The sequence below is a fragment of the Molossus molossus genome, unplaced genomic scaffold (assembly GCF_014108415.1).
Source record: "Molossus molossus isolate mMolMol1 unplaced genomic scaffold, mMolMol1.p scaffold_m16_p_17, whole genome shotgun sequence".
Lineage (NCBI taxonomy): Eukaryota > Metazoa > Chordata > Mammalia > Chiroptera > Molossidae > Molossus > Molossus molossus.
Genome location: NW_023425352.1, coordinates 23,165,210 through 23,305,491, shown reverse-complemented (window position 1 = coordinate 23,305,491; position 140,282 = coordinate 23,165,210). Strand labels below are relative to the sequence as shown.

The following is a 140,282-nucleotide window of genomic DNA, read 5'->3' as shown; positions in this document are numbered from 1 at the left end:
ATCATTGCCACCTCCCATTCAAATACAGCTTTAAGAGCTTTCTGTGCTCGATATCTTTAATTGATCGTGCCCACATTTTACATTCATCCAGAGCATTTACATAGTTCTGAATCGTGCAAGAAAATGGCCAGAAAGCCTGTTTACATAGAAAAAAAAGAGGCCAGGTTTTATTAGAAGGTCTACGGTAACGTGAGTTCCATGGGGTCAAGCCAAGCTGGAAAAGACAAAAACAGGACTGGGAATCTTAATAGTCAGATGAACGTCCATCGGGTCCAGCTGAACAAGGGGACATGTAGAGTGTGATCAGAGGTCAGAGGTGGAAGCAGAACAACACGAAGAAATCATTGGAAACTGCCTTCAGGCTGGGCTTGTGGGGAAGATTTTGTCCCTGAGTTTGGCAGTGATATCTCTGTAGCTGAAAACAGGTGTTAAGACCACAACTAATGAGTGATATTCCATACAAGGTTCAACGGCCCACTGCCTAAAGTAAATTTGTTTTCATTTTCCTTTTTTTCTGATTAAAAAAGTAACTCATTCTAAAAATATCAAAAGTTATGAAAATATATAAGGTAGAAATTAAAATTTTATCCTTCGGAGATAACCAATGTTAAGTGGTTTTATCCAGTTTGCTTTTTCTGTACATATGAATATTTAATATATATGCACATATATGTAAAGTTTTATAAAATTAGTATAATAAAATCATGGCCAGACTTAGAACTTCTAAGCCTGAGAATAGTTATGGTGTCCCTCTACCCCACCCATGTCTCATTCCAAATAAAAATACTAAAGAGTAAAACAAGCATATGGGAATCAAAGTTTTGATTCTTTTCCTTTAATTATTATTTCAGTACTTCAAAAAATATATACATTCTTTCAAAACTTTTTTTCTTGGCACCCCCACGCATATGCCTGGTTTGCAAATTAGGTCATCTAACACTATGTACAATATGCATTTTCTTACAACTTTTTTCTTGCACATGAGATATCTTGAGCATCTGTCCATGTCAGTATCTAAACATTATTGTGACTAGCAGGTGTGGATTCCTCTCCAGAGAAAAACAGGATCCTTCAAATGCTAGTGCCTGTTGGCAAAGGTTAGGATCTTGGAGGAATTTCATGGCTTTAATAGATCAACATTACAACCACTGACAAGGAAGATTCCTCCAGAATTCAGAATTAAGTTCACAAGCAACTGAACTACCTTCATACTGTTATGGAAAGAGATGAGATATAAATAAATAAATTGACTCATTCACTTGGTCACAGCTAGTTCAACTTAGGAGCAGAGAACATTCTCATCATAATTAAGGGTGAAGAGGAAAATCAGAGAAAATTCATTAATGTAAGTTTTCCCTTTATGTTATCACTGTTAGAGAATTTAGAATTGTACTATGTCTTAAAATGGTTATTTAACTACTGCTTAAATATAGTATTTTTGTTACTGATTTCTAATTTTATTACATTGTGCACAGAGAATATTATTTATATGCTATCAGCTCTTTGTCATCATTTTTAATCCTGCTGTGGCTTAGACATGGCCATTGTAAATATTTTGCAAGTGCATGAAAAGAATATATATTAATACTGCAATTTTGTCCACTATCCTTGGTAAAAGAAGAAATCAAAGAACGGAAGTCCATACTACTATTTGAAATTAGCATTGAGGGACAGGCTTCCAAATATTGTAAATCCTGAAACTTGCCTGGATGAAACTCTCCAAAGCTTTACCAAAGAAGAATTTTTAAAAATTATAAGTGGCTTTTAAAACTTTCAAACATAATAAAGATTATAAAGTTAAAAGTGATAATTCCCTAACTCTCAATCCCAGAAGGTGGAGGTGGGGCACTGTTGAACAGTTTTATGTATTTCCTTCCAGACACTGTCTATATATATACAAGAATATATAAATACATATTATATGCCTAACCTTTAAAGGAAACACCATATAGAAATGGGATTTTACTATACACATACTGTTATGTGCTTGGCTTTTTTCACTTAACATAGCTCAGGTATCTTTTCATATCAGCACATTTATATCCTCTCCATTCTTTTTAATGGCTGTATGGTATTCCATAGCAAAGCTGTTCCATGGTTTATTTAGTAGTCCCCTATCGATGGCCACTTAGGTTGCTTCCAATTTTCTATTACAGATAATGCTGCAATGAGCTACCTTGTTCACACAACAGATTGCTGCTGCTCAGCTCAGTCCTTTCTCAGGACTAACTGTTCCCTCCTACTGTGTACCTCACCCAAAACTCTCCTCATCCTTTTTTGCTGCAGACTCATGTATTCAACCCACTTCCCTCTCCTTGGAGGCTGTGGCACCATCATCCATGCTGGCTAAGGAGCAGCAGGTAGTTCCCAAGCTCCCTGTTTTGCTAGTGCTCCTGATGACCAGCACACAGGCCTTTCTGGTTTAAAGTGTTTTCTGCCATCACTCCAAGAAGCAAACAAGAACAAATGGGGGGTGGTACAAAGCTTACAAGGTTTATATTTTAGTAGTCCCTGGCTCTGGCTTCTGTCTATGGAATGCTGAATTTCCATAGTTCACCAACTCCATTTCTGATCCCCAAATTAAAGAAAGTCTTACTGATTCTGTTTTCCATAGTGCTACTCCTTCCCCTGGCTGAAAATGACTTCTTATTTCAGGAGAGCACTTAATGGCTCTGAGGATCCTAGACTAGGTTCCTAAATCAACAGGTCTCTGTCCTGTCCATTGTGGTCACCCCTGAGCATCTGCTTCAACCATAGTTTTTAACTATTGTGCAACATCTGTAGGTAGGCTGCAATGTTCAGTGACTAATAAACAGCCTGAAAATGTCAGATCTTTGAGTCCTAAAGCCAGCTAATCCTGGATGAGTCACACATAACCTTCTGGTACCTATAACATAAGGCCAGCAGAATGCATAATTTCCCAAGCCCTGGAGAGACTGGGTGATACAGCTGTACATAGAAGGGGCAGATTTCATGAGAGAATTCAATGCCAAAGTGAGATTTGGGTATGAGTGCCTCATGGGTCGGTACATCTATGGACACCTGTTGTTTTGCCATTTGCTCTGCTGAATTGGAGACACCCAGAATCCCCCAGGCTGATCCCTTGACTTTCACACCTGTCTACATCTGAATTTTTCATTTGTGATCTAAGCCAGCAGCACTCTAAGGGCCTCTAGAAAGTCGGGCATGGCATTTCTAGGCTCTGCTCTACAGAACAAAAACAAAGCATATTTTCTTGCTGCCAACTACCTAAGAAAGGTTTGTTTCTTCTCTGAGCATAAGAACATAAAGTGAGAACTTTGTGCTTGGAAGAGTTCAGAAAGAACATTATGGTAAAGACCATCTGAGATGCCAACATGAGAAACTGGATTCTGGGGGAGTCCAGGAACAGATGGTTCGGGTTTACCACATGTTGAGACCTCAGACTGAAGGCTGCTTCAAGGGTGAAAAGAAGAGGGAAAAGGCAGCTTTGGTGAGTGGCTTGAGAGGACTGGGGTAGCAGAGTGGCTAGCTGAGGTTTCTCAAAAGCAAAGGGTGTTCTCAGATTCTTTTATTTTATTTTATTTTTTAATCCTCAACTGAAGATATTTTTCTATTTATCTTCAGATAGAGTAGGAGGGAGAGAGAGGGAGAGAGAGATAAACATCGACGTGAGAGGAACACAACGACTGGTTGCCTCCTGCATGACCCCGACCAGGGCCAAGGATGAACCACAACTGAGGCATGTGCCCTTGGCCAGAATCAAACCTGTGACTCATTGGTCTGCGGGCCGATGCTCTACCACTGAGCCAAACTGGCTAGGCCTCAAATTCTTTTAATTTAATACAATTCTCTAATGCCTCTAATTATTTTTGGTATGATACCTAAATACCTGGGATAAAGAGCAGGGCACAAATGACCAAGACCCAAGCCAGGACCAAGTGAACAGTGGGGATTACTCCTGAAAATTTTAGTTGGGATGTCCAACTGTCACATAGGCTAGTACTGCTCTAAGTACATACTCTTGCCTTAGGAATCTCTTTTTGAAGAATGGACCTTATGTCAGGAAATCAGAGGAAGTCAGGACTAGGCAGGAGACAGACTGGGGGAACTGACTGAGCTATAGAAGTTAGCTCCCATAGAGGATGTAATACCCTAAGGACAGTGGACAGATGTTCTAACATTTCTCAGTACAGTTATTTTTCTTTTCACTTTATATGTTAATATAACAGAACTTTGCTTTATTGGAAATTTAGACATATAAAACAAAAAATACAAACTTTAACTTACCTATTTAGATTTACAAATTGAAAAGGGATATGCTAACAATAACAAGCATTAGTTGAATAATTATTATTTTATTCAACAGTACTGTCCCCTAGGGGGTGTGCTGAGATTTTGTAGGGTCAGTTTTTGTCTGGTAGTTCTACATTGGTATCGGTATCGGTATTGGAGTGTTTTACATTGTGGGAAACATATTATTCCATTATTCTTATTGATATTAGTATAGTACTTCAGAATAAACTACTTATCTTTTTTCACCTTTATATTATTAGCACAATACATTGCTTTCTTGAAATTATTTGTGTCAATAGTTTACATTATCTATGAACTTAATCGCAGGAAAGTTAAAGTGGTGTTAAATTTTTGTTGTAAGTAGAGGGTCTTGAGTATGACAGGATTGAGTACTTCTGTTTATAAGATCATTAAGCTTTGCTTGCTTCTGCTTCCATAAGTTCTAGGATTCTACGATGAAACATACAAATAAAAAGAAGCTGGTGTACATTGATTTCAATAATCAGGTTTTCACTTTGTTTTTCTTTCATAGTATATTCTGATATATGTATTTTTTCAGCTTCTTGACACCAAAGCCTACAATCTTATTCATGTCTATCTTGTCTTGTCTCCCTTTCCTATGTTTTTTTAAAGGAGCTTGGCTTTATTTATCTATTTATTTAAATTTTTTGTTATCTATTTCCCCTCCCCTTTGGCAACCATTAGCTTGTTCTCTATATCTATGTGTCTGTTTCTGTTTTGTTTATTCATTTGTTTTGTTTTTGTAGATTCCACATATAAGTAAAATCATATGGTATATTTCTTTCTCTGACTTTTTCACCTAGCATAATACCTTCTAGGTCCATCTATGTTGTCGTAAATGCCAAGATTTCATTCTTTTTTATTGCTGAGTAATATTCCCTTGTGTATATTAAGTACTTCTTAAATTCTAATTCTGAAAAAGCATTAGGACATCTAGAGAGGTGGGCAAGGCATTCATTCATGCATATATACCAAGTGCCTACCATGAATAAATAATAGTTATTAACAATGGGTTAATAAACAGGGGTAATCAGAATTAACCTTTATTGAGCACCTATTATATGATGGACACTATCATAATTACTTTACTGTATATATTAACTGGTTTAGTATAAGCCCATGAGATAGGTACTATTATTATCTCAATTCTTCAAACGAGTAATCTGGGGCATGGAGCAACTTCTTTTTTTTTTTTATCCTTACCCGAGGACATTTTTTCATTTTTTGTTCAGATAGAGTGGGAGGGAGAGAGAGAGAGAAAGAGAAGCATCGATGTGAGAGAAAGACACATCCAGTGGTTGCCACCCACACGACCCCAATCGGGGCTGGGGACAAACTGCAACAGAGGTACATGCCCCCAGCGGAAACTGAACCCAGATCTCTCTGGACCGCAGGCCAACACTCTAACCGCTGAGCCAAATTGGCCAGGGCCTAAGTAACTTCTTAAACAGTAACAGAGCTCATTTAAACCAGGCAGTCTGGCTTCAGAGCCCACACTCCTAACCATTCTACTATATTGCCTCTTGAGACAAACAGAGCTCTGGCCAACTGAAGCTTTCAATCCATAGGAACACATATATACAGTAAATCATTTCAGTTAAAGGTCATAAATATTATAGTGGCATCATAGTGTATATATAGGTTGAGTAAGGAGCAACCAGGTCTCTTCAGGGATATCAGGGAAATTTTTTTTTTTAATCCTCACCTGAGGACATTTTTCCATATTTTGTTCAGATAGAGTGGGAGGGAGAGAGAGGAAGAGAGAGAGAGACAGAAACATCGATGTGAAAGGGACACATCGAGTGGCTGCCACCCACATGACCAACCAGGGCCGGGGACAAACTGCAACCGAGGTACATGCCCTTAGTGGGAACCAAACCCGGGTCTCTGTACCGCAGGCCGACGCTCCAACCACTGAGCCAAACCGGCCAGGGCAATATCAGGGAAATTTTTACAAGGAGGACAAGATAGCAGTACAAATGGGTGCACAAAAGCCCAGAAGCATGAGTAAGGCTGATGTGTTCAAAGAATGGCCAGTGCCATTTTTTGTTCTGAATAGCTGGATGTAAGATGCATGGAAGGAACACAGCGAGATGGCCTCACTCAGGTAGAAAGGGGTCAGATCATGGTGTACCTGATATGGCATGCCAAAGAGTTTATAGATTTAGGGCTTTAAAATTTGTTTGGGGGGTTTGTTGTTGATGATGATGATGATGTTTGTGTCTTGTTTTGCTTCCCTAACAGTAATGAATTTGAGAATGATATGCTCAGATTTGCTTGCTAGGTAGATAGCTCATGCTGCAGTATAGAAGATAAATTGAAGAAGGGCAAAGTGAAGGCAGAGAGAATACTCTGAAAGATGTTACAAGAGACTTTGAAATGGATGATTAGGACCTGTATTGGGGTACAGTAGGAAGGACAGAAAGGATTTTTGAATATGTAAAATATGTATTTTTAAATTCAACAAAAACCTATAAGAAAAATACAAATAGCTCAGAAAATGTGTGAAATATACAAATAGACAATTAACAAAAGAAAAAAACAAATACCCCTTCAAAATATGTATGAAAAGATATTTAACCTAATAATGAAGGGAATACAAAATTTAAAAAATGAGAAACCGTTTTCACACTTCAAATAAGCAAAAATAAAAACGGATGACAATATCAAATAATGGAGTGAACATAAGAAAAACAGTGCTCTCATACATTGCCAATGGGACTGTAAATTAATTCAGCCATTTATGAAAAACAATTTGGCGGTATGTAATAAACTTGATAATGCAAATACCCTATGACCCAGCAATTTCCCTACTGATTATACAACCCATAGAAATTCTTGCACATGGGCACAAAGAATCATGTACAGAGATGTTCATGACCGCATTGTTTGTAATGGACAAATAAAATGTGGCCTATGAACTGCATATGTAAACAAAATGTACATATGTGCATATATTTTAAAACGTGTACAGCCCTGGTCAGTTTTGCTCAGCAGTTAGAGCGTTGGCCCATGGACCAGAGAGTCCCTGGTTTGGTTCCCACTAAGGGCATGTACCTTGGTTGCAGCTTGTTCCCAGCCCTGGTTGGGGTCATGTGGGTGACAACCACTGGATGTGTCTCTCTCACATCAATGTCTCTCTCTCTCTCTCTCTTCCTCCCTCTCTCCCTCTTGCTCTATCTGAGATAAATGCAAAAAGAAAAGAAAATGTCCTTGGGTGAGGATAAAAAAAATGTACAAAATAATCCTATCTGTTCTTTATAGCTACATATATGTGTATGTTTTTTAAAAAAAAAATAAGGAATCTGAGGCATGGAGAACTTGCAGACTTGAAAACCACAATAGTAGGGGGAGGGAAATTAAACTAGGGTTGTCAGTTAAAAAGGACTCAGCTACTTCTGTAATGTTTTATTATAAAAACAAAAAGACTGCCCTGGCTGGTTTTCTCAGTGGTTAGAGCATTGACCTAAGGACCAAAATATCACAGACTCAATTCCAATCAAAGGCACCTACTTCGGTTGCAGTTCGGTCTTTGGCCTCGGTTGGGGTCGTTCAGGAGGCAATCACTGGATGTGTCTCTCTCACATCAATGTTTCTCTCTCTCTCTGTCTCTCTCTCTCTCTTTCACCCTCCTTCCCTCTCTCCCACTCTATCTGAAGATAAATGGAAAAATATTCTCAAGTGAGGGTTAAAAAAAAAAGATCAAGAAAGAGGAGAAGTAACTGGACAAAATGTTAACACTTGTGAATTCAGAATGATGAATATAGGTTTGTAATATTATTCATTGTATTTGTCTATACCTTTTACATTTTTAAAAAGAATCAAATATGGCTCTGGTCAGTTTGGCTCAGCGGTTGGAGCGTCGGCCTGCGGTCCAGCGAGTCCCTGGTTTGGTTTCCGCTAGGGGCGCGTACCTTGGTTGCAGTTTGTCCCCGGCCCTGGTTGGGTTGTGCAGGTGGCAGCCACTCGACGTGTCCCTTTCACATTGATGTTTCTCTCTCTTCCTCCTACTCTAGCTGAAAAAAAAAAAAAAGAATCAAATATGTATGTGTATGTGTGCATGCATTTTTAAGAGAAAAGAGAGGGTACAAATGATAACAGGTGGAGGCTAGGGGTAACAGATGGGAGGGGTAAGTAGGACTCCCAGGGTTTTGGCTTGGGTGACAGGTGAGTAGAGAATCACTGAGAAAATAAATACAGGAGGGGAGAGCATCAAATTTGGAGGTTAGGGAGGAAAGATAATGAGTAGAGTTTGAGAACTCAGCAACAAATGCTGTGTTACCAAATCTCTGTCGAGCAATATAACTAGTGGCCTTCATACTACCCACAAAGTAGAAGCAGAGGTGTCAGTGTTGAGGTCCTGTGGAAGGGAGATGGACAAATGTGTATCAGCTAACAGAAACAGTGAAAGGTCTTCACTGAAAGCAATTAATGTAACAGCGTAACTTTTCATCTAAAATCATTGGTCCTTTTATAATAGATGATGATGGAAGGAAGGAAGGAAGGAAGGAAGGAAGGAAGGAAGGAAGGAAGGAAGGAAGGAAGGAAGGAAGGAAGGAAGGAAGGGAGGGAGGGAGGGAGGGAGGGAGGAAGGAAATGTTTTGTATTATTTTTGGAAAATAATATATGCACATGGCAAAATATAAATTTCACAAATAGGGGAAAACCTCTCTCCAGAGACAACCACCATCAGAAGCTTCTTTACCTATGATCAAGTTGGACACTTAAAAGGGCCAATGGCTGCCCTGGCTGGTTTGGCTCAGCAGTTAGAGTGTCGGCTCGCGGACCAGAGAGTCCTGGGTTTGGTTCCCACTAAGGGCACGTCCCTCAGTTGCAGTTTGTCCCTGGCCCTGGTTGGGGGTTGTGTGGGTGGCAGTCACTCGATGTGTCTCTCACATCAATGTTTCTCTCTTTCTCTCACTCCCTCTCTCCCTCCCGCTCTATCTGAAGATAAATGCAAAAATGTCCTCGGGTAAGAATAAAAAATAAAATTAAAAATAAAAGGGCCAGCGGCCAATGTCTATCAAAAATATAAAATGTACTTGTCCTCTGACCCAGACATTTCCCTCTCAATGTACCTTAGAGATCTACTTCTATATTCACAAAAGTGAATGCATAAAGGTATTTGTTACAGCATTATAAGGCTGAAAAGGAACTAACTAGTCCAGCAGTGGAGTTAAGTAAATTACTATACTCAATAGGGAGTCACTTGCATTCTTCCAGAGATAGTCTTGACCTGTACACACAAATAACCCTTTATACAAGCAATAATATAGTATATGTACACACTGTAGCATACACTGTTCTGCAACTTAAATTTTTTACTTAATATAGTTTAGACATTATTTCATACCAGTTTATATTATTTACAAGCATTGAGAATTCAGCTTAACTACTCCATAATACTGCTGCTTTCATTTTGTGTGGCCAAGGAGTCTGCAGGGACCTTGAACTGAGACTACCCCTTCCCACACACATGCCTAGATAACACTCTCGAGAGTCACAAGTAACAACAGCTAAACCATATAGAGGCAGAGCTAGGATTTGAATCCAAGCAGTTGAACCCTAGGACCTATACATTTAACCACAAATCATCCTGTATATCTAATTCAGACTTCCTAACTACAACATAGAATTCTACTATATACCATAATTTGTTTAACGATTCCCCTATTGCTGGACTAGTTAGTTCTCTTGCAGTCTATTGCTACTGGCAGTGCTGTAATGAATATCTTTATACATCCACCTTAGAATATAGAGGTATATTTCCAAGATAAATTAGAAGGGGAATTGCTGCATCAAAAGACGTATGCCTAGATAGATAGATAGATAGATAGATAGATAGATAGATAGATAGATAGATAGATAATCAGACATTGGTCCATTTAAATGTCCCTAGTTATTGTCATAGGTAAAGTATGGCAATTTCTTTATGCCCCTAGGTATTGTCATAGGTAAAGTATGGCGATTTCTTCAAGTAAGAATCCCTGAATGAGAATCCTGCCAACTCCCTTCAAATCTCTTCTGGGCACCAAAAGTACTCACTATTTCCTGCCCTTTCAGTTCCAAGAGAAATTTGCTTTAAGAGAGCCTGATTTCATAGAACTATAGTAACAAATGTTAGAGTATATATCAAGACATCTAGGACAGCTGAAATAGAGGACTGCAGGCTCTGACTGCAGGTCCATGTCATGTCTCACCCCACCACTCCCAGGGTCTGATGCTGAGGGAAGAGGAAGAAATATGGGGCCTACATTCCTACATGGAAATTGTGGCCTGGAGAGGCTGTTCCCAACTTAGTGGGGAATGTGCCCTCTGGTTCTCCCACAGTCCCACCTTGCTACTCACTGAGGCTGGGTTCCAGGTGCCATTTATCATCATGTGTAAACACTGGACAAGCACCACCATTTCCTAATTTGTAGGAATGAGGTAAAGATTTAAAAGGTCAATAATCATAAAGTGCTTAGAATAGTGCCTGACCTAGTAAGAGCCAATAGGTATTTGCCATTATTGTTATTAAGAATTATTTCTCTGATCCCAACTCTCTATACAAGTTAGGAAAACGATCCTGATTCATGTACTTATATTACCTAGCTGGCCCCTGTAGGTGTAAGTGTGAGATCCGTCTTTGTACTTCTTGAAATCAGAAGTTTAGAATTTTCTGAGAAATCTCTTGATTTTTAAATGTTGACTATTTCCTTTAAAAAATTCTTTGGTAGCCCTGGCCAGTTTGACTCAGCGGTTAGAGCGTCAGCCTGCGCTAAGGGCACGTGCCTCGGTTGCAGTTTGTCCCTGGCCCTGGTTGGGTCATGTGGGTGGCAGCCACTTCGATGTGTCCCTTTCACGTCGATGTTTTTTTCTCTCTCTCCCCCTCCCACTCTATCTGAACAAAAAGTGGAAAAAAATGTCCTTGGGTGAAGATGAAAAAAAAAAAAAATTCTTTGGTAGCCCGGCCGGTGTGGCTCAGTGGTTGAATGTTGACCCATGCACCAACAGGTCACCGGTTCGATTCTCAGTCAGGGCACATGCCCAGGTTGTGGGCCAAATCTCCATTGGGGGGCATGCAGGAAGCGGCCAATCGATGTTCTCGCTCATTGATGTTTCTATCTCTCTCTACCTCTCCCTTCCTCTCTCTCTCTCTAAAAAAAAAAAGAAAAACAATAAAGAAAAAAATAATAATAAAAAACTCTTTGATAGCTCAAAGAAGAACATCTTCAGGAGGCCATCTTATCATACAAGGCATAAAGGGTTCAGTATTTTGCTGTTGTGGAAGGTTACAGCATAAGGATAGTGTTGATAGAGAATGACTCTGAAGAGGTAAGTCAGAGCCTGATAAAGAAAGGTCCTATGGATCATGTATGATAGGTGTGCTGAATTCTGGGAAAAACATGGCAAAGGTGTGAGATCAAATTTATTGTCCTCTACAGATAGTCTCCAATTCCAGGATGGTGCGATTTTGTGTGAGGGGTAGGTTGAACAAGGGATATAGATCTTTCTGCATCTTTTGCACCATTCCCCCTCCTCTCCCATTTCTCATCTGTAGATAGATATACAGTTTCCTATTTGTTATTTAGCTATTAGTTTTTACAGTTAGCTTCCATTTGGAAAGTTATCGCTTTCCAAGTGATACTGATTTTCCACTTATGGAAATAATTTTTATTTTAAAATAAATATATTTAAGTTTAAAAAGTGATTTAAAGAAACATATTACATAAATAATAGTATAGGAAATAGGTATGTCCAAATCTCAAATATGTTACTCATGTTCTTAAGTGTGGAAAACACCATCTTGTGCCATTCCATAATGAAATAACAAGAAACCTGCTTTCCTAAACATCAGATCTGCTTTTGCAGCATTTTACTAATTACTCCCAGGAAGTTTAGGTTACATAACATGACATTATATTACATTTGATCTTTCCCCAACAGTCCCTTAAAACCAAGCCAGGGCTTTTCCCAACCACCTGTTGGGCAGTTTTGCAAAGTGATTTGTGTAGATCTTGAGATGCTAGAGCTGCCTTCCCTTCTTCAGATCATCACGTGGTCTTTCTCTGTCAGACTCTCAAGTTAATTATTTCCTGTTTCTCTGAGTCTATTCCTTATCCTCCATCCCAGGTGACCTCTACCCTCTCCTCCACACACTCTCTTGACCACCCGCAGACAGCTAGCTCTGCAGCAAACCCATCTTTGTCTCTCAGCCTGCCCTAGCCCACCCTCCAACAACAGCCTTGCAGTTTAATCCAGAGAGTAGCAATCTCAGAGCAAAAATATGTCATTATTGTAAAATTAAGCTACTTTTAGAGTTCTCTGCTCTTTGGTGATATTCTTTGTAACTTAACTATCCTTTTGTTCTCTTACTCCCTGCTGGATAAGGTACTGTGTGAGACAATCTGCCCAAGTTGTTTTCTCTTTGTGACTGCTTGGGATCTCTGGCATCAGCTATATGGCCCCTTCTCAGGACTCCCAAATTGGGCTTGACACTCCCAGCAAACTTGATCCTGTTGTTCATGCAACATTGTTTCTGCTGCTGACCCATTCCTTCTCAAGGCCAAAGTCAAAGCTCCTTCTATTGTCTTTAACAACTCGGGGTGCTAAACTGTACCCCTTAGAAAATTCATGCATAGAAGCCACTCCATTCTTGTGGTCTTTGCTTCCTCAGCCCCATGTCCAAAAATCTTCTCAAACTAGCCTTTTTTTTTTAAATTCTCACCCAAGGGCTTTTTTTTCATTTTTTTGTTCAGATAGAGTGGGAGGGAGAGAGAGGGAGAGAGAGGGAGGGAGAGAGAGAGAGAGAGAGAGAGAGAGAGAGAGAGAGAGAAAGAAACATCAACATGAAAGGGACACATCGAGTGGCTGCTTCCCATGCAACCCCAACCAGGGCCGGGGATGAATCTCAACCGAGGTACACGCCCTTGGCCGGAATCGAACCCGCGACTCATTGATCCGAGGGCCGACGTTCTAACCACTAAACCAAATTGGCCAGGGCTCAAACTAGCCTTTTAAGGTCATCTGGCTTAATTTCTTCAACTTATATTTCCAATCCTGGCTCAAGTTTTGTCTTAAGTCTGTAATTCAGTCTTGTATACTTTATTCATCACCCTTTTCCCCTAGCCTCATCCCAAGTTTTCTCTCCCCTTGTCTCAAGTGCAAATACCTGAGATCTCTAACTTCTTTCACCTAGTGTACAGCTTCCTGGCCATCTATCTCTGGCCGCCTAGAAATTAATGTGTAAAAGCCCTTACATACACACACACACACACACACACACACACTCCAAGTGGGAGAAAGCATATAAATACAAAATAGATTGTCCAACACTATGTGGGGGAAATATAAGCCTTGGAGATTCCCAGAAGTTCTCATTAGTATGTTGAGCATATTTCACCCTGCAACCCAAATTCATATCATTTTTAAACACAGCTTAAACAAAGAAGATCCTTGATGCTTATTGTGGATTTAGATAACTGCTTCCCTGTTAAGAAGAGATTTTTTAAATTGTGTTTTCATTATGATTCTATCTCCATTTATTGATCAAGGGATTTTTGCCTCACTTAACTCCATAATCTGTTGTTCAGATTAAGAAAATGTGAAAACTATTTTTGGTAGCATGAGTATAGGCTTTAAAGCGAGACCTTGGAGCCTGGATGACTCAAATACTATAATCCAAAAAAGGCAACTAATTGATCACGCAGAACGTGTTTTTATGCATTACTCTTTTTTATGGACCGAGCATGCAATGAAACGAAAACAAATCAGGTGAAATGTTTTGTAGATGTGCTTCTACAGAAGCAAGGATTTACTAGTGTAGAAACATCCAAGAGAAAGCACTAACACAAGAGGTGGGAAATAATATATGTAAAAACCCTCAATAAACAATGTATGTCATTATCCATTCAACACACTTTGAGCACCTATTATGTTTTTTTGTGTTTTTTTTTTTTTTTTACAAAAGGAACAATGCAAGGTATAGTAACTTCTCAGTTATTAAGAGAAATGCCCCTCATTTTAGTGTATTTCTTTACTTGCATCACTAGTATACAGATAGCTGTGTATTTGTACTTTTTGGATGAATGCAAGACCTATACATTCACTGTTGATCTTCTACCCTCCTCTTTGTCACCTTGTTTGCCACTTTATTCCTCATTAATTCTTCCTCTTGAGGGCTAATTGGGAAGGAAAGGAGGTGAACTTCAGGTCAGTCAGGCATGCTTAGCTACTGAAGCAGTTCAAGCTCAGTGCAATAAACTTTAAAGACCTGTCTAAATTCTTTTGTGTCATTTAAGACTTTATTCCATCCAACTGAATGAACAGGCCTGCCAATTAAAACCTGGACATCATTGAGATTGCTATTTTGTTTAATAGTTATAACAGTATGTGATCTGTCTCTGGAAGATTTTATAAATTAAAGTGTAAGAGTCTGTCTAAAGAATGAACAAAAGAACTTTATTTGCTCAGTGCTGAGACTCTGAACTGTACAGTTTATACTGCTTATCTCTGGACTGCAGGCCAACGCTCTAACCGCTGAGCCAAACTGGCCAGGGCTTATACTGCTTACCTCTTTTATGGTTTACAATCACCCAGAAAAGTAGAATACCCATTTTATAGATGTGGAAACTGAGGCTCAGATACTATGACCAGTCTCTTGGTTTGTACGGAAAACCCTGGCTCACAGACTCCAGAACACAGGCCATTTACAAAGGAGGACTGCAGATTGCTGGCGGCTTTCACTAATCTCTGCTGTCCACACTTTAACATGGGTAATTGAAACTTGACCCTGTATTCCTTTAAAAATCTCGCCAAGGAATCTGGCTGCAGAGACTTCACGGACAACTTCTTTCAGCAGCTGAGAAGCAAAATGTTTTAGTGGAATAAAAAGTCTTTATTTCAATGGGTTTTTTTCTCCTTAAAAAAACAAAAACAAAAAACAAAAAAACCCACCACAGCACTTAACAAGAACCCTCCCAGAATGGACAAGTCTGCGGATCGCACTGTGCAGAATACCAAAGAAATCATGGCAGCATTAGGGCACTTTGGCCTAAGATGTTACAGCTAGGGGTTTCTGAGGCACGATTGTGTGAGTCAGGGAGCCCAACTGTTGGCCAACCTTACTGAGGGCAGCTGCCGCTCGGGTTTGCTTTCGCAAACTTCGCCCCTCGCTCTGGACCCGGCGAGTGCTGAGTGCTGCCTGCTGCTGCAGCGCCCACCGCTCCCCGAGCCTTCCGCCCCCGCGCGCCCGCCAGGGCTGACGCGGCCAAGACTCCGGAGCACGCCCCACATCCCCCCGTCCCCGTCCCTCGCACGTGACGGCGGGGCAGTTTTCCTTCTCCCCTCCCCCTTCCCGAAACCCCTCCTTCTCCTGAGAGGCTGCGGCTTTCTATTGCGCCACTATTGGAATGACTGCCGTGTCCACCAATCAGGACAGGACTCTTCAAGTAAGACCCGCCCCCTAGTGGTCCTCAGGTTCCTTCCCGCTCACACAAGAGTCACTTCCGAAGAGAGAGAACCGCCATGAAGAGGGAAGGAGGTGCCGCCCACCTCTGCTCCGACAGCCTCCCCGAGTCTCAGCAGCAAGACGGCAACCACGCACCCAGCTTCTCCAGCCACAGCTCATGCCGCCGTCGCCAGCGGCGCCGACATGACAAGGCGCTGCATGCTCGCTAGGCCAGGTTTCCCCTCATCCCCAGCCCCGGGGTCGTCGCCCCCGCGCTGCCATCTGAGACCCGGTAGTACCGCCCCTGCTGCCACGGGAAAGAGAACAGAGAGTCCTGGGGACAGGTATCGTGCAGAGGGCTTGAGAGGGGCCGGGTCGCGGGGGCAAGGGTATGAGGGAGGACTGCGGACGGCCGCTCTTCCAGTTCCCGCCATCCTCCGCGAGCTCAGGCCTCAGCGTTTTGGGGCCTGGCAAACCTCCGCCCCGCCTCCGCGCGGGCGCTTCTGGGAGTTTGAGTTTCCTTTTCTATAGTTGGGACACTGTGCTCGCTGTAGTGACCACAGCCTGGGTGTCTGTGGAGATCCCGCCTTAGGCAGAACGTGATTTTTGTCCTTTATGATAGCTGGACCCGGGGCCCTAACCGGTTAGTGCATATTTAGGTGCTTTTCTGTACTTTGTCAGTTCTACTGACCCTAGTGGTTTAATAGTATAAACCTTTTTTTTATATTGTGGGTGAGAAATTATGTAATATGTGATGAGGGAAACCCACGAATTACTTTATAGGTCAGTATAAACGATAATTTATACTTTAAAGAACAATCACATTTGGAATGTGATATATTTTCTCCAGTAACTTTACTTTCCAAGAGGCCAGTTTTTATGTAAAGATTTTGCGGGAGCTATGTAATAAGATGGGGAGTTTCCTCAAATGACATCCTCTGACAATAAAACATGTTTAATTCTCTACACACTTGGTACTGTCTTTTTTATTTTAAGTTTAAAAGCTTGTAACATAAGTTTAACAGTAAATTTATCTTCTGCTGTTGCAGTACAGGTCCACAATCCCTTATCTTAACTCTGAAAGTCCGAAAGCTATGAAAACCAAAAGTTTTCCATAAGTTTGGCACCACATCTTATTTGGCAGCCAAACTTGACTAGAACTAATGGAAGGCTGTATATGGTTTTTATCCCATTAAGTGTAAGTATTCATAAGTTTTACTGGAAAAATAGTAATGTGTTTGCTGCTTACAGGGTGCAATATTGGACCCCGCTGGGGGGCTTTATATACTGCATCCAAATTACCCACCTTTTTAAAATTCAATACATTCAGAATTCTAAAATACATTTGGCCCCAAAAGTTTCAGATAAGGGTTTGTGAGCTGTTAAAATTTTTTTAACTAATTATAAATAAGTAATAGACATTTCTGTGCATGTGAACTTAGGGAAACCTTCCTTCCTGAAAGTTACATTCATAGTTATTTTACAAATGTCTTGCATATTTTACAAAACTATTTTTCTTTCTGGTGTAATAATCAAAAAAGAGCCAGGGATCTAATATTTTAGGGATGAGATACAGTGTTACTTTTAGGAATTAGTGTAAAAACATATTTAGTATTATCTTGTTTTGATTTAACTGCTTCTTAATCCTGTCCTGTCTTTCTTTCCTCAACCAATAACTGAAGGTATCATCATCTTTTACATCATCCTTCTCCCTTTTACAGAACCTCTAGTATTTCTTTCTTGACTCTTCGTGTAGTGAATGCGCCTGATAACAATTTATTTTATTAAAGCAAATGCATAGATTCTTTCTTCCATCACTCATTCATTTCATAACTTTTTAGGTTTTCTACCAGCATCTTAAACATTGTAGATTCTCAGTAAATCATTAAAGATGAACATTGCTCTTTGAATGTGACCAGTAAAGTGTACAAAATGAAGAATCAGTTTAACCTTCAAGGGACTTGGATTGTTCAAGTTTTCTCTGAGCATTCCAATCTCCTAGTGGATAAATGTTTAGGGAAACTCATAGCTTACTGCTTATTCTCTTTCAATAAAATGAATACACTTTAGCAAAATTTGCCAGAAAGTTGACTTATTTGGTCTCTATATAACATCCCTCTTTATGCAGCTGACAAATAACTAAAAACATGAACAAATCAGAATACAAATTCTAATAATATGGTCCTGTTTCACTTTGTGTTCACTGTAGGGTGCAAAATTTCTATAAAATGAAGATAATTTGGGTTTTATTATTTACTTGTTAACTTTTTCTCTTTGTTTAGTTTGTGTTTTTCCCAGGTAGTATGTTGTTTTTGTAAATATCATAAGAATTCTTAGATAAGTTAAGATTTTGAAATACTACGTAGTTGTGAACTCATTCCAATTTCTACTCTTACTTAGATTAGCATCTTAGTGTTGTGTACAAGAGGGTAGTATAAGGTTAATACTTGATCCTTTCTGTCTTTTGCCCAGCACACTCTCCAGCTGCCTCCGCAGACCAGCCAAATCACCCATACTGCCATTCTACCAACTACTCTTGTTATGAGTCTCTTCAGGTTTTACTCAGTTTTTGCAATCTCCATTATTCATTCAGCAAAAACATCTATTAAACATTATTTTGCATCAATCACTGGTGTTAATCAAAGAATAGGATCAGATTTCCTCAGGATCCTTTACACTATGTGGCAGTGAGCTTTTCAGTCCTAGGAAGCACTCTACTAATTCTCTAGATCCACACTCCAATCTTATCATTTTAGTACTATAGCTTATATAAACCTCAGTTGTACTTTTATAAATTTACTTCTACAGGAAGTTGTGAATTATATTTTCAGTTGTTTATAATCAGCTTAACAAAGCATTATTACCATTGTCAGAATTTGATTAAACTAGATAGTAAAATACGCCTATATTCTATAAATCTAGTGTTCTCCACTTTGAATTATTGAGGTTTTAATATTTGCTTATGTGATACCATATTAGTTATGCTTTTATTTTCAGGAAGCAGTCAATTATAGATTTCTTCAAACCAGCTTCAAAACAAGGTATGTATACTACTAATGAATTTTTTGTGGGGGGCTTTTGGAGAGGGAGATGGATTCAATTTTTAAATCTACTCTAAACTCATTAATTTGATTAAACTATTTAAAGTTGAAAATATAATGAAAACGCAGTTTTTTACAAAGGTAAACGGTTTCTAAACATGAAGAAATTTTTTTTGCTGCTATTTTAAAATTATGTCAGTCAATAATTTTTATAATGAATAATATTTTGATTCTCTAATACAGTAACTTATTTCATAGAGCCATAAGGAGCTTTCATGATGTAACAAAAGGGAGGCTTATGAAAATAAGGCTGTTAGTACATAAACCATATCTTAACCCCTCCCCTTCATAAAATGTGAATCATCATCTAAATAAGCAATTTGAAAATTTTTGTGATAGATTAGTATTTTAAATATTAATACCTTAAATAAATATACAAAATGTAATAGTTTGTATATTTTTAATAACATGCGATTTGTATGTGTTTTAATTGGCTATTTAGACAGACATATGTTGGATTCTCCACAAAAATCAAACATCAAATATGGAGAAAGTGGTTTGTCCATCACTGGGACAGAGCAGTTTGAAAGGAGACTATCCTCACCAAAAAAATCTAAACCCAAAAGGGTGCCATCAGAAAAGAGCTCTATTTTAGAGGCTTTAATGAAAGGTGTTAAAGAACACCCTAAAGATCGTGGTGTACATGAGGCATGTCGGCCTTGTGTGTCACTAACCACCAAATGTCCAAAGACAGTCTATGTTCCTCCTTCATATCACTTGTCTAAAGACATGAAGACACTAAAGAAGAAACATCGATCTCCAGAGAGAAGGAAGTCACTGTTCACTCATGAAACTAGGGAAAAGAACGACAGAGATAGAGGCAAGACCAATGCAGATTCCAAAAAGCAGACCACAGTATCAGAAGCTGACATCAAGAACACCTCCAGAAGTCTTAGCAGCAGGAATAGCCTGTCCAGGCATCACCCAGGAGAAAGCCCACTGGGAGCTAAGTTCCAGTTGTCACTAGCTTCTTACTGCAGAGAAAGAGAACTAAAGAAGTTGAGAAGGGAACAGATGGAACAGAGAATCAACTCAGAAAATTCTTTCTCAGAAGCAAATAGTCTTTCCTTAAAATCCTCTAGTATAGAAAGAAATTGTCAACCAAGGCAGGAACAAAGTAAACAGAATGATGTCAGACCTGGAAAGAGTAATCTTTCAAACCTGGTATGTACAATAATTACAGAATTAGCTTGGCTACTGCTTTATCTTATTTAGATACTAAATCTAAAAATATTTAAAAATTGTTAACATCATATTGGTATCTCTTTTTTTAAACCCTCACTTGAAGATACTTTTTTTCCATTTATCTTCAGATAGAGTGGGGGAGAGAGAAACATTGATGTGAGAGAGACACATTGGTTGCCTCCCATACAACCCCAACCAGGGCTGGGGACCAAACAGCAACTGAGGTACTTATCCTTGACCAGAATTGAACCTGCAGCTCTTTGGTCTGCGGGCCGACGCTCTAACCACTGAGCAAAACCGACCATGGCATATTGGTATCTTTTGTTAAGGAAATACTGATAGATTGTGAGGAAGCTAATTTTATTAGGTTTTTCTCCAGCTGTCAGTCAAACTCAGTAAAGCAGTGTTTCTTGCCCTTAATTTTTTCAGACCAGGAACAAAAATCTTTCTTAATCAGAAAAGTAAACATTATATTTTTAGTCATTTTTAAATTAGGCTGTGCTAAAGGGAGATGCTTGAGGAATAGAAAATCAAAAACATCAGGAGGCGGTTTAGAACAGAGGTTCTCAAAATGTGATCCCTAGACTAGTAACATCGGTATCACCTTGGAAATTGTTAGAAATACAAATCAAGGGTCCCACTCCAGACTTACTGAACCAGAAACAAAGTAGAATTCAGCAATCTGCAATTAACAATTAAGCCTTTTAGATGATTCTGATGCACTTTAAAGTTTTAGAATTACTGGTTTAGATTTTATAAATTACATATAAATCTTAAGTATCGGTCTTAGAAAGCTTAGAAAACTATCCAAATATATCTTAACATTAAATTTATCTTTTCAGTCTGGGCAGTGTGGCTCAGTGGTTGAGCGTCGACCCATCCACCAAGAGGTCGCCAGTTCGATTCCTGGTCAGGACAGATGCCCAGGTTGTGGGCCCGATCCCCAGTGGGGCATGCAAAAGGCGGCCAGTCGATGTTCTCTCATCAATGTTCTGTCTTTCCCTCTCCCTTCCTCTCTGTAAAATCAATAAAGAAAAAATATTTACATAAATTAATTAATTAATCTTTTGAGACTAGACCAAATTTAGATCAGCATAAAAGCTGTCCCTCTTCCCTGGGAAGTCAAGTTAAGCATATCTTTCAGAGTGCTTTTCTACAGAGCAAATACAGGAAGATTAGAAAACAAGGAAGTGCTGTGTTGAAAAGTTGCTATGAAATTCGTGAACCAGATAGACTAAAAATAAACCAAACTGTGAAGTTCTGGGAGTGAATGGAGACTGTTACAGGAAGCAACAGGGTTTGCAAGGAGTTTGGTTCCTTTACCGTAAATTGAGATTTACTAACGCTCAATAGAGGTTAGGAACATTTGGTCCATTTTTATAAGATTTCAGTGTTTGGTGTTACATCGCTTCTTAAACAGAAGTATTGAAGAGTGAGTTGTATCCATTTGATTGGCAGATATTAGGCTTACTATTAAAGTAATAGTACATTGCTCTAATAAAATCTTAATCCTGAGTTATTAATATAACTTTCTAAATTTGTGTTATAAAAACTGACTTTAGCCTTGGCCAGTTTGGCTCAGCAGTTAGCGTCGGCCTGTGGTCCAGAGAGACCCGGGTTCGGTTCCCGCTAAGGGCATGTACCTCAGTTGCAGTTTGTCCCCGGCCCTGGTTGGTCGTGCAGGTGGCAGCCACTCGATGTGTCCCTTTCACATTGATGTTTCTCTCTTTCTTCCTTTCCCTCCCACTCTATCTGAACAAAAAATGGGAAAATGTCCTCAGGTGAGGGGGAAAAAAAAACTGACTTTATGGCATTTTTATGATATAGATGCCCTTTGTTTTTATGATAAATCTTAAGAATTTAAAATATTTTATTACAGAAGTTTGAATTTACCTTCAAATATATATTCTTGCTTTATTTAGTCTAGAAATCTGTTTAAATGTGATGAAGAAAAGTTCACATTCTTTACTTCCCCCAACTTCTAATGAATTTTTTCTCATTTTGTTAATAGGAAAATGGACATATCTCAAGAAAAAGATCATCTTCTGATTCATGGGAACCTACTTCAGGTAGAATCTATATTAAATTTATGAATTTTAAAATAAGCATTTTAATGGCACTGTTTTTTAAGGCAAATTTTTAAAAATATACAGTGTCCTTCCTAGCGGTAAATTGAGTGTCTCAGATTAGAGTTTGGTAATATTGTATTCAAAAGAAAAGCGGGTGTGGCTCAATGGACTGAGCGTCATCCCATGGTCCCAGTTCAATTCCTGTTCAGGGCACATGCCCCAGCTGCCAGCTCGATCCCCAGTGGGGAACGTGTAGGAGGCAGCTGATTCATTGATGTCTCTCTCTCTCTCTCTCTAAAAAGAATGAAGGAAAGAAAAAGAAATAGTCCTTGAATTTAGTATACATAACCTGTGGTTTGTCTTGACTTTTCTCCACCTTCTTCAATAGTTCCTAGCAATGTGTTTCTCATATTGGTATTCATTGTTTTACTTCTGAATCCATGGCTACAATTAAGAAGCATAATCTTATATTCCTGGAATTGTGGCCTATTTGAAGTCTTGAAATTAAAGATGCTTTGTATAAGGTTGAAACTGTTGTCATGATCCACAACAGTGCTTCCTGTATTTAAAATACAAAGATCCCTCTTGAGTATCACATTTCAAGGACACCTACATGATACTAGTTTATACTTTCAGCAAACAGCCACTGTTAATTCAATAATTTTTAAAGTATCTTTCTTTATCTTTAATTGGAAAATAGAACAGTATACAATTTAAACACTGCAGAAATTAATAACACAAAAAATGAAAGGCCCCCAGAAATAACAACTTAATAGTTTGGTATGATGGCAAACTTTGAAAAACGGATTTTACAAATTTCCGCACTCATAATAATAGCAAACATTTATTGAGAACTTACTGTGTACCCATGCCCTGTTCTATATCCTTTTAATTTGTTTCAGCCTCACTCAATCTGTATAAGGTGGTTACTTTTAGAAACTTAAAACATGGAGGTATAGAGACAGTTCTGACTTATTATTTGTCAGGTTTTGTGTAAAACTCTATTTTTTATATATTCTAGAGGTGCACTGCATTTTGACCAAATGATCTCAAGTGTTAAAATTAGTCTTCAGCCAAGGCTGAAATCATACTTTACCATCGTAGAAAGAGCTTCTATGATACAGGAATAAGGTAGAAGTTTTATGTGTTTTAAAATTTTTATAATGTTGATTTTAGTGATCAAATTTTAGTGAATTTGGACATTAATAATACAATAACAATAATTTCTCAGGCATGGGATTGCTCCTGCACTCACTGTATTATGTTACATGTGTTACATTATTACGTGTTTATAATACTAAATAAATGATCACTTTGCACTGAGGTGAATAGAAAAACAAAATGTTTTTAGGCTAGCTCTGCCAGTATAAGGGGCTGCTGGTGATGTTGGTGCCACTAAGCTATTTAGCTTTTTTTTCCCCTCTGATAATGACTAAGATAAAAATTAACTTCAGTTTATGGGTTTACAGATTTTATCAGTGGTGACTATAGTGTTATTTATATAATCTCACATACTGAAGTTTAACACTGCTTGAAAAAGATGCTTTCTACATATTTTCAGAGACAGATTTAAGATGGTTGACTTCACTTATATTTTTATTTTTAATATTTTTGCATGTTTTTTATAATCCTCATAATTGTATTATATTCTTTTTTTTTTTTATCCTCACCCGAGGACATTTTTCCACTTTTTGTTCAGATAGAGCGGGAGGGAGAGAGAGGAAGAGAGAGAGAGAGAAACATCGATGTGAAGGTACACATCGAGTGGCTGCCACCCACACGACCAACCAGGGCCGGGGACTAACTGCAATCGAGGTACTTGCCCTTAGCGGGAACCAAACCCGGGTCTCTCTGTACTGCAGGCCGACGCTCCAACCGCTGAGCCAAACCGGCCAGGGCTGTATTATATTCTTAATATACACATATACTTCAGTTGACTGTCAACAGAATATAAAGGATATAAGGAGATTTTTTCTTTCACTCTAAATAACATGAAGAATGCTTATCTTTATCTGAATAGATACTAATCATCTAAATGTTATGTCTTGTTTATATTACTGCTATTACAGTTATCAGTTGTGATAGTGCTATACATAATCACACATTCATTAATCACACACAAGTATGAGGATTTCAGAAATGTTGGTAATGTAGGCATTTGGTTCTTTGATCTTCCAGAGCCCTGTCCTTGGACTGAATTCTGATATCCAATTTAATCCATCCCTAGTTTATTGATAGCCAATTTCCTATTAATGAGCATTTGATTTTTTTTTCCTTTTTTTCTTTACAGACTCAATCACTGTCTTATCTGAGTATTTTATATACTAATACATATTTGAAATGTTGTAAAACATTCCGTCTGAAGGTTGTACAAAGGGTGCAAAAAGATGCATGAAAATTTTGCAGTTAACCCACTGTCCTAGCGAGCTTGCAAAAAGGGAGCCTGCCTATAGTACCAGTTCACCCTCCTCTAATTATAGATGTCAGAAGCTCTTAATAAGTTGATTTTTCCTAAACTTTGTCCATAGATAGTTTTTCTCTTCTCCTGGATAAGTTTTCAATTCCTGAACAATGCAGGAATTTCTTCCCGTTACTAGCTGTGTAAAAATGTCTGCTTTCTCTAGGAAAATGGAACTAAACTCAGACTGGCAGCTTTGTTGCTATCTTTTTCTTATAACCTTCAAACTTAAGATAATCAGTATAAGTCTGTCTCAAGTCTTCTTTTTTTTTTAGTTATTTGATTTCTCATCCTGAATTATAAGGGACCCCTATCTTTTTTTGTTGTTGTTAATCCTCACCTTAAGGATATTTTTTCATTGATTTTTTAGAGAGAGTGGAAGGGAGGGGAGAAAGGAAAACATCGATATGACAGAGACACATGGATTGGTTGCCTCCCACATGACCCCGACCAGGGCCAGAGATCGAACCTGCAACCCAGGTATCTGCCCTTGACTGGAAATCGAACCTGAGAACCCTAGGTCCATGGGCCTACGCTCTAACTGCTGAGCCAAACTGGCCAGGGCTCCTTATCCTTTTTTACAGAACATTTAACCCCCAAAAAACTGAGTGGGCATGAATGATTTTTTCAGGAAATAGAAGATATCTGTATAAGAATGAAGACAGGCATTTGTTTATTGAGTTTTTCATTTTTATGAGTTGAATTTTCCAGATTATATATTGATCAGTTGACTGATCCAAATAATTGGATCCAAATAATTGCCTAACTCTTGAGGGTTTTTTTGTTTGTTTTTTTCTTTTTTGTTTTGTTTTTTGTTGTTGTTTCTAGTCCTCACCTGAGGATAAATTTCTGTTGAGGATTTGCTGACATGGAGGGTATGTCCACGTGCAGAAAGAAATTTGATTTTTGAGAATACTGATTATATAAATAGTGATTTTTTGTTGTTGTTGTTAATCCTCACCCGAGGATATTTTTTCTATTGATTTTTTTTTTTTTTAGAGAAAGAGAGGGAGAGAGGGAGAGAAACATCGATGTGAGTGAGGCACATTGATTGGCTGCCTCTCCCGCACACGCCCCGACCAGGCTGGGGATGAACCTGCGACCCTCCAGTGTACAGGCCAACACTCTAACCACTAAGCCAAACCAGCCAGGGATAAATAGTAAATTTTCAGTGAATGACGAATTTTAAGAGGGAATTAACAAAACCACTTTTTTTTTTAATTCTTACCCGAGGACATTTTTGCATTTATGTTCAGATAGAGCGGGAGGGAGAGACAGAGGAAGAGAGAGAGAGAGAGAGAATCATCGATGTGAGAGAGACACATCGAGTGGTTGCCACACACATGACCCCAACCCAGGCCGGGGACAAACTGCAGCTGAGGTAGGTGCCCTTGGCGGGTCTGCAGGCCAACACTCTATCCGCTGAGCCAAACTGGCCAGGGTGAAACCACATTTTTAAGGAATAAGAAAAGTTTTAAAACTGATTAACTCAAATAGTTGTGGTTATTTTAAAGTGTTTCTGGATGGAACTGCTAATAGAGCTTATATTAGTTGTCTGTGGCTGCCATAATAAGTACCAAAACCTAGGAGGCTTAAAACAACAGAAATGTATTATCTCGTGGTTCTGGAAACTAGAAATTCAAATTAAGAATTAATTAAGGTTATCAACAGAGCCATGGTTTCTCTAATGACTCTAAAGGAGGATCTTTCCTTACTTCTTATAGCTTCTGGTATTTGCCCGCAATCCATGGCATTTCTTGACTTATAGATGCATCATTTCAATTACAGCATCTTCTCCCTATGTGTCTTCATGTCATCTTCCCTCTGCATGTATGTCTTCATGTTCAAATTTCTCTTTTTTTTTTCATCCTCTCCTGAGGACATTATGCAATTTTTGTTCAGATAGAGTGGGGGGGGGGGTGAGAAACATCGACGTGAAAGGGACACATCGAGTGGCTGCCTCCCGCAAAACCCCAACCGGGGCTGGGGACAGATTGCAACCGAGATACGCGCCCTTAGCAGGAACCGAACCCGGGTCTCTCTGGACCGCGGGCTGACGCTCTAACTGCTGAGCCAAACCAGCCAGGGCTAAATTTTCCTTTTTATAAGGTCACCAGTCATATTGTATTAAGACCCACCCTAATGACCTCATTTCAGTGTGATTACCCCCCTATAAAAGACACTATTTCTAATGAAGGTCACATTCTGAGGTTCTAAGAGTTAGGACTTCCACATGTCATTTTGGGAGCCACAGTTCAACCTATAACATAGCTGAAGGCTAGAGGGATACATGAAAAAGGATAAACAAATACTAGGGAGAAAGACTTGGATTAATTTTTTTTAATTGAGAAATTAAAACTTGTCTGCCTTCAACTAGTTAATGTTTTTTAAGGTAATGTAAATTAAGATATAGAAGTGTTATATTTCTGGAACCAAGTAGTCCTTGATCTACGAAAGAGTATATGCACTTTGTTTGAGGATGCCTTTGGAATCACTTTCTTGATACAAATACGCAGTTTAAGTTTTGGGGAGTGACACCTTTAATTCTATTTAGGTAGTAAACTTTCAATAGTTTTGGAATGAAAATAAGCATTTGTCATTAGCTTTAAATTTCTTGGACTGACCGGTATTTATCAGTTAAAAAATAAGTGATAGTATTAACTCTCTTGCTTACATATGTGGTAAATAAGCTCAGCTTAAACTTTTAGAATTTAAACACTTTGTCAGGGTGTTCTAGATACTTATTAAATAAATTTTACTAAGATAGGAAAATATGTTTTTACTAATCTGGCAAAAATTAAATTTTAGCAGGCTCTAAGCAGAATAAATTCCCTGACAAAAGAAAAAGGAACTCTGTGGACTCAAATCTGAAAAGCACAAGAGAATCTATAATGCCAAAAGCAAAAGAGTCCTTCCTTGAGAAGCGTCCTGATGGACCACATCAGAAAGAGAAATTTATAAAACACATTGCACTGAAGACACCTGGTGATGTATTGCGCTTGGAAGATATAGCCAAGGAACCGAATGAAGAAGCTGATCGCTCCACCGCAGGCTTGGCACCTTCAAATTCTGGCCACCATTCTTCCAGGAATAGTGACCAAGTCCGTGTGGCAAGTACCAAAGAGACTAAGATGCAGAAACCCCACTTATCTTTACCTCAGGAAAAGTCTGCAGTTAAAAAAGCTAGCAACCTTCAGAAAAATAAAACTGCTAGCTCTGTGGCATCAAGAGAGACAAAACTTCTACCTTTACTTTCCCATGTTCCAAGTGCTGGTTCCTCTCGGGTACCATTAAATTCTAAAAATTGCACTCTTCCAATTTCTAGAAAAGATAAAGAACGTTCCTCATCTAAAGAATGTTCTGGGCATTCTACAGAGTCCTCCAAACACAAGGAACACAAAGCAAAGACTAATAAGGCTGATTCTAATGTACCTTCAGGGAAAATTTCAGGGGGACCTTTGCGTTCAGAATATGGCACTCCTACAAAGTCTCCCCCAGCTGCTTTGGAAGTTGTGCCATGTATCCCAAGTCCTACAGCACCTTCAGATAAAGCCCCTTCAGATAAAGAGAGTTCAGGAAATTCTAATGCAGGTAGCAATGCACTGAAAAGAAAACTAAGGGGTGATTTTGATAGTGATGAAGAAAGTTTAGGTTACAACCTAGACAGTGATGAGGAAGAGGAGACATTAAAATCCCTGGAAGAAATAATGGCTTTGAACTCCAATCAGACTCCTGCATCTACAGGAAAGCCTCCTGCTCTTTCCAAGGGGCTTGGATCTCAGTCATCCGACTATACAGTAAGTAGTTCTGTAACACTTATCTTTACTTGAAGAGGGAAAGATGGATTGATTAATGAAAGAGGGATAGAATGTTAGAACGTATTTTAAAATCCAGTATTTGTTAGAATTCATAATTGATCCAAAACTGGTATAGTTTTTGTTTGATTAATGGCTTTCCCATATCTTTAATTTTATTACTGTAAATCAGTGGTCTCCAAACTTTTTTGATCACACACACTTCTATTAGTAAAAAAATTTTTGAGCATGCATCCCAATATATATGTATACTTACAGGTTAATACATGTACCACTATACTATGTACTTTCTAAAGAATATGCAAAAACAATTTAAAGGAAGAAGAAAAAAGTATTTTCCTATAGAATTTATGTAGAAGTTACTATAGACTAAGTTCTACTGGAGTTTCTATAGAAGTTCCATATAAATAGAAGTTCTATTATTTTCTTCCTGCACCCCAATGGATCACCTTGCACACCCCCTGCTTTGGAGACCACTGCTGTAAATGAAGGTAGAGTGTAGAATGTTGTTAATTGTGGTGTGCAATTTTATTTATAAAGTACTTCATTCTATCTTGGGAATAAGCTGAATTAAATACTAATATTTCTGTAAAATTTGGTGGGGAAGGTGTTAATGTTCATGGTAACACCTAAAAGTTAATAGTTTGATTCTACTAAAATAGAATTTAAAAATAAAGACAGGGTAGCCATGGAGCCCCTTGGGTGTTTGCAGTTAGTTCCTAAAGCTATCAGGGTTTTATAAGTAGTGCCTTTCCTAATAGATGGTAAAATTAAATTGCCTGTAGTACAAAATACTTGATTTAGAGCATGATGGTGAAAATTTTCTTTTAAGAAAGGTATCCTCCTGGCCCAGGTTATTGAAATAGAAAATATTCTTTAGTACTCCGAATAACTTAAAACATCCCAATTCTTCTACTAAGATATGTTATAAAGTATTCCTAAATTTTTTTCCTGTTTTAGGAACATGTTCATAGTGGAACTTATACAAATACTCTAGAGCGTCTAGTGAAGGAAATGGAAGACACACAAAGGTTAGTCAGCATCATGACTATCTTGCTAAATTTAACATGCTGACTGTTTTAGAAATAAAATATTCTTGTTCATTAGGCTGGATCCAGAGACTTTAGCTTTTTATGGTATACTGCATTAATATATGTATTGCTTTCTGCTTAACACAACTAGTACCTGATAGCTGAAATTCTTGATTAAAAGTATTAGTAGTCCCTGGCCGGGTTTGCTCAGTAGTTAGAGCATCGACCCGCAAACCAATGAGTCGCGGGTTCCATTCTGGTCAAGGGTACATACCTCAGGTGCAATTGGTCCCTGGCCCTGGTTGGGATCTTGTAGGAGCCAACCAATCGACGTGTCCCTTTCATGTCAATGTTTCCCTTTCTCTCTCTCTTTCTCTTTCTCTCTCCCTCCCACTCTGTCTGAACAAAAATGGAAAAATATCCTCGGATGAGGACAAAAAAAAAAGTATTAGTAGAATTTTTGTTTGTTTGTTTTCTTCAGTATAACATACATAACATAAACTTTACCATTTTAATCACTTTTAAATGTACATACAGTTTACTGGCATTAAGTACATTTACACTGTTGTGCAACCATCACCACCATCTAGCTCCAGAACTTTTTTTTTTTCGTATTCCCTAACTGAAATTCCATATCCATTAACCAGTAACTCTATTCTCTCCTCCCCTCCTATAACTATCATTCTACTTTCTGTATCTAATAAATTGACTATTCGAGATACCTCATAAATGGGATTATAAGCATCTGTCCTTTTGACTGGCTTATTTCATTGAGCATATCTTCATGGTTCATCCATGTTGTATTGTAGCATGTGTCAGAATTTCCTTCTGTTTTTTTTGGGGGGGTGGGGGAGGACGTACCACCCCAACCGCTGAGCCAAACCCACCAGGGCAGAATTTCCTTCTTTTTTTAAGGCTGAATAATAGTCTATTATATGTAGATAACTATGTTTTATTCATTCATCCATGGGGCACTTGGGTTGCTTCTAATTTTGACTGTTGTAAATACTGCTGCTATGAACTGTGGGTGTAAAATCTCTTCAAGTACCCACTATCTTTTCTTTTTAATTCTCACCCGAGGATATTTTTCTATTTATCTTCAGATAGAGAGGGAGGCAGGGAGGGAGAAACATCAACATGAGAGGGACACATCCGACTGGTTGCCTCCTGCACGACCCAGACCAGGGCCAGGGATGAACTGCAACTGAGGTATGTACCCTTGACTAGAATCAAACCCGCAGCTTATTGGTCCACACAGGCTGAAGCTCTCTAACCACTGAGCAAACTGGCCAGATCTCAAGTACCCACTTTCAGTTTGGGGTATACACCCAGAGGTGCTACTGGATCATATGGTGATTTTATACATAATTTTTTGAGGAACTGCCATACTGTTATACATAGTGGCTGCACCATTGTACATTTCCACCAGCAGTGCACAAGGTCTAGATCCTTATCAAGCCTTGGTAGTTTCTTTTTGTATTGTGTTTTTTATAATAGCCAACCTAAGAAGTATGAAATGGTATCTCATTATGGTTTTGATTTGCATTTGCTAATAATGTTAAGCATCTTTTCATGTCCTATTGGCATTTTTATAGCTTCTTTGGAGAAATTTCTATTCAGGATTCTTTGCTCACTTTTTAATCTGGTTGTTTGTTTTTGTTAATCCTCACTGGAGGATATTTGTAGAGAGAGAGTGGGAGGGAGGGAGGGTGGGGGAAGAGAGAGAGACAGAGAGAGAAACATTAACGTGAAAGAGACACAACTATTGGTTGCCTCCTGCACGTGTCCCTACTGGGGCTGGGGATCAAGCCTGTAACCCAGGTATGTGCCCTTGACTGGGAATCGATTCTATGACCCTTCAGTGCATGAACCAACACTCTAACCACTGAGATACACAGGCCAGGGCTTGATAGTTGTTTTTTTTTTTAATGGGTACAATTTTTTAAAAATGTTTGTATGTCTCCCTAGTCCAAGTTTTGACACTAGCATAACTAGACATTTATATATCAAGCTACTCTTTTGAGAAGTTGTTTCTGTTGTAAAATTATTTAAGTGTTTCATGAATTCATGTGATTTGTGATCTCAAATCTAGTGTTTCTTATTTAAAATTGAACATTGCACAGACCAGAGGCAGAGATGCTAGTTTGATCTGATGATTGACTGTTTCCTGTAGTAATAGAGCAGTACATTTACTGGTCGTTTACTGTTGTATTACACTCATCTGTTGTGGGGTTGAAGCTGGGAATAAGGACTTCAGTTAAAATAAATCTTGGTGAGTAATATAAGCAAGGAAGGACTTTAGTGCTAGACTCTTTGACTTTGAATCCCAGCTCCTTGCATTGTGAACTTGAGTAAGTTAGCTTTTCTAATGTATGTTTCCTCATGTATAAAATGGGTGATCATAAACTACCACATGGGGGTTGTTGTGAGGATTTAAAGAGTTAAAACATTAAGTTCTTAGTATAGTGCCTGTCACAAGTGCTTAGTGTTGTAAGGATAAGGTGTTGTGACAACAGTAATTATGACGATAATGATTACTGCTGTTAGAAAGCCTGGTTAACAATATCATGTTGTTGGGCTACTGGAAGTCAAATGAGCATTACAGATTAAACATCAAATTAATAGTGTTTATTCTTTACCATTTTACTTTCCCTTTCTCTAAATAATTTGGACATCATTTTTGGAAGTCCTAGTTATAAAGTAACGTTCAAATCTTTTATGTGATGGAATAGTATTCTAATACCATACTGGTAACTGGGTAAAAGCCTAAATGGATTTTTTTTGTGTGTTTAACAAAAATATATACTGTGTCATACATCATGACTTATCTGGGAGACATGATTTGACCTATAGTGAAAACAAAGTTTGTCTTATAACTGTACTTAATAAGAGTTTTCCTTGGTGCTGCTTTTAGACATAAACTAAAGATTTGTTTTTATTTTTAGGGAAAACCATTTATTATAACATTCTTTTAATTCTCAGGCTAGATGAACTGCAGAAGCAACTACAGGAAGACATAAGGCAGGGCCGAGGCATTAAATCCCCAATCAGAATTGGAGATCAAGACAGTACAGATGATGAGGACGGCCTCTTAGAAGAGCACAGGTATTCCATTTTTTCATAATGTATACCCTGTTGAGTTTATACGGTTTTAAATTTTGTTTTTATAAAATAAACAGGCAATCTGCCTGGCCGGTTTGGCTCAGCAGTTAGGGCATCGGCCCACGGACCAAAGAGTTGCAGTTTTGATTCTGGTCAAAGGGACATACCTCGGTTGTGGTTTGGTCCCTGGCCGGGGTCATGTGGCAGGCAACCAATCAATGTCTCTCTCACATTGATGTTTCTCTCTCTCTCTCTCTCCCCCTCCCCCTACTCCCTCACACTCTGTCTGAAAATAAATGGAAAAGTATCCTCAGGTGAGGATATAAAAATAGATAGATAGATAGATAGACAGGCAGGTTGATGGTTATTTAATTGGTGGAAATTCTATGATGGGTTTCTAATCTGTCTGTGATGGATTTGAAAGGCAAATATTAAGGCCAAGTTACATCATTTGTCCTTTCTCCTGGTTGTTTCTTTTCACACACATTTAGTGGTTTACTAACTAGCAAAAAGTGTGAGGAGCAAAACACGTGTTCTCATGCTAGTCTTCTAATATGGGATTAACATTGGTCCTAAGAAAAGTTTTCTTTACACTCAACTTGTAAACATAAAATTATATGCAGTATGACTGTTACTCAGTAACTTTTTTTTATTTCAGGGAATTTCTAAAGAAATTTTCAATTACAATTGATGCTATTCCTGATCATCATCCAGGTGAAGAAATATTTAATTTCCTCAATTCTGGAAAAATTTTCAATCAGTATACCTTGGATTTAAGAGACTCTGGTTTTATTGGACAAAGTGCTGTAGAAAAGCTTATTCTTAAGTAAGTAGAAAAACTAGACATTTTACTTTTCACATATAAAAATTACTCTGAGATTCTGACTGATGTAATCTTCTAACAGGTTAATTTCTTTTGTGACCTATCCAGTTTCTTAATCCTCTTTCTTATTACTGTTGCCCTTTGTGTTTTATTGTTTTATTATAGGAAGCAATGTAAGATAGTCGTTTGGTACATCACATGCCTTTATTAGCTAGAATTAAGATCAGTATATAATAACAGTGATTATCAAAATAACAGGGACTTAAAAAATAAATGTATTTCTTTATGTGAAAGGGTTCAGAGATAAGAAGTCCAGGGCTGATGCTTCACTATATAATCTTTCTCCACCATCCTTAGCACTTGGTTGCTTCAGGTGCTACTGGAGCTCCAGCCTTTACATTCAAATTTCCAGAAATCCCACACATTTCTACTTATGATTAGTTGGGTAGAACTTAGTCAACATGGTGATACCTACCTACAAGGAGAGCTAGGGAGTGATTTTTATTTCAGGCAGCTAGTGTGCCCAGCTGAAAATCAGTGTTCAGTTATCAAGAGGAAAGGCAAGGATAGATATTGGAATAGGCAACTAGTAGTCTCTATCACAGTGCTTTTCTCTCAAATTACCACCGAGCTAATTTATCTCAGTGTATATTATTTCAGATCCAGAGAGATCACATTAATTCTGGTGCTGAATTTTATGGAAATACAAACCCAAGCTGGCAAAAGCAGTGGATATCTTGAAATTTGATAGGCTCCTCTTTATCAACACAGCCAGCTAATGTAGATTTGTCCAATAGATAAATCTAGAGCCAAGTCAATGGATTGGATCAGTTTTAACCTATCAATTGAATTTTTTTATAAGTAACCCATTCATATGGGAGTGGAATCCACTAAGAATGGACTTAAGGATGGATTGCTTGCTTATTTCCCTGATTATGTCAGATGTGATGATAGAAGTTTCTTGTCAATATTCATATTGATTTTACTTTATTTTTTCAGATCAGGAAAAACAGATCAGATTTTTTTGACAACACAAGGCTTCCTTACTTCTGCTTATCACTATGTCCAGTGTCCTGTACCTGTGTTAAAGTGGCTGTTTCGGGTAAGAGAAATGTTTGAGTGGTATAGTTGCCTCCCAGTATATTTCCCAGTCAAAAGCAAACTTTAAAAATATAATCTTATTTGCATACAACTAGAGAAAAAACTAATATAGCACATTAAAGCCATGATTTCAGTGCATTGGAATGAAGCAGAAGAATCGATGTAAAGATATTATAAAGAAAATACAATGCAGGTTTTTGCAGGATAGTCAATAATGTTAGTTGTACCTGAGACATATATTGGAAAATCACTATTATAGTTTCAGAAGAGATCTTCTAATGCTTACCTACCTGGGGTAGAGTTACCCCCCCCCCATTTTTATGGAGGTGCCAGCATGCATTTTTAGGATTTGACTTGTATATTAATATTTCCACATTCATATGTTTTTAATGCAAATCAAACAGAATGTTTCTCCTCATTCATATCTAACTTAAATCCACTTAAAATAATTCTCTTAATTTGTGTATTATCTGCATGGTAACTTTACAAATATCAGTGGTATCAGAGAACTCTATTATGTATGAAGTGAGAAGTAGGACAGACTTGGAGTTTCTATTCTGGGCTTTAAGGTAGCATTGCAAAGAATCTTATATTTGGCAAGAACTAGATATTCCAGTACAGGCTTTTATGCGTGGTTTTTTTTTTCATAAAGCTGGCAGTTTTGAGTGCCAACTGTGCCAGGCACTGGAGAGAACAGCAATGAAAAAAAAATCAGTGTTTCTGATCTCATGAAACCCACATTCTAGTATAGAGGAGACAGTTAATAAATGTGTGTGTGCGCACATTTATAGCTATATTAGATGTTAAGTGCTATGAAGAAAAGAGGCTAAGGTTGATACAGAGAATATCCATGGGAAGGAGAGTTTGCTTTCTTTTTATTTGTGTGTGTGTGTGTGTGTGTGTGTGTGTGTGTATAAGATATCAGTAAGGTCTTACTGATAAGTTGAGGTCTAAGTAAAGACCTGAGGAAAGTGATGTAATGAGCATTGCCACTATGTAGGAGAACATTCTAGGCAAAGAGAATAATAACAGGTGGTGCCGATTATAAGACAGGAGCATTTGCTTTCAGTAGCTGACTACTTGGACCCCAGTAATTTTTAACAGTCCTGATTAAATAAAAAGTTGCCTCCCTACAGGTTTTATCTAGTGGTACTAAATAATCTTTTCTACAGCTTCCCAGAATATGCCTCATCTGTCTTTATAGTCCTAAAGTTATTTTTATTTATTTATTTTTAGAGAGAGAGAAAAGGAATAAGAGAAAGAGAGAGAAACATTGTTGTTCCACTTATTTATGCATTTATTGGTTGATTATTACATGTACTCTGACTGGGGATCAAACCTGCAACCTTGGTGTAGCAGTCTGACACTTGAACCAACTGAGCTACACCTGGCCAGAGCCCTTCAGTTATTTTTAATTTTTTTTCTTTATTGATTTTTAGAGGGAGGGAGACATAGAAACATCGATGAGAGAAAACATCAATTGGCCCTGGCCGGTTTTGCTCAGGGGTTAGAGCATTGACCTGCGGTCCAGAGTGACCTGGGTTCGGTTCCCCCTAAGGGCAAGTACCTCGGTTGCAGTTTGTCCCCGGCCCCGCTTGGGTGGTGCGGGTGGCAACCACTCAATGTGTCTCTTTCACATCAATGTTTCTCTCTCTCTCTCCCTCCCTCCCTCCCACTCTATCTGAACAAAATATTGAAAAATGTCCTCGGGTGAGGATTAAAAAAAAGAAGAAGAAAAAATTGGCTGCTTCCTTCATGCCCCCCACAGGGGATCTGGCCCACAACCTGGGCATGTGCCCTGACTGGGAATCGAACCAGCAACCTCTTGGTGCATGGGTCGACATTCAGCCACTGAGCCACACTGGCCAGGCATCCTTCAGTTATTTTTAACTCTTTTTTTAATCCTCACCGGAGGACATTTTTACATTCTGCAGTCACTAAATTTCCAGTCTCTTTACTGATCATCTTTCTGATAGACCTTTAGCTTGTCACTGACACTCATAAAGTTTTTCTCCCCTCCCCACATAAATCAACATAGGCTTCAGATAAGATCTTTTTTACCAGCAGTTTTTAGCCAGATTATTACCTATCTATCCCACCCACATATTTCTATTTATTACAATTCAGAATTTCATTTGCTTTCATGATAGGGCTTCATTATTCTCTAAGTAATATATCTTTCTTAAACTTGCAAGTAAGACTTTGTATTCATCTGTGTTAATTTTCATCTTGATATGGGCCCATCATTATGGCCTTTAAAACCCTAATGATGGCATACAAACCTATCTTTGTGTAAGCAATTTTTTATGCTTTTCATATTTATTCTTTGAAAAACAAGCAAATAATCATTAATTAAGCACTTTTTCTGTTTAAGATACTTTGTCTCATTTCTTCTTTCCAATTCCACATTTATTTTTCATGATGGAGAGACCAACTTATAAATTTTTCTTTTTTATCCTCACCTGAGGACATTTTTTCATTTTTTTTGTTCAGATAGAGCGGGAGGAAGAGAGAGAGAGAGAGAAACATCAACATGAAAGGTGCACATCGAGTGGCTGCCACCCACACGACCCAACCAGGGCCCAGTACAAACTGCAACCGAAGTACATGCCCTTAGCAGGAACCGAACTCGGGTCTCTCTCTGGACCGCAGGCTGATGCTCCAACCGCTGAGCCAAACCGGCCAGGGCACTATGTGCAGTTTTATAACTTTATTTCAAATAATAATAAATTATCGATTATTTTTACCTCGGTATAGATATGTTATTCTTTTTAATGGCTTTATAGTATTTCTTTGTAGTTCTGTACCATGATTTATTTAACCCAGTAATTGGTAGATGTTAGATTGTTGATACATTTCTTTTTTGGGGGGTGGGGGGTATGTGCCCCTATTAGGAACCAAACCCGGGACTCTGGTTCACAGGCCAACGCTCCAACCACTGAGCCAAACCTGCCGGGGCTTGATACATTTCATTACACGCTTATTTAATTCTCTCAAGTTGCCCACCTTAGAATTTATCACCCCCACGACAAAATTATTATCCAAACTTGTCCTGTATCCAACATGCCTTTGAATGGTGCTTCCCCCTAATGGCAGAGTGTTACAACACAAACACAGCTAAGATATTTATTCACATAGGATGATTTTGAAATGATACAAGCTGTATGCCTGATTGAAGTCAGAATTTGGGTTATACCCTCTTACATTTTTTTTTTATCCTCACCAGAGGACATTTTTCCATTTTTTGTTCAGATAGAGTGTGAAGGAGAGAGAGAGAGAAACATCGATGTGAAAGAGACACATTGAGTGGTTGCCACCCACACAACCCAACCAGGGCCAGGGACAAACCGCAACCGAGGTACGTGCCCTTAGCGGGAACCGAACCCAGGTCTCTCTGGACTGCAAGCCAAAGCTCTAACCGCTGAGCAAAACCGGCCAGGGCCCCTCTTACATTTTAGATTTGAACTTATTGTAATCAAAATCTATGGCTCCAAAGCAAAAAAGAAAGAGGTATAAATAAAAGATTTTTCTCTATGAAACCACTTTAAAATTACTCTCAATGTGATTTTTAAAAAACATTTTTAAACTTGAGATTATATTCCTAAAGAATTACAACTATATGCCTCTGCATATAAATTCCTATGTAAAAAGGCTGACTAGGTCAGTGTACAAGGACAGTCCTGGCCAGGTGGCTCAGTTGGTTGGAGTATGGTACTGTACAGGTTCAGTTCCTGTTCAGGACACATACATAGATTGCAGGTTTCATCCCCAATCAGGGCGCATACAGGAAGCAACCAATCAGTGTTTCTCTCTCACACTGATGTTTCTCTCTCTCTCCCTCTCTCCCTTCCTCCTTTCCTCCCTCTCAAAAAAAATCAATATAAACATATCCTCCAGTGAAGATTTAAAAAAAAACAGTACAAGGATGCCCTGGCCGGTTTGGCTCAGCGGTTAGAGCGTCGGCCTGCGGTCCTGAGAGACCCAGGTTCGGTTCCCGCTAAGGGCGCGTACCTCGGTTGCAGTTTGTCCCCGGCCCTGGTCGGTTGTGCGGGTGGCAGCCACTCGATGTGTTCCTTTCACATCGATGTTTCTCTCTCTCTCTCTCTCTGTTCCTCTCTCTCGCTCCCACTCTACCTGAACAAAAAATGGAAAAATGTCCTCGGGTGAGGATAAAAAAAAAAAAACAGTACAAGGATAATAGCTTTGCCTAAATGTTTCCAAATTATTTTTTTTATTTTACCAAATTACACTCGCACTGGGCATACTACTACTTTACTACTATGCTCATAAACCCAGTATTATCAATATTCTCAATCTTCACTAATCTTGAGGTCAACTAATGATATCTTGTTATTTTACTTTGTATTACTTTGATTACTGATATTAAACATCTTTTTTTTTTTTTTTTTAATCCTCACCCGAGGACATTTTTTTGATATTTTGTTCAGATAGAGTGGGAGGGAGAGAGAGAGAAAAAAAAACAGCGATGTGAAAGGGACACATCAAGTGGTCACCACCCACACGACCCAACCAAGGCCGGGGACAAACTGCAACCGAGGTACGTGCCCTTAGCGGGAACTGAACCCGGGTCTCTCCAGACTGCAGGCCGACGCTCCAACTGCTGAGCCAAACCAGCCAGGGCATTGAACATCTTTTTTAAAAGTATATGGGTATATAAATTTGCATATTTGAATCTTTTCAAGTTTTGTGTTTTGTTTTGATTTTTGTTAATCCTCACCTAAGGATCTTTTTCCATCGAGTTTTTAGAAATAGTGAGAGGAGAGAGAGAGAGACATCGATGGGAGAAAGACACATCGGCTGGTTGCCTCCCACACGACCCCAACCAGGGCTGTGGATTAAACCTGCAACGCAGGCACATGCCCTTGACCAGAACTGAACCCATGACCCTTCATTCCACAGACTGACACTCTAATCGCTGAGCCAAACTGGCCAGGGCTCAATTATTTTTACTAGGTTTTGGTTTGACTTTTTTTTGCCTGTGAAGTGATCAAGCTAGCAGCCTTTTCCTTTATGGTTTTGGGTTTTGTGGCATGATAAGAATTAGAAAATTATTTTTTTTTATAGACTCAAATGTTATGTTTGTCTTATTATAAGTGAAAATTGTAGAAACAAACAATATGTTAGAATGGAAAAGGCCCTGACTTCAGAATCAGACCTGAATTTAAATTCCAACTGCCCATGTATTACATTGGGAAGAGTATTTTTATCTCTCTAAGCCTATTTGCTCCTATGTGTGATATGATCACTTTATAAGTTTATTATAAGTATTAAATGAAATGTACATAAAGCACCTGTATATGTGCCTGGCAAATAGTAAATACTCCTGTTTCTTTTTTCTCTCTTAATACTCTTATCATTTATCTACTTAGATGATGTCAGTTCATACAGACTGTATTGTGTCCGTGCAGATTTTAAGTACATTGATGGAAATAACAATTAGAAATGGTGAGTATATAATGGTGATTAGTGGTATGAATAATTGGTTGATATATACATAGTCTCTTTTGTATTGCTAAAAATGAGGATATTTAGGAATGTAGAATAAAAAATTTTTTTTATAATCTAAATTCTTTAATAATGAAATGGAACTCCAATAAAAAGTGATTATCTGGTGCAGCCACTGTGGAAAACACTATGGCGTTCTCAAAAAGTTAAAAATTGAACTGCCATTTGACCCAGTGATCCCACTTCTAAGAATATACCCTAAGAAACCTGAAACACCAATCAGAAAGAATATATGTACCCCTATGTTCATAGCAGCACTATTTACAATAGCTAAGATCTGGAAACAGCCCAAGTGTCCATCAGTAGATGAGTGGATTAAAAAGCTGTGGTACATGTACACAGTAGAATACTATGCAGCTATAAGAAAGAAAGATCTCTTATCCTTTGAGATGGCATGGAAGGACCTGGAGAGTATTATGCTAAGTGAAACAAGCCAAGCAGAGAATGACAAATATCACATGATCTCACTTATTTGTGGAATATAATGAACTAAACAAACTGCTGAACAAAATTAACCCAGAGACATGGAGGTGGGGTGCAGACTGACAAGCCTCAGAGGAGGGAGGGTTGGGGGGAAGGTAAACCACAGAATTTACATGCATGTATGCATGACCAATGAACATAGACAACAAAGCTGGGGATGGGGCGTAGGGGGGGTGTCAGTGGGGGAAAATGAGAAACATCTGTAACAAAAACAAATTAATAAATAAAAAAGTGATTATCTGCATATTTCTAGTTGCACTGAGAAAAGGGTATAAGATCTTGCAATTGGCAGCTCTTACCTAATATTTACCAAGTCATGGCTTATTGTGCTGAGTAAGTTGAAATCATTGCAAGTTTATTTATTTAGTCAATTGATTTTAATTGGCTCTTGGTGAGCAACAATATTATACTGATTATGCACTGAGGAGATTGAAAGTGTCCACTGCAAAAGTGTGACAGTTGCTTTCTCAAAACCTTTGAGATCTCTTAAATGAAATAAGCATTGTAATCTAGCTGTCTTATTTGTTTTGAGGATCAGAACAAATAGGCACTGAAAATGGTAAAATCTTCCTGTGTTAACAGTAGTTGGTATTTTACCATTGTTATTTCCAGTCTTTTCAAAATGTGTTACTATATCCTTAATTACACCCTTTATCCATCACCTTCAGATATTTTGTTCATAAATTTCATTTCTTTCATATTTATTTGAAAATTTGTAATTGGTATATGATCATTCTAAATAACCATAATGTTAACATAACATTACCAGCTGTCATTTCTGTAAAATCACTATAATTATGTTTCACATGCAGATTATCACTTTGCAACTGTAGGTTTGTGAACTTAGGATTTGAGATAAAATATTTTTTTCTACTAATAGATACCTTCAGTGATTCACCAGTTTGGCCCTGGATCCCATCATTGTCTGATATAGCAGCTGTGTTTTTCAATATGGGAATTGATTTTAGATTTTTGTTTCCTCTGGAGAATCTTCAGCCAGACTTTAATGAAGACAATCTAGTGTAAGTTCTCTTTTCATAATTAATGCCAAAAAAATTCTTTTAAACCATTTTTATATAAGAAGAGTTAATATTCATTTATTTAAAGTTTACTATCCATTCTTGATTTTTTTTTTAATCTCTCAAAGTTGAAATGGATCTTGAATTAGATACATTAACATCTGTCTTAATCTAAAGCCATAATGTTTAACAGGGAAAAAATAGAAACTTTTTTAAATTTAATAACCTATTTTTTGTTTGTTCTAACCAAATTGATCAGCTTGTTCTTTCTCCACTTTAGCCATTGTTGCGTTGACTCTTTCTCATGCCGACCCCTCAGTTCCATCCTTAATGTTTACCTGCCAAAATATTGCCTGTCCCACTATTTAAAAGAGCAAAGGACAGTCTATCGATTGGGGACAGGTCATGGTACATTAATAATAATCACAACTACTGACACACATTACTTACTATGTGCCAGGCATGGTTCTAAGGGCTTAATATGTAGTACTTCATTTAATAATCACTACAACAATTAGATAGTATTTTCATTTCCATTTTACTGGTGAGTCAGGCACAGAAAGGTATTAAGTAACATGCCCAAAGTTTTACAGCTAGGATGGGACATAGGACTACCAAGCAAATACATTAAAAATTCCCTCACATATAGAAGTATCTCCATGATATATATTAAGTGAAAAAAAATGTGTACAACAGAGTATATAGTATACTGCCATTTGTGTTAAAGGTGTGTGTGGGGGCAGATATTCATATTTATTTGTATATACATAAACACATGTGGAAGGGAAAAATTAGAAGTGACTGTGGGGAGGGGAAATGGGTGTCTGGGAGGACAGTTCTTCACAGCATACTGTGCCTTTGATGCCTCTTGATTTTTTTAACCATAGGAAGGTATTATTTATTTAAGAAATTAAGCAAGGCCCTGGCCGGTGTGGCTCAGTGGTTAGAGTGTTGGCCCGTGGACCAAAGGGTCTCAGATTCTATTCCCAGTCAAGGGCATGTACCTGGGTTGCAGGTTCAATCCTTGGCCCCAGTCGGGGCACATGTGGGAAGCAACCAGTCGTTGTGTCTCATATCAATGTTTTTCTCTTTCTCTCTGTCCCCCCTTCCACTCTCTCTCAAAATCAATGGAAAAATATCCTCAAGTGAGCCCTGGCCAGTGTTGCTTAGTAGGTAGAGTGTCATCCTGTGGACTGAAGGGTTATGGGTTCGATTCCCAGTCAAGAGCATATACCTCAATTGCAGGTTCTATCCCTGGCCCTGGTTGGGGGTCATGTGGGAGGCAACCAATGTATGTGTCTCTCTAACATCAATGTTTCTCTCTCTCCCTCCCACTCTAAAAATCAATGGAAAAATGTCCTCTGGTGAGGATTAACCAAAAAAATTATAAAACGAAAAGAAATTTAAGCAAACAAACATTATCTACTTTTTAAAAAATCTTTACCTGAGGATATGTTTTTTATTGATTTTAGAGAGAGGACAGGAGAGAAAAACATTGATGTGAGAGAAATATCGATCCGTTAGCCTCTCCTATGCACCCTGGCTAGGGATGGAACCTGCAACTTAAGTAGATGCCCTAATTAGGAGTTGAATCCACAACCTTTTGGTGTACAGGATGATGCTCCAACCAACTGAGCTACCTGGCCAGGGCTTGTCTCTTTTGAAAGCCAAGTTCTTCTGTCTCCTTCCATGAACCTTCACTTACCTCAACCAGATTTGGGGGGCTTAGAATTGTTTCTTTATATTGCTGTGGCTTTTTTTTTTTTTTTAGGCTACTCACGAGGCCTTTAAATATTATGAGTCCGTTGTGGTCAGAGCCACCTTCTACGTAGTTCTCTACGTAGCCAAAAGCAATGAGGTTAATGCTAAGTAGTTGTTCAAGAAAAAACTGATATATAGAGACAGAGATCAAATTAGTATTTACCTGAAGTGGGAGATAGCAGACTGACTTATATCTGGCATCAAGGGACTTTTAGGGAAAATGGAAATATCATATTTCTTGATTCGGATGGTGGTCACACTAGTATATATATCAAAACTTAAAATGGGTATATTCCTTTTACTGTGTGTAAATTATGCCTCAGTAGACTATGCATTTTTGTTGTTTTGTTTCTTACGATATTATATTGTACCTAATTTCGTGTTGCTTTATTTGCTTTTCGATAGTTCTGAAACACAAATGACATTGGGGGGAAAAGGAAATGAAGATTCATCTTGTAAGCCAATTTTTTCAGCCCTTCCTGAAACCAACATTTTAAATGTGGTTAAGGTAGGAAAATCTCTTGTGTGTCTTTAGCTCAGAGCTTGGAACCATTTAGTTTTGTGGTTAATGGTTTTAAAACAAAATCACTAGTGTTTTACCAGGTGATTTCCAGTCTCTGACATTTCTTGGCAATAATCTTTGTTTTAAAGATTGTTTTTACACCTTGGCTGGTTTGGCTTAGAGGTTAGAACATCAGCCCATAGACGAAAGGGTCATGGGTTCAGTTCCTGGTCAAGTGCATGTACCTGGGTTGCAGATTAGATCCCCAGCCCAGTCAGGGTTGTTGTGTGGGAGGCAACCAAACGATGTATCTCTCTCACATCAGTGTTTCTCTCTCTCTCTTTCTCTCTGCCTTCCTCCCTTTTACTCTAAAAAAAATCAACAAAAAAATATTCTCCGGTGAGGAATAACCAAAAAAAATTTAAAAAAGAAATATTGTTTTTGCTGTTTTTATTTTTGTTTTAATATTAGGAATGAAAGGGATCTTTCAATCAGAGTATATATATTTTAAAAGAGTTCCAGGCATACTTTACCAGGAAGCTTTTTGAAACTAATATTTTTAAATCAATGATTTTTTAGAATTAAGATGTATGAAGAAAGAATATTATACTATAGCTTAGTGACTAAGAATCAATAACAGTGTTAAAACATTCTTAGTGGCTGGATCAAATCAATGATAATTGAACTGTTAAGAAAATCTTAAAAATGGAAAATGTGGAAGAAAATACTTATTCTATCTCCTAACTGCTAACATGAGTATTTCTGTTTTCTAGACAACTGATGTTTTGTTTTCTACATAATTCTCTTTTGCATTTTTTTATTTAAAAGTTTTTATTTTAAACTCTGTAAATAAAATTTATCTCAAGTAGCTTTGTCTCTGCATTTGTGTCAAAGTTTCTAGGCTTATGTACATCTATACATCCAGAAGGTTACCAAGATCACGAAATAATGTTGCTGATTTTAATGTTGTTTAAAATGAGTTTGGAAAAACAGCTGAAGCAGATTCCTCTAGTGGACTTTCAAAGCCTTCTGATAAACCTGATGAAAAACATCAGAGATTGGAACACAAAGGTAACATTTCTTAAAACTTTAGTATTGGTTTTCTTGTATAACATCATAATTTGACTTTCATAGTGTATGCAGAACAGTTTTTAAGGTCAGCTAAGATCTTGGGCAGATGAAAATAAACTGAGAAAGGGACTGTCTTTGCTGGGGCTGTATTATTTAAATTTATGTTATAACTGAATCTTCTCTAAAACTACAACTAATTGTATGTGTAGCCAATAGACATAGACAACAATGCTGGGGACGGGGAGGGGAGGGGGGATCGGAAGGAGGGTGTCAGTGGGGGAAAAAGGAGAAAAATCTGTAACAAAAATTAATTTTAAAAAAGTTTTTAAGTAAAACAGCTATTTTTTTCCACCAAAAGAAGAGAGAAATGTATTTATTGGGGAGTTACTGTGGGCCAAGCATTATTGTAGATGCTAGAGCTACATCTGTGAAAAAGACAAAGCCTTTGATCTCGTGGTAGTTTTAATCTAGTCAGAGAGTTATATAATAAAGTAAATGTAGATTATAATATGTCAAGGTATAATAGGGCTACAAATAAAAATAAAGCAGGACATAGATATAGAGAATAGCAAGGCAGGGGTACCTATCAACTTCATAATTATCAAGATATAATCTCATCTCATCTGTTACCCTCATCCTATACTTCTTTCCCCAACTCAGGGATTATTTTAAAGCAATTCTGTTAGACTTTAAATACTGGCATAGCTAAGGATCCTTAAAATGCAAGATATCCCAGGTCCAGGAAGATGCATGATCTTGTATAGTTCTCATTATACAACTTTGGGAATTGGTATTTGTATTCAAATCACTTTATTCTTCTAAGAAGGAATGTTTAAGTACATATAGATATGATGTAGCACAAAATGTGAAATTCTGATAAATGTATCTGTTTAGTCTGTTCTAGAATTTAAGATAAAATTGAATCTGGCCCTGGCCAGTTTGGCTCAGCGGTTAGATCATCAGCCCTTGGACTGAAGGGTCAAGGGTTCGATCCATTCAAGGGCACGTAACTGGGATGCCAGTTCTGTACCCGGCCCCAGTCAGAGTATTGTAGGAGACAACCAACCAATGTGTCTCTCTCAGATCGCTGTCTTTCCCCCCTACCTTTCTTTCTGCCCCCACCCGTTCTTTCTGCCCCCCCACCCTCTCTCTCCCTCTCCTCTTTCCTTCCTCCCTCCCTCCCACTCTGTCTAAAAATCAATGGAAAAATATCCTCAGGTGAGGATTAACAACAATAAAAAATTGAATCTGTATACTTATATACATTTTAGGAGATACTAGAGTCCATGCTGTTTCTGAAAATGAGTGCTCTTTTCATAGTAATGCTTCTACTGTGGCAAGATGATTGTAGATGATCTATTGGATGTTTGATTTCACTGACCTGTTTGAAAAATCTTTCTCATTCTTTTTTTTCAGGTCCCTGAACTCTGTTTGGCCATAAATGAACTCTCCAGTCATCCCCACAACCTTCTGTGGTTGGTACAGCTGGTCCCTAACTGGACATCACGTGGAAGGTATTTAAAAGTGAGAATTAAACATTAAGAAAAATGTATAGTGTTTATATTAATGAAATGCTTTTGGGTCCTTTATTTTCTTTCATCATTCCTTGAGTGTTAGATTAGAGTCTTTTATATTCAGCTTTGGAAAAGGTATTGACAGCTTGATTCTGATACTTAACTCAGATTGTTTTGTACTAAATATTTTTTATTTAGTTTACCTGATAAATTAATCTAGATGGGACATGCCATGAAAATGGATTAGCGTTTGTATTTTTTTTTTTCCAGCAATAAAATAGATTTTTCAGTAAATCAGTATGGTCAAAGATAAGGATTCTCAATGATTTGCCTGAGCCTGGGGCATCTGTAACTTTATGTACAAGTATTTTACATGAAATTTTTGTTATTCTATTAAAGCTTATATGTTCTTATATAACCCTCTCTTGAAACATTAGCTATATTTTTAATTAGCAGGAGTAGAAGAACTTCTTTTGGCTCATTCATCTGCTGCTCAGGCAATATTGATTAAAATACATTCTAAAATTCTAATTCCAGGCAACTGAGACAGTGCCTCAGCCTAGTGATTATTTCAAAACTTTTGGATGAGAAATGTGAAGATATCCCTAACACCAATAATCTACAGGTACAAATAACATTTGTGTTTTCTTTTAATAAATGGAAGAAGTAATAAGGTGTAAGGAAACTTGATGGATCCTAAGTCGGAAGTCCTGGGGTTAGAGCTAACTCTCAGGCATAATACTATTCATGTAATCTTTAGAATGGTACTTAACTAATGAGATTCATTTTTTTCATCTGTGAAATGGAAATTGGTATAGTACCCTTTACCATCTCCATAGGATTGTTGTGAACAGTTAGATGAATTAATGTATAAAAACTACTGGGAAAATCATGTGCTAAATATGATATAATTTATTAAATTAGTTCACCTTATCAAGGTTAGCAATTTTATCATAAGATTGGGAATTGTAAAACTGTTGTATATTAATTACATCTGGTACCTGTTTTTAATAGTTTTTAAATTTTAGAGCTTAAATGCAGTTGTCATTCAGTACTTGTTCAGTGGTAAATATATGGTACTGTATATATACAAGTGTATATAAATGTGTCCTATGCAGGTTCCACTCTGAGAAATCCTAAGGCTTTTTTCAAACATTAATAGCATTAATGGGGCTACTCATGGTTGGATTTGAAAACTCAACACAGAACCTGATCTAGATGTAGTGTTCTTGTTTGAATTGTAGTTCAGTACAAGATCCTCTACTAGGAATTTTAAAAAAAGAATTAGAGACTCTACTTGAAAACGTAACCTAGTGATTGAAACAAAATAAACCAATCATTGTGGTATAATATAGTAAGAGTAATGATAGAAGTGTGCACAAGGTCCTGTGGGACAGAGATTGAAAGAGACAGCTGGTTTCTGCGTTAGTGGAGTTGAGGTAGATTTGATTCCAGACATATGGGGACCACTCCTGAGTCACCAGGGTCATTATCAAATAGCTCTCAATCTTTTCAGTGATATTTAGTGCCATCAAAAGAGAATTTTTTTTAAATTATTTTTTCTTTATTGATATTAGAGGGAGGAAGAAAGGGGGGGGGACACATCAGTGAGAGAGAATATCGATTGGCCACCTCCTACATGCCTTCCACTGGGGATTTGGCCCACAACCTGGGCATATGCCCTGACTGGAATCAAACTGGCGACCTCTTGGTACATGGGTTAACCCTCAACCACTGAGCCACACCAACTGGGCAAAAGAGAATTCTTTTCAAAATTCAATGACTTCTAGTCACAAGGAGATTCAATTTTGCTGACTTTCAAATAATTTCACACGCCCTGGCCGGTTTGGCTCAGCGGTTAGAACGTCGGCCTGCGGTCCAGAGAGACCCGGGTTCGGTTCCTGCTAAGGGCACGTACCTCGGTTGCAGTTTGTCCCCGGCCCTGGTTGGGTCGTGCGGGAGGCAGCCACTCGATGTGTTCCTTTCACGTCGATGTTTCTCTCTCTCCCTCCCAGTCTATCTGAACAGAATATGAAATAATGTCCTCGGGTGAGGATTAAAAAATAATAATAATAATAATAATAATTTCACAGAATATGTACTCTCTTTGATTTCTATTATAATGCTATTTGGTTTCCTTCTTAAGCCTTTATCCTCAATTACAAGTACTAATCTTTTTTTTATCCTCACCTGAGGACATTTTTTTGCATTTATCTTGAGAGAGAGGAGGAAGGGAGAGAGAGAGAGAAACATCAAAGTGTGAGAGACACATTGAGTGGTTGCCACCCACACAACCCCAATCGGGGCCGGGGGAAAACTACAACCGAGGTACGTGCCCTTACCAGGAACCAAACCCGGGCCTCTCTGGTCCTCGGGTCAACGCTACAACAGCTGAGCCAAACCAGCCAGGGCACAAGTACTAATCTTGAATATATAATCCCTTTTAAGCAATTGAGGACTTTTAAGTAAAGGAGAAATTGGTATCGCTGGCCTATAAGGAAAGCTAAAGGGGCAAAATTAGAGAAAACAAGATGAACAGAGGACACACAGAAAAAAGTAGCCTAAGAAAGAGTAACTATATTGCTTAATATTATTCATTGTCTTTCTTTTGATAGATATCAGTCCTACATCAGTATCTTGTGCAAATGAAACCTTCTGATTTATTGAAGAAAATGGTCTTAAAGAAAAGAGCTGAGCAACCAAATGGTACCATTGATGAGAGTCTTCATTTGGAACTTGAAAAGCAGGTATCCAAAGCTAGATCATCTCAAAAGAGTACATATGAGCATAACTGATGCCACCTTCCTAACCACAGACTAACATAGCATAGGCATTTAGAGACTATTATAAAGTGAATATATTGCTGTCAGAAAATCCTTCACTAAACTTGAGAGTTGAGAGTTGAGATAAAAGGGTGGTTACTGGTAATTTAATACTGGGAGTATTTATTTTTTTGTAGCCCTTGGGCAGTTGTAAGGTAAAAGGAATGCACGTGGCATGAGAAATCAGAAAGCCTAGGTTAAATGCATGGCTTTTTTCCTACTTACTAGCTCGGTTAACTTGAGCAAATTCTTCCTGGGCAATTTTCCTAACATGAAAACTGGGATATTTACGCTAGCTAATTTAATGGGTGTTCATTTTATTCATTTCTCTAATAGGCATATTACCTGACCTACATTCTTCTTCATTTAGTTGGTGAAGTTAGTTGTTCTCATTCTTTTTCTTCTGGACAACGGGTAAGTAGTTTTTAGTGCTTTTTGGTTTTTGTAATAAGTGTCACTATTGATGGAATGAATGAACACTCTTTTTTAGTTTTATTAAATTTATTGGGATGACATTGGTTAATAAGATTATATAAGTTTTAAGTGTATAGCTCTATGATATATTATCTGTATATTGCATTGTGTGTTCACCCAAAGTCAAGTCTTCTATCACCATGTGTTTGAGCCCCTTTACCTTCTTCTACCTTCCTGCATTCCCTTCCCCTCTGGTAACAACCATACTGTTGTCTGTGTCTGTGCATTTTTTTGTTTGTTCATTTGTTTCTGTTTTATATCTCACATGAGTGAAATCATAAGGTTCTTGTCTTTTTCTTTCTGACTTATTTCACTTAGCATGATACTCTCAAGATCCATTCATGCTGTCGGAAATAGCAGTATTTCTTCTTTTCTTATGGCTGAGTAGTATTCCGTTGTGTATGTATACCACATCTTCTTTATCCAGTCATTCCTCAAAAGACACTTAGGTTGTTCCCATGTCTTGGCCACTATGTATAATGCTTCAGTGAACATAGGGATTCATATATCTTTACATATAAATGTTTGTGGATTTGTTGGCTGGCTCATATGGTAACTCTATTCTGATTTTGGGGGAAATCTCCATACTGTTTTCTATAGCAACTGTACCGATTTACAAGCATTCTTTATATAGAAGTTCAATAAAAGTTAACTTTGGATTTGCTATACTGCAGTGATTTTCAACCTTTTTTATCTCATGGCCACATAAACTAATTAATAAAATTCTGCAGCACACCAAAAAATGTATTATAGCCCTGGCCGGTTTGGCTCAACGGTTAGAGCATCAGCCCTCCAACCAGAGAATCATGGGTTAAATTCCAGTCAAGGGCTTATACCTCGGTTGCAGTTCAGTCCCTGGCCCTGGTCGGGTCCTACGGGAGGCAACCAATTGATGTGTCTCTCTCACATCAGTGTTTCTCTCTCTCCCACTCTATTCCCCCTCCACACTCTTGTCTGAAAATAAATGGAAAAATATCCTCGGGTGAGGATTTTTTTTTTAAAAAGTATTATATTTTTTGCCAATCTGACAAAAAAAAAATAGGTACAGTTTTGTTTAATTCGCACCAAACAGCTATTGTAGTGGCTGTTGTCATTTTTTTTATTTGACAATCTAAGGGAAAAGAGGTCAGTGCCCCTGACTAAATAGTCAGGTGTTGCATGTTTTAAAAATTCTTGCCCAGCCGTTGTGGCTCAGTAGATTGAGCATTCATCCCATGGACTGAGAGGTCCTGGTTCAATTCCCAGTCAGGGCACTTGCCCAGGTTGCAGGCTGCATTCCTAGTGTGGGGTGTTCAGGAGGCAGCCAATCAATGTATTTCTCTCACATCAATGTTTCTATCTCTCTCCCTACGTCTCTCTCTAAAAAGATCAATTAAAGCATATTTCTTTTTTAAAATTCTTGTGGCTTACCAGTTGAAAAACACTGCTATACAGTATTACCCCCTTGTCCTCGGAGGATACATTCCAAGAGCTGCAGTAAAAGCCTGAAACCATGGATAGTATCAAGCCCTATATATGTTTTCTCCTACGCATACATACCTTTTCACTTAAAGGAAGCACTTTACAGCTTCTCTTTAGCACATCTGAATTGTCAACATCACTACTCTTGCACTTTAGTGCGACTGTGATCCCCCAACAGTGGATCTGATAACTGAAATTGCTACTAAGTGACTAACAGGTTGGTAGCCTATACATTGCTGTACAAAGGGATAATTCATGTCCTGGGTAGGACAGAACTGGATGGTGTGAGGTTTTATCACGCTACTCAGAAATGTACACAATTTAAAACTTACGAACTGTTTATTTCTGGAAATTTTTATTTTCAGACCGTGGTTGACTGCAGGTAACAAACTGTGGAAAAGCAAACCACAGATAAGGAAGGACCACTGTAGAAATCCCAGTGTACACTGGAAAGAAGGAAGTAATAGTAACTTTGCAACCACATCACTGACAAGAATTATCTGTCCTCATATGTTAGTTGTTTATTAGAATGGACTTAACCATCAGGACTTGGCAACAATGTAATGCAAGATATCAAAGTTACCAAATACCAAATGGGCCAGCTCTTACCTGGTTTCTTTTCATTTCTTCTCCCACTCCATTTTTTTTAATCTTTAGAAATAATATTTGCCTTAAAAATTAAGTTGATGTTAAGTCAAGCTACTTCAGATACACATTTCTAAATTATCTTCCCATGTTGAGATTTTCATTTTAAATTGTTCTGTTCTCCCGATACTGCTGTGATCCATACTCCTGGGAAAGCTCTTTAATTGCTCATGTTTCACACTTTAGGTAATCCAACCCCTGTTTTAAAACCTAGTCTCTCCTTAGGTATAAGGACACAAGACTGGTTTATGTGTTTTTATAAACATATTGTACATAGAACTGTTTATTCTCCTGGTTAGAACCTAATATAATATAGTCATTCATATGGTCTTTATATTAAAAAATTTTTTTTCTGATAAAAAAAAAAATGAGTATTATTTAAAACTGTAATTAGCCCTGGCCATGTGGCTCAGGTGGTTGGAGCATCATCCTGTGCACCAAAAAAGTTGTGGGTGCAATTTCTAGTCAGGGCACATACCTAGGGTACAGATTTAATCCTCGGTTGGGATGCAGACAAGAGGGCACTGATAAATGTTTCTCTCTCACATCGATGTTTCTCTTCTTCCTTCCTCTCTAAAATCAATAAAAAAAATATTCTCCAGTGAAGATTTTTAAAAATATTATAAAATTATATAAGGTATAAAGTGAAAGACTCCTAATCCAGTGCCCGCCTATAAATTTCTCCATAATTTATGCATATACTGACATAATTTTAACAAAAATGGAGTCAGGCTGTTATTATCTGCAACTTTTTTTTTTACTTTAAGACAGTAGTTTTCTACCGTTTTCATCTCGTGGCACACACAAATTAATTGCTAATATTCTGTGGCACATTAAAAAAAATATAACTTTTGCCTATCTGACAAAACTAATAGGTACAACTTTCATTCATTCACATGGCTGTCTATTGCATTGGCTTTTATCATTTTTTTTATTTGACAATCTAAAGGAAAAGAGTCAGTGTCCCTGACTATTCAGGTATTGCATGTTCTAAAAATTCTTTCAGCAAACTGGTTGAAAATCACTGCCTTAAGACATTAGCACTTCTATCTAAAAACTATTTTTAAAAACTTTTATTGATGAACATTACATTTTTGTGATTATACACCATGTTAACATAAATATACTAATTTATATCTCTACCAACCTATGCAAGCATTTTCTTTTCTTTTTTTTTTTTTTTGCAAGCATTTTCTATATGGTAAATTCCTAGAAGTAGAATTGCTAGATCAAAGCTTATAAATTTTTCAAATTTTAATTATTTAAAAATAGCTATTGTCACATTTCCCTCCTAAAAAGTGTCTATTTAGCCCTGGCCAGTGTAGTTTAGTTGGTTGGGCATCATCCTGTGTAGTGAAAGGTTGCCTGTTCCATTCCCAGTCAGGACATATGCCCGGGTTTTGGGCTTGATCCCCAGTGTGGGGTGTATAGGAGGTAGCCAATCCATCTCACCTCGATGTTTCTCCCTCTCCCTTCCTCTCTAAAAATCAATGAAACTTTTTTTTTTAAGTATCCATTTACATTCCTACCTTAGTGTATTCAGCCTGGGTATATGTGTGTAAGTGACTGTTTTGGACTATACACTTCTAAAAATTAAAAGACAGTGTTTTTTTTTTCTTTTTTGCTCAATCCCTCCACCACCTCCACCACCACCCTCAATACCTCCACCCACCAGAGCTGTCTGCCTGCTCTCTATCTATGATTCTGCCTCTGTTTTGCTTGTTAGTTCCATTTGTTCTTTAAATTCCACATATGAGTGAAATCATATGGTACTTGTCTTTCTCTGACTGGCTTATTTCACTTAGCATAATGTTCTTCAGGTTCATCTATGCTGTCACAAAGGGTAAAATTTTCTTCCCTTTTATGGCCAAATAGTACCCCATTGTGTAAATGTACTATAGCTGCTTTATCCACTCATCTACTTGTGGACACTTGGGCTGCTTCCAAATCTTGGCTATTGTAAAGAACGCTGCAATGAATGTAAGGGTGCATATATTCTTTTGAATTAGTGTTTCGTGTTTCTTCGAATAAATTCCCAGAAGTGGAATCAGGCAGGTTGTAAGGCAGATCTATCTTTAATTTTTTGAGGTAACTCCATTCTGCTTTCCTCAGTGGCTGCACCAGTCTACATTCCCACCAACAGTGCACAAGGGTTCCCTTTTCTCCACATGCTCTCCAACACTTGTTTGTTGATTTATTCATGATAGCCATTCTGACATGTGTGAGGTGATATCTCACTGTGGTAAGATACTTAATTTTTTAAGGAACTACTATTAAAATGATTTATAGAGAAAAAAATACCTGTTGTTATTTGAATATTTCACGAGAGAATGTGTTAAAGGAAGTTCTCATTAGATTTCTGGGCATTACATCACAATATAGGCTCTAGGATTAATTTCCACTAATGTGTTTCAATACATAGCAAAAAAAACACTTTTATTTTTGTGTATATTTTTTACATTAATTAGCAATAAACCATAACAGTCTTACTGTTGTAGCGGTTACTTTTTTATTTTTTTAATGCAGTTACTACTTTCACTGTTATTATTTTGGATGGTTAAATCAGAAATTGCTAACTAGAGAATGGTAGATTTTTTAATGCTTTTTAGTTCTGGTAATTTGTAATGCTCCAGGGTTGTTTTCATTCTTTGCATTTGTCTTACACAGAGACACTTTGTGCTCCTCTGTGGGGCTTTGGAAAAGCATGTTAAGTGTGATATTAGGGAAGATGCAAGACTGTTTTATAGAACTAAGGTAAGTGTGTTTTTCTTAGTTTTTATATGTTTAACATTAGTTACATTAATATTTGATGAAGAGAAGCATTTAAAGCTCTCTCTTAAAAAAAGAACATATGAGATTAAAAATATGATTTTCTCTTTTAATAACAGAAATCAACTTCAACTAAGTACTTACAGCTAGATTGAAAGTGAAAGGAAAATCATCTGAAAGCAAATATATTTTCAAATTTTACTATGCTTTCTATTCTAAAACTGCTGACAGATAAGGAGAAAAATTCTTTCACTACCACTGAAACTTAAAGACCTTTATGCTAAAGTTAGCTTCAGGAATTAAAGCATTGTTTAAATAAATATATGTTTTCTAAATGGTGGTTATAAAATTTGGTGATGGTTAAAAATCTGTTTTGTTCATAGAGAAGAAATAGGGTAGGTGTTATTCTTTGTATGTTCCATTAAGAAAATATGTTAAAAGAAGGACTCTTCAAATCTGAGTTCTGCACATCATCCATTCTGAGCTCTAGAATGGAAAAGATTCAGCAATAAGCATGCTAAGGTTTAGTATATTGGAACAGTAGAAAAGCTAAGTATATGAGTTTAGAATTAGGAAAGCAACTTCAGCTTTTTTTGTTTTTGTTTTGTTAATCCTTACCCAAGGATATTTTTCCGTTATTTTTTAGATAGAGTGGAAGGGAGGGAGGGGAAAAGAGAGAGAAAGAAACATCAATATGAGAGCGACACATCAATTGGTTGCCTCTTGCACAACGTGACCAGGGCCAGAATTGAACCTGCAACCCCAGTCGTGCCCTGACCGGGAATTGAACCAGGACCTCTCATTCCATGGGACAGCAGTCAATCACTGAGCCACACTGACTAGGGAAAATATTTTTATTGAGTTTTAGAGAGAGTGGAAGGAAGAGAGAGAGTGAAACATCTGTAGACTAGTATTGAGCCCACCATTGAGTCCCCCACCGTGGCATGTGCCCTGGCTAGGAATTGAACCAGCAACCTTTCTCAAATTGGCAGCCTTTTGGTGCCCAGGATATCACCCAGCCAACTGAGCGACAACAGACGGGGCTTTTGTAAGGAATTTTTTATTCCAAATCATCTTTTCGCTTTTGTAATGTAAAACTGATTCCTTTTGCCCCTGTGTTTAGATAGTTGTTGAATGTGAAGTATCAGCTTTGTAACTTTATATCTTACATTAATTGGCTGTAAAGGTTAGCCTGTTTATATTTAAGATCTGTATTTATTTTAGTAGATTTAAGTTAAATACAAAAATGAACAACTAAGAAAGTTGTATGAGGTTGCAGGTTTTCAAATACATGTAAGGGATAGGGTCTTTGTCTTAGAGTGGAAACCATAGTTTCAGAATCACATTCTTTTGAACACTAACTGGAGTTATTGGCCCGTAGAACTTGGTGGTAGTGGCTATTGCTGACAGACATGCTTAAAAGGAGACCGCCCAAGGTTTTTGTTTCTTAAAGTCAAGGGCAGGGCATATTGGTGCCAGGGCTCCTCTTACTTAGAGTGGAGAATAACTTAGAGATCTGTGGAAATTACTTAGGGGATGGCCCTGCTGAAATAGTTGAGTTGCATGCCTCTCTCTACAAGCTTCTACTAGAAATTTAGTAATTGTTTTGTAGAAACTAAATCTCCTGAACTCTAAATGGAGAGAAAAACTGATCTTGCAATTTACTTTACAAACTTAAAGTAGCTATAAAATTCCTGACTTGTTTAGAACATTTTTCTCAGGCTGTTATGTTCAAGAGCTCATTGAGAATCTCTAGAGTGGTAGGAAAGTTTAAGTTTTATACAAAGATTTGTTAAACCTCCATGTGTCGGAATATACCAAGTATTTATTTATTTATTTTTATTTTATTTTATTTTTTTTATTGATTAATTTTTGTTACAGATGTTTCTCCTTTTTTCCCCCACTGATTCCCCCCTCCCCCTTACACCAAGTATTTAAAGATCCGTCATACTTTACAAAAACCTAGAGAGGTGTAATGGTGAATTTTGGATCTTTTGATAATGTAGAAAGGAACAAATGACAACCACTCTTTTTTAATAGCCTTGAAACTTATTTTATTTTTTTTAAACCTCACCTGAGGACATTTTTGCATTTATCTTCAAATAGAGCGGGAGGGAGAGAGGGAAGAAGAGAGAGAGAAACGTCAGTGTCAAAGAGACATTGATTGGTTGCCACCCACACGACCCCAGATGAGGCTGGGGACAAACTGCAACCGAGGTACGTGCCCTTAGTGGGAACCAAACCCGGGGCTCTGTGGTCCGCGGGCCAACCCTCTAACCCAGTGGTTCTCAACCTTCATAATGCCGCGACCCTTTAATACGGTTCCTCATGTTGTGGTGACCCCCAACCATAAAATTATTTTTGTTGCTACTTCATAACTGTAATTTTGCTACTGTTATGAATCGCCATCGGAAATGAGTTTTCCGATGATCTTAGGCAACCCCTGTGAAAGGGTCGTGACCCACAGGTTGAGAACCGCTGCTCTAACTGCTGAGCCAAGCTGGCCAGGGCATGGCCTTAAAACTTTCAAATAGAAGCTAGGAAAGCAGGTAATCATCTAAGCCTTGGGCCCTATAACAGAGGCTACCCTTTAGCTTCTCTATCTGAGTGTTCAAAAGTCAGCAAGTTGAAAATGTGTCTTGAAAGTAGGGAATATGTTTTTCTGGATGATCTTTAGTGACTGATGGCAAAATTGAGTCCTTAGCATTCAGTATTTTAGATTGTGGTGATAAAGAAAAATCTTATTAATCACTATGATTTTAAAGCCCCTCCAGAAGATGAATAGTTTGTTTTTTCTTTCTTAACAAAAATCAAATTGAGTTGCCCACCCAGTTTGGCTCAGTGGTTGAGCATCGACTCATGGACCAAGAAGTCACTGGTTCGATTCCCGGTCGGGGCATGTGCCTGGGTTGCAGGCTTGATGCCTGAGTTATAGGCTTGATCCCCAGTGAGGGAGCATGCAGGATGTGGCCAATCAATGTGTCTCTCTCATCTATTTATTTGTATCTTTCTTTCTCTTTCCTCTCTCTCTTAAAATTAATAAAAACATTTAAAAAAACAAAATTGAGTTGTTGGGGGTGGGCCTGTCATAGTTATCAAGTCTTTTGGATTAAGCCTTACATTAATTTTAGGTGCGGATGTTTTGATCTGATTCTTTTTCCCCCATCTGATATTTTTAAGGTAAAAGACTTGGTTGCCAGGATACATGGAAAATGGCAGGAAATAATCCAGAACTGTCGACCTACTCAGGTGTCATTTTATTAAACAGTTTTATTTATTCTTAATAGTTTTGCTAAATGATATTTCTTCATATTGTTTGAAAAAAGTACGACAGAGCACTTGCTTCTAGGTATCCTAAGAAAACTGAAAACTCCAGTATAGTAGTTCATATATATATATATATATATATTTTTTTTTTTTTTTTAGTTTTTGTTTTTAATATTCATTTATTTCAAGACGTGGTCAAGCCCATTTAAAAATATTAAATTGCATCAAATGGAGATTATTTCACAAGAAGCATTTTTCTTAACAGCTTAATTGAGATAAAATTCACATATCATACATATCACCCATTTAAAGTATACAGTGGTTTTTAGTATATGCAGAGTTGTGCAGCCATTGCCACAATCTAACTTTAGACATTTTGTCACTCCAAAAAAAAGAATTCCATACTCATTAGCAGCCGCTCCCATTCCCAAGCTACCATCCCCATTTCATCAAGCCCTGAACAACTACAGATTCTCTGTCTGTATAGATTTGCCTGTTCTTTATATTTCTTTTTAATTTTTTTTTTTTCCTTTACTGATTTTAGAGAGAGAGGAAGGGAAAAGGAGAGAGAGAGAGATAGAAACATTGATGAGAAAGAACATTGACTGGCTGCCTCCTGCATGCCCCCACTGGGGATTCGGCCCACAAACTGGGCATGTGCCCTGACCGGGAATCGAACCAATGACCTCTTGGTGCATGGGTCGATGCTCAACCACTGAGCCACACCGGCTGGGCTGTTCTTTATATTTTATATAGATGAAATCATCTACTATGTGGTATTTAATGACTGGCTTCTTTCACATAACATAATGTTAAGTTAATCCATGTTGTATCATGTATGTCCTTTCTATTGCCAAATAATATTTCACTGTATGGATATATCACGTTTTATTTATAGACTTAAGAGATGGACATTTGAGTTGTTTCCCCTTCCTGGCTATTATGAGTAATGCTTTCATGCACATTTGTGTATAGGTTTTTGTGTGAACATGTTTTCAAGTGAAAACATCTTAGGCATATACCCAGAAGTAGTGGTCATATTTTTGCTGGGTCATCTGGTAATTCTGTTAAATGTTTTGAGGAACTGTTAGACTGTTTTCCCAAAGTGGCTGCACCATTTTACATTCCCACCAGAATATTTGAGGTTTCTAATTTCTCCACATTCTTGTCAACATTTGTTATGGGGGGGGGGGGGGGGCGTGCGTGTGTGTGTGTGTGTGTGTGTGTGTGTGTGTGTGTGTGTTTTTTTTACCCTCACCTGAGGATATTTTTCCATTGATTTTTAGATAGAGTGGAAGAGGGAGGGAGACAAACATGGAGTCAGGGATCGAATGTGCCCTTGATCAGAAATCGGACCCAAGACATTTGGTAGGCTGGCCAAAGCTCTAACCACTGAGCCAAACCAAGCAGGGCATGTTACCTGTTTTTCTTTTACTAGAGCCATAATAGGAGGTTGGAAGTAGAATATCACTGTGTGGTTTTAATTTGCATTTCCCTAATGACTAATAAGCATTTTTTCATGTGCTTATTAGCCAGTATAGCTTCTTTGGAGAAATGTCTATTCAAATTCTTTGCCCATTTTTTAATTGGGTTTTTATCTTTTTGTTATTGAATTATAAGAATTCTTTATATGTTCTAAATACTTTAGTAGGTATAATTTGCAAATATTTTCTTCCATTCTGTATGCTGTCTTTTTGTCTTGATGGTATCATTTGTAGAACAAAACTGAACTTCCTTGTTAAGTCCAGTTTTATCTGTGTCGTCCCCCCCCCTTTTGATGTGCATAAGCATCAACAAGGAACTTGTTGAAATGCACATTTTTATTCAATAGGTCTGGAGTAGGACCTGAGATATTCTGCATTTCTACCAGGTTTTCTCAGGTTAATGCCAATGTTGCTTGTCCAGGGACCATACTTTCAGTAGATAGGGCCTGGAAGTTTCTTTTTTAAAAAATCAAAGTAACAGGAACACTGCATATTAATTAGGAAAGCAGTCTCACTATTTTGACATTTTGACTCTTGCTCTTGGTGTCCATAAGATATATACTCCCTTTTAGAGAAGTCTTTGAGAAATCTAATGTTTTGTTGTTTCTAATCTCAGTAGACTTATTTTTAGGCTGGCTATCTTAGCTGATGTGGCATTAAAAAAGAAGAGAGCCCTGGCCGGTTTGGCTCAGCGGTTAGAGCGTCAGCCTGCGGTCCTGAGAGACCCGGGTTCGGTTCCTGCTAAGGGCATGTACCTCGGTTGCAGTTTGTCCCCGGCCCTGGTGGGTTGTGCGGGTGGCAGCCACTCGATGTGTTCCTTTCACATCGATGTTTCTCTCTCTCTCTCTCTTCCTCTCTCTCCCTCCCACTCTACCTGAACAAAAAAGGAAGAGTGTCCTCGGGTGAGGATAAAAAAAAAAAAGAAAAAGAAAAGAATTTAAATCTAAAACCTTATATTAATCAGCTTAACATTTTATTTAATCTTCTTAAATATGACCCTCTGCATGTGTGTGTTGGTGAAGAGGAAACAGCTTGTACTTATTTTATATTTTTTAATTGATAGACCAAAAAATGTGAAACTTGAATCTGATAAATTTTCAGAAAAATATAAAGAGATTTTTTTACTTTAATTATCAAAGTCTATTGTCTGATGATGAGATGTTTTATGAAGATTAATTCATAATTTGGTTTTTCTTTATCCTGTTGTTTTTTTGTTTTTGTTTTCTCCTGTTTTCTAGGGGCAGCTTCATGACTTCTGGGTACCAGATTCTTAACAGGAGTTGCAAAAGCGAAAATATGAACCAGGAGAAATTCAATAAGAGCTTTTCCTAGAGGAGTAGAAAGGATTACTACAAAATCTGGTGGAATACTAAGAAATTGTGCAGCAAGTGTGCCACTTGCGTATCTAGTATGAGGCTGGTAATAAAGAAATTGCCATTTCTGAAGCAGATATGAAACACAGTCTGCTTAATTAAGGCAATTGGCCTTTTAAAAGAACAGAATCCTGTAAAAGGTGGGAAGAGTAGAAGCAGCTAATAGTTGCATGTCTAACCTGCCCCTATTAACTCCTCTGTTAAATTATAAGCCAGGTTTTTTTTGTTTGTTTGTTTGCTTGTTTGTTTGCTTGTTTATTGTATTTGTGGCACTTGGATAATCACAGGAAATATGTAAGAAAAGATTTGTACCAATGTGAGGAGTTGAAGAAACCATGACCAAATTCTAGTTGGGTTTAATTCTCCCTTTTGGTTATTTTAAGACTTAATGGAAAAGATTACAATTGAGTTTAGTAACAAAAAGAATAAATCTCTTCTGTAACTCCTATAAACCACAGGGAGGTTGCAACCCATGCATTTTACTTCACTATTCAAGATTATAAGTCTGTTAGGTTTTAAAATACATTTAAACAAACCAAACAGTTGAGAAACAAAGGTATATTATTGTCAGATCCCCTTAAGGGCAAGAGGTTAAGTTATAAAATAGTGACTGTTTTCATGCCAAAACATTCATATGCAGTTTGTTTTTAATTTCCAGTGCATTTTTTAAAATACTGGTTAAATCATAGAATCTTGGCTAAGTCTTAGAATTCTGGGCCCTTAGTAGCCATATTATAGAAATCCGTATTATAAAACTTTAAAAATCTGGACAAGTTTCCAAAAACCTGACAGAGACCTGGATGGTGTTTATTCTTTAGGACATTACACACGTGTGTGCACACATGTGTGTTTGTGCTTGTATTTTAAAGTTATTGCACTTGAAAACCACAGCTGCTCTAAATTCTTAAACACTGGAAAGCCACCCTTTGGTTTAAATGGTGGAGGGTTAGTAAAAATGCACATGCTGGTCTTAGCCCAAAGGCCCTTTGAAGCCTTTGGTAGTAATAGACTCTTACTAGCTAGCTGAAAAAGTATTTTGTTGACAACATCCCTTTTAGGAGGGTTTGTTTCTTAAAAGAAAATGCCAACTTTTTTTTTCTTCTTCTTTCTTTCAATATTGACTTGGATGACATTGCTAGCTATCCTGAGCACTGTGATGTCTCCAGTTGGGGGAAAGATGATGGCAGGAAAGGGAATTGGACTTGATGTTTTTGTAGTTTGCAAGGGAAGAAGATACATTTTGAAAAATAGTTTTCTACCTCTACATTGAGGCTTAGGAGTAAAACGCATTTTTATCTTAAATTTATCATTTAAAATAGCGTAAGTGACTTTTGAGCCCATGTCAAACATTGAGCAGTTAGAGATTTTCTGGGGAAGACTATGTAACTCCAGTTCCTAAGAACCCTGTCAGACCATCAAAAGTTTTATTCTGTGTTGAGTTTACTGGTAAGAATATTATTATCTTGATACTACCTCTTAAGGGTATTGTTAGAAAATGCCACTTACGGTTAATGAGATAGATACAAAGAGTTATATTTGACAGAAGCTTGAAACTCTGGCATCTATCTGCCCAACAGTGGGGGCTTTCACTCGCTGTAATTTAATACTTTGTAGATACATTATTTGTGTGTAATTTTATATAAGTGTTCATATTTTCTCATTTTGCATTGTGTAAAGTGTACAAAAATCTCAAAAGTATAAAATACTGCTTATATTGCTTGTAATTACAGTGTGTAAATATTTTCTAATTGTGTACATTGATGGGGGGACAAGTGGGTTATTCAGGTTTTTTTGTTTTTATTTTTAAGTGACCCTTTTGTATTGCAGTTTCAACAGGTAACTGCCCGTCAAATTTAAAACCACTTTGATACATTTTTATTTATCAGTTCCAATAAGAAAAGTATATTTTTAATTATCCTTCTCCATGAGAGAAAAGTACTTCATGTATCCCTTTAAAATAAAAGGCCAAACATTGGTTTGGACCCTTGTATTTATGACTCTGGTAGATGTCTTCAGTCTCCAGGTCATATTCCAGTCAGTATTTGCATTCGGGTTCTCATAAAAATTGTGTGATTCTCTTTTAGCACAAGTAGTCCATGGTTATTCTCCCAAATCAAGTACCACCCTTATCCCTCTTGAGTCCCCTTGCTTTGTCTCCTTCCTGCTGTTGTTGCCCACCCAGTGAATGGGATGGTAGCAGGGGAGAAAATGTTCATTGCACAGAAAATGTCAGGCCACTTTTGGGACTTGGCAAACAAAGCTTGCACTGAGTGGTGGTGTGTTTGGCAGTATTACTGTGCCAAAAATCACCTCGTCTAATTTTCTGGATATGTATGTCAAACTTATTACCCTATTGCAAGCTGAAATTTAAGATACTTGTAAGTGTTTATGCTTTTGTGTGTAACTGTTTGCCTTTTCTAAACTGCTTTTCCTGTTACCCGAAAATACAATTCTGTTAGTTATATCATGTTAAGTGAAGATGCTCTCCATACACAAAATCTATCTATGTAGCAGTAAAGTAACAGCATTTGTACATTTTCTGTCTTATCTCCTGATGGCAGTGGTGCCTTTGTCACCTTTCGGAAGGCTGGCATTTTGTTTTTGTTTTGAGGTACAAGTAGTAGCTTGCTTTTGACTTCACAAAAATTTCCCCAGATGTAAAAGATAGAAAATGGCGTATTGTCATCCAGGCTCAGTTGCAACATTTGCATTTTTATTTCTGTCAAAACAAGTATAGTTGGTGGGGACTGGCCAGTAATAATGTGTGGAGTCCTTAAACCAAGAATAACTTTTACATTTTAAAAAGTAAAAATTTAAGAGGTGACCCATTAACAAGTGACTGAGTTGGAAAATTAGGGAAGGACTGTCCTGATTTGCCTGTACGGAGGCAAGATTAGGGTGCAGGTGGCTGGGTATGTAGAGCATGATCTGTGGCTATTTCTTACTCATTAGCAGTGTTGGTACACCTCATTATCTGTGTGTTTCTTTTCCCTGGGCAGACCTGTCAGCCAGTTAATTCACCAGCTCTTAGGCAGTTTACAAGTAGATGCAGATTTCCTTTTTCTTTTCTTTTCTTTTTTTTTAAGATTTATACTACATCTTGTTTAAAGTCCTATGAATGTATGTGTGTTATTAAAATGGCTTTTTCTCAGTTTGAACATGTGTTTGGTAATATTTGTTTGGGAGTGGGGATGGTTAAGTATCTGGAATGTCCAGTTCCTTCTGCTGCCCCATTCCCTGCTTTTTATTTTATTTTATTTTATTTTATTTTATTTTATTTTATTTTTTATTATCCTCACCAGAGGACATTTTTGCATTTATCTTCAGATACAGCAGGAGGGAAGGGGGGAAGAGAGAGAGAAACATTGATCAGAGAGAGACACATCAAGTGGTTGCCACCCACACGACCCCAACTGGGGAAAGGACAACTGCAACCGAGGTACGTGTCCTTAGCAGAAACAGAACCCAGGACTCTCTGGTCCGCAAGCCAATGCTCTAACTGCTGAGCCAAACTGGCCAGGGCTCCCCTGCTTTTTAAACTGATTGGTTCCTTTCATCCTCTTGCTTTGGATTCTCCAGTTTTTAGTGTGATATCTCCTGTTTCTGTAATACTTAAAGCCATAATTGTATATAGTTCACTTTTGTATAACCTAATGAATAATTTGTTATATACTTTGTAGTCAGGAATTCAGTAATCTCATTCTTACCTTACCTCATCCACAATGTTCAACAACTATTGAGTCCCTACTACCTACTAGGCACTCTTTATGATTTAGTGGTGAACAACACAAACAGAGCTCTCATGAATCGTACCTTGTGGTATCCAAGTGAAGATACTTGCTGTTTTGGGGCAAAGAGGACTGGTAAAGAATACCGTTGGCCTGGTCTCCTTGTTCTAGAGTTCAGGAGAAGCCATACAATGTAGAGGGTTCAGGATCACCCCCAACCTGCCAAGAATATCCATCTCTAGATATGCCAGCTGGAGGAGACAGAGGTTGACACTTTCTCACAGGAGCAGCTGTTCTTATGAGGTCATAGAAGGGCTAAGCATGGTTGCCAGAGGCTCAGGTTCCAGATCCATGTCAGCATTTCTCCCATTTGACAGGCTAGTTTAAAGGAGATAGCCTATGAGCATTTTTCTCCCAACAGTGGCGTGGAGAAGTGGGGGAGTGACAGCACAGACAAAAGTAGAGACATTGCCTAAGGACTTACTGGAAGGCAGGCAACACAGCCTTGTACAAGTTAAGGGCCTTGCCCTTGTCCTTAGTCCTAACCTCAAACCCCAGATTCACTATAACAGTTGTTTGATCCATTACAAGTTACTTTTTCTGGGTCTTAGTTTCTTCACCAGTTAAAGGAAAATAATAATGGTGTCTGCCTGAGTTTGTGAGGGCTAAATGAGCTAATGTATGAAAAATGTTTACCTAAGTATTTGGCATATAGCAAGAACTCAATAAATGCTAGCTATTATTAGCTCTAAGTTGAGCCTCTTCTCAGATGACCGAATTGATCTTAGGGCACTCAGGCTTCACTGACATCTGAGCAAACCATATCTCTTAAAACTGTTCTGTTCTTTCTGACAGGGAGCCCCAGAGGCTTCTCTGCCCAACTCTGCCTCTGCTGGGGAAAAAAAATATGTTTGTGACTTTAAAACCCAGCATGCTAAAGCTGAGAAAGGGGTGATGGGTGGTGATATTCCAGCATTTGTGGACATGTCCTGACACTCCCTTTTCCTTGCTAACCATTCCCCAGGCTGGAGTCAAGAGAGGTCAAACCAGAAGGCCCAGCTTTGGATATGATTCCAAGACAACTGGCTGGGAGGAAAACTTAACAGGCAAAACAGGCTTCTGAGGCACAGGGAGCATTGTTGCACTGGTGACAGTTCCTACTAAAGAAGCACCTTAGATGTAATGTGCCTAACTAAAATAAAGATCACACTACCTAGGGGGAGAATGCTGGGCAAACCAGAGGTGGAGATGGCAACGCAAGAACAAATGCTGCCACAGTGAACAGCAAGCAGGACAACTTGACTAGGCTAGAGTTATTTTGCCTCAGGGAACCTCTGCTCAAGTTTCAGTTCATACCTACCTCATACACCTAGGATATCCCTGCTACAGTGAGTGCTCTGTGCAAAGCCTGGAGCCAAATGCTGGTGTGTAGGTGGCTGGGGATGACCAGCACTGCCCTCAGCGACTTTCCTCCAACACAGTTGGGGAGAATAACCTAGCAAAAATAAACCCCACCATTTGGGTTCTATTTGTGAAGTACACCAGAGGTTTTCAAATGGGATCCTCACAGCCACCCTGTGAAACAGCCAAGGTAGTGACTTAAAGTTAACCACCTGCTCAAAGAAGGACCTGCCTGTGTCCCAGGACACAAATCATAGCTAGGTCAGGTTTAATTTCTCAGTTTGCTTTCGAGTCTCTTCCACTGTTCGTCTTCTCTTCATTCATATTTTTTATCAGCTTGATTTGCCGAGAGGAGTATTATCAAAGGGGCTTCCCATAGAAAGTTCCATTAATTGCTGTCACATCTGATCATTTCACTAGGTTCAGAGATTGAAGTGGGAGGACAGCAGAGAGAAATGCATTGTCGTCTGAATCTATATTATCAGAGGTACTGAAGGAACTGCCCAACTACAGTGTTAACAAGTGCCATGTTGAAACTCAGCATTGTAATTTATATATTTTGTTCATTGGAAAATGTGTGAGGTTCTGAGTCTGCCATCAGAGCACCTTAGAGGAGAAAGGCTTGCCTCTGAGTATAGATGAGTGGGGTGCTGAACCTACCACCAAATCACTTCGGCCTGCTTGTCACCTCCTGAGGTACATAAAGTTGGCACTGTGAGTTCAGTGAGACCACAAGGAGCTTTGTCCCTTGCAGTTTAATTTCTGGTACTATGGGGCTAACAGTTTTCCTGTCCCTCCTCCACTGTCACCCCCAACCACTTTCCCACAAGGACTACAGATTTATTTTTTTTAGTCATATCTTTCCCAGTTTTCCCAGCTTGGGCTTCCTTAGTCAGCTCTTTCAGGGTTTTCTTCTGTGGTCTTTTCCAAACTACATGTGAAACTTTTCCTTTCTATTACCTACTAGGAACTCTCCCATCTCGTCAATTCAAACTCACCTTCTCTCTCATGCTCGTTCCCTTCGGCCTGCTCCCCCAACACAAATGTACACATACCTGTCTCTGCTCTGACAGCACGCCCTCAGGCTCACGCTGCTCCACTCCTCAGGCTTTCCCAGTCCTGATGGTTCTCTCTATAAACACAAGAATAATTTCAAGGCAAGTTACTTAACCTCTTAGAGCCTGTTTTCCCATCTATAAAATAAGGCTATTAATCCCTCAGGATGGAAGAAGGCACAATAAAGAAAAAATAAAGCTGGGCACTCTTTGTAAGTGTGTATGTACGTTTCAAGCATTTCTCTCCAGCTACCACCCTCTCCACATACACATCCCATTTGCAGAGTGCTGGGGGCGGTGGAAGTGTTAAGTGGGCCCTGCTGTTTAGTCACACACAGCAGCCCAAAAACTACGAGATTGTATGAAGTGCCAAACTAAGCTTTGGAGAATTCAGAAAAAGGAGGATGATGTGTCTCATTGGGTTCCTTCAGTTAAATAATGACATGGCCTCTTGAATCTTATTCACCTGTTCTCAGGCCAGTGATCATCTGCCTCTTCTCCCGCTTTCTGTCCATCCAGAGTGCAGACTCCTGGGCGCATAATTCAGTCACTTATGCCCCTGTGGTGCTCATCATTTTGGTCAAGCCAGGTCTTGGCTAGAGCTTGGGTTTGAGTCAAACCTTAGAGAGGAGTCTTTAATGGCAATGGGAAGAAGGCAGGCATGGTCTCAGCTGAGGGGAAACTGAAGGGCCCAAGATTGTGTAGGACCATCCTAGTTGAAAAGGAGTTGGGGAGTTGATTCTGAGGGGGCTTCCTAGATTGCTTACTAAGGTGATTGAGCCCAGGAAGGACAGAATATTTTATTGCCTAGGAGGAGTTCACTGAAAGGTCTAGAGTAAGAAAGATGTCCAAGGCGAGCTGGAAGGGAAGGCAGGTGTCTGAGTGACCCAGTTCATTTGGAGGTGTACCCCAGTTATGTCTAAGATTTGTTGAGTGGACAGGTACAAATGGTGGTGGCTTATTTATTCAGAAAAACAGTACTTTATGTGTGTACTTCTGGTCAAGCTATTACTTCATCCCTCCAGGCCTGACCTTCTTCACCCACCCAGACCTCAGGCTGACAGACTTGGTGACTGGGACCCTGAGCTGAGAATCAAAACCCTGTTCTGTGTTCAGAGCTGTCACAACACTTGGTCTCCACGTACTGTGGCCCTCTGCACCCTAGGCAGAAAACACAAGAGGGTGGCAGGAACGCAAGAAGTGAGGACAGGCCTCCAGCCCTTGTGCTTTGGGAGTTTTAAGCCTTCCTAGCAGGAGGCAAGTCGGAGGTGTCCTAGGGCTAGAAGGGAGAGAAGGTGGGCTAGTAAGCCATTGAGGGTACTCAGGGTGGTGAGGCCACCACCAGGGGGCAATAACGGGGCCGCGGGCCTTGGGGGTGGGGGCGCCAGAGGCCAGAGGGCTGTGTGTGAGCCTTAGCCTTAAAACCATCTGTGTATAGGTTGGGGGGCCTGAAAAGAGAGAGTAATGCCCTTCTCCATACTCCACCCTGTCGGCCCCGCCTCCTTATTCGGTCTTCCAGGCCCCGCCCCACACCCCAGCTCCGCCTCCCCCCGCCCCGCCTCTGACCGCGGCCCCTTCATCCTGCAGCTGGTGCTTTGGGGCCCCGGAGCTGTGCGCCGTGGCTGTCTCTATTGCCCAGGATCAGAGCGCAAAGGTGAGACAGGCAGGGAGTGCGGGCGGCGGTGGCGGCGGCGCTTGGGCTGAGGGACGGAGGCCAGGTTAAGCCTTCCCTACATCCATTCCACCCTCCAAGCTGGGCCAGGCCTTTCTCACCGCCAAGTCCCCCAGTCCCTCGTAAAGGCTGTGGAGGGGCGCGAGCCAGGCCTCTGGCTGCACTGGGCGCAGACCCACCAAGGCGGAGTCGGGGATCAGCACAGGGCGGGGTCCGTGTGGCAAAGTGTTCCCCGAGATCTGGGTCACATCTCCAGGCGTCTGGCGGGATAGAAGGAGAGCTTGTCCTCGAGCTGCAGCAGTAGAGACTGAGGTTAGACCCAAGAAAAGGAGATAACCGGGGAGGAGATGGTGGAGGAAGGAGGTAGTGGGGGAAGGGCTCTCAGGCCAGGAGAGACCACCATCCTACTGGACAGAAGGAGATACCTCCTACACTAAGCAGGTGGATATCTGGGATGAAGGTTGAGAGCCTGCTGATCCTACATTGATCTTGTTGGGGGGATGGGTCACCCCTCCTCAGTCCCCTCTGTCCTAGGATCTGCTTTAGTGGGAAGGTGATAGAGTCCAGGGGGCTGGTTCTGGGGAGAAACCCAAACTGTCGAACCAGGGGTGGAGTGTGGGGTGTGAATTGGAGACCTTGAAGCCTTGTTGCCCCTTAGCCCCGCCCTCTCTCCCAACAGGTTAAATGGGGGCTGAGAGCTTAGGCTCAACTCCCATTATCCCTATTATCTAGAACTGCAGGAAACATGGAGTGACAAGTTACCTGTTCCATTCCATCTTTTCTTTGCTAAAACTAGGGACCTCCTTCCTACCTTGCAAAGCAGCCTTGACCCATGCACCCATCCCATTTGAGCATCTGAGGTCAGAAGCCTCCCCTATCACACAAACACAAACTTGGAATCTGACCTTAGAATTGGGACAATGGGGAGGGAGGTGTGGTTCTGCTCTTAATCTCACCCTCCATGGACACTGGCAGCCTCCAAGCCTGCATTGAGAACTGGACCCCTGTATGTACGTATGCTTGTACATCTGTGTAGATGTAATTGTGTGTGTGAGGACCGTGAACACACATGTACTTGACCCTTCTGTGCATATGATGGTGCCTGACTCACTGTATTAATGAGTTTGTGTGCATGTTCCTCCACCTATGTGACCCTCCAGTGTACAGTCCTTCATATGCACATGCCGATGTCCTTGTCATCCTCTGAGGCTGTGGGACCTGCTGAATGAAAGGACATGTGAATACATATTAACACATGTGATAGGCCTTTTTGGTGAACATGTGTGCACAAACCTTCCTGTGAATGTGTACGCATGCCTCTCTTGTGAGTACATAGGTTCACAGCCCTCCTGTGCTTATGTATGTATGTATGCACCTGTTTGCATGCACATCACCCTCCTCTGGACACATGTGACTCTTGTGTAAACATGTGTGAGTGTGCCATGCACCACACTCTGAGTGGTGCCTCTGACCTGGCCTGTGTTCCTCCTGCCCAATCCCAGGGACTGATTCCTCCTAGCCCGAGGGCTCCCCTCCCCCCTTTGCACTAAGCAAATAAGAGGCCCCAAAGGTAAACAGGTGTGCCTCCATAGTGAGGGGTGGAGCATGGGCAGTTTGCCTGGGGCCTTCTTCTGCCCCAGCCCCTAAACCAGTAGCTGATGCCCTTTCTGTGGTCCAGGGACCCTCTTCTCTCTACTCATACTCCATTCCCCTCCTTTGGGCTCTGCCCACTACAGTGGTGACCTTTACCTCCTGAATAAATACCCCAAATTCCTGTTTTCCCTCTGGCCAGCTTCTGGTCCCTCACCTCTCTTCAAGGCCACATAGTTAATATTTGACCTGAAAGGGAGGGGAGAGGCCAGTGACTCCTCTGGCCCTGTCTCTGAGCATCTGATGAGATTGGGTAGGTCAGGCTTCCTCCACACCTAGCCCAGCTCAGGAAGCCTTCAGGAGCCACCTCAGAGATCAGGCCTGTTACAGGGCTCTGAGGAGGCCTGCCACCTACCCCCATCCCATTCCCAGCTGGTTGGCTTGAAGGAGGGTCCAGGTGTGGGAAAATCTCCGAGATATGCCAGGGGAGATGGCTAAGAGCTCAGGGATCCCATCGTTCACCTTTTCTATGTTGCTCATGTCTCAATTAACTGGACTTGCACACTGTAGGCTCCTGTACAGACGTTACACTCATGCAGCCAAGGGAGCCAGATACACCCCAATGCCTGTGAGTGCCTGTTTGCAGGTAAGGGCATGTGTAGATGCCTAGCCAGATGGTACAGTACAGACTCGAATGGGCAAGGCAGAGATGTGCACCCCCTCAGAGAGGAATGCTGAGAAGTGTCTAATTAAAGAGAAATTCCAGAGGGAGCTCTCAGGCCAGGGAAAAGAAGAAACAAAGGGAAAACAGGACAAAATAGACAAAGACCCATTAAATGTCTTTGCCCAGGCCTTCCTGCCTGAGACACCCCCACAGGCAGCAAGGGCAGCTGCTGCCCAGCTGGATCTCATTGTTGGGAGGAGAAGGCATTTTCCCTGAGAACACAAGCTCCACCAAGAAGGAGGCCTAGCTAAGTTTCTGACTTGGTTGAGAAGGACCTTTACCTTGGGTTTGGGTTGGGGGAAGTCAAGGGTCTGTAAAGAGGGTGAGTTCCACCCAACTTCCTGTGTCAGAATGACTGAGTCAATCCTCATGTGGGAGTTCTGTGGATGCTTGGCCTCCTCCCTTCAGTACTCCCTGAAGTCTGGGGTTAATGCCATCTACCTTCCACCCACATACAGATCAAAGGCCTTTTTTTTCCTGTTGTTGTTTTTTTCTTCAGAAACCAGACTTCAGAGAACCAGGACTAGCCCTGCTGTCAAGGCAGGGAAACCCTATCAGTGACCTACAACCCCTCTATGACCCCACAACTCACTTCCACCATGGAGTTTGTATTTGATGCAGACAGGCAGTATGTGATCCTCTGACCTCTTACCTGAGATTCCATGGCCACGCAACCCTATGATTCCATGTCCCCTCAATTCCAGGACCCTCCCTGGCCCCATGACCCCTGACCTTCCAAGTGACCTCCCTGGACCTTGACCCCTGTGACTATTCTTCCCATCATCCCCTTGACTCTGGCCCTGGCTCCCCTTGGGGGTCTTGGTGGTCTGGGCTTCCCCAGGAAGATGTGGGGGAGGCTCTGGCCCCTCCTCCTGAGTATCCTCACAGCAACTGCAGTCCCCGGACCCTCACCTCGAAGACCATCCAGAGAACTAGATGCCACCCCGCGGATAACTATCCCCTACGAAGGTTAGACCAACACCCTCAACCTCAAAAGGCAGCAGGAGCCAGGGCTGGGGGTGGAGAGGCAGCTCAAGAACCAGGCTCACAGCTCCTGCTCTCCCCAGAGCTCTCTGGGACCCGGCACTTCAAGGGCCCAGCCCAGAACTACTCAACACTGCTGCTGGAGGAGGCCTCAGCAAGGCTGCTGGTGGGAGCCCGGGGCGCCCTGTTCTCTCTCAATGCCCACGACATAGGAGATGGGGCTCACAAAGAGGTCAGCCCCTGGAACCTGGGCCACCCAAGGGGTCTCTAGCTTCAGCTCCCCCAGGACCTCAAATTCCTGGAAACCCTGCAGCCTTCCATAGCCCCCTGGTCAGACAGTGCCGCCCTTCCCAGCCCAGGTCCTTACACCCTATGTTCCTCCTGAAACTTACCCCCACCCCCATTTCCCTCATTCCCTGGAGTCCTATCACCTGGTCCCACAGATAATGGGAAAAGGCAAGGGTATTGGGGTCAGTACCTCAGCCTTTCTCCCCTTTTCCCCCTCTCCAGATCCACTGGGAGGCCTCCCCAGAGATGCAAAGCAAATGTCATCAGAAAGGGAAAAACAATCAGGTACGTGGTCTGCCCTGTCCCCAGCTCCTTTTGTCCTCCTCCTCAGTTGAGGAAGTCAGGTTGAGAACACAGATGGAGAGGTAACAATCAGCCAGTCAGTTGCAGCAACCACAATAAACTGTGTTACTAGAGTGGCAAGCCCCAGGCACAGCACTTCTAATCCAAACATCTGGTGACCTATTAGCTTGGTCTGCGATGGCATCTTAATTTCCTCTGGGCTCCCAAATAACAATCATGATAATAATAATTAATCTCTAGTAAGTGCTGACTTAGTTATTATTTAACCTAATTCTAAAATAACCCTGTGAAATTGTATTAGCCTCCATTTTTGAGATGAGAAAAATAAGGCTTTGGTCAAGGAATAGCTCAGGTGCCCAGTATCCCATGGAGGGGTGTTGGTGAAGTGCCAGCCCTCTCTGGCTAAAGAATCAGGGTGTCTGCAGAGGTCCCATGTCTAGCTTTGTAACAGATCCATCTGGAGAGCTTTTTAAAAATTCGCATTTCCAAGGTCTGCCAACCCAGGAATTCTGATTCAGGGGTAGTGTTGGGACAGCTGTGTTTAAAGAGGTGCCTCTTGCCCTGGCCAGTTTGGCTCAGCAGTTAGAGCATCAGCCCATGGACCAATGAGTCACGGGTTCAATTCTGGTCAAGGGCATGTACCTTGGTTGCAGTTTTCCCCCGACCCACTCTATCTGAAGATTAATGAAAAAGTATCCTTGGGTGAGGATTAAAAAAAAACAAAACACAGAGGTGCCTCTTGGAGATTCCATCAAAGGCTGCGTCCTGGTGCAGCATGGATAGGAAATGGGGCTGGGAGGCAGGTGGAGCCCAGATCATGAAGGGCTGTAAATGCCCAGCTGGGGGGTTGGATTTTATTCTGGGACAATGGACATCCTCACCATCTGATTCTTCCTTCCTTCCTTCCTTCCTTCCTTCCTTCCTTCCTTCCTTCCTTCCTTCCTTCCTCCCTCCCTCCCTCCCTCCCTCCCTCCCTCCCTCCTTCCTTCCTTCCTTCCTTTCCTCACCCGAGGACATTTTTTTCCATTTTTTTGTTCAGATAGAGTGGAAGGGAAAGAGAGAAAGAGAGAGAGAAACATCGATGTGAAAGGGACACATCGAGTGGCTGCCACCTGCACAACCCAACCAGGGCCAGGGACAAACTGCAACCAAGGTACATGCCCTTAGTGGAAATCGAACCAGGGTCTCTCAGGACCGCAGGCCGACGCTCTAACCGCTGAGCCAAACCGGCCAGGAACCATCTGATACTTTAAATACTCTTAAACTATAATGTGCATGTGAATCACCTGGGGATATTATAAATGCAGATGCTAACCCAGTAGGTCAGGGAAAGGCTCAAGAGCCTGCAATTCTAACACACTCCTAGGTAAAGCTGACACTGCTAGTCCCTGGACCAAAATTTGGGTAGATAGAACATTTCCTAAACCATGTTCTAAGGAACATTAATTTTCAAAAGAGGGATTTAATGTTGGGAAATGCTGCATGCTCAATCCCACAATGCACAGCAACACCCTTAAGGCTCTGAGAAATGCCCAGTAAAGGTAGGTTTTTGTTTTGTTTTGTCTTGTTTTTGCATTTATCTTCAGATAGAGCAGGAGAGAGGGAGGAAGAGAGAGAGAAATATCAATGTGAGAGAGACACATCGAGTGGTTGCCACCCTTACAACCCCAACTGGGGCTGGTGACAAACTGCAACCGAGGTACATGCCCTCAGCGGGAACCGAACCCGGGACTCTCTGGTCCGTGGGTCGATGCTCTAACCACTGAGCCAAACTGGCCAGGGCTAAAGGTAGGTTTTAATCTGTGGCTTCCAACCTATTTGACTACAGAAATCCTCCCTCCACTGCCCCCTTATTAATGTAAACATCTTGAGGAAACATTACTTACTATAGGAATATTTATCCAGCCCCAGGCACTAGAAGGATTAAAATGGAGTGAGTCTGGAGGCAGGAAAGGCAGTGGGGAGGTTGGGGGCATGGTGTGGGTCAGAGGAGGGAGGCCTGATCAGGCTGGTGAAGAGGAGGAATGGGTGCCAAAGTACTACACCCAGTGAGGGAGCTGGATGAGACAAAGGCCTGCATGGATTCAAACCCTGGGTAATAGGCTGGAGGAGGAATCATTAACAAGGCAAAGAAGTCAAGAGGGCAGCAGCTTAAGGCATTTGATGGGCAGAGAAGGCCAGGGCCGGTGTGGCTGAAGTAGTGTGAGTGAGGCTAGAGTAATGGGCAGGGCCAGCAGTATGTTAGACCCTATGTTCAGGACTCTAGTGAGCCACTGAAGGGTTTTTAAATATAGCAGTGACATGATCTGGTTTACATTTTTTAGAATGCCTTGGAAAGTGTGTTGCAAGAGTATGCTGATTGATAGAATATCTGTGGAAGGAAACTCCAGACAATGGTAACAGCAGTCTCCTTTGAAGGCAACAAGGATAAAAAGGAGACTCTGTTTATAACAAAATCCTTTGTGCCTTTTTAATTATGGTGGAGGGTTGGGAGAGCTCTTAGGTGGTTGCTGCAGTGGTTCAGGGAAGAGGTGATGGTGGTAATTTAGACTAGGGTGGAGGGGAAGTGGACCAAGTCAAGAGATGCTTAGGACAAAGAGACATTTAATCAGGGAGCAGGACTGAATGTGGGGGTGAGTTAATGGGAAACAGCAATGATGACTCCTGGTTTCTGGACTGAGTGGGATGCACAGAGGGAGACTGGATGAACAGGTTTAGGAGGAAAGATTCAGGTTAGGAAGGAGGGGATGAGCTTGCTTTCTGACAAGGTGAGTTTGATGTGTCTGGGATATCAGGTGGCGAGAGAGCTGGAGCCTGAAGATAGGTTTTGTAGTGTCACCCAGAGGGTGTGGGAGCTCCAGGACTGGGGAGCATTGCTGAGGAGATGTGAGAGAAGCACGTTAGGTGGTGAGAGCCTGAGAGCACTTGAACTGAAGGTGCAGGAGGTGCAGGAGAAGCTGGCAGAGTATAGCATGTAATCTAAGAGACAGAGGAGAAGAGAGGAGTCATGCCACGGGGAGGCCACAGATTAGTGAGGTCCAGGGAATATTCTATCCTCTGGGCAGTGAGAAAGCCCACTAGGATCTTGGAAAGCACTGTGTGTCCTGTGAGTGGGGGTAAGAGCCAGACTACAAGCTGGACTAATGGAAGAGGCCTCTAAGGAGGCCTGGGGCTCACAATCCTCCCCCATCTATCCCACAGACCGAGTGCTTCAACCATGTGCGATTCCTACAGCGGCTCAATGCCACCCACCTCTACGCATGTGGGACGCATGCCTTCCAGCCCCTCTGTGTAGCCATTGTGAGTATGCCTGCCCCAGCCCTGATCACTGGTCCCTGACCCAGACTGGTCTGACCTTGGGCCCCTGCCTGCCCTTGGAACCACTGCCTTATTAACTCATTCCCCAGGATGCTGATGCCTTCACCTTACCAACCAGCTTCGAGGAGGGGAAGGAGAAGTGTCCTTATGACCCAGCCCGTGGCTTCACAGGCCTCATCATCGGTGAGCGTGCCCTCTTCCCCACTCCAGTCCCTCATCCACAAGCATGTTGTGTGAGTGACATAGATGTCATTGAAAGGACTTGCCACCATGCGTGTTCTGTGCCTTGTGACATGTCTCATGCCTGGCTGGCATGTCCCTGCCCCAGATGGAGGCCTCTACACAGCCACACGGTATGAATTCCGGAGCATTCCTGACATCCGCAGGAGCCGCCACCCGCACTCCCTGAGGACTGAGGAGGCACCCATGCACTGGCTCAATGGTTAGGAGGATGAGGCACAGGATGATGGGGGGCAGGGGACTATTTCTTCATCTTTACTCCCTTGGGAAGTTGACCATCCTATTCCCAAATCCCCAGGTGAGCCTGCCTATTCCTGTGTATTTTTGAGTGAGGGGTTGGGGCTGGGGGGAGAGATACCCAGCCTGTCTCAGAAGCCACCTGAACTGCCCGACCCACAGATGCCGAGTTTGTGTTCTCTGTCCTGGTGCGAGAGAGCAAGGCTAGCGCGGTGGGTGATGATGACAAGGTTTACTACTTCTTCACGGAGCGTGCAGCTGAGGAGGGCTCTGGCAGCTTTGCTCAGAGCCGCAGCAGCCACCGTGTGGCCCGTGTGGCCCGTGTGTGCAAGGTGAGTAGGACTGAGGTCGGGGAAAGGGTATAAAGGCTAAACCGCTGACCCTGGCCCATGACTCCATGCCCCTACCTCCCCAGGGAGATCTCGGAGGGAGGAAGATACTGCAGAAGAAGTGGACCTCCTTCTTAAAGGCGCGTCTCATCTGCCACATTCCACAGTATGAGACACTACGTGGTGTCTGCAGCCTGGACGCTGACACCTCCGCCCGCACACACTTCTATGCAGCCTTCACGCTGACCACACAGTGGTCAGTGCAGGGACAGTGGGGAGGCAAGAAACTGGGGACAGCATAGGGGCTGGAGCAGAGGTCAGTGAGGATGAGACAGAATCAACTGTGGGGAGGGCTGGCTGCAGAGAGAGAATTTCAAGCATATCCAGCTAGCCTGAGACCAGAGACCACAGTGGCCTACTAACCCACTATGGGCCTGGAGCTAGGGTTGACCAGGGTAACATTGGGCTACAGGCTGGGCAAGTGGCAGGTAGGCAGGCTCCACTCAGTGTGACTCAGTCCTCTCTCCTATGTATTATCCCTAGGAAGACCCTGGAGGCCTCAGCCATCTGCCGCTATGACCTGAATGAGGTGCAAGCTGTTTTTGCAGGCCCCTACATGGAATACCAGGATGGTGTCCGGCGCTGGGGCCGCTACGAGGGTGGGGTGCCAGAGCCCCGGCCTGGCTCCGTGAGTGCTCAGTAGACAGAACCCCTGGGAGGGACGGGAGGGTCTGGCCTTGTTGGGAGGACAAGCAGGAGGACAGAACCCCTGGGAGGAGTAGGATCCTTGTGGGGAGTCCTGAGGTTCACCACCCCTGTCCCCCACCCCAGTGCATCACAGATTCATTGCGCAGCCAAGGCTACAACTCATCCCAGGACTTGCCGTCACTGGTCCTGGACTTTGTGAAGTTGCACCCACTGATGGCTCGGCCCGTGGTGCCCACACGTGGACGGCCCTTGCTGCTCAAGCGCAGTGTACGCTACACACACCTCACAGGGACACCTGTCACTACGCCTGCTGGACCCACCTATGACCTGCTCTTTCTGGGCACAGGTACTTCTGACCCCTGGCCTGAGCCCTCTAAAGACTGCTGACCTGTCCTTTGATCCCTGCTGACCTCTAGCCCCTTGATAACTCTTGGTCACAAAACCCTGGTGACTATTGATGTTGATTCTTCAATGAACACTCACTATTGGTCCCCAGTGAACACTGGGTCTTGGTGACTGCTAACTCCTGTCACCAACCACAGTGGGATCAAATTCCCAATCACTAATGCTTCTGAAATAAATTAATTCCTGCCATGACACACCCAGAGTTCCCAATGTCCCGAGGTCCCAATGTTACTGGCTGAATCCTGTCCCTGACCTCATCACTCCCAAGCTGGTCCCATTAGGCTATTGCAGAGGTCCAAGAGCAGATTCCATTGCTGGGGTCTGACCCTCTGCCCTTTCCACACCAGCTGATGGCTGGATCCACAAGGCCGTGGTCCTTGGCTCTGGGATGCACATTATCGAAGAGACACAAGTGTTCAAGGAGCCCCAATCTGTGGAGAATCTGGTCATCTCTCTGATGCAGGTAACCTGACTCGTGACCTCAATATGGTCTTGCCAGAATAGGGGGAGGAACTGGGGAGGCTGGGCATTGGCTGTGTATGTGTCTGTATGTGGGAGTGGGGGTATTGCTAACCAGCTGTCCTCTCTGGCACCCAGCATAGCCTCTATGTAGGGGCCCCTAGTGGAGTGATCCAGTTACCATTGTTCAGCTGCTCCCGCTATCGCTCCTGCTATGACTGCATCCTGGCCCGGGACCCTTACTGCGGCTGGGACTCCAGCACCCATGCCTGCATGGAGGCCACCACCATAGCTAACAGGTCTCAGGGTAGCAGATGGGAAGTGGTGGGGGATGTGAGGGTCCCATGTGCCCAGGGAACTCAGGGCCTGAGGGGAGGAGGAAGGCCTGCCAGCTGTAGGGGGAGTGGGAGCAAGTTGTTGGGAATAGCCCTACTGACTCTTCCACTGGGGAAACTGAAGCCCAGTTCCCCTTGTTCATGAGTCCTGATCTTCTGTCTCCAGGACAGCACTGATACAGGACATAGAGAGAGGAAACCGAGGTTGTGAGGGCAACAGGGACACAAGTAAGTGACATTTATGGATGTGTGTGGTCTGGCTGCATAGCCTGTCCTCTTTACCATTTACTGTCATTTGTATGCACATGTGTGTATCTGAATGGCTGAGTCTGTGTGCTTTCAGATTCTGGCACAGAGTACATGCTCAACAAACATTTGTTGCCCAAAAGAATTATAAATGAGGAAACAGGTTCACTTTTGGAACTTACAGCCAAGGGGGTGGCTGGCAATCACACTATCACACAGTTAATTGTCTCCATTGTTTTTTGTTACAAAAGAAATAACTCCAACAATGACAAGCATTTGAAGGATAATGGGTAGTTCCCAAACAAGATCAGATGACTGAGGTGATACCCAAAGAGCAAACTTTAATAATCATAACTAATATGTACTGAGTACTGATCAAACACTCACATGCACAATCTCATTTATTCTCACAGCATTCCTATAAGAGAGATCCTATTATCATCATTCCCGTGAGAGGCAACCTCTCTGAGGCACAGGGAGAATAAGTAAACTGTCCAAAGTTAATCAGGTATTAAGTGGCAGGGTCAGAATTCGAACCTGGACCCCAGCAGTCAGACTGGAGTTTATGCTTTTGATCACTGCTCTGCTCTCTCCCCCACCAAGTTAACCAGGCAAGAGGGGGCTATAGAGAGGGGGATGACACCAAAGCAGAGGGAACAGTAGGCAGAACACGTTTGGTGTGTTTAAGCAACAAAAGAGGCTGGAGAAGTGGGCAGGGACCATGTTCAGGCAGAGGAGTGGCATGATTAGCTGAGTGTTTTTGAAAGGTCACCCACTGCTGCATGAAGAATGGGTTAGATGCAGACGAGAGCAGGCCAGCAGTTGAGGAAGGAGAGAAGTGAACAGGTCTGAGAAAGATTCTAGAAGCAGGATCTTGGTGGGGGTTAGATACAAAGGTTGGGGGTGGGGTGGGGAGCAGTGAGAGGTAAGGGAGGCTCCCAGGTTTCTGACTTAAGCACCTGAGTAGCTGGTGGTGCTATGCACAGTGATGACAATTCAAGGAAAAGACCTGGTGTAGCTTGGGAGGGAGGCTTTAGCCTTAGTTCCTGTGACAAGAGACCTCATGTTGATGCCCAGCATGTCGAAGATACTCAAGTCTGACGCTCAGGAGAGAACTCTGTGCTGGAGGTAGAGATTAGGCATCAGTGGCAGATGGCAGGAATTGAAACCACAGGGAAGGGCCAATGTGAACCTTCTGTGTGAGCATAAACGCAGAGAGCTCGGCCAGTTGTCACTGTGATTCCAGATTCTGTGCTTGGTGCTGAGGACATAGCAGTGAGCCATCTGGCTTACCATCCCCAATGTCTTCCCTAGGATTGGCAGGCAATGACTGCTCCTCCTCCTGTCCCCCACTCTCTCCAGGGCCACCACCACTAACAAAGACCCGCTCTGTGCTTCGGGGTGATGATGTCCTCCTGCCTTGTGACCAGCCATCCAACCTGGCCCGGGCCTTGTGGCTGCTCAATGGGAGCACTGGCCTGAGCGATGGACAGGGTGGCTACCGTGTAGGTGTGGATGGGCTGCTGGTGACAGACACACAACCTGAGCATAGTGGCAACTATGGCTGCTACGCTGAGGAGAATGGTCTCCGCACCCTGCTGACCTCCTACAGCCTCACAGTGCGACCAGCTACTCCTGCCCCAGCTCCACAAGCCCCTGCCATGCCTGGGGCACAACTGGCACCTGATGTGAGGCTGCTCTATGTGTTAGCCATTGCTGCACTTGGTGGCCTCTGCCTCATCCTGGCTTCATCCCTCCTCTATGTGGCCTGTCTTCGGGGAGGCAGACAAAGGCACCGACGGAAATACTCACTGGGTCGGGCTGGCAGGGCCGGGGGCTCTGCTGTGCAGCTGCAGACAATCTCAGGCCAGTGTCCTGGGGAGGAAGATGAGGGTGACGATGGGGAAGGGGTTGGGGGCCTGGAGAGTGGCTGTCTCCAGATCATTCCAGGGGAAGGAGCCCCAGCCCCACCTCCTCCACCACCCCCACCGCCACCGGCTGAGCTGACCAATGGGCTGGTAGCACTGCCCAGCCGGCTGCGCAGAATGAATGGCAACAGCTATGTGCTCCTGAGGCAGAGCAACAATGGAGTGCCCGCAGGGCCCTGCTCCTTCGCGGAGGAGCTCAGCCGCATCCTGGAGAAGAGGAAGCACACGCAGCTCGTGGAGCATCTGGATGAGAGCTCTGTCTGAGCCCAGCCTCCCAGGACAAATGCTCTTCCAAGCCAGCCTATCTGTCCCAGGCTGGGCCGCTGCCTCCCAACACAGCCACCCTACCTTGACCCTCCAACTCCAGGCCCTTCCAACATTTGATGTCCCTATAGGGCTGGCCAGAGTCAGGTCCAGCCAAAGTCCCCTCCTCAGTCTCCACAGACCCATCTGTGAGCAGCCCAGGCCAACCGGTTCTCATCAGAGGTAGGTGCTCCCTCAGGTTCTTCAGCCCCGGCTCTGGTTCCTATTCTCTTAACCTAAGCACTTGGGAAGAGAGGACCCCATCCTCCTGCCCCATTCATCTGCTCAAACCCTTCCCCTTTCTCCTAGGCAGGGCTTGCAGGTCCAGATGGCCTCAATGTCACCATCCTCTGCATCGCTCCATGTGCTGGATGGTTCTGACACCAGACAAGACCTCTGTCAGCCAAGAGAGCCACCTGAGTCCTGCATACATTCACATGCACACATGGAAGAATATCTATCAGCTGGGCTGGGGGCTCCCTGTTCCTACCTTCTGGTGCATTATTTCACCCCTTTTCCTGGACTTTGGGTACCCTCCCAATTGCCACATCCCATCCTATCTAGTCCTCATTCCTAGTCCCAGCCCCCTATGGTGACCTCTTTGTAAAGAACTTGGGAACAGGCCAGTAGTGGGAGGTAAGACTGCATCATTCCCCTCTTCTTCTCCCTTAATGTACAGCCCTTATGAGTCAACCCCCTCATCCCCTTGGTCACTCTCAAGAGTGACAAGAGGCAGAGTTCTAGGCATGTTCCTCACATACATAGGCTTACATTTCCACTCACATGCACCTTATGAGTCTTCTCTTGCTGCCTCAGACCTATCAGGTTTGGTCCATGGGCATTTCAGAAAGCCCTCTCCGGTTTAGCTGTCCTTGCAGACACTTCCCTAGGACGGGTGACCCATACTGCACTCAATGAGCCAGCCTCCCTTTGGGGGACCAAGCATTTGCTACCCCTAGACTAGAGCAGGAGGAAGAAAGATCTGATGTCTCACCTGGCACATGAAGCCCGTTCTTGGAACTATGCAAAGGGCAGAGGCTGGGAGTTTGGATGCTTGGCTCCCACCCCTGTCCTACCTCACCGGGGCATTTTCAGGGTCCAGGGGCCTCTGAAGTCTCCAGGCCCATATGGGACAATCAAATCCTGACTGAGCTCTCCCATTCCCTTGGGTGAGGATGACTGTTATTTTTGTAGCTGAGAACGTGGAATCCCACGGATTTTTACTGCCCTTCACCCATCCTCTCCCATCCTCTCCCCAACAATGAATGTATTTATTGTGAAATGGCTACACTTCTTTAGGAATGCCCCCACTCATCACCAGGTGGGTGGAACGGACATGTGATAGTGAGGAGCCTGGGCTCAGCTCCTCTACCCCATTGGTTAATAAATAACCCTCTTCTCCCCATGGCTATGAGTAGTCTGCTTGGTCTAAACTGGCCTTCCCCTAATCATCAGGGGACAGGCTTCTGAGCCTATGGAAAAGGTGCTGTAAGGTTGGTTCTGCTCCCCATAAAACCATTTGCAGAGGACATTGGGATCCTGAGCTTCCATCCTGGCTGCCCAGGGCAGGTATAAGGGCCTTTGTTAAGGCTCTCACTATTCATTGATCATGGGGATAAGCATGACAAAAGTACAGTGGGTCAAGAATTCACACACAGGTTTCTAGGTTTTTACCTCCTGGCTCTTCACCACTCTCCCCCCAACTCCCACCCCTGTTTTTTTGTTTTTTTTTTAGCTAAGTCCCTAGAAGATGCTGCCCATTTATCAGCCAGCCTGAGAATCACCCTCTCCAAGGGTCAGGCCTAGATGAACTACATGGCCTTTGACATTAAGCATTCTGGTTTTATGATAATGAAAAGTAGGGTTATACTTAAAACATGCACATATTCTGAAGACCTCAAATATGACTGTGAACAAGTTTATTAACCTGTTTTCTAATTTGTACACATTCACACAACCTAGCCCAATGCCAGGTTCACAGCAAAGGTGATAGCTCTCTCTAGCTCAGTGGTTGCAGAAATAGGACATCAGGGCCCTGGCAGGTGTGGATCAGATGGCTAAGCGTCATCCCATGCACCAAGAGGTCGCTGGTTCCATTCCTGGTAGAGGCACACGCCTGGGTTTCAGGTTTATCCCCAATAGGGAGCCTGCAGGAGACAGCAAATGGATGTTTCTTTCTCTCTCCCCACTCTCTTTAAAATAAAAAAAAAATATTAGAAAAAAAAAAAGAAAAAGGACATCAGGGATTCTTGAGAAGCCAGTCTTGAAACACTTCAAACCCTTCCTTTGATATCACTAGTATCAATTTGAATTTCAGAAAGGAGTACCCGGTAAGATCCCAGAAGGCTCTCAGGTTTCAGGAATGTCAACTGGATAAGAATTAAGAGACAAAGTCAATGCCCCTCACAGTGGGCACCAAAAATAGGCAGCTCTTCTTTATCCCAAGCAAAAGTTTTGGCATCAACTTGCCCTTTCAAGGGCTCCATCTGTCTGCCTGGACTTGTAATCCCCTGAATCGAAATAGAAAGATCCACCTTCATTGGGGTTGGAGTTGGAGCAACCGTTCAGTGCGTTTGCACCTGGGCTGGGGCAGGATCCTGGACCTCTCGGGGGCGCAGTCCGCCCCACGTTGTCGGTTTATTGGTGAAGGGGTGCCACTGGCCCTGGATGCTAGGACTGTCCGTGTGGAAGGGCTTGCGGATGCGGATTATGTCCAAGCCCGACTGGTTTGCTAGCTTCTGCACCAGCGTCGTGATCTCCTCCACCGACTTGCAGTTAATGGTCTCCTCGCGCACAGCCCCGTTAACTGGCAGAAGGAAGATGGGGGTGAGAGGGGGCGGGCCCGTCAGACAACAGACCGGACGACGGAAACAGGCCTACCCACCCCAGCTCCGCAGCCCGCCTTCCAGCCACGGCCCGGCTCCACTCACGGTATTCGGCCACGATTCTGGGCACAGAACACGGCCGTGGGTTCACGTATATTACGACCCCTGGGTTCTGTCGGGCGAAGTCGGCCACCTCCCGTTCCACGAACTCCCTAAGGAACCCGAGAAAGGTGAGCACGGTGACCCCGGACCCGGCGCCCTCGGCACGGAGTCGCACCCCGCACCCTTCGCCGGCTCACCTGGCGCCGCGGGACGAGGGCGCGTCGCGGCTGAGGCTGAAGCTGAGACGCTGCAGCTGCTGCACGTAGCGACCGAGCCCGTTGTGGAGAACACTGGTCAGGAAGCGGCTCGGAGTCCCGCGCGCCGTCATGGCTCCAGCTCCCAGGCCGCTGCGTCTGGTCTCCAGGGGAGGGGGCGGGACTAACACCAGGCTTCCGGTTCCGGGGACACGAGCCGCGGAGAGTTTTGATTCCGAGGTCCTGGCGGGTGGCGCGTGCGAGTGACCCACGTTGCGAGCGAAAGTCGTGAGACGAGAGTGGTGACACGCTGCCTGGGTCGGGACGGCGGGGAGCTGCGAGCCGGGCGGAGGGAAGATACGCGACGGATGGAGAGGTGGCGCGGAGAGGGACGGGAGCCGCCGAGTGGAGCCCTAGTGGTGCCGAGCCCCCTTTGAGGGAAGGAGCAGCGAAGAGGACCACTAGTTGGGGATCTAGAGCAGAGGGGCTACAGAAAGGACGCAGAGGACAGCAGAGATAAGGACGACGAAGAGACCCCGTGGAGGGCTGTAGTGGTGGAGAGACGATCTGGAGAAACCATAATCGGTGAGGTGCTGCGATGGGAGAAGCTGTAAAGGACCAGAGCGGTAGGGAGCCAGAGAGAGGGACAGAGATGTGAGAGGGTCGTGCAGATGGGCTTTGATGAAAGTAACAATGTAGAAGGGCTGAAGAGGATTCAGGAAGATGTTTATGAGGGATAAGTTTGAAGAAAGAGAGAAGCCACCCAGCGTGAGCTCTTAAGAGTGGAAGATCCCTGGGGTCTGACCTAGTGAAGGCTCCTGAACCAGACATTTGAAGTAGGGACTTCCTCCATTTGACTTGGAATGTGGGTCCTTCTCCGAAGTGGGTACCCCTTCCGTATCCTGCTGTCCCTTCGTGGAAAGTGGATGGGTCGGAGGGGCCTGCCTCGCAGCTTGGTCCCAGGCCCTCCTCGAAGACGATACAGGAAGGAGGCTCTCCCTGCCTTGGAGGCACCAGTGTTGCCTGTAACTGTAACTGAAATCCGCCAATATTTGCGGGCACATGGGATTCCCTTCCAGGATGGCCACAGCTGCCTGCAGGCACCCAGCCCCTTTCTGGGGGACTCGCAGCTCAAGGACCAGACTGGTGCTACCAGTTCCTTCAGCCTCTACATTAACAAGACCACAGGCCGCTTTCTCTGCATGACCAGCCTAGCAGAGGGGAGCTGGGAAGACTTCCAGGCCAGTGTGGAAGGGCGCCGGGATGGAGATAGAGAGGGGATCCTGTTTAGTGAAACCCCAGGAGCTGAAGACAGTGAGGAGATCCGGAGGATCTGGGACCGAGCAATACCTCTCTGGGAGCTGCCTGAGCCAGAGGAAGCCCAGCTGGCTCGTGTGATGTTTGGCCTTACCAAAGTGGCAGATGACACACTCAAGCGTTTCAGTGTGCGGTATCTGCGACCTGCTCGAAGCCTTGTCTTCCCTTGGTTCTCCCCTGGAGGTTTGGGATTACGAGGCCTGAAGCTCCTAGGGGCTGAAGGCCAAGGGGATGGAGTGCACTATGTGGAGACCACCATTCCTCGGCCTGGTGCCTACCACAATCTGTTTGGATTACCGCTGATCAGTCGTCGAGATGTTGAGGTGGTACTGACAAGTCGTGAGCTAGATAGCCTGGCCTTAAACCAATCCACAGGACTGCCCACTCTTGCCCTTCCCCGAGGAACGACCTGCTTACCCCCTGCCTTGCTCCCTTACCTTGAACAGTTCCGACGCATTGTGCTCTGGCTGGGGGATGACCTTCGGTCCTGGGAAGCTGCCAAGTTGTTTGCCCGAAAACTGAACCCCAAGCGATGCTCCTTGGTGCGACCTGGGGACCAACATCCCCGTCCCCTGGAGGCCGTAAACAAGGGCTTAAATCTTTTTCGAATTCTTCGTTCTGCCCTGCCCGCTTGGCACAAGTCCATCGTGTCTTTCCGGCAGCTTAGGGAAGAGGTACTAGGAGAACTGTCAAATGTGGAGCAGGTAGCTGGCGTTCGCTGGAGCCGCTTCCCGGACCTCAATCGTCTCTTGAAGGGACATCGGAAGGGCGAGCTGACAGTCTTTACAGGTTACCCTTTGGGAAATCACTGCTTGGGGTGGTGGCAGAGGATAAGGTGACAAAAGTATGTGGGTTTGGGCCACTGTAAAATTTGAAGAGAAGGCTTTCCCTCCCAACTTTGAAGCCCTGCTCCATGTCTTGTTTTCAAGAGTAGGACTTTTCTCCCTCACCCAGAACTATGTTCAACCCCCTTGCAGGGCCAACAGGCAGTGGAAAGACAACATTCATCAGTGAATATGCCCTGGATTTATGTACCCAGGGAGTGAACACACTATGGGGTAGCTTTGAGATCAGCAACGTGAGACTAGCCCGGATCATGCTGACACAGTTTGCTGTGGGGCGGCTGGAAGAGCAACTGGACAGATACGACGAGTGGGCCGACCGCTTTGAGGACCTGCCCCTCTATTTTATGACTTTCCATGGGCAACAGAGCATCAGGTTAGATTTCCAGGCCTGGGCTTTTCAAAGAATGGGAGGGCAGGAGAACAGATCCTCAACAGAGTTCTTAGGATGCTGGTTTTCTGCCTGCGATGGACAGGAGACTACTTGTAATTGACTCTTGAATTCATTGCCTTTTCCTCTTCCCAGGACTGTAATAGACACAATGCAGCATGCAGTCTATGTCTATGACATTTGTCACGTGGTCATTGACAATCTGCAGTTCATGATGGGTCACGAGCAGCTGTCCACAGACAGGTGACATCTTCTTCTCTAGCTGAACTCACTTGAACACACATGTCTTTTCAGGCAGCTGGCCCCTAGGCACATACACTCTACTCTCTTGTTTTCTGATACGTGTGCAGACGTATCCCACCCATGTGTATTTCTGTCTTTATAAAGGTGTGGGGTGTGGCAGCAGGAAACTAAGTCCTTGGTTAAAGGGAAGTAGAGTGGGGTTGTGTGCTTTGTGGAGATGTGACTGAATCAAGAGTTATGTGTATATTCTTGTCCTTCTGTCTGTGTCTGATAACCTCTTTGCTTTGTTTGGGTGGGGACAGGATTGCAGCTCAAGACTACATCGTTGGGGCCTTTCGGAAGTTTGCGACAGACAGTAGTTGCCATGTGACACTGGTCATTCATCCCCGGAAGGAGGATGATGATAAGGAACTGCAGACAGCATCCATTTTTGGCTCAGCCAAAGTAAGTGACCTTTAGAGGAGCCCAAGCTCTAGAAAGTAGAGGAGGCAGGTGTGTCCAGGCATAGCCCTCAGTCAGCCTTACTTAACTCTTGACTTCAGCTGGAAGAGGCAGCTGGGGCCATGATACGAGGAATACAAATGCTGATAATTGTTGGTCCTTTGCCCTCCTCACCCTCCAGGAGCTCACATCCTCTCATTGTGGAATACAATGAGACAGTGATTACAACTCAGTGTGGTAAAAGCTATGCCAGGTAGCACAGGTATTTGGAGAGCAAAGAGAAAGACATCTGAGTCATCCTGGGGCATCTGGGGAGACTTCCTAGAGGAGGTGTCAGCAAAGGTTGGGTTGAGTTCTGCCCTTTTGGCCAACAGAAAGTGTTTAATAACTAAATGGGAGGGCCTTCTGGGCAGCAGGAGCAGCCTAATCCTGGAGCTTCCTGTGGTACACTGAATGCCTTTACATGCCAGGCCTGGGCTGGGCACAGGGAATACAGGGTGAGGAGCACAGACTGTGTGCCACAATGGAACAAATATGGAACTAGGGAAGGGCATAACACGGAAGTGGAAAGATAGTAGTGCCTTCTTTATTTTTAGGGATCAAGAATGGTCTCTGATGAAATGTGACATTTAGACTGAGACCTCAGTGATAAGAAGCTGGGTTGAGTCGGGTGGTGAGCTGTGCAGGAGAAGTGTTACAAGCAGAGGGAATAGCAGGTACAAAATCTGGGGATGGTAGTAGCAAGATTGTTAAGGAACTGAAAAACTCAAGTGGCCCCAGCATCATGGTCAATAGTTCATAGAGCTTTGATGAAAAGGGACGTACTTTTTCCTTTTCCCATTCTTGCCACTTCTCCCTGAACCCTCAACCTTCCTTTTTTTGCTCTCTCATATGTATTTTCACTGCTCCTTCATCTTCTGTTCCCTGCCCCTCAGGCAAGCCAGGAAGCGGACAATGTTCTGATCCTGCAGGACAGGAAGCTGGTAACTGGGCCAGGGAAACGATATCTGCAGGTGTCCAAGAACCGTTTTGATGGAGACGTAGGTGTCTTCCCACTTGAATTCAACAAGAACTCTCTCACCTTCTCCATACCACCAAAAAGCAAGGCCCGGCTCAAGAAGATCAAGGACGACAATGGGCTAGAGGCCAAAAAGCCCTCGTCTGGCAAAAAGGGGGCTGTGTCCCAGAACTCTAAGACTTGCTCGGGTGAAGCCCCCAACCCCTACCAGCCAGACCCCTCCAAACTTTCAAGGTGAAGAAGGTACAGAGCCTGACACTGGAACAAGCCTGACAGGACAGGCTGGGGCATAGACTTTTTCTTTATGCTAGGACTGCCTTTGTCCTGTGGTTTTAAGCTATGGGCCCTTCTCAGTCTGAGAGGCATAGCGTAGCCTAGGACAGGGTTTCTTAGTGAGAGAATTCAATTTAGCAGATATTTGAGAACCTGCTGTGTGCCAGGCTTTGTTCTAGGTCTTGGGACTACAGTACGACAAGACAGATGAGGTCCTTGCTTCCACGGAAAATGCAGTCTGGTAGGGGGACAAGACAAGCTAATGGATAAACACAAAACATAATTTTAGTTAGTGAAAAATGCTATTTGAAAAATAAAATAGTAATGCGATAGTGTTCACAGGCTAGTTGAGATTAAGGTCTGAAAAGGGGTCTTTGAGCAGAGGACATTTGCACTGGGACCTAAAGAACTAGTAGTGAGCCATGTGAACATCTGGAGAAAGGGATCCAGGCAGAAGGAAAAGTAAATATAGAGGCCTTGAGGTGGGAATGAGCAGGTTGAGTTAAAAGCTGTGGAGTCAGGCCCCCTGAACCTGGAGAATAGGAGACTTCTTGCCAAAATTCTAGCCTAGGCTTTCGGAACCAAAGGGTGGCATGGTGGGTACCAAGCTCCTCTGTTCCCCACTCTGGAACTTCCTATGTGGTGGCATTCACTGTCATTGGATTCTAGGTGCTTGTGATACCGGGGCCAGAGAGCCATGGAAGGAAGCTGCGAGTCCAGAGTGCCTGCCACCTGGATACTGATTGTATGGTGTGCTTCCTCTGACCACTTTAGTGAATGGAGCCATAGCTTTTTGTAGAGCCTTTCCAAGTTTTACTGAAAAAAATTTTTTCCATTGCTTTTGTTTCTGTGCTTATTTGTCCACTAGGTGTCTCCCCAGTCTATAACTGGATTTTCTTCTCACTTTGAATTGGGAGTGGGTGGGTTCCCTCCCCCACCCTTAGTCTTTGGGCTGTGCTCCCAAAGAAGCAGGAGCATTAAAGGGCCGTCACACACACCCTTTACACCTCTTCTTGGCCTAGGGAAACAGGATGGTGCCTCTTTAGCCCTGTTTTCCCCAAGGATCTTCATGTGATCCCTGGCAGAGGTGTAGGTCACCAGGCCACATGCCTAGGCTCTGCCTAACCAACTGTTCCTCTGTGATATGAGCCACTCACTGACCTCTCAATGAGGACTCAGGCTCAGCATATTCTTATCTGGCCCCTGTCCATTTCCACCCTCCTGTACCTTCTCAGCATTTCTCTTATGTTAGTGTGTCAGAATGCCTAGGACTCTTGTTTGAAAAAGCAAAAACTAGGACCTTCTATCGCCCCAGTCCTCACACACACACACACAGACATTTCTGATTCTGGAAGTTCGAGGAGAGGTATAGGATTCCTCTTTTTATGTTTTGTTAATTCTTACCTGAGGGTATTTTTTCTGTTGGTTTTTAGAGAGAGTGAAGAGGTGGGGAGAGAGAGAAACAGATGGAGAGACATATCGATTGGTTGTCTCCTGCACGTGCCCTGACCAGGGCCGGGGATTCGAACCTGCAACCCAAGTACATGCCCTTGACCGGGAATCAAACCCATGGCCATTTTGTGCACAGGCCGATGCTCTAACCACTTAGCGACACTGGCCAGCCGGGCTAGGATTCCTCATTTTTAAAAAGCCCTAAAGAAGGTGGGAAAATATGTTATCCAGGGACCCTGTCAGAATTATTCCTAAATGATGACACACTCATCTCACTTCCTCTGATATCCTAAAGTCCCAGTTTCCCTTTAGATTTGCCAGCAAGCATGTTGAGAATACAAGATGTTCTGAGGGGACTGGGGAGAAAGGAACCTCATATAAGGTTGGAGGATTGGTTACCTGCTCTGAAGCAGGGCTGCCTTATCAAGGTCTCCCTGTCAACCTAAGAAGGAGCTTGTGGGACCCTTCAGCAGGGACGGGTCCCTGATCTTTAATGTGTGAGAACTATGGCTACAATTGTCTCCTGAAACAGACCTGGAGCAAAGCTGTTTTCTGTGGCGGAAGAACCTGGGGGAAGGGAGGAGAGAGCTCCTCCAGGGCCTCCCTTCTTGGGGGTCTCTCCCAGACTGGCTGGAGCCAGGCCTCCTAATCCTGCTGTAATCATTCCCAGCCGCTGGCTGGTTTAGGCCTCATCCAAGGTCTAAAATACTGAACGTCAGCTGTGCCTTCCAGATGCACACCACCAAGTCAGTCCTACCTATAAGGATGTGAGTTCCACATTCTGGTCTCCCTAGAATGCCTGGTGTTTTCTCAGGAAATCCGTGGAGCTTTGTGAGATCTCTGTGAATTGGGGATAGAGGACTTGTCTGTTTGTCCTGCCCCACTCTCCTAGCAGACTCCCCACAGAGCACAAACCAGAATCATGGGGAGGGAGGGGAAGCTAATGCACCCCCAACCCCACACCTTATACAAACACATTCCATTCCACAACTGTCAAACTCCTCATGTCAAGGTGAGCCCCAAATGTGTTCAGGAGTCCCTGGAGCCTAGAAAGCAGTGAGGGATCCCTGGGAGCCACCGTCCTTGTACCCAGCCAAAGTGGATTGAAACAAAGTACTCTGCCTATGTCCAACTGGATGTTAGGAATCTCCCTGAGAGCTCAGAAAGGGCCTGGCCAAGCAGGATTCAGCTGGATCTGCAGCCCTTTCTTCAGATTCAGTAACACATGTGGCTGGGAGGGGGCTGCTTTGGTCCAGCAGCTTTACTGTGGATGGGTTTGAGAAGGGACTAAACTCACCAGACTCCTGCTGTCCAAGGACTAAGGCTGCAAATGTGGCCCAGATACCTGTAGACATCACAGTCTACCTTCCCATAGGCTGCCTTAGGTGCCATGAAGGGAGGGAGCCTTAGGTGCCTCCCTGCAATACAGGCCAACTTCCTGTTTGTGACTGTGGGTGGAACTTTATGAGTTTAAGGGAAGCCAGGCTATGCTCTGTATGGGAACCAGAACTGTCAGGCTTGCTCACCTGGGCAGACACCTACTCCAAGGGAGAGCTAGGTGCTGGTTCTGCTTGGGTAGCCCCAACCCTAAGTGTGGGAGAAGGAGAGGCGGGTCTGTTTTGGTGAAACCGGAGCCTTCTTTGTCTGCTTCCCAGGGGTTTTCCCTGTGTCTGGGGAGTGGGCTGATAGTGGACCAGGTTCGGCTCCCTACAGAGCAGGGATTGGTAGCAGGAAAGCCCCATAGCCAGCTTGGTTAGGACAGTCAGGTATGTAGTTTAGCTCTCGGTCACGTGCTATTCGCCCCATCCCGGGTCGGAAGCAAGCCAAATCCAGTAAGCTGTGAAGTCAGAGGCTAGAGAGCAGCCTCGGGCCACCGTCGAGCTACTGCTGGGCTGGGTTCTGGGTTGGCTTTTGAGGGGGGTGCTGAGCAGACCACTCCCTTCCTTGGGTGGGGGCGCGGCCTCAGCGGCCCCGCCCCGCTCCACTGCACCAGGCCGGACCTGGCGGGGGCCCGGAGCCCGGAGCGGGCTTGAGAGCTGGTGGATCCGCAGCAGGGAGGTACTGGAGCTGGAGCAGGAGCCCGGCAGGAGCTGGAGCGGCGGCGCAGGTGGCACTGGGTAAGTGGTGGGGCTGCGGCGGTGTAGGAACTCGCGCCTCCGGCACATCCCGGCTCCGAAGTAAACTTTCTCGTCTGGCGAAGCTGGGGGTTGGGATGAGGCAGGGGTCCCCACTCCCCGGCGCAGGCGAAGTGTCTGAACAGGGAACCGACACGGAAACTCACACGGATGGGCCCACACGCGCGCGCACACAGACCCACGCACATACTTGTTGCACACGAACACACGTGCACTCAGGAAAAGACGTGCCCAATGCGTTACTCTTGCATTCCTTGAAGCAGCGCCACTGGCCCGCGCGGACCCCAGCGGGCAGGGACCACTGCTGTCTCGTAATTGACGGGGGTGGGAGAAAAGCGCCGACCGATCACCGATGGGGGCGGGCCTGGTGGGATACTTCCCGAGTTTCCTGCTTCCCCGCAGCCTGCAGGTGAAGACTTAAGACACAAACAGGCGCCGAGCACATGATCACATCGCAGACAGGTGGAGTGTGCTTCCTCCCCACCCCCGCATAAGGGTGAGGACGTCTCTCTCCAGTCCAGGGCCCGTTTTCGCGGTCCCTTGCGGGGCTGTATTCCATTCTCCGCCTAGAGAGGTGATAAGCCCTCCTCCAGAAATGGGAGCACAACGCCCCCTGGAGTCCGAGTAGCGCAGGAGAACCCGAGACTGTTGGACTGGGGTGGAGTTACTTGGGCTCCACACCCTTCCTTCTCGCGAACACCTTCATGGTGCCCTCATCCCTGAAGGTATCGGAGGAGGGCGCTATACTTGATGGCAGTGGACAGCAGCCCGCTCCCCGCCCCATACCTCCGGCCTGGGTAGCTGCTGCCTGAGTGCCCGTCGTTACCCTTCCTACTAAGACCCTTCCTTGCAGAACTGGGAGCTCCTCCCCCAAGGTAGGAGCAGAGAACCCACTCACGCAAGAGTGGGAGTTCTCCCCCAGAGAATGCAGGAACATAACCCTCTCCTCAATACTGGAGTGGGCCTATACCCCTCAGGTAGCGGGAAGACGAGCCCCCCCCACCACTCCCACCCCCACCCCCACCATGAGGCTGGGGGCAGAGGACATCAGCCTTCCTCCCTGCCCCACCCCCCACCCCTACACACGCTGAGCCCAGCTGCTGCTGGAGCTTCTGGGCACGCTGCCAGAAAGGGGAGGAGGCTCCTGGTGCCCCAGGAGGCTGGGATCAGGGCAAGGCCAGAGGAGGGGGTCTCTACTGGAGAGTGGGGCTCCGTCTGTTCTTGTGAGGCTGAGGGTCTGGGGTAAGCCTGAGGGTGGCTGGGCTATGTTTCCCTTTCCAGGGAAAAAGAAAGAAAAACAACCCTTTCCATAGAGCTAAAAATAGAGCTGAGAGCATGCCAGGGCTGTGGCCTGGAAGGGGAGGATGGGGCGGGCGGGGGGTGGGGGGGGTGGAGAATGCTTCTTCCTAGGGCAGAGGAGCTCTGGCAGGCCTGGCTCTGGTGTGTGTGTTGGGGGGGGGGGGCGGGTGGCAGGAGGCTGTCCTTGCCCAAGGGTGTTGGCATCAGCCGACCTGACCAGGTCACAGAGACCCCTACAGGAAAGTATGTGTGATAAAATGTTTGAGAAATGTGTGTACGTGTAAGAAATTGTCACTGTAAATAAGACCGTCAATGCGTGAAAGATGCTTAGGAGACTAAGTAAGTGTGTTTAAGATTGTTACTGGGTGCGAAGGACTGCGAGTTGTGAAAGCCTGTGCACAAGTAGTTTTGTGACTCCGAGGGTGTCTCTGTGTGAGTCGGCTAGGAAGATTATGGAAAGAAGGAACATGGAACCATGTGATGAATGAGGCTCTGATGTGTGGCTGTGTGAAACTGAAGGTGGGAAAGGTCGTGTGGGTGTTTAAGGTTGTGTTCTTTGCCAAATGGTAAGAATATTCCTGACCCCGAGCAGACAGTGGAATGTTGTCTGCTGTGAGGCTGGTGTGGATTTGAACCTGCTCACCCCAGGGACTGTTGGAGGGCCAGGGGCTGCCTCTCCCAACAGTGACTTCTCTTCTAGCAAATGACTCTGAGGGAAGGTTGGGGAGCACAGAGTCGCCCCTGGGGCAGGCTTGGGCTCGAGGGGGAGAGGGTACTGTGCTGTGGAGTCAGGTAGGACGCCCCGCCCTGCACGCCCAGGTCCGGGGGCGGGATTACTGGGTGTGTTTTCCGAATGCACCACCAGGTGGCGCCACCCTCGCAAATCCAAGTGCGCTGCCTCCTAGCCGCTGGGGGTGGGGCAGGCAGCGACCGAGCCTCGGCCCGTGGCTTGTTCTGGGGCGCAGGGCCCCGGCCGCTGGAGAGAGTGGGTGGCAGCTGACCCTCAGCCTACCCCTCTGGACTCCAAAATCGCAGAGTGTGTCTTGCGGGGGAGGGTGGTACGCTTCGACCAGAGGAGCGGAGGGGGCAGGGCGGCCGCCGCGGCGCCTGGCCCTTTGTGCTTGAACAATGACCAGCTGCCGCTGGCCCCGGGGCCGGGGTTGGGGTAGAGAGTGACCCGCCGCCGCGGAGTCTTGAGCCGCCCGAGCCCCCAAATACACAACCCCCCAGCCTGGGAGGGAGGGATCCTGAGTCCGGATGTGCAGCCCCTGAGTGCGCCCCTCCGGACACGCGTGACGTGGAGTGCTTGCGCGTGGCCGCGCCCCGGGGGCGGGGACGCCCCGGGGACCCCTCCCCCGCGCTGCACCGCCCACTCGGGTCGGGCGGGGGCTGCCCCGCTGGGGGCGCCTCGGAGGCGGGGCCCGGTCGGCCCGCGACTCCGAGTGGCCGCGCGCGGGCTGAAGCCGGGCAGCTCGCCGGTGGAGCGCGGGGGGCGGCCCGGGGCTGAGCATGGAGCAGAGCGGCGGAGGTGAGGGGGGCCGAAGTGGGGAGGCGACCTGGGCGCAACCCCCAACTTCTGCGGGGCGGAGGGATAGTGGGAAGGGAGCATTTCACAGCGGCCCCCACTTTGTGGAAGCGGCAGTGGTGGAGGGAGTTCTGGAGGGTGGAATGGGGGCTCCCGGCTTCCTGTCGCAGAATGGGAACTCGTGATCCCAGACTCGAGCCCACTTGACTGGTCCTTGGAATTTGGTGAGGGGAGACTTTCCCCAACTCTTCAGCCCCCAAAACAGGTCTGTGGACCTTTGGACCTTTGCCAGACCTCTCTCAGGTCCTGGCTGAACACTGCCCTCTGCTTCCCCCACAGCCCACTAAGGTGGGTTGCTGTGCCAGAGGGGTCACTCAAGGAGTGCTGTGGTGAGTGGGGGTTCCCATTCCCAAAGCCACAGACGCATTTCTCAAAATGGAGCCTCTACTTGCCCCTCCTTCTCTCTCAGGCTCCAAGAGCGGGAGACAGGCTGGCCAGGCCTTGCTTTCCAGACGCTTGGCTCTGGCTCCAGCTCCCTGGGTGTCTGGTTCGCAGGGCCTAACTTTATGTCTCTTCTGGATTTAGGGGCCCCTGGCTCCGTGGGGTTCAGGGACCTGGGCCTCACTGGGTCTGTCTCCTTGTCTACCTGACACCCTAGGGCCTCTGAGTCTTTGTCTCTTGGGTCCCTGTCTCTCTGAGTCTGTCTCCTCCCCTCAGTTTTCACTTTCTCTGTGCTCACTGAAGTGGTGAAATGCAGACAGAGGTGCCAGCCCCCACTGTCCCCTAAGAAGCCTCTTCCCACTGTTTTCTCCATGCTCTGGAGCTCTGGGAGAGGGCCCGAGAGAGGGTATTCCATTCACCTTACTCAGGGCTGGCATTTGTGTGGTGGACAGTGCTCACCCCCACCCCCAGCTGCCAGCTCCTGCCTCAGTCTGGACATCTTCCAGGGTCTCAGGGTCTTTTGACTTGAGTGCGAAGTGGGGGCGGACTTGATGGAATACAAGTAAGAAAGAAGGGGAGCAGATGAGGCAAAGGAGTCAGATAATGTCTCTCCTCTTCCATCTCCAGTGAGTGACAAAAACCAAGCTCCCACTCACCCAGTTGGCCCTGACTGCCACCAGGCTCCCACGCTCACACATGCTCCTCTTCACACATACTCCTCGATACACACTGTACACACTCACTTTCCTGTTCACACACTTGGGTAAAATACATGTGAGTCTACACGTAAACTCAGGTACATACAAATGGACATCTATCCAAACAGATTCTCTCATAGAATCCTACACTACAAATTCACTTATTCCATATGCATTTGTAATTTTCACATTCTTTCTAAGCGTGACCCTCTATTTACACGCATATTCTTCTAAGACATACCCATTTGAATTCACACATACTCCCATATATATGAAATGTATCTATCTAAACATATCTGTTCACACACACTCAATCATGATGTTTTCCACACGTTTCCATATACACAGTGCTCATTTTCATGCTGTACATTCAGTTCCACACACACTCCTGTTCCTGTGCGATTCCCTGTCCACTTCCTGGCCCCTGCTCTGTATGATGACTTCAGCAGATGCCTGAGTCCTGCTCAGGATGGAGGGAGTTCCGGGTGGAGGCTTGCTGTCCCCCTTCCAGGAAGGAGGAGGGCCTGGGGAGGTGGAGCCCTCTTCCCTGGGCTCCAGGGAAGTGAGATCTTGAAGCAGCTGCCAGAGGTGATGGTGAGGCTTCCACCCTCGTCCCCTTGGGAACACCTAAAGCTGGAAGGTTTCCTAGAAGCTGGCAGTAGGCTTGTGTAGGTGCCTCTAGGCCAGCAGTTCTCAACCTGTGGGTCGCGACTCTTTTGAGGGTCGAACGACCCTTTCACAGGGTCACCTAAGACATAACAGTAGCAAAATTACAGTTATGAAATAGCAACGAAAATAATTTTATGGTTGGGGGTCACCACAACATGAGGAACTGTATTAACGGGTCGTGGCATTAGGAAGGTTGAGAACCACTGCTCTAGAGCCAACTGATTGGGTGTGGTGAGGCTAGGAGTTGTCATAGCAACAAGCATGCATCTGCCTGGAATCAGAAGACCCCAGAGGGCACCTGTGGGCTCCCTAAGAGCTCTGAGTTTCTTGTTTAGTCGGCTCCACCCTTGCCGCCTCTGTGTCTGGAAGAAACTGAGGCCCAGCTGGGAGAGGCTGGGTACTACCTGGCCTTGGCTCTTTGTTCCCTAATTATCATCTGGGTTGCTAACTTAGTCCCTGAGGTTGCTTCTGCCCAAACTGCCCTCTAATGAGGCCACCTGTCCCAGGGGACCAGGAACCTGTGCTGGGAGCTGGTAGAGAAGACTCCTTCCCTAACTTGAGTCCTGGCCTCTGTGAGGGATGCAGTTTGGGGCTAGGTCCTGCAGAACCACCGGGCCTCCACTCCCCTCATCATTCCTGCTCAGTAGACTCAGTCCTCTGCCCTGTTCAGACCCAAGCGGGGCAGTGGTCTAGGGCCCAGGGAGAACCCAGGTTCATGCCAGTCCGTGGAGGGGGAGCCTTGGGGGCATCAGGGCTTGTTATCGATGTCAGGGGGCTGTTCAACCTGAGATCAGGGGTCAGGAGAGGACTTGGGATCTTGTAGGGAGAGGGCTCAAGACGGAAGGACTCTGACACCACTGCCCTGCTCACAGGTTCCCCAGGAGGCCCCCGGCCAGGCCAGAGCTTCTGCCGCCATGGCCATTGTGCAGACTCTGCCGGTGCCACTGGAGCCCACTCCTGAGGCCACCACTACCCCACAAGCTCCAGCCATGGGCAGTGTGAGCAGCCTTATCTCAGGCCGGCCCTGCCCAGGGGGGCCAGCTCCTTCCCGCCACCACGCCCCCCCTGGGCCCACCTTCTTCCGCCAGCAGGATGGACTGCTGCGTGGTGGCTATGAAGCACGGGAGCCACTGTGCCCAGCTGTGCCTCCCAGGAAGACCGCTCCTGGCACCACCTTCACCTACATCAATGAGGACTTCCGGACAGAGTCACCCTCCAGCCCCAGCAGTGACGTTGAAGATGCTCGAGAGCAGCGGGCACGCAATGCCCACCTCCGCGGACCCCCGCCAAAGCTCATTCCTGTGTCCGGAAAGCTGGAGAAGGTGAGGACCAGCCCTTCCTTTGAGGCCTGGGTGGAATCAGGAGCCCCCTGGAGAAGCTGGAGGAATTTGGAGGTCTATTTAGAACAGTGGTTCTCAACCTTCCTAATGCCACAACCCTTTAATACAGTTCCTCATGTTGTGGTGGCCCCCAACCATAAAATTATTTTCGTTGCTACTGTTATGTCTTAGGTGAGCCCTGTGAAAGGGTCGTTCGACCCCCAGGTTGAGAACCGCTGATTTAGAAGAAAGAGTATGGGCTCCAGATTCACCAGACCTGAGTTCTAATCCCAGTTCTGCCTCATTCTGGCTATGTTACCTCAAAGGAGTCACCTAACTGTCCTGAGCCTCTTTCCATATCTGAAATGGAGGTTATAGGTCAGCTCTCATAAGTTTGTTGTGAAAATTAAATAATATATGTAAAGTGCTTAGCCTAGTGCCTGGTCTATACTATGTACTCAATAAATGTTAGGCACTTGAAAATACTGTTGCTATACAATAGCGGTGTGTTTTATTTTGAGCAAGGCCTTTAACTCTGCTGAACCTCCATTTCCTCATCTGTAATATGGGGATAGTGATAATATTTTGCTCACATGACTGTATAATGATTAGAGATGAACTTTTTAAATTACTTGACGTAAAGCTGACACGCAGGAGGCTCTCTGTGGTAGCAATTGTTAGTAATATGTGGGGATGGGAGACCCCAGTGGGAAGACAGGGAGTGTGGTGAGGGCTTTGAAAGATTGAGCAGCTCATCCCCAGTGTCACGTGGCACCTCATTTCAGAACATGGAGAAAATCCTGATCCGCCCAACAGCCTTCAAGCCAGTGCTGCCCAAACCTCGAGGGGTGCCATCTCTCCCCAGCATCCTGGGTCCTCGGGCCACCGGACTGTCTGGGAGCCAGGGCAGCCTAACACAGCTGTTTGGGGGCCCTGCCTCCTCCTCTTCCTCCTCCTCCTCCTCAGCTGCCGACAAACCTTTGGCACTGAGTGGCTGGGCCAGTGGCTGCCCATCAGGGACACTGTCCGACTCCGGCCGAAACTCATTGTCCAGCCTGCCCACTTACAGCACTGGAGGTGCTGAGCCAGCCACCAACTCCCCGGGTGGGCACCTGCCCTCCCATGGCCCTGGGCGGGGGGTACTGCCAGGGCCAGCCCGAGGAGCCCCTACTGGGCCCTCCCACTCGGACAGTGGCCGATCTTCTTCCAGCAAGAGCACAGGCTCCCTGGGGGGCCGCATGGCTGGAGGCCTCTTGGGCAACGGTCCCCGGGCCTCCCCAGACAGCATCTCCTGTGGGGAGCGCTCCCCACCACCGCCCCCACCCCCTCCGCCCCCTTCGGACGAGGCCCTGCTGCACTGTGCCCTGGAAGGGAAGCTTCGAGACCGTGAGGCAGAGCTGCAGCAGCTGCGAGACAGTCTGGACGAGAGCGAAGTGACCATGTGCCAGGTGTGGTCAATGGCAATAATGGGGGTGGCATGGCAGGACATCCAGAGGTGCTGGGAATCCAAGAAGCATTTCTATCTGTTGGGGGTGGGGGAGACAAGTGGTGGGCGGTTGCACTTGTGACCCGTTTCCACCCAGTTGTCTGGCTTAGCTGTAGAGTGGTGAGGATTCAAACCCAGCACTGTCACCTACTTATTAGTACCAAGCCTCGCTTTCCTCATCTGTAAATGGGATATTTTTGTCCTCTTAGAGTTATGAGGGTTAAGTAAGGCAAAGGGTGTAAAGTGTTTAGAATAATGCCCAGTACCTAGGAAGTCCTACCTAAGTGTTTGCTGTTGTTCTGTTATCATAAAAGTAGTTGTTAGTATCGTCATATTGTCATTATTTAGTGGACTCTAGCTGCCCAAAGCCCCCCCAGTGGGTCACCAGAGCAGTCGGTGATTGGGGGCAGCTAGGGCTCGAAGTTGGGGGAGCCGCCAGGACCCAGGTCTGCCTTCTCGCCCACAGGTATATGAGGATCGGCAGCGGCACTGGCAGCGGGAACGAGAGACTCTGCGGGAGGACGGTGTGGCCCAGGCCCAGCGGGCCCAGCGAGCCCAGCAGCTGCTTCAACTGCAGGTGTTCCAGCTGCAGCAGGAGAAGCGGCAGCTGCAGGATGACTTTGCGCAGCTGCTGCAGGAACGCGAACAGCTAGAGCGGCGCTGCGCCACCTTTGAGCGAGAGCAGCGGGAGCTTGGGCCACGGCTCGAAGAGACCAAGTGGGAGGTAGGTCAGACCAGGAAGGGAAAGAGCAGGATCCTACAGGAACAACCCCTGGAAAGAGGGACCCAGGAACACCCCATGAACCTGCCACCTCTAGAGAGCCTCCCCCTTTCTCACCTCTGTGAGATGAGGATCCCCCTCTGACCTCCCTTTCTGGGAGCAGGTCTTGTGCCTCCATGTTTGGTCTCCTCGTTAGTCTGATCTAGTGCCCATAGCCAGTGGCATTCCCACCCACTGACTTCCAGCCAATAATAATGTAGTGTTTGCTATGCACCAGGCACTATTCTAAGCATGTTACATAGACTATCTGTCATCTAATTTTTCATTAGCAGCCCTATGGGGTGGGTACTGGTAATATCCTATTTTAGAGGTGCAGAAACTGAGGCCCAGAAAGACTGGAGCCCAAAATTATACCCAGTCTGTGGCAATCTGACTCCTTTGTGCTTTTATTTTGTTTTATTTTTTTCATTTTTTTGTTGTTGTTCCTTTGTGCTTTTAACCAGAATGCTCTAGTGTCCCTCAACTGGAAATGTGGGCATTGCCCTCAGTTGCTCCCACTCCTGCAAAACCTGTCCTCAGAGCTCTGGGGTTTAAAGACACCAATTAAAAGGAAAAAAATCTGGGTCAGTATTCCACTTTAGCTGCTGACTAATCTGTGACCTTGGACATGTCACTAGGCTCACCTCAGTGTCTCTATCTGTAAAATGGGTGTAAGGATCAAACCAAATATTCAGCATGATGTCAGGGCCTGATCCCTTGGGAGAACCCTTCTCACCATCCTTCCTGATTCCCTCCCACCACCAGGTGTGCCAGAAGTCAGGCGAGATTTCCCTGCTGAAGCAGCAACTGAAGGAGTCTCAGGCAGAGCTGGTGCAGAAGGGCAGTGAGCTGGTGGCCCTGCGGGTGGCCCTGCGGGAGGCACGGGCAGCACTGCGGGTCAGTGAGGGCTGGGCTCGGGGTCTCCAGGAGGCAGCCCGAGCACGGGAGCTGGAGCTGGAGGCTTGTTCCCAGGAGCTGCAGCGGCACCGTCAGGAGGCTGAGCGGCTGCGGGAGAAAGCTGGGCAGTTGGACACCGAGGCGGCTGGACTTAGGGAACCCCCTGTGCCACCTGCCACTGCTGACCCATTCCTCCTGGCAGAGAGTGATGAGGCCAAGGCACAGCGTGTGGCAGCTGGGGTTGGGGGCAGCCTGCGGGCCCAGGTGGAACGGCTGCGGGCTGAGCTACAGCAGGAGCGGCGGCGGGGTGAGGAGCAAAGGGACAGCTTCGAAGGAGAACGGCTGGCCTGGCAGGCAGAGAAGGAGCAGGTGATCCGCTACCAGAAGCAGCTGCAGCACAACTACATCCAGATGTACCGTCGGAACCGGCAGCTGGAGCAGGAGCTGCAGCAGCTCAGCCTGGAGCTGGAGGCCCGGGAGCTCGCTGACCTGGGCCTGACCGAACCAGCCCCCTGCATCTGCCTGGAGGAGATCACTGCCACTGAAATCTAGGGCCCTTGGTGTCCCAGCTCTACAGGGAGCCCTACTGAAAGGGAACAATAGCCTCAGGTCCACTAAGGGCCCCAGAGCCACTTATCCTCTGGGATCCAGGCATCTGGGCCTCTGCCAAGAACCAAGGCTGCCCTATGACTTGGGTGAGCAAGATCAGACCCCTTGGAGGTCCCTATGTTCATTGTCACCCAGAGGCTCCTACTCACTCAACCTGTTTCACTCCACACCTGTTGCCAGTGCAACTCTGCCAACCCCATTCACCCCAGTCACTCACCAGCTCAACCAACCAGGGGGCTGGGGAGAGGAAAGAGGTCCCTCATCTCCACACTCTCCCCTACTCCAAAGCCAGAGAGAGCCAGACAGCGCCAGCTGCTCCAGATGTGCCTGCCCCCACCCTTCCCGTGCTGGGGGACAGGGCTGGGGCTGATCCCCAGCTTTCAGCTCTGCAGCCTTCCACCTGTGGTGAGGGGGCTGTAGTCAGACCAAAGGAAGAACCCAGAAATGTCTTGTTTATTTGTGTTTGTGACCAAGTGGCCCCTCCCTACACCCTGGTTTATGGCCTCGTTTTCACTTGTATATTTTTCACACTGTAAATTTCTTGTACAAACCCAAAGGAAAGAATTAAATTTTTTTTTTGTTTTTAAAAAAAAAAGGTGAGTGTGCTGGATAAAGATTATGGGAACTTGTTTGACCCTCCCCCACCCCCTCTTTATTTGCTGGCTCATCCCCTACCCCTCATAGAGGTCTTAGGGGGAGAAAAGGAGATGGAGAAAGGAGAAATCCAGTACAAAGTCTAAGGCTAGTGAACTATAACATGAAACGGTCTCTTGGGGTTTGAGAAACTAGAAAAGACTTCTATCCTGTCCCTTGCACGGAACACTGCTTGGGGCTGGGAGGTGGATGCAGTGACTGAGTCCATGTCCCTCCGTGCTTGGGAGAATCAAAGGGGGGCATCATGAGGAAGTGCCCACTAATCCCAAGCTCCAGACCTTGGGTTTCTCGACCCCTTTACTGTCTTAGGAGGTTAGGAGCAGTGAGTGGGTGACACAGGCTGCCCAGTAGCACCTTGTCCTTGACACCATTTATCTGGAAAGGGCGGAGCCTTAGTGAAACTGGAGAGGGAAGGTAGCAGATCTGAGCCACCAGTGTGGAGCTTTGGGAGTAGGCAAGGCAAGCAGAAGTGGGAGATTCCTGAGTCAGAAAGTTAGTAGTTGAGGTCTGGGAGAGAGCAAGAAGATTCTGAGGTCAGTGGGAGGGTCTGAGGTCAGTGGGAAGGCAGGGTAGATCAGGAGCCTGGAGGGTTGGACAGGGGACTGGGCTAGGTGTCAGCTGGAGAAGCCCGACATCAGCAGGAGGGGCTGGGTCTTGTTGGGTAGGGCATTGTGAGGTTCTGGCAATCAATGGGAGTACCATCAAGGGGTCAGCGGGCAGGGGAATGGCCAGCAGGAAGGAGCCGATCGCTGAGGGCTGATGGTTCAGAGGGTAAGGGTGGTGGGTCAGGCCCAGGGACCCTGACCACAAGCTCCATGGGCTCCCGAGCTTTGTTTCGATAAGCTCGGCGGATGGTGTCCACCGCTCGCTGGTGAGTCACCTGCTCCAGGCTCTCTCCATCCACCGCCACAAGCTCGAAGCCAGCCTAGAGTGGGAGTGGGAGAATCAGCCCTCCCTCATCAGGTCACCCCCTACTCCAGCATCCAACCTCTCACCTCCACCAGCTAGGACACTCCTCCCTGTCTGGGTGAAAAGGATGGACAATGGGACTTTTGTGCCTGGAGCTGTTGGGGGCTGGGTGGGGCACAGACAATGGCCCTTTGTCCCTTGGGCAAGGGGCGGAACAGGATGGGCCGCCCTCAGGCCCAGGCTGGCATGAGGGGACAGATTTTTTCCTTGGCCTGCTCCTCCTGCAGGCCTGACCCGCCTCCTCCCATGACCTGGTCTAAACATGCCTGGCTGGCAGGTGAGCATGTACCAGCCTGCCCGGCCAGAATCAGCTCTGGGCCGAGGGGTGGGCCTAGGTGCGCTTCACCCACCTGCAGGGCCCCACTGAGGAAGGCGGCTCCCCCAGGGAAAATCTTCTCGATCTTTACCATGGGCTGCACCTTGGACTCGATGCCCCCCGAGATGCTGATGCCTAGTGAGAGTGAGAAACACAGGGTGGGAGCGTGCCATACCCCTAAAACCCAGAGCTCCCAGAATAGACCCAGGACCCATCCCCAAATCCAGGGCCCCCAAGTTTTCCAAAACACCAATTCTGTTACTACTCAATCCTTAACTTACTCCAAAATCCTCTAGATCCCAAAGTCCCCAAATCTAGAACCCTCCAACTGTACCCAAAAACCCAGATTATTTTCTTAGGCTCAAGCCCCCTAGTTACATCCCAGAACCAAACCCACCAACCTTACTCAAACCCAAGAGCCCCTTGCCAGTCAGTCCGTCCCACACGGACTCACCCAAGGATTGCTTCATCTTGGATAACGTGACTGTCCTCAGCTCCCCACTGGGGGCCTTCGTGGCTGCCTGCTCAGCTGTCCTGCCAGTTCCGTTCTCAAGGGGCCCTTGATTGCCCCCTGCCTTGGCTACCTGCCCATCCAGAGGTCGCGGTAGAGGGGGCCTGGCCTTCCGAGGCTTATGGTAGCGCCCGTTGGCCACGCTGGGGGTGAGGATAGGTGCCGGGGATGGGGAACGCTTGCGTCCGGGGGACTTGCCTCGGCTACGGCTGCGGCTGCGGCTGCGGCTCTGGGCTGGGCCCTGGCTCTGGCTCTGGCTCTGGCTATGGTCTTCTCGGGTCAGGGGTTCTGTCAGCAGCCAGTTAGGCCTCGGGGGCCGGGGAGCAATGGGGGGCGGCTGGGGAGAGGGTGTGCAGGTGCTTCGGCGTGAGGCAAAGGCATCTACTGGCACGTCTTGGAGAGGGGGGATCCCTTTATGAAGGTGGCGGGGGGCAGAGGCACCGAGGGAGACCTGTAGGTCCCCCAGCCGCTCCCTCAGCTCTCCGTCATCTGCCTCCTCAGAAAAGCCATTCACAGGCAGCAGGTAGAAGCCTCCACGGCTGTCTGGGGAAGAGGGCCAAGGTCAGGCTGCCTCCTCATCAGCCCAGACCACCTTCCAGATCCCAGGCCTTGCCTTTGTTCCTGTGGCCTAGGAGACCAGGCCTGGGTGGCTCAGGCCCTGTGGCAGCTTTCCCCACTGTGAGGGACACTGCCCATGCTCCATTGCATAGGATTTTAATACTTTCTGTTGTAATAGTTACAGTTTTTTTTTAATGTGTCTAAACAAATATGACTCACACACCGAATTGGTAATTCCTTGGAGATCATTGCATAGAATGAGACTAGATTTAAAAAGTGAGTGTGTTTAAAACCAATTATTAGGTAAATAATAGTGGTGAGTGGATGTGACAGAAATGGTTCTGGTGGATGAGGGCTTTCCTTCAGGGAACCACACATACCTCTGAAACCACAACCCCCCCCAGTCCCTGGGGCAGGGATGAAAGGAGGTCTGTTCTCCCTTCCCCAGTCCCCCATGGGCGTGCCCTTCCCTGGGCTCTGGGACTCTGACTGACCAGGCACAGGGGTGATGAGGTGACGCTTGGGTGGTGTGTCTTGCCGGGCTGGTCGCAAAGCAGGAGGCCGTACTGATTGGAGAGAAGGGGTCAAGCTGGCAGGGACCAGCGGACAGGCTCCCTGATGGACAAGCTTAAAGGGCTCTACCCCCTTCCCATTGGATATACCACCCCTAGTCCTACCCGGGGTTGGGGTTCAGGATCCACAAGTCCTGACCCCTTGCTGCTGACCTGCCCGGCTCTTCAGGGCCTCAAAAGCCTCCAGCTCCACAGGCATCACCATGCTGTCAAAGCGGCCCAGGTCCGTGGGGGCCACCACACTCCTGGAGGAGGGCGAGATGAGGGTGGGCCAGGGCTCAGTTCTGGAGGTGCCAGGGGCAGGGGCTTTGGCCTTGCAAAGGTTGGGGGAGGTGTCAGGGGTCTCCTTCCTGCCCAAATCCCTCCCTACGACCCCCTCCCCACCTGATGTCCCGCAGCAGCAGCAGCTTTGCCGGCTTGTCCAGAATGGCCAGCAGGGGCCTCACCAGGTCCTCCACACCGCCCTCGTGCACGTACTGCGGAGACAGGCACCACAGGTCAGGTAGCCGCGGAGACTTCCGGAGCTGGGGGAGGGGCTGCTTGGACACGTTGTCGGGGCATGTTAGGAAAGGCTCTCCCCATCCCCAGGTTGTCCACAGGATGTCTTATCTTGGTGACTAGGTGGAAGTCCGCGACAATAATAATAAACTTGTCACCCAGCCAGTGTGGCTCATTGAATTGAGCCCTGTCCCATGGACTGAGAGGTCCCCATTCGATTTCCAGTCAGGGCACATGCCCCAGGTGTAGGCTCAATTCCCAGTAGCCTATTGATGCTCCTCTCTCACATGAATGTTTTTATTTCTCTCTCCCTTTGTCTCTTTCTAAAATAATGTAACAATAATAACAGACTTGTAATAGCAATGACAGGTTTGGGACAGGAACTTTTCTAAGCATTGTACACATGTCTCTCATTTGGGAACCACACTAAGATGACATTATTTATTCCTGGTTTGCAGAGGAAGAAACAGCCTCAGAGAAAAGGACTTTGCCAAGGCCACACAGATATGGAAGTATGGAAAGGGAGTGAAACCTGAGAGGTCTGGCTCTTGTCTACTCTGTACCGGAAAAGGATGTGCATGGAGTGGACTCTACTCCTGCCCCCACCTTCTAAGCAGAAGGAAGGAATTTGAGCCAAAACTAGGCTGTGTGGGCCTGGCTGGTCCATCATTTGCACACCGACCTACAAATTGGGCTTTGTTCAGGGCTGGAATAGGGCCTTGGAGATGGGGTAGTCCTACAGAAGGCCATTTCAGTCAGTATTCAGGATGGTGGAGGCCTTTCTGCCTGGCACTGCCCGGATGCCACCAGCCGCACCCGACCTACGCAGACAAACTGGCAAACTGAACGCTGGGAGCCATCCTAATGGACACATACCTCCCCCTGGTGGTGAAAGGGAGCCACATACTTAGGGACACAAACAGAGCATCCTGTATGGGCATAGACACAGAGAAACAGCATGCCCTGGTGGTCAGAGCAAGACATTCATAAATATCTGGAAATAATAAAAGATAAACTTATACGTGTGGGCCTAAACCACACACAAAGTTATGGGGACTCACACATACACATATCAACAATACGCCCCCAGATAGTCACAGATGTGTGCGCATACTTCAAGTTCACAAACCTGCATTCAGCACCCACTAAGTGCCAGGCTGTGTACTGGAGGGTGGCAGTGGGGGCACAATAATAAAGACCCTGTTCCAGAAGTTCAGAAACTCAGTCTAGTTGGAATGAGGTGCAGAATGAACCATGTGCCCCAGTGAACTACAAAACCCTGACGGAGTCTCAGAGGAGGGTGGGAAGATCAGAGTAGGCATTTACACTGACACTTGAGGATAAATTCAGGGATCAGCATGAAAGTTGGGAGAAAAGTGCTCCACAGGTGATGAGGAATAACGGGTAGATGGAAGTTTAACTTGATCGTGGGTCACATACAGGGCCTCCATGTAGGTAGCGCAGGTTGTGACTACAGTGTGAATAGTGCCCCTAGGGTTGTGCAAGTCATAACCTGTATAAACCTATGTGGTGACCAGGGGAAGATGATAATGTGGCGACTATGGGAAAGCTGAGGTTAGTGGGTTGGGGAGTCAAATCAGGGAGGGCTTTTAATGTGAGAACAAGGGACTTGTACTCCATTCTGTCAAGAGGTTACAAGGGACAATAGGGAGTGTAAGGTGATGGGTCGGTGATTTATAATGCCTGGTCTGGCGGCTGTGAAGAGGTGGCTAAGATGGGGAGAGAGAAGGGGTTCAGGGCCACACATTAGAATCATTAGGGGAGCTTTACTAATCTTTCAGGCCACCCCAGAGGGTCTGAACTCGTGGTGTAGGTATGGCTTGGATCAGGTTTGGGTGGTATTTGCAGTTCCTTAGGTGCTGTGGAGATAGAGTGAGAGCCATCCTAGCTTGGGTGGTGTGGGAGGAGCTGAGGGATGATGGAAAAGGAGCGAATAAAGAAACAGACACAGAGCTCCGCCTAGTGGCCATAGCCCAGAGTTGCAGGTCTACAGAGGCTGGTACACATAGCCAGCCCCACCTACAGCTGAGAGCTGAGCATGACACTGAGTAGAGCCCAAAGGCCCTTAGCTACCCCAAATATGCACCCCATCTCAGGGGACCCTGCTGTAAGCCAGGCTTTGGTAAAGGGATGCATGACTTGCCACGTCTCAGTCTCCAGGTGACACGTACATTTCTTAGCCAGACACATGCACACACACAGATACAATCCTATAGCTAAGTCGACAAAAACCCAGGTACCCCACAGACAGACAAATGCACACATCACACAGACATACAATGCAGCCCCAGTCTGACCAAGGTGAGGGGGTGGGGGATCCACAGATGATTTCCTGAGATTCCTCAGATTGCCTCTGCACATAGACTCGCGTGTGCACTGACGCAGATTCATCACAGGGAACCCATCACAGAAACCTGAAGGTTTTGAGGTGGTGGGAAGCCCTAGATATTGGAGAGGGCCTTCCAATCCTTCTAGAGGCTGCAGTCTGTGCCTCCTGTAGTCTCCCCAACATTCAGGCTACAAAGACTCCCTCAAATATAGCCTCTACCTCACCCTGGGCCCTCTGGTCTGTTTGAAGTAGAAGAGAACAGAGAACAACAGTGTAGGTGTTGGGGAGGTTTGGGCTATGTGTGTGTGGGGGGGAGGGACAAGCGATTACTTACCTGTGCCAGGCCTGCTGGCTGACCCAGGAGCAGAAAGAGTTATGGGGGCGGGCTGGGGTTTAGGGGAAAACGGAATAGGTGACTGCAGGGACTCGCGTCCCCCAACTCATCACCTGTCTGACTTCTCTCCTCAGCTTAAATATCACCTCCTCAGGGAGGCCCTCCCAGACCACATCTAATTTGTGCCTCTTGGATTATTTTCTCATGTTCTTTTCCTTCATAGCACTTCACATGATTTGTCACTAGTTATTATAACTAGTTTCTAGTTACTGTCTAGCTTGCCTTCTGGCTGTGAGCTCAGTGTGTATGTGTCTGTGTGTGCATGTGACAGGGGTGACTTCTGCTTTTAATGACCACTGGCCTCCTAGTTGAGCCCAGACAGTAGCCTGAATAAATGAGGGCCTGGGTGACTAAGTGACCATATGCTAGAGCTGGGGGCGGGGGTGGGCTGGAGGCTCACCCGGGAGCAGTGGCGGGTGACGGCCAGCACCTCGTCATCAGTCAGCAGCCGCCGGGCTAGGTCCTGAATAAGGGGCCGTCGGCTCTCCCAGGCCTGCACCTGCTCATCCACATTGGGCAGCTGGCTGGAAGGGCTCCCAGACCTGGCAGAGAGCAGAGCCCGGCCTCTCTCCCGATCTGCAGGGCAAGAGCAAGGGGGTATGATGGAGCCTGGAGCCATCAGAGGAGGAGGTAGGGGCTTCTCTAAATGGGAGTAAGATCCCAGGACAGGCTGGCTGAGAGGCCCAGGTGCCTAGCCCAGATGCTCCCCACCATAATCTCCCATAGTGATCTGCCCACCAATGGCACTCTACCCCAAGCCTGTCAGTCCCCCAACACAGGCTCTATACCAGTCTGTTCCTTAATGGAGTCCTGGCCTAGTGGCCCCTGGGTCCCCTGAACATACACTGCCATGCTAGTCTGGTTCCCATTGGAGTTCTCACAAGGCTTCTTCAGCTCCCCCAGATCTGTCCTTGGGCGTCCCAACCCAAGCTCCTCAGTCCTCAAAAATGTACCCCAGCATCTGTCTGCAACCTTATCTTTCCTAGTTCAGTTCTTTTAGCTACCCCCAATATGCACCCCCTATCTGCCTGATCCCCCATGCTTGATCTCAACTGAGTTTAGCCCAAAGCCTCTTAGCTGCCCTCAACATGCACCCCATCAGCATCTCTGCTGTAAACAGGCCTTGGTAAAGAGATGCACAAATTACCGCGTCTCAGCCTCCAGGTGACAAACTTCTGCACAGGCCCCACTCCCCCTGCTAAGAAGAAGAAGGCTCAGCAGCAGGCCCTGGCCCCATCTGAAAATGGGGGCAAGGTGCTCCGGCTGGATCACTGGTTAAATGGAGAGTTCAGGCTGGGAGGCGGTGGGACAGGGAGGCAAGAGGCCAGGCTGGGAGGGTCTTGAAGGCCATGCTCAAGCTAAGGACTTTGTTCATAGGCAAAGGTGAGGGTCAGTGAAGGTTTTGGATCAAAGAGGGTGTAGTATAAGCTCTGCTTATAGAGATTCATTTGGAAGCAAATATATGAAGGCAAGAAGGCTAAGGACAAAGTTTCAGGGGACAAAGAGAAAGAGGAGAGCCTCTGAAGGAGAGAGAGGAGGGGCCTGAGAGAGGGGGAGACCAGGAGAGAGCGAGGCCCCAGAGGCTGTGGAAGAGAGGTGAGTTGAGGAAGGGGGTCAAGCCTGCCCCTTATTTGAAGGGATTGTCTCTCCCATGGGACTGTCACCTTGAGACCCCAGGGAAGGGCAGGGCTCAGCTCCTCATCCTCTGGTTGTTTTTGCCTACCCAACATCCATTCTCCCTTCTGGAACAGAACCTTGATTCCACCGGGGCTCATGACCTGGCTGGTTGATGAAAGCCTCTCTCTCCCACATCACAGTGATTTGTTGGGCATGTGGTCCCAGCTGGGCCAGTGAGAGCCTGCGACTTCAGCTGGGACCCTTTAAGGAGAAGCTGTCTTCTCTTTGTGTTGCTAAGCGGCAGTGGCCACCTTAGCTCAAGTGGGCAAAACCTGCATGATAGTAAAGCCAACCGGGAAAGGGAACCAAGTGATGAGAGGGGCAGATGTCTGATGAGATTGTTTACATCTTTAGACCCAGCTTAAGTCAGTAGCTGAGCCAAAAGGTGCTTTTTAAATCTACTTTGAGTTGTTTCTGTCACAGGCAACTCCAAGAGTCAACTCGTCTACTCTTGGTCCAATCTCTGAACCTCACCTGGGAGATGAGGGGCCCTCTGTAAGAGTCCTTAGGAAGCCCCTGATGTGAGTGAAGCCTGCCTAGGCCCTTCCTCCTGAGCCCTGATCTAGAAATGGCCTTGCTCAATGATGGTTCTAGAACTGGGTAGGGCCTGTGGAGCTCTGGCCAGGGAAGGTGATGCCAAATATTCTAAGAAAAGAGTGTTTTCCCCTCCCCTCAGCAATAAAAGCATAGGGATTGGACCCAAGTGCTTCCATTTCCTTCTGTGCTCTGACTCTATCAGTGTTCCCTTCTGTAAAATGGGGAGATGGGGCAGTATGACAATGACCACCACACTTTCTGGATACCTGCTGTGTGGCAGACAATGTCCTAAGTCATGAATATACACGAATCCACTTATTCCTCATTATCCCTAAAGATATAAGTCTTGTTACTCTGATTTTACTCACAAGGAAACTGAGGCTCACAGGGTGAGGTGGTGACTCACAGCTAATAAAAGGCAGCGTGGGGCTGGATGCCAACGTGGATTTTCCACTCTGTCTGACCAGCCCAGCACTCACCTTTCTCCATGTCCAGGCGAGGACGGGGCTTGGCCGGGCTCCCTCTCTCCAGCGTCCAGGCCTCTCTGCTCCCATCCCCTGCCGGCCGCCCCTGCCGCCCTCCCTTGAAGAAGAGGTTCATCAGTGTCTTGGAGCGCTGCAGGGCCCCCTTCTCCCCAGAGGGCCCCGACTTCTCCTTCTTCCGCTGCTTCTTCTCCTCTGCAGACACGAGGGAGCACCCAGGGGGCTGGAGGGTGGGCAGAAGGGAAGGACCGGGGCAGGGGTGTGGGGAGGGGCAGAGAGAAGGGAGAGTAGGAGGACAGACAGGGTCTGCAGCTATGTGGGGAGGTGGGGATGAAGGCGAGAGTGGGGGTCCTCCTCCAATTTATCCACAGCTACAGCTCTGTGAAGAATCCATGAGGGCTGGAGTGTGTGTGTGTGTGTGTGTGTGTGTGTGTGTGTGCACGCACAGGTCTGGGAACTCCAGGCTGGAGGGGCTTGGTTAGGGTTCTTTTGGGGCCCAGAGCTGACTGGGGCTGGGTCAAGGCCTGGGGCAAATGGAGGTTTGGGGCTCAGGACAGGGTCTAAGGGAGGTTTTAGACCAGAGGCTTTAAAGAGAGCAGCAGGCACCCGTCCCCCACGTACCCCACAAAGTCAGGTGGCTCTGGGAGCGTGTGATGGGGGGCCGGGGTCGGCTGAGAGCCAGCAGCAGAGCAGTCTTGGGGGACTCAGAGAGAGCAGAGTCAAGGCGGCGGGCAGCCAAAGGTCCATCGGAGCGGATGGCTGTGTCCCTGAGGATGACTGTGGGCCGCACGCTGCACCAGGTCTCCACGCGGCCCCCCACATCGGGGTCTGTCTGCATGGCTGTGTCTGCTCGCCCCCACCCGGGGCCACGGCCGCTCGGCTCCTCAGGCCCCAGGCAGACGTCCATTCGGTCAGAGGGCAGGGAGCTGGAGCCCTCAGCCGAGCTGTAGGGGGCACTGGAGGCGTATGAGGAGACGCTGGAGCTGCTCTCTGAGGCCTGGGACAGCTGCTGCAGCACCCCGCTGCTCACTGTGGGCAGTGGGGAAGGCAGGGGCATCTAGGGGGTCTGGCCGGTTTGCTTCAGGGCCCTGCCAGGCTTGCAGATCACCCCTGGGCTTGGTTCGGGGAGCATCCAATAGCAGCTAAGGTTGGAAGCGTGGGATCTGGGGACACAGCTGCTCAGCATCCTGCCAGCAGGATGAGACCTTGGGGAAGTCACTGCTCCTCCTTCCACCCCCTTGGGACTCCAGGCCCTAGGAGAGCCCGCAATAAACCTGCAACTTCTCAGCGGAGAGCCCAGAAACAGCTCTGGGCAATGTGAACGTGTGGGCAGTGTGAAAATCCCAGCAAGATTTTGGTTCCCCTGTCCATTTATTCTTCAGAGATTCTGGCCCCACCCTCAGGCTTCAGCCCTTTCCCTTCAACATTGGGGGTCTGATCCACTTACATCGGTCCAGCCAACAATACTCAGAAACCATCTCCTTGTAGGCAGGGTACCGGCCAGTCTCCTGGGGAGGGCATGGTGGGCGGAGGAAGGCATGGGGAGCGGGTCAGGAGGGAAAGTAAGACGGGGAGTGATGGGACAGGAGTAAACTTTTCAACCCTATCACTTTCCTTCATCATGCTCCAGCCACATGAGCCAATTTCTTTCTGAACATGCCAAGTTTCTTTACACCTCAGGGCCTTTGCACTTGCTGTTCCTTCTGATTGGATTCTCTTCTTTCAGCTCATCTTGAGGCTAGCTCCTTCTCCCTCTTCAGGTGTCACCTTCTCAGAGAGACCCGCTCTGACCCCCCAGACGAGAGGGGTCTTCCTAAATTACTCCATCCTATCTCTGTTAATTTCCTTATAGCATTTGTCACAATCTTCATGTATCTAGTTTATTTATCTGTCTCCCCCAGTAGCAGAAACCTTGTCTTGTTCACTGTTGTAGCCTCAGTACCTTGCATAGTAGCCATCATATAATAGATACTTAAAAATATTGAATGAATAGATAGATGGATGGATAAATGAACAAATGAACGAACGAATGAATGGCAAAGTGGGAGTAAGGAGGAGGATTGGGATCATTTGAGGAAGGACAGGGAGAAATGGAATGTGGGGGAGGTGGGAAATAGAGGCAGTGGGGGCAGGGAATGGTGAAGGAGGCACTGAGTGGTGGAATGGGTGAAAGGCTTGGAGAAGGGAGAGGGTGGAGCAGGGGCCAGGATGAGGCACTAGGGAGAGTGAGGCATCGCCTCCTCCAGGAGCCAGGGTGAGAAGGACCTAATCCTCAGGCAAGTGTGAGACCCACATGAATAATGGATCTAGCCACCTCCCTGAAACCCAATCTCTGGTCCCAGCCCGGCCCTTCTTGCCCCAGACCCTGTGGATGCCCACCATCTACATCCTGCCCAAAGCCACGGCTATCACCCCACCCTTCTGAGCAGGACATTTTTTTTCCTTTTAATCCTAGGCCTTCACCACTCATACAAAGGGGCACTGCCCTAGACATCTGGGGAGCAGGCCTGGAGCCAGGCCCTGCTCCTGACCAGCTGAGTAATTGACTGTGGTTCCTCAATTACTTTGCCTCTCTGAGACTTACTTTCTTCTCCGGCAAAATGAGCACAGTGCCTGCCCTACCCCTCATGTGGCTGTGAAAAAGTCAAATTGCAGAGCAACAGGCACAATTAAGTACTAGAGTGCTCTAGGAAGTCCTTCCCACAGTCTGGCCTCTCCCCGACTGCCACATGTCTGCCCACCTTGATGGTCAACATGATGTGCGTTTGGCCCTTCAGAACCTCCACGGCTTGGCTGTGGCTGATGTCGTCGAACCTGACACCGTTGGCCGCCAGGACCTGGTCTCCCACCTTGATGCCGTTCTCCTCGGCCAGCCCACCATGGTCCACTCTGGGGTCAGACAGGCAGCAGTCTGGCAGGACCCGTGGCCCGTCCTCCCTCACCCCATTCCAGACTCTCTTCACTTAGATACAGAAATGCCCCAGTCAAACTCCCAACCCTCCTCCTGGTGACCCCACCCCCTTCTGCAGATCCCACCCCTGACCTAAACCCTCATTTCAATATGTAGTTGGCCAGGCCTAACGCATTCCCAGGTCCCAACCTAGGCCCCATTTCAAGCCCCATTCCCTATCCTGCCCATTTCATTCCCTGCCCATTTCTCACTTGGACACATAGATGCCCAGGCCAAACTCCTTGCCCCCACGGATGTTGAAGCCCAGGCAGAAGTCGTCGGAGGTCGTGTAGAGGTGAACGATGCGCCGCACACCATCTTCTGAGCTGCTGTCTGAAGGCGTTGAACCGCACTTCTCCACTACCAGCCGCCGGTTCACCACGTCCACCCTGGGGCAGCAGCAAGGAGCCCTCCGTCTGGGTCCCTATCTGTCACCCACCCCCTCCCAGCAGCTCCCACAGCTGCATGGGAAACGTGGGGTTGTCTTTGGGGAACTTCCAGATCTAAGATCTTCAATAGGATATAGATTAATCAAATCTGGGAAATCACCCTAATTTTCTCTTTTTATTGAGCAACTGCAACATGCCAGGCCCATCTCGAATCCTCATAGGCCTGTGAGGAAGAGGCACTGTTACATCTCAAACTCACAGCAGCAGCAGCAGTGCACAGGGGGCAGAGTTCCTGGGGTCTGGGAAAGCAGAGCTGTGGGGAGGGCTGGGGGGAGGCTTGGCCTTTTCTCATTTTAGGGTCAGGGCTTAGGATTCCAGCCCCAGGGGTGGGAGAAGCAGAAGCCATGCCAGCCAGGCCCATGCAGAACCCTGTGCCCTCAGCCTCTCCTGCCATGGCTTTGGGTAGGGGTGCCAGGGTGGGCAGGGTAGGCCTTCTCACCACGTGGTCTTCTCCTTGGAGAATTTGATGCCTGGCACGCGGCCCATGCGCCTCACCATCATGTGCAGGCGGCTGCTGCCTGTCAGGACCTTCACGGCACTGCCCATGGTGGTGCTCTCCAGGCTCAGCCCATTCACCTCCGTAATCTTGTCCCCCACACACAAGCCAGCTCGCTCTGCACCAGAGAGGGCGGCTGTTGTGGGCCATTTGGGAGAAGTCCTCCAGTGTGAGGCTGAGTCCCCATCAGACCAGGCTCCCTGGGGTAAAACTTCCCTGAGATTGGAGATCCCCAGGTAGGGTCTATATGATCCATATTAGACTAGGAACCTGTCCAGTAGCCCACTCTGCCCGGGGAGGGGGCTCCATCTTCTCATCAAATCAGGCCCTCCAAAGCTAAGGGCCCTTCCTCCCATCCCTGACAAGAGCACCTCTGTACCCCACTGAGATGGGGTTACATACATCTCCAGGACCTCCCCCCTGGGGACCCTACTCACCTGCACTGCTGCCCTCCTCCACCTTGCTGACGAAGATGCCCAGGCCATGCTCAGAGCCGCCCCGCACACTGAAACCCAGCCTCCCTGCTGGGCTCTTCTCCACCCGGACCGCATGGATGATGTCGCTCTCATCACTGTTGGCTGTGGGGGTAGGGACACAGGCATGACTCCCATGCCTATTCTGAGCACAGTGGACCGGGTCCACTTGGGCATGCAAAAGCTGGGTTGCTGGGCACAGGCATCCAGGGACCTAAATGGGGGGTGGGGAGTCAATTTCTGATTTCCTCTGGGTGATTTTGAGACTATAGGCCAGGGAGGGAATGGAAGATAGGACAGGACTTCATGTGGGAAGAAACTGTTCTTTTCCCCTCATAATATAGCTGTGTGTGTGTGTGTGTGTGTGTGTGTGTGTGTGTGTGTGTGTTTATCTAATGCTTAGTAAGCTTCCCATGCTCACAGGCCTGGGATAGACCAAATACCTAAAACTCTTGGTAGTCCGAGGGTCAAAGGGATAGAAAAGAAGTTTAAAAATCCATTCTGTGCCCTGGCTGGTTTGGCTCAGTGGTTAGAGTGCCAGCTCACAGACCAAAGAGTCACGGGTTCTATTCCAGTCAAGGCCACGTACTTCGAATGATTTTGGTCCCCGGTCCTGGTCGGGGTGGTGTGGAAGGCAGCCAGTCGATGTGTCTCTCTCAAATCAATGTTTCTCTCTCTCTCTCTCTCTCTCTCTCACCCCTCCCGCACACTCCATCTGAAGATAAATGGAAAAATATTCTCAGGTGAGGATTTTAATAAATGGAAAATATCCTCAGGTGGGGCACAGTCTGGCCTCTTCAGCTTGCAGGGGAAATTAGTATGTTAGCTCTATCTTCAAATAGCTGAAGAACTATTAAAGGTATTAGATGTTTTTGACTGTACAACCCAGAGGAGAGAACAAAGCTCACACAGTGAAATTATATGGAAGCCCATTGAGCAAGGGAGAAGTTTCTAAAACTTTCAGCCAATAGATATAAAATGAGTTTTCCAGGAGGGAGAGTGAGTTCCTCATTTTTGAAGGCATACAAGCTGAAACCTGGTAAATTCCTGTCTAGGATGTTGTGGAAGGATCCCTGAGGCACCGTCTATCTCTTAGACCCTGTGATTCTGGAAGTAAGGGCTCTAAGAGCTACCTGACTATATGAAGAGAGAAACCACAAACAATACCATGTTACAGTATGTGCCCAGAGCCCAGAGTTGTCCTCTCCACCAGTGCTGGGGAGGAAAGTCAGAGGAGGAGGATTCCCAGAAGCTGGAGTTGTCAGAGAAGGATTCTTGGAGGACGAAGATGAGTGGAATTTGGATGGGTGGAGGGAAAGGGGAAGACATTGAAGAAGGAATGGAGTGAGCAAAAGCTCAGAGGTGGGTCCTTGAGGAGGCCTTTTAGTTGGAGAAAAGTGAGAAGACTGGAGGTGTAAATTCTCTCAGGTGAGAAGGTGAGATTTCTTCTTGGGCAAGGTTTACTCTAGAAGAAATATCTCTCTCTCTCTCTCTCTCTCTCTCTCTCTCTCTCTCTCTCTCTCTCTCTCATCTATCTATCTATCTTCTGATTCATCTAAGAGAAACCAGGTTACAGTGCATGACCAGGGCAGCTCAGGAAGAAATCCCCAAAGGCAGCCTGTTAGCCAGGATGTGCAGTAGGGAAATGTGGAGATCCTGAGGCTTCCTAGCTGATTCTATCCGCACAGGTTTTGGGACCTTTTATCCCAGCCAAGGAGACTTTTGCTCACCCATCCTCCTACCCCCTTTCTCAGTCCATCCCTGGGCCATCCCTAGGGCCTTGGGCCAGGGATATGTGAAATCTGGGGAGTTTGAGTCTAAGAGCTTGGAGTATCCCAGGATGAAACCTTCTCTCCCTCCACTGCCCTAACCCAGGCCAGCTCCTTCTCCCTCCAGGCACTGTGCAGCCTCCCCACTTCCCTCCCACTTCTGCGCTCGCCTCCTTTAATTCACTTTCTACACAGTGACCAGAGTCAGCTTGTATAATGGATCATGCCTTTCCTCTGATAAAAAGTTCAGTGCCTGCCCCCACACTCTTCCTATGCCCAATAAGGCCCTTCCTAGGTTTCCTCTGCTCACCACTCTCCCCTCACCACTGGACTCCCTCCCTGGCCTCCCTGAGCATTCGCTAAGTGACCTCCTTCCTGTTTCTCTCATGGGCCAGTCCTTCCCAGAGAGGAGCAGAGTTGCCCAGCTGGGTCAGGGGGGAGGGGCAGGGTCTAAAAAGTCCAGTCTAGGATTCAGCCAGGGCACTGTGCTGGCTGAAAGATAGGAAGAGAGCTGGGGATATTTATCTGGTCCTGTCTACAGAAAGCCCAAGCCCAGGGGGCCCTCACTTCCCTGCCACCATTCAAGGTCCTACTTTGCTCATCTGCTCTTTGTTGTCTCACACCTGTCATTGCAGCCAGATTGTCTCTTAAGTGGCCACCCATCATGCCCCATGCTTTCCACTTCCATCCTTTGTCTGTGATACTTCGACCCTGTCACCAGCTGTTCTCATCGTCGTCTCCAAGCCCTGCAACACTGTACATTTCTGAAATTGAAGACTGAGCCCTATTTCTTTCTAGGTTTCCCGCAGAACCTACAGGGTTGGTACAGAACTGGTGTGCAATGAAATAGCATCAAGCATCTACATAAGCTTATGTCTCTCCCTCCTTCAGGGCCCAGTCCTGGGGCTCCTTCCCTGATTCCCCACCTTTCTTTTCTCCCCACTCTTCTAAACATTTGCTACTCTATCTTCATCTCCTTCCTTTTGCATGTGAAGCTTTTCATTCTGTCTACCCAGCTGGGCACTGGCTCCTCACAGCTCAACACAGAGCTGGTCACACAATCGGCTGGTTGATGGAGGATGTCCTTCATCCTGCACATGCCCCAAAGGCATACACAAATGGGTGTGGACAAAGGTAGAGTCCATGAAATAGAGGGGACAATTCAATACCCTGCCTAGCTCACTTGGGGGCTAGCATACCACACATATACACGTGCACGCACACAAAGACACACTCACACACCTTTCCCTGTCACCATGCCCTATTTCCCACCTCTGATCTCTTTACAATCCTGGATCCCTAAAGGATTGGCCTGAAGGAGAAAAATAAAGTAGATGAGGAAGAGTACATGATTTCCCAGATGCTTCCCCATCCTTAAGACTCCCGTCTCTTGAGTTCTCCCACCAATATTGGCTCTGCCTCTGTCTATTCAGTGCCATATGTGTTCTCCCCCCTCCCCTGCTCCCGGGCTATGGCTGGGCCTGCCCCCACCTTCGATGGGGGAGTTGATGAGGATGACTCGGCCCATGGGCGATGAGGCTCGGATTCCGCGGGGGGGCCCATTCAGCAGCCGCTGTTGCTTCCTCAGCAGGTATCGCGTTGCGGAGCCTGAGTCGCTGCCCAGGTGGCCTCGGGAGGAGAGGGAGCTCAGAGAGCCAGAGCTTAGGTCTCCAAGGCCCAGTGGGTCCAAACCCACTGAGAAACCGTGCGCCATGGTGGCTAGACTACAGGTCCCAAAGGAACCTGCTAGCCCTCCAGAGAAGGATCCTGTGTGCCCTGGACTCCATGAGCCTTCTGGGCAGAACTGGGGTCCCAGTGAACAGGAGTCCCCCACCTCTGCTGCCTCTCTGGAATGTACAGTAGGCCTGTGCAGGAAGACGCGCATATTGGATGAGGGGTGTGAATGCTGCCTCCCCCCAATTTCCACCCCTCCCCCTTGTTTGAGCATCCTGCCCTCCCATGCCTTAGGCCCCTCGCCTCTCCCACCCTTGGCCAGTCCAGGCACCATCGTGGACTTTTGGAGCTATTCCCACAACTTGGATAGGAACCTCTCCTTCACCCCTCATTCCTGCTCTTAGCTGAGTTATCCTCAATCCTCACGGAAGGTTGAGAGAGTGAATAAGATGGGATTGTTGCAGGCCCTGGGGCTTCAAGCGGTGTGAGAGAAATTGGGGCCAGGGCAGTTCACCGCACACCTCCAGTGTATGGGAGTAGGGGGGTAGCCAGCATTTGGTGTTCAGGCCTCAAGGGCAGGGCTTCAGGACCTGGGACAGCTGCGGCCAAAGATCACAGAGATTCCCTGGCCCTCAGAGACTCCCCGGGCTCTAGACTGCTGTCTCCTCTGTCCCCCCTCCTCTCTGGTCTAAAGAGGTTGCGTGACCCTCTCCCAGGCTTGGTGGAGGACCTGCTGGCGAGAGCCCCACAACATCCCGCACAAACCCGGGGCTAAGTTCCCCAAGGTAGATCGCAGCACCCCACCTCCGGCTTGATCCTCCAGGTCCCTCCTCCTCTCGGTCTTGGTCTCCGGCCCCCTCACCTGCTCGTGTGTGCGGCGGCCGGGGCCTCGCCCGCCCGCGGGCGCGAGCTACTGCCGCATTAGGGGACCCCGCCCACTCCTCGCCGAGGCGGCAGGAGCTGGGCTGGCCGGAGCCGCCCCGCGCTCCCATTGGTTGAGGGGGCTGCCAATTACTCCCTCCCACCACCTCTCTTAGGCACCCAGGAGAGCTGTTTGTCACCTGGGCTGGGGCCGTTGGGTCTATCTACTCCAGTTTGAGTTCTGATGCTCACTTCGACCGCGAATTTAGGGCGTGGACCTCGGCTTGCCCTCCTCCCACTAATAGTTCAGCACAGGGGAGCCCAGAAGCTTGTCTTCTCCAGTCCAAGCCAGCTACCAGGGCTCACGGAATTGCCACTCCTCCGCTGTCACCCCCGAGGCCTCAGTGAGGGAATGTCACCTGGGCAGAGCGGGGCGTGATCCTGCGGTAGGCAGGAGTAGACTGGAGCCTGGGTGTGGGGCAGACATGCGCTGTACTGTCGTACTGTGACTGGGTGGTGTGTGTGTGTGTGTGTGTGTGTGTGTGTGTGTGGCTGAGAGCTGCTTTCTTCACACGCATCCTCCTCCTTTGTGAGTGAGAAAGTGTCTCTCTGGCCACCCAGTTATGGAAAGGTCACAGGGAGCAGCAGCTGGTTCCAGGACAGTATGGGAGGAAGAACCTTTCTGATCCACTTGTTTGATGCAGTCAGAGCCCCGAGGCTTCTGCCCCTTCACATCCTAGGGCTAAGGTCTGTAGTGCAGGGTAGGATTGGGGACACATGGAAACAGGGGACCCAGTGAAGCTAAGGGTTACAGAGGAGAATAAGGAAGGGGCTGGGGAGGAGGAAAGGACTGGGGACATAGAAGGCGCACAGACAGGAGAGGAATGGGGCTGTGAGGGGTGTGAATGCCCAGGTGCTATGAGGAAGGAGCTTGTAGGAACTGGGGTAGGAATCCAGGGGTGCCAAGTAGGCAGAAACCACTGCCAAGGCAGCCAACAAGTAAACAGGCCTGGAGGTAACCCGAACCCCTCCGGGCGTACCATCAGAGATGGCCCCTGCACGCCGCCAGCCCGCTCCCTGCAAGTGTTCGCCCTGGACACCTAGACCTCCTGCTGCCGAGGCCAGGAGCCTCCCGAGGCCGGCCAGGGGATTGCAAGCACCCGCGGCTCCTCCCCTCCTCTCTCTGGCTGAGGACAGGACCAGAACTGATCCCAGAGCCAATCCGGGTAGCGTGGCTCCAGATCCCCGTGGCCCAGGCTGGGGGCGTCGTCCCAAAAGACACCCACTGCCCACAGGCCCTGCCAATCCCTGGGCACGGCGGGCGGACGCGCGGGGAGGGGGGGGGACGGTAGCCCCCGCCCCTCCCGATGGTTAGCGTCACGCGTGACGTTGCACGTGATGGATGAGAAGGCGGGGGCGACGCGGAGAGTAAGGCGGGTGTGAGAGCTGCAGAAGCCAGGAGCTCAGGAAAGTGTAAGTGCTCCGGCAGGGTTGGGGGGGCGGTCAAGCGGGTAAGGGGTTGAAGGCTGGGAGTAGGAGAGGAAGGCCTGCCTTCTCTGTCCTTTCCGGATTTAGTATATTCGTCTGTAGGGAAGTCCATAGGGCACCAGTAGGAAAAAATGTCAGGGTGGGGCTCTGTGTGGTCACATATTCAAGTGTCTGCAATTAAGGGATATGGGCTGTGGTTTTGTGTGTGTGTGTGTGTGTGTGTAGTGCAAGTAACGGTCTTTGTGGACCAGTGCATGCAGGGTGTGTCCACCCTGTTTGTGTGTCTGTGTAGGGTGAGTATGATGGTGTCTTTGTGTATGGGTATGTGAGTGTGAGTGTGTGAGGGAGGGGAGGGTGTGTCTTCCTGTGAGGGAGGAAGTGTGGTTGAAGATTAGTCATTCTGTAGAATTTTGCCAAATGCAGCCAGATGGCTGTTTCAGGCATTCGTGTATGTGCTGGGTGGAGAGGACACTTAAGAATCCCACCTCTTTCTGGAGGCAGGCGGTTCAGAGGGAGAGGTGGATGGCTGACTGTGCCAGTCCTGCCCAGCTGGAGAACAAGGGGAGCCTTGGGCCATTCACTGTGGGTTGAACACACACACACAGCTGGCATGAGAGTCCCCTGTTTGAGATGTGGAATAGATCAGCCGTAGGGTGGCCAATGAGCTTCTGTTCTCCAGTCAGAAGCTGGGGCGTGGGATGGCTTATCCTATCTTCCCAAACAGCCTTGGGAGTTTGTATCCAGGTCTCAGAGCAGCTGGGGCCTAAAGCTGACATGAACATAAATGTGGAATGCATATAATATGTATTTTTGTGCATACAAAGCATAAGAGCAGCTGCATGGGATTAGTTGCTGCTCATGTACCAACCACACGTGTTAATTCTCTCATGAAAATCTGCACCAGGCCAGAGCACAAGATCTGTTTTCCTGGTTCTGTCCCCACTCACCTCCCTCCACCCCCCAGCCTCCTCCAGTGGTGGTAAGTCCCTGGGCCAGGACATTGCCTAGAAAACAGCTCCTCCCCCCACTGTTGCTTACTGATCTGGAGTCACCTTGAGCTCCAGAAGGGATTGGCAATAGGCCCAGGGACCAGGGCAGGGCCACCAAAGGCTCCCCCAGGTAGAGCCCTTGGACCCCCTCCTCTTACCCTGCTCTCTGCCCTGCAGAAAATGGGTGAGTTGCCCTTAGATATCAACATTCAGGAACCCCGCTGGGATCAAAGCACATTCCTGGGCAGAGCCAGACACTTCTTCACTGTTACTGACCCCCGAAATTTGCTGCTATCTGGGGCACAGCTGGAAGCTTCCCGGAACATCGTGCAGAACTACAGGTGACCCTGTTTCCCATCTGACCCTGTACCCCAGGTCTCATTCCCTGCAATTAATACAGTACCTTTTGTACCTGTCTCCTGAGGCTTGAGAGTGACCCTGTCCCACCCCTCACTCCTTGTCTCTATCTGTTGGAATCACAGACAACTATGGCACAGAGCTTTAACCCAAAAGATTTTAGGGTGTTTGGGTTGAGAAGGTGGCCTTGATATTTATGTCTCACAAACTCTCTACAGGGACCCATCCCACTGCTGGGCCATCCTCTGTAAGGACAGAGGGGCTCAAAGTTGAGTTCCCAGGAGGTAGGAGGGCATCCCCTTTGTCTCTAGGAGGAAAAACCCTTGCAATACCCCCAGCTAGGTTTGACCCATTGGAGAACACCAGTATTTGCACAGGAACACAAGGATACCCCTCTTTCCGTGGCTCGAAGGGAAATCGAAATAGAAGCCCCCCACTCCAGGAAGATTTGATTCTCTCCTAGAGACCAGGAGCTCCTTTATTCTGAGATTGGGAACCAAAGTGCCTGGTCCTCTGCCCAGACTTCCCCTGAGCCAGAAGGGCAGGGTTTGGAAGGGCATGTCTGCCCCTCGAATTGCCTGTTTGTTCCCTGATAACCTCTGCAGGGCCGGCGTGGTGACTCCAGGGCTCACTGAAGATCAGCTGTGGAGGGCCAAGTATGTGTATGATTCAGCCTTCCATCCGGACACAGGGGAAAAGGTGGTCCTTATTGGCCGCATGTCAGCGCAGGTTCCCATGAACATGACCATCACTGGCTGCATGCTCACCTTCTACAGGCAGGTTCTGTGCTGTGTGTCTCCTCCCTGAGTACTCTGTCCAACCTAGAGAATAGTTTGATGACTAGGTGCTTCCTCTCTAGGCTGGTGTTGGCACAAAATAGTAGGTGGGTGAGAGCTTGTGTTAGAATCCCTTCCCTTCCTCAGAACTCAGCCCTGGGGTTCCTCCCACCCCAGAGAGAGCAGGTGTTTTTGTGTAAGTGAGGAGGGTCATGCAGGGGTCACAAGAGCAGGATTTAGGGTCATCAACAGGCTCCCTCCTGAAGGTTTGAGAATAACCTATGGAGTTTCATTATCAGGGTCCAAGGATGTGGAGCACCGTAGAGGGGAAAGTAGTAAGTGTCTTTGTTCCCTCAGGAAGACCCCAACCGTGGTGTTCTGGCAGTGGGTGAACCAGTCCTTCAATGCTGTCGTTAACTACTCAAATCGAAGTGGCGATACTCCCATCACTGTGGGGTGAGAACTCCTCCCCAGAGATTCTTCTCCCCGCCCACCATTGCTCTCTACTGTTTGATCCTGTTCACGGAGTCTGTGTGGGCAGTGGTTCCGTGCCCTCCTCTCAGCCTGCCCTCCCCCCCACTTTCCTGGCCTGAGGGCATGGGGTCCTCTGGTGTATGCTTTGGGGGGCCACTCTTCTTCAAAGTTAGGGGTTGGAGCTTCCAGACGAATCTGCACTGGAGCACGGGAGGCTTTTATCTTCAATGAGGCCACCCTCCCACGCCCCATGGGTTGAGGATTTGGCATGTCCCTGAAGGAATAAACCATGTGCTAGACTGTTCACCTCTTCCCTTATGTCCTGGCTTTCCCACCCACAGGCAGCTGGGAACAGCTTACGTGAGTGCCACCACTGGGGCTGTGGCCACAGCCCTGGGACTCAAATCCCTCACCAAGGTAAATGACCCCACCCCCCCCCTTCCACTGGTCTCCAGTCATCCTTTATTGGCCTCTTTCCCCATCACATCTCCACACCAACCTATAGGCTTCATATGTCTCTTCCCAGAGCTCCTCACCACCCTATAGCCCTCAGGGTCACTAAATGACATCTTTCCTCCCCCAGCACCTGCCCCCTTTGGTTGGCAGATTTGTGCCCTTTGCAGCTGTGGCAGCTGCAAATTGCATCAACATCCCTCTGATGAGGCAAAGGTGAGTGGCCCAGACTCCTGGCCTGTGCATGCCCGGCATGCATGTGGGCACACCATCTAGTGGTGCACACTAGCCACAGTGGGGACCGTCCTCTCCCTGAGCATGCGCTGCTGAGCCCAGTCTCAGACGCTGGGATCTGGGATGAGAAAACCAGCCTTTCAATCTAGGATATCTGAGGGCACCCCAGGGGATAGCTGCCCATGAGGGCATTGTGGGTGGGATTTGGGGCCTGTAAACTGACCCCCACCCCTTCCCTTCTCAGGGAGCTGCAGGTGGGCATCCCTGTGACTGACGAGGCAGGTCAGAGGCTTGGCCACTCAGTGACTGCAGCCAAGCAGGGAATCTTCCAGGTGGTGATATCGAGAATCTGCATGGCGATTCCTGCCATGGGTGAGGCAGAGGTGGCTGGGTGGGGCACAGGAGGCTCTGAGAGAAGGGGGTGCAGTTCTTCAGAAGTTTTGAGGATTCCTGGGGGTAGTGGGAAGAACTGTGAAGGGGGATCCCCCTTCCTTAGTTTCTTGCTGACTGCCCTACTTTTCCCTCAGCCATTCCCCCTGTGATCATGGACACTTTGGAGAAGAAAGACTTCCTGAAGGTAGGTCACTCTCACCTCTCCTGTCCTGGACATAGTGGTGACTGGGAGCAGAAGTGACCAGTCCCTCACCCCCTCTCCAGCCTGACCCGAGTATCAGACTCGCCACGTGTTTGCCCCACCCCTGTGCTGCCTCCTCCACCTTCATTCATTCAGCAAGAATGAATTGGGCTGGAGTGAAGGAACATTGAGCAAACAATGTTCCTTCTATCCTGAAGGAGACTAGTGTCACTCAGAGCCTCTGACGCTTACCAAGGATGTACTGTCATAGATACACTTGCTATTGTACTCATGCGGTCATATAATAACAACAGTGAGACACGCGTGCATGCGCAAACAGGACAGGGAAAAAGGCCCAGGAATACAAGCTCTGGCTCATTCATTGGATCATTTATTCACAAATATTTATTGAACACCAACTATGAGCATTTGAGTAACAGAATGGGGTCCCTGTGGCCAGAGCAAATAGAGAAAGGTGTGCAGAGCAGAGATGTGTTTGGAAAGGGACAAATTCATGCCACTGAGATGGGAGGAAGTGAGGGGAGGGTCAGAGGAGGCTCCCTGAATAAGGCCGCTCCTGGAGGAAGCGAGGGAAGAGAAAGGGGCAGGGAGTGCCATGGGATCCAGTTCTGAGAGGCCAGAATGGGTGAGGTAACACTAGGGAGGGTGTCAGCAAACAGGCCTGGCTGAGTGGAAGGTGGTGATCTAAAGATCCAACCCTGTTATGGGTTTGAGAGAAAGAAAAGGGCCTTGTACCAGAGGCTGAAAGGCAGGGTTGATGGGACAGAGCCATGGTGGGTGAAATGGGGTGGGGGCAGAGGGGCAGGGGATACACGCCATCCCATTGTCTCTGTTTCCCCACAGCGCCGCCCCTGGCTGGGGGCACCCCTGCAGGTGGGACTGGTGGGCTTCTGGTAAGTGTGCATGGAGTTAGCCAGGGTGTGTGGGAGTGTCCTTTCCATGGTGGACATGGGTGGGTATTTATTGCTTTTAAGATGTTTCTATATACATCATTCATTCATACCTTGAGAGAATCCTCTGTATGTGAGGGGTTGATCCCTGTCCTTGAAGATCAAGAGTCTAGTTGAAGGGGTCCCTGTCTTCATGAGAGAAAACCATAATATCCCTCTGGGTACCTTCCAGGAGTTTCATGCACAGGGAATTCCTGATTCTCACTCACTGGCTGTGGAACTCTGGGTCACTGCTCTGGAGGGTCTTTCCTCAGCCAGAACCTAATGCCAGTGTTGGCTTTCATGTCTCCACCCCTAGGGGCAGTGTCCAGAAATGGGGTGGGGTGCAGGGAGGGAACACCCTTAGGTCAAAGCTTCACAAACCTTTCCAAACTCTTCTCCCCAGCCTGGTATTCGCCACCCCCCTGTGCTGTGCCCTTTTCCCCCAGAGAAGGTAAGTGCTGCTCTCAGGGCTTGGCTGGGGGCTCTGGACAGGTCTCTATATCTCTGGAACCAGCTGAGCCCGGAGTCTCTCAGCATGTTCTAGGAAGAGGCTTGGCAGGCACTCAGCTTGTTCTGGGGGTGGGGCAGTGGCAGTTATCTGGGCCTTCTGCCCTTCAATGGAGAACATTCTTCAGCTCGGGAAGAGGAGGGATGGTGATCCCTTAGCCTGAAGGGGGTTGGGTTCGGGATACTCAGCCTGCCTGTTCTGTTCTGTTGCAGCTCCATACATGTGAGCAGGCTGGAGCCAGAGCTGAGAGCTCAGATCCGTCAGCAAAATGCCAGCATCGAAGTGGTTTACTACAACAAAGGGCTCTGAGGGAGAGTGAGCCCTGGTCCCTCCCTCACTTCCTTGGGCTGCTCCACTGGTGGAGCCTTGCCATCCTGCTACTTTCTCTTCTGCCTGGTATGGGGCAGGGGGCTTGGTATGGAGCAGCCATTGAGACCAGCAATCCCACTAGGCTGAGGGAGGTACTCCAATAAGCTTTTTTCTCTCCTCTTTGATTCCAAAGAGCAGGGCCACATAATCCCTTTCTCCTGTGCTAGTGCGTCTTCGTATATGCATAAGTGATATGTGTGTACATGCTGTCCTGGAAGCTAGAAGCAGACATGCTGTCCTGGGATATCCTGATATCTGGCTTCTCCTCTTGGCCTCCTGTCACCTGTCAGCCAGCCAGGCTATGGGGCTTAAGACAGTTCCTCTGGTTAAGCCATTTCCGACAGCACCTCACTCCTTCTGGATATAGGAGAAGCCCCAGGATCTCAGGACTAAGGGACACTCGCAAACCAAACTGGGCTGAGTCCTTCAGATTTCTGCTTCCTGGCTCCCAAAGCTGAGCCGGGAACTGGGCTGGTAGAGGAAGACATGCCAGGTTAAGGGAGGCAGGGGCTTATACTGTCCCCCACATCCTGGAATAGATCATTTCCTCTCTGCTTCTCTACCAGAACAAAGGAATGTCAGTATCCTGTACTGCTCTTGCCATCTTCCCATTCCCTCTCCACTGCCATGTGGGCACCTTCAGGCATAATCCAGGTAGTTCTTGGTCCACTCTGACATTATAACCTCATATCTAACCTACAACTCCAAGCAAGAAGCCGCCAAGGCAGAGAAGCATTCCTCTTTCAGGGCTCCCATGGCGCCCCCTTCCGGAGGGACACAGCTGTGGGAGCAGTGCTTAAACTCCACAGGTACCTGAATGGGTGTAACTAGTACACCCTCAAGGGCAACTAAGGCCACAAATGTACAATCTTAAGACAGAGAATTTTGTGTTCCTTTGACCCTTGTTAAACATTTAGCCGAACCCCTCACCTCAGCCTCCTTTTCTTTCTTGAGGCTTGGCCCCGCTCCCATCCTCACCCCCAAGAGGAGGAGGGGCCCGGGCATCAGTGGCTGGTCCAAAGGGGAAGTGGGCTTGGGGATGGAGTGTGTGCTGGTAAACTAAGAGTACAGAGGTGGACCTTGATTCCCACTCCTATGACCTCTGGGCAAAGCAGTGGGGTGAAGTTCCCAGCAGGATCCCCTAAGAGCACTTTCCTGTTCCCCCAACCAGCAGCCATCAATAATAAAAGCTATGATGCCATCGTTACTCAATAAACTGAAAACTTGGCTACTTCTTGATCTTCACTTGATTCCAGGTCCTGAGTGCCCAGGAAGAGCCTCCTGTCTGTGGCCTCTCCCCTTCCCACACTGTCCAGGTCCTAGTCTCTTCCTCCCCTGCTATAGGGAGCCTCGGCTCCCAGTAGAGGGTGCTCTGACATTAGAAAACCAGTTTTCCATCAGCAGCACCTTGCGTACTAAAGGAGAGGGAATGCAGGTAGGTAGATGCCTCCACCTTCTATTCCCTCAGCAGGTGGAGTCCTGGCTTCATTTCCTTCTTCACCAGGATTGCTAATCACACACTTACATACCTACTCAGGCTCTGGGCTTCTTGGTTCCCTTCAGGCATTTGGCATGGGGTGGTAGTATCTGGTCCTCAGGGAGGCCCCTGCATAGAGGAAGAGCTAGAGAACTAAGGACTGCCCAGCATCATCAGAGAGAAGTTGTTAGTGCACCAACATACCCTCCACACCCCTCTATGCTCCCCCCCCTCCCCGCCATTGATACAACAGGGAAACAAATCTGGCAGGGACCATTTGCCACTTAACACCCCTTCCTCCTACCCCATGGCCCTCTACTCACTCCCTGTTTATGTAAGCCCCCCTTTTTTCTGGGATATATGAGGCCAAAGATGATGCCAATGTATAGCTGCTGAGCTACTATTAAACAGTTTATAGTTGCCTCTCTTATCATAAGTCTTGACTTTGGAAGATTCAAAAGAATAAACATGAATGAATCTATATTAAAATCCATTACCTACTCCCTACAGATTATACCTCTCATCTCCCTTTTTTTCAGCCCAGAGCTCTCAAACTGGGGTGGGGAGACATCTTTAGGGCTGAATGGTCCCACAGCAGCCGGAAGTGAACCCGTTACCTTGGTCTGGGCTCACTCGCTCCTCTTGGGAAGTTTACTTGTATGGGCAGTGGGAGTGACACCAGCTACTGTTCATTGAGCCCTACTGTGTGGGGCCAGGCTTACCGAAGCAAAGTGCTGTAAGTCCATTATCGCCTTTGACCTTCACAGCCACTCCTGTGAGGTCAGACATGTTGTATCCATTCTTAGCAAAGACACAGACTTAAAGACATTAAGAAAGTTGCCCACAGCTACACAGCTAGCAGATAGTGGGGGCAGAATTGAAGTTGAGCTGTGTGACTGAACCCACTGTGCTATGCTTCCTCTTCACCTGCCAGCAGCTAGCTGAACTTGAAGTCATTTTCCTAGTCCCTTTGACATTCAAGGCCAGCAAACTGATAGGCCCACAAACTGATAGTGTACACAGACCTATTTACTAAAAAGCCACTGAGGAGTTTCCAAGTTTGAGGGTTTTATAGCTGAAGGCATATAAGCAAAGATTCTCATTCTTTTTTTTTTTTTAATCCTCACCCAAGGATATTTTTCCATTTATATTCAGGTAGAATGGGAGGGAGGGAGAGAGAGAGAAAGAGAGAGAGAAACACTGATGTGAGAGAGAGACATTGACTGGTTGCCTCCCACACGACCCCGACCAGGGCCGGGGACGAACCACAACTGAGGTGCATGCCCCTGACTGAATCAAACCCAGGATTCATTGGTCCACAGAGTGATACTCTAACTGCTGAGCCAAACTAGCCAGGGCAAGATTCCCATTCTTGATTAAATAGAGAACTAGTTTCAATTCGATCCTGTTCTGCCAATCCGCACCAGTGCCTTCCTCCAAGCCCACTGGAACCCTGGCTCAATTCTTGAAACCTCTTTCTGCAGTTATAATTTTGGCCTTTGGTAATCCCCTTAAAAAGAGGTCTTATGCCCTGGCCAGTTTTCTCAGTGGTTAGAGCGTCAGCCCGCAGACCAAGGAGTCACGGGTTCGATTCCGGCCAAGGGCATGTACCTGGGTTGTGGTTTGTCCTGGCCCTGGTCATGGTCATGTGGGAGGCAATCAATCGATGTGTCACTCTCTCTCTCCCTTCCTCCCTCCCTCCTATTCTATCTGAAGATAAATGGAAAAATATCCTTGGATGAGGCTTAAAAAAAGAGGTCTTGTACTTTTTAAAAAATCCTCACCTGAGGATATGTTTCCACTTATCTTCAGATAGAGTGGGAGAGAGAGAGAAACATCGATGTGAGAGAGACACATTGACTGGCTGCCTTCCTCATGACCCCGACCAGGGCCAACGACTGAACTGCAGCCGAGGTACGCACCCTTGACCAGAATCAAACCTGAGTCTCTGGTCCGCGGGCCATTGGTCTAATTGCTGAGCCAAACTGGCCAGGGCAGGCCTTGCACTTTTATTGGAAAGTCTATGTAAGATAAACTCACTTGGAGAGTGAGGTGCAGGAATCTCTGTAAAACAAAATCATTAAGAACATTTTATAACATAATTATCTGTGTTCTGCAGATAACACCAAACCATGTCAGAAAGAAGACTGGCCAGGGCACCAGTGGACCAGTTAGGAAGGAATGCTTTCCTGCCATCTTTCCTAATTCCATACCAGCTCCTCACAGCAAGCAATTAGCTTTAGGCTATCTTGACAGGCTTTCTAGGGGCAAATCCTAGCCAGGTACATTTTCCAAACTGTCTCCATGTACTTACTTTTCCATGGAATCAGCATTTGGGCAGAGGTAGCACTTTTCTCACTGGAAAGTAATCTGTCCCATTCTTGGGCCTCCCCTCTTCCTCCTAGTGCTCAGGTTCCAGGAACCTTCTCTAGGAGCCTGCATTTGTGTCCTTGGCCTCCCTCCCTGGCCTCCTTTCCCGGCCTGGCCTCATGTGCTTCAGAGCCCCCACCCTGCCCATTATTAAGAAAGTCCATAAATCTCTCTCTCTTGGCCCAAGGTGTAAGGGGGAAAATAGCGTGGTGCTGGAGCCCTGGCCTAGCCTAGCCATGGGAAGGCGGCCATGTATCCTGCTTTTTTTCCCTGATCATTGGGTCTAAGGTGGCCCGCATTTTAGGGACCGGTTAGTCCTTACTGGTTAGAGCCGGCTTCAGCTCGGGTCCTATAGACCCATGCCAGTCAGTCCAGCCTAGTGCCCGGGGTCCGGTGGCCTAAGGGTCGGAGCCAAGACCCCCTTTCCTCCCAGACAAGCTTGTCAGTCTCAAGCCAGGCCCGCTCGGGGAGTCTGTCAGTAGGTAAGTCACCCTCTGGGACATAGCCAATCAGGAGCAGAGTCCCGCCCCTGCTGTGGCCCCTGTCTGTCAAAGTTTGGCTCGGCTCCACCTTCCCGTTTCCCGGGCAACGGCTTTAGCGCCGCAGGCCTGAAATACAATTCATCTTCCCTACCTGAGCCTGAAACCTGCGTCTCAGGATCAGCTTCCCGGGTGAGCCCGGTCCTGCCCGCTAAACCCGTCAAGTCCCCTTCCTCCTTGCCAGTTTCGAAGCCCAAAAGCGCCTCTGCGCCCGCCCTTTGACTTCCTGCCCGGAAATCCGCGAGGTTTTCGAAGAATCACGCGAGGTCCCTCTGGGCCCCAAGCCCGGACTATTCCAGCGGCCACCGGCGCTATTGGCCCTGCCCTGTGTGCTGTCCACCCTCCCACCTCCTCTCCGCTCCGGTGTCCTCCGTTCAGGAAACATTTACTGAACTCTGTTAAGGTGGTTCTGTGCCCGGCGCTCGATAGCAATGGCCCGCTGGGTGAACAGACTCCCTTTCCGTCGGCAGGGACACAGCCTGTATCCAGCAGTCACTGAGGCGCCTCTCCCTGTCCCCTCTTCGTCTGTCCTCCCGCACGTTGCAGTGATCTGCGGTCTTCGTGTGGGGGCAATCCTTTGCTAGAAATTGTGGCGGAATCTTGGTCTTGTTGGGTCATTTCCCAAAGGGAGCTTCCTGGGCAGCTTCCTTCTCTCTTCCTAGGTACACAACGTCTTTTCCCTCCGAGGCAGCCCCAGCACAGGCCGCCAGAGGGACAATGGCACCCTCAGCTTCAGGTCACAGCTTCGTTTTTTTTCAATCTCCTCAGACAAGGGAGGTTTTGCAACTGAATTAACGACTAGGAGAATGTGGGAGGAACCCTGCATAGCTTGAGCTCCACATACAACCTCTTCCTCCCTGCCACTTCATACATCCAGTAGGAAAATAATCCGTGCCTTTAACAAGCAACAAGCAGCTCCTTCAGAGTGAAGGGTTTGTTTAAGGAGCAAGAGTTTGCTATGTTGATCTATAAATGAATCAATTAAACACATATGCTATTTTCTTTTTCTTTAATGATTACCGGAAAGAGATTTTAATTTTGTAAAGTTGGAATATATTTTTATTGATTTGAGAGAGAGAGATTTGTTGTTATGTTTATTTATGCCATCACTGGTTAATTCTTGCATGTGCCCTGACAGGGCCACCTATGTTATTTTCTGACTGAAGATTTCCCCTCCTCTATCACTAGTAAGTTCTCAATCGACAACTTTAATTTTATTTATTTATTTCTTTTGGGGGTGGTGAGTGATAAAAAAATTTTTTATTCTTTCTCACCACACTCCGTAAAACTTGCTTTGTGGAAATTGCAACTTTTATTTTCTAGAATGAGCATTTCTGGTTTGGTTTTAATTGAAGTTATTTTGTGGAAAATAGCAGACAATAATTGTGTCTAGTTTCAGTAAATAGAGAGATGCATTGGAAGGATTTGTCAGTAGCTCTAAGAACCAAAGATGGAACTAACCAACTTGGCCTTGGAAAGGGCAGAAAGCTGGGCAGCTCTGATGGCCTCAGTAACTGGAGTTTATGGGCTCTGCCACTAAGGTACAGCTTCAACCAGCTCCAGTCTCTAATCTCTCCATTCAAATTTCAAATATTGGTACAGCTTGGATCAGTTGTCTACCCTTCGGAGATGGCCAGAGGTCAGAGGCAATTGCAAGGACAATGGACATCATTACTTCAGGTTCACCTCTGTGGTTGTGGCTGTTCCCAAAGTAGGGCCATTGTTGTGAGCTGGGAATCACCCTGATTGGTGTTTATTACAACATGTGTTATTATGGGTCCTATACAGATGATTCTCTTCGGTTTAAATGAAAAACACCCTGAGGGCAGGCACCATATCTTCACCTTTTTCCTAATTGTGATAAAGAAAACACATAACATAAAATTTACCTCAACAATGTTTTTTTTTTATCCTCTCCCAAGGACATTTTTGCATTTATCTTCAGATAGAGCGGGAGGGAGAGAGGGAGGAAGAGAGAGAGAGAAACATCGATGTGTGTAGAGAGATACACATCGACTGGTTGCCACCCACATGACCCCAACCAGGGCCAGGGACAAACTGCAACTGAGGTATGGCCCTTAGCAGAAACCAAACCCGGGACTCCCTGTTCCGCAGGCCAACACTCTAACTGCTGAGTCAAACCAGTCAGGAGGACCTCAACAATGTTTAAATGTACAGTTCAGTGGTATTAAGTGTATTCACACTTTTGTGAAACAGATCTCCATAACTTTTTTATTTTGCACAACTGAAACTCTATATCCATTAAACAACTCATATCTTCACTTTTATATGCCCATAGCACTTATTATAGTCCCGATCCACAGTAGGTACTGAACACATATTTGCTGGATAAATGGATGTGGAATCCAAAAGTGCCCTAAACCCCACTTACATGTTGATCCTAGATAAGATCACTGACACGGTGGTTCTCAATCTGTTTTACTCCTCAACAAATGTAAAAAAAATGTGACATATTCACAGTAGAAACAATGGCAGACAGCTTTAGTGATTTTCAGCCTGGAGGAAGGGGGTGGGGCATATGAGAATCTTGGGGGTGGTATGGCTCAAAAAGTTCCCTAGACAAAGTGAAGCTTGGCCCTAGATATGTTCCTTCATAGGATGGCCAGCAAGAGAAGGAGCTCAGTCCTTCCTCTTCTGTCTCTCTAGGATTCCCAAATGCGGGGGGGGGGGGGGGTGAGGGGTGAGGGAGAGTGTCTCACATGCAATCAGAGCTACTGTCTCCAACTCTGTTGTCTGTCTGCTTCCCTGCACATGCCAATGTCTTTTCCCTTTGGCAGTTAGTTCCCTGTGGTGTTGATCTACCCTCTACCTCTGCAGCTTCTTGGGGCTGGCCCCAAGCTGCAATCATTTAAGGCATGCTGCAAAGGAGACACGTTTACCTTATTCCAGTTCAGAGCGGAGTTGCTTGGGACTCTGATATAGTTTCATTTGTATGACTTCATTTCCAGGACACCAAAGCACAGTGAGGTGGGGAGTGGTGCTGGGTAGTAGTGATGTGAGATTAAGCATCACCCTACAATATACCTGGAAACCTTGCTTTTTATGATACTCAAGCCTTCTGCTGAATCTGGTTCATCCTGCTGGACTTTCTTGTCACTGGTAGTGATTTTCTTTCAGGGCCTCATTTCTGCTAGCTGGCTTGCAACACGACCCCCAGCTCTCAGACTCCCTTGCTTATATCTGATCCCCAAGTATGGATAAGATTCAAGTTATTATTTTTTTTGGCCAGATCAGATGACTTCTATTCAATTTTCCCAAACTTTTCAAGACCACTAGGAAGAATTGTTGCTAAAGGAAAACAGACAGACTCCCGGAATCTGTGATTTCCAAACTATGTACTGAGGCACCCCACAGTGCCATGATGAACTCAGAGAACATTTTAAGATTTTGAGGGAAATCCAACCCAGCAATTCTTGACATCTGTTGGATACTGCATAAGCTACTAGCTTGAGCTCACAGCTTCAAAATTAAATTGTAATGCATTACTTTCAATGGCTTTGCCAACATGGGTTTTTTTATGGTTTCTGTGACAAAAAAGCAAGAACTACATAGAAGTCAGTGTGAGACAGGAAATGAGGGTGGCAGTATCCAGGCTGATTCCAAGTTTTGAGAAGTTATCTAGAGCCCAGCATGTGCATACATCTCATTAGTAAGTAATTGAAGTTAAGAGTGACATAAAAATATTCTTTTTTTCCCCTTACAATTTATGTGAATTAGTTTTTCAAACAGCTACAATGGACTTAGAACATGGATACTTATTAAGTTGTTTGGACCTAAGTACTAAAAAGGGACTATATATATACTTATATATTCATATTCCTACGGTACTGTGACAAAAATTACTGCAAAACTAAGGGTTCCATGAATGTAGAGAGTTTGGGATCCCCTGCCCTAAATGAATGAAGAAAGGAATGAGAGAATACCACTGGGTTGTATTTGGGTCTCAGACATGCCCTCTATAAACTCACCAGGTACAATGCCTTTGTAGGAAATTTTCTCGTTAAATTCTTAATAATTCCCTCTGGGAAATTCTAACCTTGTTTCAGTGATCCATGTTTTTGACAATGTGATCAGAGGGTGGTAGAGAGTCCCTGGGGACTGGGGATGGTGGCAGTAACTTGGAAGCCAGAGCTTCATTGGCTGGTGCAGCTCAGAAGATTAGAAGCAAAGGAAGGAATGGAGGCTGAGGACAGTGGGGCTCCTCCATACTTGGCTCTCCTCTGCATCTCCTGCTGGGCTGCACTAGGTAGTCCAGTCTCCTTAGTAAACCCCACCCCAGAGAACTGCCTCACACTGCGCCCCCTGGAGGCCACACTGGGTCTTTTGAACTGGACTTCAGTACTTTCTCCCCACCACTGGAAATCTGGGGAATTTGGAGATCCCATCCTGTGGAAGGGAGGGGGTGACCGCCTCTGGAGCCCCATCCAGGTCTACTCTTCTCCCTCCTTCCCCACCCGCATCCTCAGGTGACTGGTGGGCGCCTCCGAGACGCTAAAACGGCAGAACCGTCAGGTCCCTAGCTCCCCGGCTCATATATTAAAGATGCGGAGGCGTCAGGACTATGGTGCCACAAACATGAAGACAAATTTTTAATCCCGAGCCAGAAGATGTCGGGAGATGGGGGGCGCGGGAGAAAAATGAATTAGGTTTTTATTATGTGTTTTATTATGCTGTAATTGAACAGGATTAGGTGAGAATACAATATATTTCTGATGCGGCTGGAAGGGGGCGGGGGCGGGAGAGAGGCTGGCAGCGAGCGAAAGAGAGCTAAGCCCGCAGAGGAGTGGGGGCTCCAGCACGCAGTGCATCCCAGGGGAGAGCAGAGGAGTGGCGCCGACCTGCCTGTGTGGCCCAGCACCCTCCTCCCCTGAAACGCCCCCCCACCCCCGGGCAGTTTGGGCCAGGATGAGGGGTGAGGGAGATGCTTTGAAAGAACTGAGTTAGCGACAGGTCCTGCTGGCGTTTGCTGGAGGAGGGGACGGGTTTAAGAGCTGGAGGGCTGGGGGCTTATAAGCCCGCCCGAGCAGAGGAAAAATAAGTCACAGAGGGGGAAGAGGCAGGGCTATGAAAAGACAAGGCCCTCTGGAGTCTCTCTGGTCCCGAAGGCCCACGAATTCACATTTTCTCCCAGCATCTCCCCGCTGCACACGCCGGGCACAGGCCTTGTAGGTCAGCAAACATCGGAGCGCCCACTTTATGCCCTCGCTTGTTGCAGGGCGACTCGACTCCCAGACACTCCCTCTTTACCCGTATCTTGCCTAACTCTTGTTACCTCTAAAAAAAAATCCATACCGATGCAGGTCTAACCCAGCACCCTCCCCATCCCCACAACCCCAGCACTGCGCGCCCAGGAGACCTCCTCAGGTAAAGGGCACCCAGGTGAACCCCGAACTGGGCTGTCAGCGAGGGGGTGGGCGAACCATCCTCTTGCCCCTGGATCCGGCTCCCTCCCCGGAGCTCGCTGCTCGGTCCGCCCCAGCCCCGCAGCTTCATTAAGGGCCGCTGCCTGCTCCTTGTCTCACCTGCTGCAGCGCCCCTCGCGCCCCACCAGGGACTTACTCCTGGCGGTGATGAAGAGGCCCATTAGCCGCTTCTACCTTTAGGGCGGACTGGGCCTCTCTCCCCACCTCCCAATTAGGACATTAGAAACCGTCAACCAAGATTAATAGTTGCCCGGCTCCGGAGCAGGGAGATGAGCCCAGATACCGCGGCAGAGCCTCTCGCTTCGCCCCGGCCAACCTGGTGTGGGCCGAGCACACCGCTTGTCGCCGCCACACCTCCCTCCCCTTCCTTGTTCGGCCTCCAGGCTCACTCGAGACTCTCAGGTGAGCCCCACAATGAGGTCCGGAGTGTCAGAGACTGGAATCCTAGTCTCTGCTGAGTCTCTGACCCAGGCGTGCTCCAGGCGAGACGAGTCGGGGAGGAAGGTGCGCACTCTCCAGGGTTCTCTCCCAGCTTTCCCACGGGCTCGATTGAAGAACTTCTAATCTTAAATGAGCAAATGGTCATGTCTTTCTCAGAGAAGCGTCCTTAACCCCTCTCCCCCAAGTCAGTTCTCCTCTTAGTCTCGCTCATTGCTCCTCGTAATATTTTCAGTGTATGTACCATATGCGTGCTTTTACCTTTATTTGTATAGTTGTATCAGTGATGTCTGTCTCCCCCTCTGGACTGTGGGCTCCAGGGGATAGGGACCATCGTTTTGTTCACCATGGCTCTCTCTGTAGCTTCTACAGTAATTGTGAGTTGAGTAGGCAACAGGCTTGTTCCCTGTTTTTGTTGTTGTTTTTATTTATTGATTTTTAGAGAAAGAGGAAGGGAGAGTGAGAGCTAGAAACATCGATGAGAGAGAACATCGATTGGCCGCCTCCTGCATGCCCCTCACTGGGGATCAGGCCCACAACCTGGGCATGTGCCCTGACCCGGAATCGGAAATGCAACCGGTGACCTCTTGGTGCTCAACCACTGAGCCACACCCGCCGGGCCCTGTTGTTTTTCTTGAAATATCTGCTTTCTGTGCTAGCTTCCCTCACCCCAGCTCCTTAAACACCCTCATAACACCTGCATTTATATCATAATTGTAACATTAATTATTTCTCTGATTATCAGTTTGATGTCTTCTCCCCCTTGAAGCCAGAAGCTCCAGGGGTGCAGGCAAGGGCTGGCACACAGCTGCATTCAGTCTGCCATCAGGGAGTTCAGCACTTAGTCCAACAGAGTACAGTGGATGAGGGCTTTGGAGGCTTATAGCTCTTCCAACCCAATTCTTTCCAGGACTTGCCTGAGGTCATACAGCCAACTAAAGCGAAGCCAGGATGAAAATAACTTCTCTCCAACACACTGTGATTTTTCTCAAAAGGTCACATCATCTGGGATCCTGAGGAAACCACTTATGAATTCTGAGGTTTTTAAACCTTGGGGAGTGTGTGGGGTGATCCCAGGTGTCTTTTCCTTTGGTAATGGTGGTCACCCAGAACTAAACCCTTCCTCCTACCTCCAGGAGTTTGGGGCCCAGAGGTGCCCTATACGTTATATCAATAGTGGTCAATTCTTTTTATTAAGTCTCAACTTCAGTTTCTCTTCCTTGAATGTAAAACTAGGGGAGCGCCAGCTCTCCAGCCCTGGAGGGAGGTGAACTGTCTCTGATCTCTCTCCAATACCCCCCCCCCCCCACACACACACTTCCTTGTAACATCAGGAAAAAATAATGAGAAAATGTGGGGAACTGCAGAGGAAGTGCTAAGACAGAGACAGTGGGGGCATGAGCTCTTCCTCCACCTCATCACACGCCTGGTGTTACCTCTCTAGAACTCACTCACTCTAGTGGGTAGGGGTGGGACTGGGTTTGGGGATAAGATCGATACTTCACTGGGTTTTGACGACCGCAGGCTTTCACCTTGCAGATAATGGGGTGAGCAGCGGTAAACTCTCACCGACAGAGAGGGCTCCCCCGGCCTTAATGAGATAATCAATACTTGTTCTCGGCTTAATTTCCATCTAATTGCTCTTTAACGACGCCGGATAATGGGCCGCCTCCTGTGAGGAGAGAGCTGGCTGGGAATCCGACCCGCCTCGGACTCCCGCCCCTCTTCCCCGGGCCGGTTGCCCTCACGCAGGTGGGATGGGGTGCACCACGCTCCCAAGCCGGCTGGAGCTTCCTCGGCCAGTCTCCCTGTCCCACGCTGCCACATGCCCGAGGCGCGCTCGGCCCTCGCATGGGGACGCTCCAGGCCTTGGATGCCGGATCCCGACCCAGGCTCCCGGTTCTGCGCTCCGGGTCACCCACCTGACTGGACCTTGGAACCGCGCGGTGCCCTCGACACCTGATGGTGCCTCATTCTCCCTGCCATCCACAGGGCCAGGCAGGGTCTGAGCCCCCTAGCCAAGGTGAAGGGCCTCTGGACAAGCCCTTTCCTCCTTTCCCTTCTTACCTCCATGCACTGCACAGGGCGGTGGCCCCGGGTCTTAGGTAAATTGCTGTGTTTATGAACCTAAGAAGAGCTCAAATCATATTTTCCCCTATGAGGTAGCTGAGTGGTCTCCTGCAAAGGAACCCGGCTGGCCAACACAGACGCAAAGGCAAGGAGGGGAGAGGGTCAAGAATGAGGAAGGCTGGGGTGGGACACCTAGGCCCGATGGCTCAGGCTCACACTGCCCTCCAGCTCAGAGAGACTCCTGATTTCCAACTCACCTCTCCCCCTCCCCCAAACACCCTTAGCCAGGAGAGTTCCTGCCAACACCTGCAGCTGATATTAGCCCTACCTGCTCTCACTTCCCACCTACCTGTCTCAGCACTCGGAGCAGCTGGAGGTTCTCCCCAAGGCATCCCAAACATCCTAGCCTCATAAGAGGCTAACCTGCCAGGCCGCAGGGCCAACCCCATAGCCCCAGGAGATCTCCCCTCTTTTCTTGATGCCAACCCTGAAGCACTTTGACCTCCAGGTGCCCAGATGCTATGACCAGCGATGTTCCCATCACCTCCCCACCTCCTGATCTGCTGTCTGGGCACACACTCACCTGCATTTCTACAGCTTGGCTTCTGAATCTGGGGTATTTAAATTTGTAAAACACCAGCTGTAGTTCTGGCTGCAGTTGCGCTGAAGTTAGGCTGACAAAGATATAGGGACAGTGTTAGAATACTGTAATGATTAGAATCAGGCCTTGGACCTAGGCAGTTCCAGGTTCAAATTATGCTTTGTTGCTTACCAGTCAGTGTGAAAGGGGGCAAACTTACCTATAGG

General features: G+C 46.1%; 7 protein-coding genes across 14 annotated transcripts; 5 read left to right on the top strand and 2 right to left on the bottom strand.

Annotated features, from left to right (window-relative positions):
* Positions 1-15,776: 15,776 nt before the first annotated feature.
* Positions 15,777-63,670, top strand: SLF2 (SMC5-SMC6 complex localization factor 2). Of its 5 annotated transcripts, none has more exons than XM_036264991.1 (20): positions 15,777-16,071; positions 18,725-18,768; positions 19,271-19,992; positions 22,025-22,082; positions 27,349-28,337; positions 29,316-29,386; positions 32,369-32,491; positions 33,147-33,314; positions 34,311-34,413; positions 39,803-39,878; positions 41,302-41,443; positions 43,607-43,709; positions 44,598-44,774; positions 46,191-46,288; positions 46,826-46,913; positions 48,904-49,035; positions 49,447-49,524; positions 54,358-54,444; positions 57,640-57,708; positions 60,449-63,646. In XM_036264991.1, exons 1-20 carry the CDS (start codon positions 15,932-15,934, stop codon positions 60,482-60,484), a joined length of 3,504 nt encoding a protein of 1,167 aa, XP_036120884.1. In that variant the 5' UTR covers positions 15,777-15,931; the 3' UTR covers positions 60,485-63,646. The 5 variants fall into 5 exon arrangements, with proteins under 5 accessions (XP_036120884.1, XP_036120886.1, XP_036120885.1 ...); XM_036264992.1 differs by having other exon boundaries at positions 15,788-16,071; positions 27,352-28,337; positions 60,449-60,943; XM_036264993.1 differs by lacking the exons at positions 48,904-49,035; positions 49,447-49,524; positions 54,358-54,444; positions 57,640-57,708; positions 60,449-63,646 and having other exon boundaries at positions 15,782-16,071; positions 46,191-46,298; positions 46,826-46,902.
* Positions 63,671-71,598: 7,928 nt separating this feature from the next.
* Positions 71,599-81,206, top strand: SEMA4G (semaphorin 4G). Its single transcript, XM_036265855.1, has 15 exons — positions 71,599-71,722; positions 71,821-71,969; positions 72,248-72,310; positions 75,530-75,628; positions 75,736-75,829; positions 75,975-76,088; positions 76,286-76,455; positions 76,539-76,708; positions 76,996-77,140; positions 77,284-77,506; positions 77,913-78,028; positions 78,163-78,323; positions 78,526-78,587; positions 79,968-81,019; positions 81,146-81,206. Exons 1-14 carry the CDS (start codon positions 71,599-71,601, stop codon positions 80,795-80,797), a joined length of 2,520 nt encoding a protein of 839 aa, XP_036121748.1. The 3' UTR covers positions 80,798-81,019; positions 81,146-81,206.
* A 1,534-nt stretch (positions 81,207-82,740) lies between these two features.
* On the bottom strand, positions 82,741-84,137 carry MRPL43 (mitochondrial ribosomal protein L43). 3 transcript variants are annotated; one of them, XM_036265857.1, is made up of 4 exons: positions 83,961-84,137; positions 83,767-83,873; positions 83,371-83,642; positions 82,741-82,983 (listed from the first exon to the last, which is right to left on the bottom strand). In XM_036265857.1, the coding sequence occupies exons 1-3, from the start codon at positions 84,089-84,091 to the stop codon at positions 83,401-83,403; spliced, it is 480 nt and encodes a 159-aa protein (XP_036121750.1). In that variant the 5' UTR covers positions 84,092-84,137; the 3' UTR covers positions 82,741-82,983; positions 83,371-83,400. The 3 variants fall into 3 exon arrangements, with proteins under 3 accessions (XP_036121750.1, XP_036121749.1, XP_036121751.1); XM_036265856.1 differs by having other exon boundaries at positions 82,741-83,642; XM_036265858.1 differs by lacking the exon at positions 83,371-83,642 and having other exon boundaries at positions 83,721-83,873; positions 83,961-84,105.
* Positions 84,138-84,217: 80 nt separating this feature from the next.
* Positions 84,218-89,261, top strand: TWNK (twinkle mtDNA helicase). The gene is made up of 5 exons (XM_036266019.1): positions 84,218-86,063; positions 86,252-86,492; positions 86,643-86,750; positions 87,053-87,194; positions 88,127-89,261. The coding sequence occupies exons 1-5, from the start codon at positions 84,821-84,823 to the stop codon at positions 88,445-88,447; spliced, it is 2,055 nt and encodes a 684-aa protein (XP_036121912.1). The 5' UTR covers positions 84,218-84,820; the 3' UTR covers positions 88,448-89,261.
* A 5,578-nt stretch (positions 89,262-94,839) lies between these two features.
* Positions 94,840-102,318, top strand: LZTS2 (leucine zipper tumor suppressor 2). Of its 2 annotated transcripts, XM_036266050.1 has the most exons (5): positions 94,840-94,896; positions 97,574-98,023; positions 98,806-99,468; positions 99,973-100,230; positions 101,032-102,318. In XM_036266050.1, the coding sequence occupies exons 2-5, from the start codon at positions 97,616-97,618 to the stop codon at positions 101,713-101,715; spliced, it is 2,013 nt and encodes a 670-aa protein (XP_036121943.1). In that variant the 5' UTR covers positions 94,840-94,896; positions 97,574-97,615; the 3' UTR covers positions 101,716-102,318. The 2 variants fall into 2 exon arrangements, with proteins under 2 accessions (XP_036121943.1, XP_036121944.1); XM_036266051.1 differs by lacking the exon at positions 98,806-99,468.
* A 6,779-nt stretch (positions 102,319-109,097) lies between these two features.
* On the bottom strand, positions 109,098-119,995 carry PDZD7 (PDZ domain containing 7). The gene is made up of 12 exons (XM_036265411.1): positions 119,906-119,995; positions 118,919-119,292; positions 115,623-115,763; positions 115,129-115,303; positions 114,453-114,629; positions 114,032-114,179; positions 112,738-112,798; positions 111,912-112,319; positions 111,288-111,485; positions 110,087-110,177; positions 109,742-109,795; positions 109,098-109,170 (listed from the first exon to the last, which is right to left on the bottom strand). The coding sequence occupies exons 2-12, from the start codon at positions 119,139-119,141 to the stop codon at positions 109,098-109,100; spliced, it is 1,749 nt and encodes a 582-aa protein (XP_036121304.1). The 5' UTR covers positions 119,142-119,292; positions 119,906-119,995.
* A 1,434-nt stretch (positions 119,996-121,429) lies between these two features.
* On the top strand, positions 121,430-128,769 carry SFXN3 (sideroflexin 3). The gene is made up of 11 exons (XM_036265412.1): positions 121,430-121,435; positions 122,617-122,780; positions 123,402-123,572; positions 123,930-124,028; positions 124,388-124,463; positions 124,630-124,715; positions 124,978-125,105; positions 125,261-125,310; positions 126,172-126,221; positions 126,664-126,711; positions 126,981-128,769. Exons 2-11 carry the CDS (start codon positions 122,620-122,622, stop codon positions 127,075-127,077), a joined length of 966 nt encoding a protein of 321 aa, XP_036121305.1. The 5' UTR covers positions 121,430-121,435; positions 122,617-122,619; the 3' UTR covers positions 127,078-128,769.
* The last annotated feature ends 11,513 nt before the right edge of the window (positions 128,770-140,282 follow it).

Bases quoted from the DNA above. Each gene is read 5' to 3' on its own strand.
- SLF2 (XM_036264991.1), top strand. From the start codon at position 15,932: ATGACAAGGCGCTGCATGCTCGCTAGGCCAGGTTTCCCCTCATCCCCA. The intron at 29,387-32,368 runs GTTAGTCAGCAT...TTTAATTCTCAG, and splicing joins GAAATGGAAGACACACAAAG to GCTAGATGAACTGCAGAAGC. The intron at 49,036-49,446 runs GTATCCAAAGCT...TTTCTCTAATAG, and splicing joins ATTTGGAACTTGAAAAGCAG to GCATATTACCTGACCTACAT.
- SEMA4G (XM_036265855.1), top strand. From the start codon at position 71,599: ATGTGGGGGAGGCTCTGGCCCCTCCTCCTGAGTATCCTCACAGCAACT. The intron at 76,709-76,995 runs GTCAGTGCAGGG...TATTATCCCTAG, and splicing joins TTCACGCTGACCACACAGTG to GAAGACCCTGGAGGCCTCAG. The intron at 77,507-77,912 runs GTACTTCTGACC...TTTCCACACCAG, and splicing joins CCTGCTCTTTCTGGGCACAG to CTGATGGCTGGATCCACAAG.
- MRPL43 (XM_036265856.1), bottom strand. From the start codon at position 84,091: ATGACGGCGCGCGGGACTCCGAGCCGCTTCCTGACCAGTGTTCTCCAC. The intron at 83,874-83,960 runs GTGAGCCGGCGA...CGGGTTCCTTAG, and splicing joins CCCTCGTCCCGCGGCGCCAG to GGAGTTCGTGGAACGGGAGG. The intron at 83,643-83,766 runs GTGAGTGGAGCC...TCCTTCTGCCAG, and splicing joins CAGAATCGTGGCCGAATACC to TTAACGGGGCTGTGCGCGAG.
- LZTS2 (XM_036266050.1), top strand. From the start codon at position 97,616: ATGGCCATTGTGCAGACTCTGCCGGTGCCACTGGAGCCCACTCCTGAG. The intron at 98,024-98,805 runs GTGAGGACCAGC...ACCTCATTTCAG, and splicing joins TGTCCGGAAAGCTGGAGAAG to AACATGGAGAAAATCCTGAT. The intron at 100,231-101,031 runs GTAGGTCAGACC...TCCCACCACCAG, and splicing joins TCGAAGAGACCAAGTGGGAG to GTGTGCCAGAAGTCAGGCGA.
- PDZD7 (XM_036265411.1), bottom strand. From the start codon at position 119,141: ATGGCGCACGGTTTCTCAGTGGGTTTGGACCCACTGGGCCTTGGAGAC. The intron at 112,320-112,737 runs GTAAGTGGATCA...CACTGCCCACAG, and splicing joins GTATTGTTGGCTGGACCGAT to TGAGCAGCGGGGTGCTGCAG. The intron at 110,178-111,287 runs GTGAGTGCTGGG...TCTCTTCCACAG, and splicing joins TCGCCTGGACATGGAGAAAG to CCTCTGGGGCCTCGCTCTCT.
- SFXN3 (XM_036265412.1), top strand. From the start codon at position 122,620: ATGGGTGAGTTGCCCTTAGATATCAACATTCAGGAACCCCGCTGGGAT. The intron at 124,464-124,629 runs GTAAATGACCCC...TTCCTCCCCCAG, and splicing joins GACTCAAATCCCTCACCAAG to CACCTGCCCCCTTTGGTTGG. The intron at 125,311-126,171 runs GTAGGTCACTCT...GTTTCCCCACAG, and splicing joins AGAAGAAAGACTTCCTGAAG to CGCCGCCCCTGGCTGGGGGC.
- TWNK (XM_036266019.1), top strand. From the start codon at position 84,821: ATGTGGGTCCTTCTCCGAAGTGGGTACCCCTTCCGTATCCTGCTGTCC. The intron at 86,493-86,642 runs GTTAGATTTCCA...TCCTCTTCCCAG, and splicing joins CATGGGCAACAGAGCATCAG to GACTGTAATAGACACAATGC. The intron at 87,195-88,126 runs GTAAGTGACCTT...CCTGCCCCTCAG, and splicing joins CCATTTTTGGCTCAGCCAAA to GCAAGCCAGGAAGCGGACAA.